General features: G+C 41.6%; 2 protein-coding genes across 5 annotated transcripts; one reads left to right on the top strand and one right to left on the bottom strand.

Annotated features, from left to right (window-relative positions):
* Positions 1 to 28,725: 28,725 nt before the first annotated feature.
* On the top strand, positions 28,726 to 99,679 carry garnl3 (GTPase activating Rap/RanGAP domain like 3). 4 transcript variants are annotated; one of them, XM_041960324.1, is made up of 31 exons: positions 28,726 to 28,966; positions 49,889 to 49,958; positions 65,219 to 65,293; positions 66,617 to 66,716; positions 68,271 to 68,389; positions 69,388 to 69,452; positions 70,874 to 70,937; positions 71,109 to 71,135; positions 71,616 to 71,691; positions 72,272 to 72,370; positions 72,488 to 72,591; positions 75,114 to 75,222; positions 75,377 to 75,422; positions 75,637 to 75,743; positions 75,839 to 75,954; positions 76,404 to 76,508; positions 80,840 to 80,914; positions 81,490 to 81,604; positions 81,747 to 81,773; positions 81,897 to 82,001; positions 82,753 to 82,869; positions 84,536 to 84,702; positions 85,691 to 85,849; positions 86,172 to 86,238; positions 86,589 to 86,696; positions 88,062 to 88,180; positions 88,734 to 88,869; positions 91,421 to 91,480; positions 94,458 to 94,676; positions 95,390 to 95,510; positions 95,604 to 99,679. In XM_041960324.1, the coding sequence occupies exons 1-31, from the start codon at positions 28,869 to 28,871 to the stop codon at positions 95,767 to 95,769; spliced, it is 3,141 nt and encodes a 1,046-aa protein (XP_041816258.1). In that variant the 5' UTR covers positions 28,726 to 28,868; the 3' UTR covers positions 95,770 to 99,679. The 4 variants fall into 4 exon arrangements, with proteins under 4 accessions (XP_041816258.1, XP_041816257.1, XP_041816261.1 ...); XM_041960323.1 differs by having other exon boundaries at positions 95,601 to 99,679; XM_041960326.1 differs by lacking the exon at positions 28,726 to 28,966 and adding an exon at positions 44,157 to 44,453 and having other exon boundaries at positions 95,601 to 99,679.
* A 5,384-nt stretch (positions 99,680 to 105,063) lies between these two features.
* Positions 105,064 to 109,200, bottom strand: ptges (prostaglandin E synthase). The gene is made up of 3 exons (XM_041960599.1): positions 108,978 to 109,200; positions 108,791 to 108,873; positions 105,064 to 106,149 (listed from the first exon to the last, which is right to left on the bottom strand). Exons 1-3 carry the CDS (start codon positions 109,092 to 109,094, stop codon positions 105,900 to 105,902), a joined length of 450 nt encoding a protein of 149 aa, XP_041816533.1. The 5' UTR covers positions 109,095 to 109,200; the 3' UTR covers positions 105,064 to 105,899.
* Positions 109,201 to 109,693: the final 493 nt, after the last annotated feature.

Raw genomic sequence — 109,693 nt, 5'->3', positions numbered from 1 at the left:
CCCTGAGACTTTCTGTCACTTTCTCCGAGTCGTTCTGCCCCCGAGGTGCCTTTTCGAAAGCGAGCTGCTGCTTCTTCTCCCTCAGCAAAGCTCGCCTCTGCAGTGTGCACCATCACTGTCAGGCAGGGAACAGGTGACTGACAGGCTTAATGTGTTCAGGGCGTCAGTGGGATGCAGCAATGGGAATGGAAGCAAATAGGAAATCCTTGAGCTTTAAGGTGTTTGAGCTGTTATTCCCCCTGCGCCTCTCTGATCTCAGGAGTGCAAACACCGCCTCCGGTACGGGCTAAACAAGAGAAGTGATGAAGTGCGTGGCAAGTTCTATTTGTGGCGCAGGATTTCGTCCTGTGTGCCTTCACGCCCCCTTTCAACGTGGAATTCCCCAACTGGTCGATCAATAATGCAGGATGTCTGTGCAGCTCAGGATAGCAGCAGCCTTCTCTTGTTTCTTCTCTCCAGAGAGGTGGCCTCCATCTGAGCCTGTTCAATACCAGACTGCATCTGATTTGCGATCAATCCGACGTACCTCCAAAGAGCCAGATCGCGGCCTGATGCTGACTGTTAACCTTGCCTCCGTGGCCTCACACAGGTGCTTAAAGATGATGGCCGTTTAACGATTTAACATTTCTATGTGCCTGGTAACGCTGCTGAAAAGTCATTAGTCTGTATAGACATGTGCGCCTCAGTGTCAGCGATCAAAGCTTTGTGTGTGAGGCTGGCGATCACAGACGTGAGGATGTACCCACATCATATGTCTGCCTGTTTTAACAGCTGCCAGTGGAAATGAAGATAAGACAGCAGATTAGGCTCTCTTGTTATTTTAATGGCTTTAAGAGATTTTCTAGATCATTCAAAAATGCCTTAACATTACGGTCTGATTCTGATGCCAACATTACAGTAGAAATGTGCAATTTTCAAACATGCAATATTGGATCACTGAAGAATGTTAGGGTCAGTGATCCAATATCGCATGTTTGTCTTAACATATTTTTACGATGAGGTCCTGCATTCATCCTGGAAAACCTGACCAATTTTCCACGGAAAACACCATCAAACACATCCTAGAAAACTGGACTAACTTTGAATCATACATTTAGTCTGTATGGTTCAGTCTACATTCGTCCATAGGCAAAATTGTAGGCTTCTGTTTGTGTTGTTCAGACAGCAATGGTTCATTTCATTCATAAGACAAGGGTTCGGGTTATGAATTGATAGCTAATGGTACATTTTATTTACATAGCACTTGCCAAGCATAGAGCACAAAGGTCTTACCAAATAAAATACAATGATGGTGTACTATAACAAATAAAAATTGAATTATAATATTACAACAAGGCAAGAAATTAAAAAAAAAAAATCATGCCAGCCAGTTGGAAATGTCCTGGGAAATGATCTCTGGAAAAGAATGAGACTCTGATTAAGGAAAAACACGCAACACAAGTAACACACAATAACACATATTTTGGGGATGGATGGGGCGAAAACGGCAGCACCACATAATTAAGCCTAATGTTTGAATGATTATCTGTTTATTAAAGGGCAACCTCGCAGGTGCAGACTCACAGAAAGTTAAAAGAAGAGGAGACACCACTGGCGCCGAGGGCGTCACCTTTGCCATCTTTCATTTAAATGCAAATTTGTAATATCAAAAGGCAATTCCTCATTTGATCCCAAATCATTGCAGGGCCATAATTAATATCACTTAAAATGCTGTGCTGTACCTGCTGGTCTTTCCGTACAGAGATTTAGAAAATCATGTGACCAGCCCTGATTAGGGCAGAGAGCAGCACGGACGGCTGTAGCTTGAAGCCTTTATATTCTACACCTTAAGATGATTATTTTAGCTGTCTTATTTAATTGTGTAGAACAAATTGATGCTTTTCAGTTACGACATTTAGCTTTAGCAAAGACTAGCTGCAGCAACCACATCAGCTAGCTTACCCTAGCTTTAGCTAAAGCACACACATTAGCTACCTGTTTGGTTTTTAGCTGCAGTAGTCATAGTTACTGCAAATTTCATAGGCTGGTTACAAGGAAATGCTACATTTCTATTGTGTAATATTTTTAGATGATGAAGAAGATGGTAAAGAGCCAGATTCTTAACACTTTTGACCACATTTGAAGTTACTGCGTGTTGTACTTTTTAAGGGCAGAGTTACATTGAAAAACAACGTGATCTTGTTTTCTTGTTGTGCAACCCAAGGCCTCAGCAAGCAAACTACAGGATATAGCAAGAGAGCGTTAAATTAATCACTTTCCAGAAGGACTTCTGCATAGGAAACCAATAACCAAGCCAGCAGAGGTCAAAGGATGCTGGATCAATTTTCATAACTTCGGTGGACATTCAGGCTTTTTCCAACATTATTATCACAGCCTCACACATGGAGAAAGCTAATCTCATGAATGGACTAAAATGTAATCCAGTATAGAGCAAAAATGAGCTATGAGCTATATTTTCTTGTTGCACTTGGTGTATATATAAGCAGACATGCCTCAGGCATGGTGGAGCATCCCTCTTTGGTCCTGCCCAGCTAGAGTCTTGCCTCACTATGTCATGGCTTTATTAGGAAGAGAGTCATCCCAGATATGTAAACACTGGTGTCAGGCAGACAGATGGAGCTGCGAATAGGAGGAAACGGTAGTGGGACTGCGGAGACATGCAGCAGCCAGCAAGAACACGACGCCTCTATGCCTTTTGCCTTTTAAAAGTCTCAGACAGTGTCAACTTACATCCTCCGAGTGACATTTAGATTTAGCATTAGCATATATCCTGCATCCTTTTATGACAGGACTGTATATTTGGAGTGGATTTATCCACATGTGATATAAATGTGATGAATGCACATACAAACTCCTTACCTCCTCTCTGTTTGCCATTTCTTTTTATTAGCTTGTAGTAAACTCAATGCCAGGACAGACAGGCATAAAGGCTTGTTTTGAGAGCCTGTCAGGCACCTCTGAGTGATGCCTTTAGGTGAGGGGTGTCTGGAGGATACGCCATAACCCCTGGGTTCAAATCATTTCCTTTCCACAGAAATGTTTTCCTTTGCGGTCAAGTGGAGGAGAAGTAATGCTCAGAGTATCCGCCCAGTACTTTTACAACCTGCCTGAAAAGGTCAGCTTCAATCTGAAAGCTGAGACGCTCTTGTTTGCACTCTGAGATCTAATACAAGCTGCTCTTTTTGAAAAGCTAAATATAGTTTGTGATGACAAGACTGGAAAGTGATGTTTTTCCTTTTTTCGGGGGTTGTCCAAAGAAAGAAACACTCGCTCAACATGTCCAGCTAGTTGACGAGAGCTCGACTCGGGGTTGAAGCCGAGGCCAAGAGTTTGACTGCGAACATGAGAAAAGCCTACCAGCACCTCTAAAGCTCGCTAATTAAAATGACGATTTCACAGGCATTTTGTGCCTGAATGTGCAGATAACCAGTATTAATATTTTACCACCCACTGTTCCCCACAGGATGCTAGCACTGTGTAGAACTATCACACACTGCTAGCACATATATACTCATTAATCAGACTCTTTTTGCTTAAAGCTGGACTTTTACATATAGATGAATGTCCGTTCACACGATGCTGAATGAGCCTATCCCAGATAAATCTCTCTGTATTTTGCAGTATAGAACAGTTCTTGAATCTTGTATCTGTGACAATATCCCAGCGCTCATATTGTATGTAAGCCAGCAATGATTGGTTTGCCAGAGCAGGGGGGGCGGAGCCTACGGCGTCATAAGCACGTCGACAGTAAAAGTGTTACCATCTGTTGTCAAGTGAATTTTAAGCAAAGTTTTCAAATGTTGCAAAAAACAAGAAAAAACAAAGAAAATTCAAATTAGGTGCATTTCCATGAGCTGGTTTGGAGCGCATAAGCTTAGCTGCACAAAATGTTTGGCAGGATAGGCTATCTCACGCATAGCTATAATAAACAGAAGAAGAAGAAGGTTGAAAACCAGAAACAACACAAGATGCCTTAACCACCTGACAGAAAAACGGAGAGAGGTTTGCAGGAATTTGTTTGATTTGGGTGAGTTGTAATTGCTCAGCTGGTGTCGGCCATGTTTCATGATGTTTGGCGACAAAGATTATGATGATGTAGAGCCTTATGGGAATATCCATGAAGACGACGACAGCGGAAGCAGCTTCTTTATCGTCTTTGGGGTTTGTAGCGAAAACAGCTGATCAGTCATGTGAGTTATGTTCACATCAGAATGTATTCGGCACAGCTGCTTCCATCTCCATTTAGCATATTAACACTTTTCCAAAAAAGGCAAAAACCACCTCAAGCCAGTGTAAAAACTTTTTCGCAAAATCGTGGAAGTTTTTCAGAATCAAGCTTCTCAAATGTGATATTTCAAATTATGCATAAAAACACCTTAATGCAAACACGGCTCGTGTTCATGTAATTACTCAAACTGCCAGAAGGGGGTGACAAAGCTGACATTTTGAAAAATAGACTTCTTCGCATTCTTGCTTGCTAAGTGAGAAGATTGAAACCACTCTCACGCCTGTCTGTTAAACATGAAGCTACATCCAGAAGACGATTGGCTTAGGTGAGCACAAAAACTCCAGGAGTAACTGCACCCGGCCAACAAACAGTCCAGCAGGCAACCCCCTGTTAAACCACGACGTGCCATTTTTATACGTTGTTTTTTTGCGCAGATTAAATAAACAAAATATAATAAAGATTTAATATCTTCAGCAGCAGCAGTGAACACCCACACAGAGACTATATGCAGCAACATATTGCAGGAAAGAGTAATAAACTGTAGTAATTCAGAGGAGGGTGAAGTCTTGATGGTATATGAGGACAAATAAAATGTGTGGATGAAAACTGCAAAGAATTATTGGACTTATATTGTGTGAATAACAATGTAAACATCATTTTGTCGAAAGCAAAATATCCAGCGGGAGTCTCAGGGATGTGATAATTGATGGTTGTGCACAAAAAGTAAGGAATATGGAATTACAGCATAATATTATCTCTGGCAGCTCTGGCTGAAAAGCGCTGTGGGTTTCTTCCAGCTGCTGTAGGCGACGGGCAGCAGCCTCACTTCTCCTCACTGAAGATCAGAGGACGGAGGGAGGAGCAGGGACAATTGCTGCATGTTATGGAGGAGTTAACATGGGGTCGGAGGTTTGGCAGCCCTTTGGTCTTTGCGAACATGGATGTGGTGTGGTGCAGAATAGTAAAGCAGCGTTAGCCTTGAGCTGCCTGGGGAGCCTTAACGTCACCGTGCTGCAAGTCCAGTGGAGTTTGTTCAGCTCTGATTATTTTTCGTCTGTGTTTTCACAACCTTTTCAACCTTCACCAGGGTGCAAGATGATTAGAAGAGATGGAAACTTCAGGACTTGAGGAATAAAACACACACTCGGTAGCTCGCTCTCAGCCGATGATAAAAATAACAGCCAATAAATTATTCCAGAGACACCAAACATTCAGAATTCTCATTAAACAGTCCTCATTTGATAACTACACCAGCTTACAGAGTTTATCGCTTTCTGTAGTCACTTGGCCTCGCCTGGATCCTTGACTTTGTCCCTTGATAATGCTATGTTTGGCATGCCAGGTAAATATTTTCCCTGCCTGTTACATTTGCTAAAAACACGTAACGTAGGCCAATACCAAGTACCAGTATGTTTTAAATTGGTGGGATTAAGTACAGCATCGTGTCTTTTCTCTTAGGTGTTGTCGTTTAAGTTTCACTGTTAAGAAAAGCACTTTATATGTTAGCTGGCTCCTCCTTCTTCTGTGTGTCTGTGTTTGTGTTTGGGGAAATGTGCTTTTGGAAATATAATATTCTGATTTACGGTGCTGATGTTCCTGTTATAAAGAAGTATAAAAAAAACCTTTTACTTCCTAAAAATGTTTCCAACGTTTAGAACAGTAATTCACCAGCGAGAGTAAGAGTCTGCACACATGCTAACGGCTCTGTGGGGCTGTATTCAGGCATGCAGTGCTTTGAGCTAAATGCTAACATCAGCATGCTAACACGCTCAAAGTGACAATCAGAAGGTGCTGTAATTCAGCGGCTATAACGTTTGTTTATGAGGCTGTCCATCTTAGCTTCACATGTTAGCATGTCAACATGCTAATAAGCACTAAACATGAAGTAAAGTCATAAATCAAAGCAGTGGCCAAAGGAAAATTTGTAAACCTTGTGCTGGTGTTGTGGGAACATTTAAGTCATTAGGATTCAATGTCTGGACAACAAAATTTCATAGTCCAATATGTGCTGAGATATTTCCATCCTTCAGCGTGACCAAGGACAGAATCGCTAAACCAGCAGCACATTTAGCTGCACATGTTCATCTGCTCTTGTTAGCATGTTAGCTTGTTACCGACCTGCACAGATCACAGATCTCATGGCCTCACTCAGCCCTGCTTCGGCCACAGCTAACGTTCTGTTCGCTCTTATTACCCACAGGCCTTATTATCATGCAGCTCCATGCAAGTGCTCAAATCATTACAGAAGCCAAAAAGGACGACCGTCCCGACCATTTCTGAAGCCCTCGTGTCATAAGGCCAATTAGGGGGAGCTGGTCTCCTCATCATCTCTCCCTCAGCATTGTACATCTGAGTGTGGGGGAAGGCAGGAGAAGAATTTTACCTCTTAGCCTTGATTCCTTTGCTTTCTTCGCTGTGTGGTGCATGCTGAAGTGTTGTAGTCAGACCGTCCAAGCATAGCAAAGCCTTTATTAGAAAATTCTCTCAATTATTTTTAAACCTCTGACAGCCTCTCACAGGCTGCCCTCTTATTTTATTTATAACTCTGACTTATTTAACTTGGAACAGGTTGAGACCAGCACACAGTAGACCTACGTTCATCCATGGGCTTTCCCTGAGATTCGACACAAGAGATATCCTTGTGTCGGATCACAAATTAGTTTTATTCAATGCTGCTTTTGCACCTAACCGACTCCCATCACATCAGCACCACCCATATAATTAAATCCTCTCTCCTCAACAATGAAGAAATACAAGAGCCGTTTAATAATTCCTCTTTATATATTTCATTTTCCACTGTAATAGACAGTGCAATATCAACACCAATCTGTGATGAAATGACTCACCCCATGCTATAAGAGGGGATGGGTTGGAAAGCAGGTTGCTGTTTTTACAGCTTGTTTACTCAAATATCATTCCAGTGTTAAAGATACAAGAGATAAATACTTTAACATCATTAGTCACAGCACTAGCCATGCATTAGAATTAACAACCACTACAATTAAAAATGATTCAGAAGTATTTTCTCTTGTGAAACATGTGTTGGTTCCATCTCAGTATATCTCTGCAGTCTATGTTGGGTTAATTAAGTGAGGCGTCCCCCTGGGTTCAGTCCTGGGTCCTTTGCCGTTCTCTACATGTTTTGACAAGTACAAAATCAGTTTGCAAAACGTGTGCTCACCTTTGTTTTTCTTTGCTGTTTTATTCAGTTGATTTGTCAGTCAGATTATACAGATTTAGTACCAAGTACCAAAGTTTAATACCAAGTCTGCACGTGCACAGGTATTTTTTAAAACAATTAGTTTTGGCCTTTGGTTCACACACAAACACAGTTCTAAATCACTGAAACTGAGCTTTCGGAAAACTCCTTCCAGCTTGAAGATATTCAGAAAGTTTTCAGTGTTGATGTGTGTAGACGAAAGAGTTTGCATAGTTATCTACGTTGTTTACATTGTGTGCAATGGCAGACATGGACAGGTAGCCTACCAGTAATAGCTTACTTCAGGCTTCTGACTGGCCAGTATGCATGGTTATAAACCTGTTGGTTTAACATTCATTAATTGTGTTGCATTTTCATATGTACAGAATTTGTTTTTAAACGAGTGTTTGTGTGGACAGGATTTTGTGGAGAGCAAAGAAGGAAAAACCCCATTTTTAAAAATATGCATGCATGTGTGGATGAGGCATAAGCTGTGTAGTTTTATTTGGATTTAGCAGTGTTAGAATCCATTTTAAGGCCACAACCACTGTTTTGATGAGTGATGATTGGAAACAGGTGATCGTTGTTCTGTCCTTAGTCACACAGGGGTGGAATGAAGGGTGTCAATGTCCTGCATTAGATGAAATTCTTCCAAAGTTTACATACTTGTGTGAGCTTGAGCTTGTGTGTGTTTATTGGTAATTTAGAGGTATTACTCTGTATCCTAAACCATAGTTGTTGTTTTTTGTATTTTTTTTTTTTAATGCTTGCACCTGTTAGCTCACCTGAGCAGGTGGTAGGTTCCAGATTGGATGAGGTTGACAGAATAAATCCAGTCTCTGCTCTGAAAAGGTGGAGCTTTGCTGGGAGGCTGTGCGTTGAGTGTGTCACTCTGTCTGTTAACTTGTTTTTGTTCAACTTTGTCGGCTAAATTTTTGGCCTCTGTTTCCTGGTCATTTCTTTCTTTGCTCTTCGTCTCTTCTCGTCCAAATCCTAACAAGGCCGTTACTCCTATTTAGCTTCTGAGATCCGTCAAGCTCAGAGTGATATGGCCATTAGCCCACTCAATACTTCCCAATGCCAGATGGCATATGTGGCTTTTCATACAGGGATTGTAACTGCACAGTTAACACTCAAATAAGTCTCCATCCCACCAAGCTTTGCTGTCTCCATTACATAGAATGCTGGCTAGCACACAAATTTTCTGCAAATTATTAAAACCTGTCTGTGTGCATTTGTATTCCTCTAATGTAAAGCCCATTTTTAAAGCACTGTATGAATTAACTGTTAGTGTTAGTATTTTTGCATGCTTTACATCTACATTAATGTATGTACACTTTCAGATACTTAAATGGAATAGATAAATTGTCATAAATGAAAAAATGGAGGTACAATGAATTTCTCTGATCTTGGAAATTGAAAAGCTAATTGGCAGCTGTTCTGCACTGTGTGTTTACCTGCTCAGCACCGAACAACAGATGCCAGCTGGTGAACATTTGATAACCGGGATTCCAAAAAACATTGGTAATTTGTGTAAAACATAAATAAAAGCAGAATGCAGTCATTTGCAAACAAACTGTTTACCGACAACAGTTTCACAAAGTGTTCCTGAGTCCATGTAGTAACATCCTTTATACATCATGTGTTCACAAAGTGGTGAACCTCGCTCCATCCTTGCTTGTGAATGATTGAGCCTTTCCAGGTTGCTCCTTTCATACCCAATCATGATACTATCACCTGTTACCAATCAACCTGTTTACCTGTGGAATGTTCCAAACAGGTGTTGTTGGAGCGTTCCACAACCTTTCCAATCTTTTGTTGCTCCTGTCTTAATGTGTTTGAAACATGTTGCTGCATCAATTTCAGAATAAACAGAACTCAATGATATAACAAAAAGGATCAGCAAATTATCAGATTTAATTTTATTTATGTTTTGAACAACATCTCAACCTTTTTGGAATATGGGCTGTGTAATGGGAAAGATATCAGTTGGCGGAGACCAAAAACAGCTCAAACATAGATGACAATTGGGCTTACAGGTTGGGTGGCAAAAAACAAAATGACTCAAATTAATGATAATGTTGCTCCATATCTGAGGGAAGTGGCCACAAAGTCTATATATATTAGACATTTAAGGTGCACTGAACACTATCAGGCATTGCCAGCTCACACAACACACTAAATGCCTAAAATGACATTATGAACTGACAAATCAGACTGTGCAAAACTATAAATGGTGGTTAACATTTTCTCATCCAAGTCCATTTTTCATACCTGACCTTAAAGCCCAGAGGAGTCAGAAGCACAATTTCAGCTTACCTCGCTCCATTTCCATCAGCGCCCCTTCAGTTGCCCTCTCTCGAGCCTCCCTGCCTCAGCACAAGTCTAACCACCGTTTCTCTTTTTTCAGTGTTTGTCGCTGTGTTTTTCATGTGTTTCAATGAATTCAGACTCCTTCTCAAGGCTCCCAACACAGTAATACTTGAATACATATCAGAGGAGCATCCCCTCATTGATTTTGCAGCAGTGAACAATAATGTCATAAAGAACCTGTGTTTATCTGTGTGTGTGTGGGAGAAAATGCAGAGCCCAGCCTTCATACAAATGGACTGTGGGAGAGAATTACGCTCTGTGCTTTGCAATGAGGAAAAGTAAATGCTTTACTTGAACTCACCAGCTTCTCCATCCTTAAGCAGCTGAGTTTGATTTCTACACCACGCTTTCCCTGAAAAATAACATTTTCTATAATACATAATTTTTTGGGACTCAACCTTGTGAAAGTGAAAGAAATTTATGTAGAAAAATAATGTTGTATTGCTGTAATTTGTACAGCAGGCTGCCCCGGCACCTCAGAGAGATCTTAAGAAAGCATAACTGTTGACCCAGATCAGGAGACATGGTTGCTAGTGATGGTAGAAGATGGTTCATGCAGTCAAAAAGCCCAACCAAGAGTGCTGCATTTACAAGACCCCCGTGAGTTTCCACTAATGCATTTGCCGGTCCTCCTGGAGTCCAGAAATACACAGAAATAACAAAAAAAGTAGCAAGTATGTCAAAACAACTTTGAAGGAACAAAAATCATTTCAAATATGAATTTCAGTGACTGGCTGTTGTGCAAAGAAGTTAAAGGATCCAGTTTTTCACGTAAATGCAAAGATGTAAGAACAGTCAAGAAGTAAATACAAATTTGTGTGGCAGAGCTTTCTCATTAATCGTCTCAAGACCACCCAGATGTAGCTTGTGACCCTATGAAGGGGGTCCAACCCCTACTTCGTCAACCATTTGGCTCAACAGACAGAGGTTATTTACAACTGCTGAATTCTGCTGATGCATCAGAAACAATCTAATAGTATTCATATCAGTCACTGAGCCCATTTTCCTGCAGAGTACTTTTGATATTTTGAGTAAATTTTGAAGATAACATTTATGTACTTGCAGAGCAGATCATAGACAATTTTTAGGCACTGCATAGCTCTCAAGTAAAGGATCTGAAAACTATGCTGAATGCTGAACGAGGCCTGCAAGTTTATGCCATCTTCATTATCCTAAAGCGTGAGTCAGCATTTTGAGGCCTTTCCGTGGCCCCTCTGCCTCCCTGTTCATTAAACCAGATACCTGTCACCTCTGATCAGACCCCGCGTGCCTGCTTTTTATTTATTTGCGCGTTTGTGTGACAGTAATAATATCAGCGACGCAGAGCGGTGAGTCAGTCGGTACGAGCTCACTCAGCTGTGCAGCTTCGGCTCTCTCCAAATCTGATGCGTTTTCACACTCGATTTACTTCATCACATCCCGCCGAGAGATCGGGTTTGACTGTGGCACGAGCGGCACCTTCGGATGAGAATTACGGCAAGACAAAAAGCTCCTGCGTTCACTGAAATTTACTCCAACTTAAAGGTTTCCGCCGTTTGTTCGCTCCTGTCTTCTGATTGTGTTTCTTTTAATCAGCTGAAGGCCACCTCAGTGTGGAGGTGTATTAATGAATATAATGAACAACAATTCATGGCCATGATTATTCATTTCTGTTCTAATTATCCTGTGAAATAACTGAGGAAAAACCTCATCACCACTAAAGTAATCATAGAGTTTAAACTGGCCCATACTCATGGGTAGAAACCAATTAAACCCCAAAACAAGGGGCTGACCCAGTACATTCTGTATTTTTTTTTTTTCTTTTCAGTTTTGAATGTCATGTGCATAATTTTCTGCAACTAACGATGATTTGAGACAGTTCTGGGAAAAAAACCTGATCTTTAACAGTGGGTGAATACAACATAATAATAATGATGATACTTACTTGATGCACTGGTACTGATGAAGTTAGCCAGTAGTGTGTCAGAAACCAAACCTTGTTGATTTTTATGTGGATTTTAGTGTGTAAATTATACTTGTTATCATTATCATTACTCATTATTATCCACAACCCCCATTTTCCATCAGTCCCACCAAAAAGCTTCAGTTTTTTTTTGAGATTTTGGAGAATCTATGTTGTGTTTCAAAGGTGCACTCCCTCCATTCACACTTCTTAAAATAAGAATGATCTGATTCATCATCAGATTATCAGATAATTCCGGATAAGGTGATAAATTGATTGGAGTGATGCTGAAGCAGCGTGGGCTGCCACCCCTCTCTGGAGGGAAAACATCTCGTCTCATTTGCAGCACTCAATCTCGTCCTTGTCACAAACATACACACATATCATGTCATGAACACACACCCGAGGAGCATTGATTTATCTGGTTCTCTAAGACTGATTTATGTCTTTTAATTTGTCCCCTCTTTTTTTTTTTTTTATAGGAGGGGGTGAGCATATTATTGAAGCGTCTTTGTCACGTTGCCAGGCAGCAGCCACATGAAGCCGCATTCATCCACCATCGCCACATCAAACTCCAGATCAGCAGATAATGTTCCCATGTTGTCTTAAAGTGTCGATGAGCCTCGAAGCTGTTGGTGCAGCTGTGTTTTTCCGGCCCTGCAGTATCACCGGCCCATCAGGCTCGTACAGATAGATGACTGTGGCCCGGCCATGACCTTGGAGAGTCATCTGACCGGTCTCCCCTCTCATTTATAAAAAGTCTCTTTCTGTCAGTTTATGCTCTTGCTCCCATTACTTTCCGTCCTGTCTCCTTCCTCCTACGTCTTCAGATTTCTCTAAACCTCTTCTCTTTTAAAGCATCTCCCCTTTACCACCATCTCCTGCATTTTTGTCAATTTTTTCTCCATAATCGCCCCCTTTCTCTCTCGCATGGCCTCACCTGTGATTTCTTCTATAGACTACTCTTGAATTGATGGAGGCTGATGTAACCTGAAAGGCAGAACATGAAGGCTTAATTTGTTTACTCTAATCAGCTCACAGAGCCGTTTCACTCTGGGGTGCAGCTGCCAGGCGTGCACACATTCATGACATCTTATCATGTCACATCCAGCTTGTTCAGTGCTGATTTAGATAATATACTCAGATTAACTAAACATGGGAAGGAATCAGATCTTTATTATTATCATTATTCTTTACAGTTTTTGACAGCCTAATCGTCACATGCAGGTCTGAGAGTCTCATGTAGTTTACATATGTCTTTGTATCTTGGACGGCGTCACAGTTTCTTTTCTTTTTTGACTTAAAAAGTGCTTTGCCTTTGTTGAAACTGTCTCATGCTCAAAGTGAAAGGCACCCAGGGGAAACATTACCCAAATTACAGTCTGAGTCTGATCTCCTCTGGGTACAGCTCGTACTTTTGTGGCAATGCTTTGATTCTGAAAAAACATGCATAAAAGTTCTGCACGGCTGACATTTTCAACTTTTCACTTTATGTCCATCAGGTGCACTCTTGGTTCCTCCATTCATTTAGTGTTGTACAACTGTGTTTGTGACTTTGACAAGACGTCAACCTTCAAACAACATTTCGCCAGACTCTCAGGTAATTTCTGCCTGTAGAACCGCTGCAGGTTAACAGTAGCTTCAATTCTTTCATTTTCTACTGTTTTGCACCCATTTTAGTAGGATGATAGTGGATTGTAACCATAGTGTGCTTATATGTATTATGATTTTGGTGTACAAGAGGTTGTGATCTGCAACTACTTTGGCCTTGAGATGTTCATCTCAATGTATTCTGAATCTTAAACAAGACTAAGAATCCATGCTAACAGCTCTGTGAGGCTGTACTGAGGCACAGTGGCTCTTTGAGGTAAATGCTAGTGTCACATGCTAACCTGCTGATATCAAGCAGGTGTTATGACTGGTGGGAATGCTGCTGGTTCTGCAACTATTTAAATAGGCAACAACGCATTGGTTCGTTAAATTAAAATAAATTAATGATGACATGACCTTGGAAAGTCAAGGTCACCAAAGTCACGGTTCATCCTGAGGGGAGCATGAATCCAAATTTCATGGCAACTTATTCAATATTTGTTGAAACATTTCATTCAAAGACACAAATATGAACCTCATGGGGGTGCGAGAGGGAAGGTCAGGGGATCACAAAAGCCATCAGGATTCATCCTCTGGGGAACATGAATGTAGGCAGAAATTTACATGGCAGGCCATCCAGTAGTAGCTGAGATATTTCAATCTGAAAGACAAAGACAGACACACAGAAATCACAAATGAAACAGTCAGTCTCCACACATCACAGACCACCTGAAGCATCTTACCTCAATGTCAAGCAAATACAGCATGGTGTGATCCTGTTGGACCTAGTTGCAGGCAAATCAGAGAAAAAATTGGTATAATTTAATAATTTAATTGCTAATAGGCTACTTAGATGCACATAATCTTTAGTTCATTGAAGCATACCACCTAAATACTGGTCATTGTGTGAATAACAGATGCTCAACACCTCCGCTTCACATGTTTCTAGGAATGTTTCTAAAATAGAACAGACATTCCTTGAATTTTACAAAGGCTGTAATATAAAAGGACGCTGTTATCTTGAAAGATATGTGCCAATAAATAAAAAAAAGATATAGCAATGATACATTGGATACTCTACACAGGCACACAGAAGAGAGACGTAAGAGTGCAATCTATTTGACAGCAGGAGGAGCAGCCTGTGATGAAAGGATATTTGATGAAAACCCGGCTGTTGCTCTCTCTACATCTCTCTGCATACTGTACCTCCACAAAAACGTGCCACAAGAGACTGTTCCCCAGTCCTCCTCCTCATCTTGTATTATTATCTGAACTCGAAAGGGAAGGGACAGCAGTGTGTATGTGTGTGTGTGTGTTTGGCATGGGTTTGATGTGGTCTGTGAGAGAGACAAAGCAAGTATGTGAAAGATGAATGAGTAACCACAGAAAAGAATGTAATGAACAAATTATTGTGTCTCTCATTTACTTCCACTGAAACAATTCAAAGCTTGATCATCGTTTCGCAGCGTTTTAACCTTCTTTTAGAGATTACTCTTATTATTCTGCTCTACAGAGACCACATAATGGAAAAAGAGCGACTGTGGTTTTGTGGTGAATGAGTGTGGGCATTTTTCTTAGTGGTTGTTTTGTATCTGTGTGCCTGAAAGCGAACACACGTCCCTGTTCTCAAGGGCAAAGTCTTCAGTTTGGTAATAAAGTGCAGAATAATAAAGAGAAGCCATCACACGGGGACGTTGATGTGGAGGATGGATTTGATTGTTGCATGAGAGGAGGAGCCTGCAGCCTTGACTGGTGCAGCGTGAGTGACAGTTTCCACCCGTGTCTCTTCCTGTGTGAAGACAAGCCGTCAGATGTCTCGTCTTGACCCTTCATCAACACTTACACAAACCCAGAATTCAAGACATGCTAATTTCGAACATTTATAAAGGTACAAACTGTCATGTTAGCGCACAACAACACCATAATCAAACAACTGACAAACAAGAAATTAGGGAATATGAATGCTAATTAATGCTAACTAATGCTAACAAGGTAGCTGCCCATTGATGCAGCTTCTGGCTGTCTATGGATGATAGCTGCAACAGGCTCAGTGTTTCAGTTCAACACACTAACGATGGTGATGGTCAACCTTTATGTTTCTCTTTGCCTCTATAAGTGATTACTGTTTGAATGTTAGATCAATAAGACGTTACGTGATAGATGACTGATGGAGGAAACAGGAGGAGAACTTCAATCTATTACACATTTCAAGTGGAATAAATTGAGTTTGAGTGTCCTTGTTGAGGCAGTAAACGTCCTCATTAACATGCATTTAGCTTAAGTTTTTTTTTATGAAGTGCAGCCTCTTTAAAATCTGAGACTATAGATGCAAAACGGGGGGCGAGTGGGAGGGAGAAGAGGCTGAGAATAGAGGCAACAAGGGACAGAGAACTGCGAGAACAATCAGTATTTTCCTTTGCAGAGGAGAGGAGACAGGAGAGCTATACATCTATGAAGTTCTTAAGTCTCTTTTTAATACTGCATCTGTGCACTAGCTGGAGAGGGGGGAAGCCCTCCAGCTACAGCGTCACTCAGGTGATTGACAGCTGTGGCGACTGGGCATCCCTGCCTGAAGCGAGTGCACCTGCTCACCTCAGGTTCCAACAAAAAACAGCCCTACTGTACTTCCTGTTGTGCACATGCCTGCGTGCATGTGAGGGCACAAAATAGACGTGTGTTCCCATCTGCTAAATCTGATACACCTAAAAAGTGATGTTTTTCATTTCAGGGCATCCAAACGGTCAGAGTGACATTTAGGAGGAAGGATGGGGTTATTACATGGATGCATCAGATAATCTTAATCCCATCTCTCTGAGAGCCACTGTGACACACAGACCTCATGAATAACTGACATCTGTTCCTCTGATTCCTCTCACAGCCCCAGGAAGCCATCAACTGCCAGAAGAAACTGATTTGCATAGCTGCTGCTTATATGATTTGTTCTACAGATGAGTGTAATTATATTGAATCATCCCATATAACCGTGCATTGTGTGCGTGGGGTCACGAGTTTATGTAGGAAATCACCGGAGAGACAGATCGTGAGCCAAGAAGATATTGACAAGTTAATGTAAGCAAAGGGAAAGCTGGAAGACACATGATACCTGGGTGCATTTAATCACTCAGTTAGTCATCCATGTCTCCATCTGAGGGATTTCCTGTGCAGAAACAGCAGCACCTGATTTAACATGTGTGTATGTTAAAGCACAGGAAGATGACTCCATCCTTGCATTTCACTTTCACTATGTGTGTGACGTTGAGGCCTTCTCACTTCAAGTGTTTCATCTAAGTCTGGTGATATTCTTTATGTTTTTTACTCATAACAGATACCAGACCTGTGTACTACGTGCTATAAGCTGTATTTTTGTCCAAAAACTATGAAAACACATGAACCACGTCCTTGCACTGGTTGACATGTTCCTCTACTACCATGAAGATGGACACCCTATTTGGTTTAATTCTCACACTTAACTCTCCTACTGCTGTAAATACTCCAAATGTGAATTAATCCACAGCTGAAAATAGTCCCTGTCAAATGCACTATTTACGCCTATTTGAGTAACATTTGATTTTATAGTACTTTTAAACAAGACTAGTCCCGTCTAAAGCCACACTAGCACCTCTGTGAGGCTATACTTAGACACAGCTTGTGTGCTAACATCCGTATGCTAACACTCACAATGACAATGTTATCATGCTGATGTTCTGCAGATATAAAGTTCACCATGTTCAAACTCATAGTTTAGCATGCTAGCCTGCTAACATTTGCAACCAAAATGTCACAGCAGTAGTAGTTTTGCAAGTGTTTGGTTTAGATAGATAGATAGATAGATAGATAGATAGATAGATAGATAGATAGATAGACAACTTTCAATTTATGAACAAAATTACTGGAATTAAGAAATAATAAATAATGAAGAAAAGTTGAGGGATTGTGGTTGGGGGACCATGAATGTCCATTAAATTTTATTCCAATCCATCTTACTGTTGCTGACACATTTTACTTTAAACTGCAAATGTCAGCCTCATGGTAGCAGCAAAGGAAAAGCCAGGCAACCACCAAAGTCATGAAGATTCATCCTCTGAGGACCATGAGCGTCTGTTAAACATGTCTTGGTAATCTATGAAGTAGTTTTTGAGATATTTCTCTCCGTACTAATGCTTGCATGGCAAAAACCAAAAATATATACTGATGACGTGTTTTTGAAGACGTCTTTTATTCTGTAGGAATGGACAGGCTTCGGGTTGAGACCCACAGCTGGAAATGGACACAAATCCAGTTTAACAGGATTTGTTCAAAATAAGAAAACGTAGGATGTCACCAGCCGTATATTCTAATTTGTATCATGGATCTGTTGTTTTTCTGTCTCTGCCACTGTGAAAAATTTCCAGTCTGCATATTTCTACCTTCACCTTCCTCATCCTACAGCAACGCCGGCGTTTCAGACGTGGCTGCTGAGAGTTGGCGGGCACAAAACCAAGCGATCATCTCGATCTCGGCTCTCTCCAATCAGCGCTCCTGGAGGGGAAGCGATTGAGTGGCACCATCTGCCCGTTAAGCTCTGCCACTCTTGGTGACCCTTACTCTGATAAGCCAAGAGTGGGAAAGAGTGTTACTGGCATCCTGACGACGCCGGCTGGCTGTGTGCATTTCAGCGTGTCTGCTTTAGAGGCTTCATACAGTGGTGATAGGCTACGAGTCACTCTGGAATAGGTAGAGGGAGCCGAGGCACATAGAGACCTGCAGACAGAGTTTACTCAAGATCTGCAGGGAGTCAACAGTGCTCCTCGTTTTTTAGGGCTAAACACCATCATAGTTACAAAGACGTCTGCTTCTTCTTAATTCCAAAAGTACAAACATGTGCAGTTCTGCCTAAGCTCCCTACTTTCATTTTATTGTGGACTAGCCCTTCTAACCAGAGCACACATAGACCCTAAAACCACAAAAGCCACAGTGAAACTATCGTGTGCTCTCTTAATACTTCATGCTTCGCTTTCTCAGTTCAGCAAATCTAAATGGACAACCTACACAGATGCAAAGCAGATCCATGGTGGTGTCACACACACAATCATTAAGCCGACATCTGTGATCACAGCCCACCAGACCTTAATTGCTGTGTCCCTTTTTCCATCCTGCTGCTGATGAGGGTTCAGGCTTTAACTGGCGCTTAAATGGATTCAAGGGGTGGACCGAACGTCATGAACACCTGCGCAGCCCAGTCCAGCACAATAGGCTTAAGGTTGTGAAGCTTTGATGTAACTTTTGTTGAGTCACAGAGTTGTTGATTTAACTCTATGCACCAGCAGAAAAGCTTGTTTCCTGTTTCTTGCCACCGGGGTGGATTGCTATGAAATTTTGTACCGACATTTGCGGTCTCCAGATGATGAATCCTACTGAAACTGGTGAACCCCCGACTTTTCCTCTAGTGCCTCTGTGAGGTTGGCATTTGTGGTTCAGAGCTAAATATAATAATGAAATAAATTTCCATCAGGTAAACGTTTTCAGGTATCCTGTCAAAATTTGGCGCAGACACCTCATGGTCCCCAGAGGTTGAAATGTAATAACCTTGTTCGCCTGACTTTTCCTCAAGCGCCATCATCTGGTCAAAGTCTAGACTACTGACATTCCCATCAGCTTCAGTTAAATAATATAGAATGAGAGAAAAAACGGAGCAGTGAAGAGGTTAGCGTCAGAGCAAAGCAGCATGAGATGGCTTCAATCAGGCTGACGCAGGTGCAAGAGAGGCAGAATAAAGATGCTGAGGAGCTGATTGGCAACTGGTGATTCCTCATAATTCCACTTCTGAATGGGAACAGAGACGGTCATGTGATCCCGTGGGACGAGTGAGATTAAACAGATGGACAAGGACATTACAATTCACAAGCAGACACTGCCCTTAGATCCATCTGCACAATATGAAGTGATCCATAAACATGACAGGATTATTTTAAATGGCATTGTGGGATGTCTAATCACCATTTTTTTACATTGGTAGCTGTTCGGTGATTGCTTTTGTGTTACAGCTGTTAAACACACCCTTGAGACAGCTGGGGAATCAATTGAGAGTAAACATCTAGTCTATGTTTTGTACATGTCACAAGAGGAATATTTTCTCTCCTCAGTAGATGGTTTAAATGGGATTTTGACATTTTGATTTGGAGACTTTACCCACACAGGCCTGTCAGCAGCTCTACGGAGGTATGGCGAGATTGTTTTCAGCAGCAATTTGACGGCAAATCACTGCAGGGCATCAGCATTCAGATGTTTTATCACGCCTGCCGGGATGATTGCTCTGATTTTGCATCTATATTGTTTCCTTAGTGCTGCGTTCACTTGTTGCCAATAGAGCAAAAATGCTTTGGAGGTTTTTGTGAGCAAATGTATTCGACTCCATGCAGCCGATGCTCATTACAAGAGGACAGAGAGGCTTTCTTTGAACAGAGGCGTATATATGGATGGGTAACTCCAGCACTTAATGGCCGCTCCTCTGCAGATTTCCTCCTGATCCTGATTTCAGTCCGTGAAGTGACCTCTCTGATTGCCTGTGTGATCTTTTAATTACGCAGGAGAAGTGTGTGATCTTTAACTGGGAGATTGTGTAGGTGTGTGTTTGTGCACATACCTAAGCGGGCAGCGGGGTGAAAAGGAAGCAAACAAAAGGTAGCCCTTCATTGCCCTTGAAGTCTTTTTCCGCGGCCTGAATGAACGCTGTCAACCCCAATGAAACCCCTGCACCTGTTCATACACAGCTACATACAGAGCGGGACACACACACACACACTTAGCCGAGAGCCTCATACGAATGGATTTGAATAACGATTAGGCCCAGAAGTGGAAAATTATCATATTATAGGAGACTGCAACGTGTAAGTAAGGTTTCTTTTAATTTTTAACAATTTTAGCTGAAAACATTCCAGATATCCATCATCTTTGAACTAAGAGCAGCAATTATTAACATTATCTGACACATTTAACCCCACATGGGCCTGGTTTCTGCTCAGGTGAAGAAGTGAAGGCAGGAGCTGCTGCAGGAGAAATAACATGCTCCCTGAAAAAACATCATTCAGCCTCTGACATCAAAGTCCATGTATGTTCTATTTCTCAAAATGGACGTGTTGATGCTATGATACAGAGACATGATTGTTGTCCCCATACGTAAAATGCACCTTTAAGGCCGGTGACATACTGAGAATCCAAAACAGCAAACTGACATTTTGACACTTCGGTTCTTGTCCAGATTGACTCAGTGGCTGTAGACTCATTTCAGAAGTGAAAGTGCCAAAGGTCTTTGTATGTGTGTGTGTGTGTGTGTGTGTGTGTGTGTGTGTGTCCTCTTTGATTGGTTTAAAATGTCAATAGTCTTCCTGTTTTATGTTTGCCTGCTTTATTTTAGCTAATGTCTTAGAGTGGACGGAATGACGGAAACGTCTTGTGATATAGGGACATTTGTGGGATACAGTGATTCGTATCTCCTCGGACCCCCTACCTCCGGTGCCTTTGAGACAGATAAGAGACAAAGCAGACGAGATTCTGTTTCCAGTCTTTGTGCTAAGCTCTATTAGCTGGCTGCTGGCTGATACTGTACATAGATACTGTACAGACATGATTTTCTCAATAGGAAACAATAAGAAAGAAAGCAGATAAGAAGAATGTCCTAAAATGTTGTATTTTCCCTTGACAATGAAATAAGGAAAGAAGGAGAGAGAATGGAGGCAGGATGGGGGGTTAGTAAAACAGACTAAATGTAAATGTAATTGAAAGCTGGAGGTCCTTCTGACCTGAGAGATAAATCTGAAGGGTCTCAGAAGAATTAAAGGGATAAAAAGGGGAAAAACACATTTCTGTTGCACGAAATCATCCTTATCTTTTGTGATTTCTTTTGCTTTTTTTCCCTAAGAGCTGTAAAGTGAAAAATCATGCTCTGGTTGACCTGCTTATAAAATACTATGTGTCCACACAAAGGCTATAATCTTTGTGGGGTCACAAGTGCTTCATTGCTTCCATTTAAGGAGTCGCAAGTCAGAACGGTTGTGAACCACTGCTTTAATTCACAATCACGTCCCTGGCTTCAGGGTTCAGAAAGCATTTAAGTATGAGTCAGCTAAACACAAGCTTTTATCTGTGTATTACTATTGAAAACATGGTTTCTGCAGTGGCATTTGGCACTTGCTTCTCATCTCTGTACCCTGCTGCCCACTGAGAATCCTCAGGGGACGACAGGCTGCTGACACTTTGCACATTGCCAGCCGCCGAAAAACCCCACGACCCGGACAAAATGCCAATGTTGGCATCGTTTTGCTTAATGTCACCACACTGCATTTGAGATTTGGGTTGCTGTGGTCTGCTGGCGTCGGACCCAGTGTCATTGATAGACTCACCTCAGCTGTGGTTTGGCAACTTCTTGTGGCCCCTCCTCTCTTTATTGCTCAGGTCAGCAAGACACCGATGAATCAGTTTATTTACAGGCAACTCAGGCAAGAGGTGAGGAGATACGGAGGGGGCTCCATATTCATGTTGCCAGGTTGTACTTTTCCTATCACGAGCACTATCTCCATCAGGGTGGAGGGGATTGGTTATATGCAATAACTTCTTTTGACTTCACAAACTCACTTCATGGCATGCTGACAGTGCAATCGAACCCCTTTGTTCAGCCAAATTGCTCAGACGAGAAGAGACAATCATTCAGCGCTGCATCCTGCAGATTTTGCAAGAGCGGGCTGGGGTGTTGTTGAGAACTGTTATTTAATAAGAGCTGAAGAGGTTTCTCTCTTTTTCTTTATGGTGTGTGCCCTCTGGAGTACAAGCCAGCAAAAAAATAAGTATTTTCTATCACCAGCTCTAAAAGGGAATAGTTTGGGGAATTTGTTTATTCGCTTTCTCGCTCAAGTTAGATGAGAAGATTGATACTACTCTCATGCCTGTACACTAAACATGAGCCAGGAGACTGTTAGCTTAGCTTAACATAAGGGCTGAAACAGGGAGAAACAGATAGCCTGACTTTATCTGAAGGTTAAAAAAAATCCAGCCTCAAACCGCTAACGAAAGAACACAAAAAATATGCGCATTGAGAGGCTAGCTGTTTCCGCATTTCTCGTTTTTGTGCTAAGCTAAGCTAACAGTTGCCTGACCCCAGTTCCATATTGAACAGACAGACGTCAGAGCGGTGTCAATTTTCTCTTGCCGGGAGCACAAGCAAGCGTATTAACCGAGATGTCCAACTTTTACAAGCTGTTTTATTTTAAGTATTGAGGTGGTGTTGACAGCAAAAGTATGTGTTCTTGTCTTTCATGAACAGCTCATAAATTTTAACTCCTTCAGGGTGCTAAAATAAAAACAAATCAGGAGTGAGATAAAGAGGGCACAAACACAGCTCTTCATTTTACAGTTGGAGTATCCAACCACCACCTAATCCCAGATTTATTTGACCTTGCGTGCCCCATCTCCATCACTCAGATCACGTGGGTTTCATCTTCCGTAAGTATATGTTGCCCTTCGTCCTGTCCTCTTCACTGGCTCAAACTGCCACTTCCTGTCTAATGGTGGCTGCACGCAGAATTACACTCTGCTTCTGTCTGGATGAATTGACCTTAAAATGCACATCTAGAGGTCACCGGACAGTCTGGTTCAGGAGGCTGAGCCACAGTCGGAGCAGGAAGCTGGCAACGGCTCATACGCCACACTCCCCATGACACAGCTGGTCATTACGGCGTTGATCAAGCTGATGATGTGTTGCACAACATTAGCTGAAGTTTCACTCATAATTCACTCAGTACACTGAACATCAGACCAGGGATGTGGAACCCGTGATAGCAATGATTTTTAAAGCATAAACTGTCCTACTTCATGAAGTCTTCTCTGATCAAATCTCTTGAACTTTCCCAAAATTCACTCATGCTGTGTTTACTGATATCTTAAAACTCAAATGAACAAGAAAAAATGATGCTCATGCTGTTGTAGTCTCTCAACGTTGATGCCGCACACATGGCGACAGTTGAGGCTTCAGTAATATCATTTTCAATGCAAAATAAACTACTTAAAGCTGCTGTAATCAATATTTTTATGTTAACAATGGATCAAATTACCACGTGGAAAGAGAAAGGGGATTTCTCACAGTGACCAGCATACAGAGAATTATCACTCTGCAGCTTTATGGAGCATTTTAGCGTCTTTTCACAATGTTGATTTTTGTTTTGATTTTCCTGTTTGGTTTACTCTCACTGCTCTCATCAACATTATTTTCAGATGTAACAGGAAGCTGTTTTTAGCAGAAGAAAGCATCAGCATTAAACGACAGACAAAATTAAGATGGTGGATATAGTGTAGCATTTAGCAGGAGGCAGAAAAGCCAAAGCTAAAACAAGAGTGAATATCTGAATTACATTCAACAGGTTTCCAGAAACGTGACTCCAAATCAATGCTGATGTTGCTCTATGTCTGCTGGATGTGTAAATAATCTACTTTTTGCTAGCAAGTTTGCCCTATCAGCTTTCTAATGTCATAATAAGTCAGTATTGTTTTTACAGCTTGTTTCTGCTGCCCCCAGGTGGCCAAGAAATGTAATTTTTTTAGATACGGAACCAGAGAACGACCGTGCTTGCAATGATTTTTAAATCTTGAGATCACAAGTTAATTATTTCATTATCTTGAGAAAATCAACCTATTAAAATTAGGGAAAAAAAATTATGCTTATTTCTCATAATGTTTATCATAGATCAGGAGCGCCATGCCAGCATGCATAGGTGGCATCTTAACAACTGTAGCAGCTGATCTGATGTCAGATTAAACGCTGTGGTCACTATGTGCAGTGGATCAGGCTTACAAGTCTCACAGCAACCCGGATGGCCTTGATAATGTCTTGACCTGTGTCCTCGTAACACGCCTTATTTGAGCAGCTGCTGGCTGAGACGGAGAAAAGTCGTGTTGACAAGATAAATTAACCCTTTATCACAAGAAAAGGGTTGTAGGATTGTTATCTCGAGATAACGGCGTGAAAAATAAACCAGCTATAATTTAGACATCTTTTTTTTATTATTCCTGTTCACCACAGTCCACAGCGGCACAGGATTTTCAAAAGGCCCGAATATGAAAACTCATTTTGATTGATTCCTGCTGGAGGTCACAGGCTTTCAGTGTCCTCCAGTGGTGTTCAGTAAAAACAGGAAAGAGCTGCACACACGTTGCATAACCTCAATGTCTCACTTGCCACACAGGAAGATCTGACACACATGGGATCCTTTTGGAAAACTTTATTTTTCATGTTAGTGATAAACAAAATAACTGTATTTGTTAATGACGCGCAGGTTGCCTCTGAACGCCTCAATTACACTAAACGCTGTGTCTCGAAGTCTCTCTACAATCTGAACTCCACGAGTAAAACCTCTAGAGTCTTATGCCACTTAATTCTGCCGCTAACCTGCTACACGATGAGATTGATAGGTAGCGTTAGTGAGAGGACAGCTATTTAAAGGCGTTTCTAACCATAGGGGATGTGGTAAGAGGCAGTTCTGTTGAGTCGCAGTGAGTCAGAAGGTTTGAGCAACAAAGCTGAAGTCTTTCCAATCACACAAACATGGCCGGCTCTGTCTTTGAATGCAGCTGTGAGTCATGTTGAGAGAATTCTTCATCTAAACAGTGGGCTGACATACTAGACAGAGTGTGTGTGTGTGTGTGTGTGTTTGTACATACGGTACGTGGGAGCCATCAGCTTACTTTTCCTTTTATTGGATGGAAAAGGTGAAACATGCAACCAACAACCTACAGACAACAACCACATGGGTATTTACTGATCAAAGCAGAAGCTCCAGTGATGATCTGCTGTTACGTATTCTCTGTCTTCATGAGTTATTATTGAATCCAAGTGCAGATCTCCATATTCTGTTCTGTCCAGGATCCACGAGTGATGATTTAAACCCTGTTGTTATTTCAGGAGCTGTGCACCGAGGGTTAAAGTGGAAGACAGACTGCACACTGTACTTCCACATGGTTTTCAAATTAATTCTGCCCTCTCACAGCTTATTTTTAATTAAATTGAGGCTGTCATTTTTTTAAAAAGTAACACAATCTTCCTCTTACAGATGAAAAGTTGAATTCATAAGAAATAAAAAAACTCAGTGGTTTAATCCAATACACTCAGTGGCTTTTAGCTGCAACAGCCTAACTTGGTCTTGTATCACAACTTGGACAACTTTGCCTCTAGGGGGCAGCAGAAACAAGTTCTGAAAACAGTTGGTATGTCGAACTTGGTCGCAAACAGTTGCTTATTTATGTGTTTAAAAGTTATGGAGCGACATTAGCGTTCATTTGGAGTCATTTTTGTGGGTACATGCTGAATGTAAGTCTGTTTTAGCTCTGTTTTTGGTCTCTACCAAGTCCTGAGGGACATATCTGGTGATCTTTAGCTGCTAAATGCTCCTCCATGTTCACGGGCTAGCTGCTAACTCTGTCTGTGTGCTGTTTGGTGCTGAGCAGGTACAGTTGGTTGAGCATTTTTTGCTAAAAACCGCTGCCTGCTACAGCCAAAGATGATGCTATGGCAGCAGTGACACGTTGCAGGAGTCAAGCTGAGGTGGGACAGCTAAAACGTCAGATAAAACTTGCTATAACGCCCCATAAAGCTGAGAGGAGCTTCAGATTTAAGTTATAATTCTCTGCACACTCACTAGCATGAGTGCCACTTCTAACATGTGGCACTGTTTTCACATCAATTAACATTTCATACATTGCTGTTATAAAAATATTGGCTATAGCTTCTTTAAGTTCAGTCCTGGTTGATTAGATGACAGTCGTGGTTACTGTGGTGTGGTTTTACAACAACGGCAAACACTCATGAAGCAGCTACTTGCTTAGAAATACAGCGGAAGAGGAACTGGTGTATCTATTTACAGTGCAACCAAACAATCTCAGAGGTTTAATAAAGAGATCAGTCAGTAATAATTGCAACCGCAGCCTGATTTTTGCAGACGGTGCATGAAGTTTGCACATAACAGCAGGTGACAGTGGGGCTGGTTACCTTGCGGAGGAGTTGGAGGTGTGCAGCCTGCCACCTGTGACTGCTGGAATATTTCAAACCGATCTGTCACAAAACTGCAGGAATCAAATGTTGTGTCTTTTTCTAGATTAATTTTGCGTTGTGTTTCCTGCGGCTGCTTTACGATGAAAGCCATTTGGATGCCTCTAATGTGAAGCAGCGGCAGCAGGAAAACACACTGCTTGCATTAGCAACAACTTCATGTCACAAACAGGGTTTGATTTCATTAAATTCTTAAGGATTATCACTGTAAAGCTACTGATTTAGACACTCTTAGGAAATTCAGCGTGCCTTTGCTGCCATGTGTATCCACAGTGGCCGCAGATCGGCTGAGGTAAAGCAAGACTACAGAGCTTTTGCAGCCAGTGTAGCTTTAGCCAGACTACATAATGATGGCTGAACAGCAGCCAGCGAGGGCACAAGTGACAGATATCAGATAGCAAAATCAAAAACAGCCAAACTCAAATACACAAGAGTCATTAAACAGTCTGTTTTACAGCAATATTTATACAGTTAGCAACATTAGCCAATGTATGCTAGTGGTCATAGCAGAGAAAAGTTGTGGCAGTGTGGGCTGAATTGATCAAGAATTCCCTCTTTCATTTGTAAGATGAAGTCTGTAGTTTTTAATTGAAAAGCTTAATAGTCTCACTTCGACACTTTGTTAGTAATGATGAAGATTGTTTAATTTTTTCTCAAAATGATTCAAATCATCACCAAAGTGTCCAGGAGGACACATCAGTGGCCTTCTCTGCAGGGCCACAGACAAGCAGACCCAACCGCTGTGTTATATGAGACAGACTGAGACAAGCAGGGATGAAACCTGGTCTCTCTCTCTCTGTGCAGACTGATCAGACCTTATGTGAACTGGCCCAGACTTCCCAGTTCCTCTCTCTCTCTCTGTGTACCCTGTGAATCACCCCTCGACGTCCCACCCTAATGAAGCGCAGGATGCAACCAACCCACATAGTTATATTTTTGGAGCTAATCAACTAATCCATGGCACCCACAGCAGGGTGCACTTGCAGCTGAGTGTTGTTTCAGAAGAGCAAACATTGCTTTGGCAGGCCGCACTTTGAGCTGTGATATCTTGTTGAAATAATAGTTGTACTTGAGCTGATTGAGCTGTCTGGAGCACTCTGTGTGGATCTGGGTATGTCAAAGAGAGAGAACATCCACGTATTTTGAGTATTTAAGTACCTACTTTAAAAACATCACGCCCAGGGAGCGCTAGAAAGAGGTGAGTAAAACCAAAATCATATAAGCTCCTTTCTTATGATACCAAAATGATCTTTTTCAGCAGATTAAAATTGTACCACAGAAATCTCTGAATGTGTTTTTCTCTCTTGTCTGTGTTGCTTTCAAATCAAATTACTTGGGAGTTTGGGGTTGAAGGTTCTGTTTGCTGTAATCATCCCTCCTGGCCATAATGCACTTCCAACAGAAGCACAAAATCCACATCCATCGCCCAGAACCCTGAAGCATCAGATCAGACCACAGTGAGCAGGTCGCACTGCATACTAAATGGCTTCATACTTGCTTTTTACGACATAATCTGCTAAAAATGCTTCATGTTTTAATGCAAGATCTTGAACTTTTTCAGGATGACACCATCCAAAAAATAAAAATTGAATAAAAACATGTGTCAGTGTACTTTCATTCAACTGGTGTTTACATTTGACGGAGGCTCATGCTTTCAAAGCTGTGACGTTGGTGCCCACAGAAACGAAGAATAATTTTAACTGCTTTTTTCCCTCCTTTAAACGATTAAAGGTCAAGTTCACCCAAAGCCTCCAAATTAAAGCAGGCTAATGTATTCTCCTTCTTTTACTCAGCTACCTGTGGTGCATCAAAGTGCCACTAAAATCCATATTCTATATGTTAAGTGATGGATATTGTCCTCTTTAATTCTGGCTTTATTAATATAAATAGCAGCACTGTGTTGTACTGCAGGCTGGAACACAGACATTCATGTATACTCTCACTCTGTCACTCTCTCTCTCACACACACACACCTCTCTCTCTCTCTCTCTCTCTCTCTCTCTCTCTCTCTCTCTCTCCATCAGTTTCATGAAGTCATTGCCGTGCAGCCACTCTGTGCCGGGCTGAAGCCGAAGGAGCGCTGTGGGCTCCACAGTTCAGGACAGCAGGATCTCTGGAGCCGCGGAGCCTCCTCAGCACAGTCCGCTCGGGTTCAGAACTGCAGCAGCCCCGCTCAGCCCGCATGGAGATCCCGCCGACCCCCGACAGCATGCCCGTCTGAGAGCGTCAGCACACCGTCTTTTGTGTAGCCCGCTGGGGGAAAAGTCTGCAAGATCACTTTGCTCGCTCCGCTGAGGTGGACCGCGCGTCAAAGGATTTTTTTCCTCCTCTTCTTTTTTTTTGCGGAAAGCCTGTTTCTATTTCTCCTTCCGCCTCTCGCATTTAACTGCTCGATTTTCTTACTTTTTTTTCCCTTTGGAAAGAAAGCGCTGCCGTTTCCACGAGTCTACCTGCTCGCCCAGCACCCATGAATTCAGATAAAAATGTGTACCTCGGCAGAGACAAAGGCATCATGCGGAAGAGAGCCTTGCTCCTTCGGAAAGGTTGCAGCTTCGAGATTACAAGGTAGGTCCTCTCCTTTTTTTTGTCTGAGACCAAACGGCTAGACTATCCCACAGAAACTGCAATCTCCTCCCCAGAAGTGGCACTTTACATACATACGGCCACACAATGAGTTTCTGATGCGTGCCTTTCACCTTGGTGATGTAGCCGGGATCTACTGTGTGTGCGCGCGCATTGACAAGGAGCGAAGAGATGCCCCAAAACATATTATGTATCCAAGGAAGAGTGTGGTCATATCTTTGATTTTCACCTCTCTGGCTAAAACCACATCCTGGTGTCTTTTGTTCATCTCGTGTTTGACCCAAAAACCGTGCGTTCACATGTCCAGTCGGACTGTGGGGGGAGCGTTACGCACGGATACGTTTATCCTGCACCTGACTCTGCAGCGTTGACAAAGCTGGTCAGTGGCAGGACGCCGTCAGTCGTCATTTTACAGCCAAAATCAGGTGTTGATTGGGCAGTCCAGCAACCACAGTGCCCCAGTGGTGTCCAATCATTCGCCATTCAGGGCTGGAAATGTGCAGGTTTTAATCCCACCTTTAAAAAAAAAAATCAACAAAAAGATAACAGAGATGATTTGAGGGATCAAATCACCTGCTGTACTCTCATGCCACCGAGGCACAGCTGGACACCTGTGAGTTCAAACACATCCCGAGGCGACAGACACATGAAGGCAGGGGGTGGTGACAGGCCACATAATGAGCAGCTGATACGACTTCTCAGTGTGGCACAACTGGTCTTTGGCGAACCTCCTGGCGCTTTCTTAGATGTGTGGCCTCCGTGGGCAGCTCCAACACGATGGCACCGACTGTGTGCCACCGAGCTGTTCGGGTGTGCTAACCTGCCCTGCTGGCTGTGCGGTCCATAAATCATCCAGCAGAAGCGTGCGAACAGTGGTTTGCACCAGTAAATAACCTGTATCGTTTAAAGGCTCTCACTCTTACTGGTGTCACACCAGTTCCTTCCTTTTTGCATCACCACTCACTGTACGCAAGACTTCCTAAGGGGGGGTGGCAAGAAGTGTGTTCATTCATTATCGATTAAACTGCTACTTATTTTCTTGATTTGGTCTAAAAATCATGTGACAGCTTAGCTCGTGGGTCAAAATAACCCAGTTACTGGGTTACCAGTTACCCAGCGTAACTGTCCAATCCAATAATTTAGAGCACAAGGTGACATCAATGAATGTCTTGTTTTGTCTGACCTGCAGTCCAAAGACCAAAATATTCAATTTACTCTACTGAAGGACTGGGAATAGAAGAAAAATCTCACACCTTATATGTAGAACCCATCAAAGTGTTTGGCATTTCTTTCCATCGACTAATCAATTAATTGACTGAGTGTTGCGACTCGCTCTCATTTGTCTTGATTAAACCATCTGTAGATTATTGTTCTGGTCACATCACCTCCCCTTCTCCCTCCTCCACTATAATTTCCTGCTATTTCAGACGATCTGCGGAGGTGTGCAGAAGTGCAAATTTACTCATGATTCTCGCTTCGCTGCTCTTACGGTTGATAACTTTGGTCTCTCGGTGTGTGTGTGCGTGATGGTGAGACGTGTGTTTGGAGACGTCTCCATCTCAGGCTGCCAGGTCCCGCTTTTCCAAATAGAGGCATGTGCTGTATTCAGAGTGCATGTGGGGGTGAGATTTGGCCAGCTCTGTGCCAAGCACTTACTTTCAAATTACACATCCCTTCTAATTAGCTTGATTTATCCCGTGCAGTGAAGGAGCTCGTTCCCTCTCTGTATGCCGCGGACCCGGAGTCTCACTGTAAGGCTTCCTGGCAGACTGGCTCCCAGACACTAGCAGTTTAACAGACAATCAATCAAAGCTGGGTCTGAAGTGCTACTGCATGGGGAAATAGATTCTTCGCTATACTGAGGGGATTTGAAAGACACTCAAAAAGAGGGCTGCTGCTGAGAAGCCCGTGTCTAATTCATTGCACTGCAGAGATGCATGACCAAATAGACCCGAACACATGTGAACGGCTTCATAAGGACACACACAGTTTGTTAAAAGGCTGCTTTCATATGCATAACATGCTCACACACACACACGCACACAATGGCCGAAGTGTTTCCATATGTTTGCCGGTGGAAGTATGTCATGTGGTAGCTTTATCTAGACGTTGATCGGCCCTCTTTTTCTCCTCCAGGCTGCACACACAGTCTCAGCGTGAGACAGTGGTGGAGCACGAGCACAGATCGTTTACTTAAGAGAAGAGCACCAATGCAGTGATGTAAAAATAGTCCATTACAAGTGGAAGTCCTGCATTCAAAATCCAATTTAAGCGCCGAGATATTATCAAGAAACGGCGACGCGTGGATTCATAGGCTGCATTTTACTGCCGCAGCTGGTTGAGGTGGAGCTAGTTTTAGCTGCTTTGTTTACAGTGAGGTTGTTTAGTAAAGTAGCTCCCAACTAGCGGTTGGCCCCCTCCAAAGGGTCACAAGATACATCTGGTGGTTGGCTGGGGGGACGTCATGAGATGATTAATGTAGTATTTTTCAGTTTTCTCTAATTTAGCAATTTGTTTTGTGAAAGTTTACTCTTTACTCTTTGGTGGAACAGCTGATGGTACTTGAGTAAATGTGTTTTCCGCTACTGGTGTAGGAGACATCTCAGACTGATAATGATAATGATAATAATAATAAGAAACTACAACTTGATTCCAGACACGGGATTATTTAAAACCTTAGCGAGAAGTTAATAGTGTAAAGTTGTCGTGATCTGTGCTAAGCTCCTGACGGTAATCCTCGGGATAAACATATCACACCACATTATTATTTCTGACTGTGCTTTGGACACTGCTTCACGGTGACTAAGCCTTATCTAACAAAGTCAGCGGCCTGCCAGTTGGCAGATATTCTCACCGACAGCAGGTAGCTGCAGAGTTGCAGGTGAAAGCGGAGAAGTTGAATGGACTGCTGGAACCAGCAGTTTGCTCATTTGCCTCTGCCGTGCTGCTTTAATGTGTTCGTGATTTGCGGCTGAAACACAGTGTGTGTGTATCTGCAGTGTGTCCACATTTCTAAGATTTTACACATCGAAGTGTGTTTGCAGGTCAACTGCTGCACAAGTGAGAAAAGCTGCATAAAGACTCCAGAGAGCTGTGTGATAAATTGCCTCCGGTGATGTCACTTGAGTCAGCGGCAGTTAGGGCGGAGAGTTTGTGAGTGAAAAGAATCTGGAGTCAGAGAGAGGTGAGTTTACCAGACATCTGTAGCTGCTCCTCAGCTCTGCTTGAGGCTAGCGACACGTGGCTAACGTAGCAGCTACTAGCATAACACACCTGAATCTGTAGCTTTGATGGTCATGTTGCATTGTGGGAAATGTAGGCGCTAGGTTTTTGACATGGAAAATGAATATGTGGGATAAAAAAGATGACATCCCTGCTTCTGCTGCCTTGATCTTGATGATTAAAAAGAAAAAATAATGTCCACAGTCGCACAGTGTTACAGGAGTGCAAAACCAGCGGAGATCTCTTTAAGAAATTTGAGCTTATCATGATGATGCAAAAGTACAACTTTGGGCAAGTTCTTTGCCCTCGAGTCTTGAGCTAGACAGGAGAAGAGTCTGGACATCCTCCAGGAACAACAAATCCGAACTTACTTAGTGTGCTTTTCCATTCATTTCCATAACAATTGTGTCTCTTTGGTACAATCAACTCCGCCTGTCACTGAACCACTTCCAGTCAACCGAGGCTAGTCGTGTTTGAATGTTATTAGGCTACATGGTGACATTTGGAGGAGCCAAGAAATCACTGGCTCAGCTCTGACCACGAACTGGCAGAACAAACACAACTCTAAGTGACGCTGCCAGAGAGACAAAGGGAAATTATGTGAACGGGCATCGCTACTAGGCCGCTAAAAAAAAACAACAAAAAAAAAAACACCAGACATACAAACACTGACCACTGGAGGAGGATTTTCTCTGATGAAGCCAGTAGCGAGAATCAGAAAAGGTCAGCAGCGTGCTTTCTATGAATTCAATGGCAACCTCAGCAAATTCTGCTGCGGTGGAAACTAACCTCATTGGTTGTCAATCCATAACAGAACATTTGTAGTTCATTTAAGGAAAGGCATGCACTTGCAGGGAGTAGTTTGAGTACATTACTGGATCATGAGGGAAGAGAAGGCCATTTATCATCGGGCTAACACAGGGCAACGTGCGATTAGAACATGTAACTACAGTTTCATTTGGTAACGCAGACCTAACAAATACATTGTGATAAGGAGTCTGTTCACGGTGTAGGAAGGGAAGATTAGGGTTGACAGCCTTGATTAGTTGGCTTTGAAATGTGTGCTGCTCATTAATCAGTCCAGCCCTGCCTTGCTTGCCCCGTGCATGCACGCCTCCGTTCACCCTCTGAACAAAAAGCGTCTCACGGAGCCGCGATAACTTCGCCCTGTAGCTGCGGCCGAATTAAAAATAGATCCTCGCTGGGGCTGCAACCACTGAAACTCTGACAGAGCCTTTCACTCACTCGCCCCTCTCGCACTCCCTCCTCCCCATGCTTCAGAGCTTGTTTTGTTGCATTCGCTTTGAAATGCTATCAGTGTCTTCATTAACCTCTCCCGCTGCCAGACGCGCAATGTTTTGCGACCGCTGTTGCCAGGGGTTTTGCCATAGCTTGCCGCTTATCAGACTGGAGCCAGATGTAGCAGAGGTGTATCGTGCTGCGTTCGCATGCGTTGTAAAGGGGGGGGTTTGTGCACATTTAAAGAAATAAAGGGAAGGAAATATGTATTAGGGTTTGTCCTCTTGTGGTTTCCTGGTGGAGGTTTTACAGTAGGCTTCAAAGCGGTATGAGAATGAAGAACATGTGTTGTGCATGTCAGACATGTTTTCTATGTTTTTTGATGTAAGGATGCGTGGACGGGATCATATTGATGTGATCTCTGACGGGCACAGTGAAAGTGGTTGTGATGGGCTGGGCTGCTGGGGTCTCTCTCTGCGTTACAGTCTGTCATAAAGCACCCAGCAGGGAGCTGAATTGATGGACTAACTGACATTTTTGCTGACTTAAGGCACTCCTCTGCTTTGCATACGTTATGAAACTCTCTCTCTCACACCGACACACACACACACACACACACACACTAGATGAGGTGTTTAAACGTGGGAATGAGAAAGCAGTTTAGACTATTTCAAAGATGGAGGGCTGCAAGATTCTTGTCATGATATTAATCGAATATTTTCACGATTGGTCGTCTGATCAACATGTCCTCCATGTTAAATGCAGTTACTGCCAAAGTTAAGGAAACACTGTGGTCTATAGATTAAAAATGACTATTTCATGAAGATTAGGGGTTCGTCATCAAGGTTACAAGAAGCTGGTGTTTACTGTGAGGTAAAAACAGGAAACAAACAGCGTTCTCCTGTGTTTAAGTCTGGTGTTTTTTCATACCATCACCTCACATGTTCCTTTGCTCTCGACAGACTGGAGATATAATTACTTTGGTTACTTGAATATCACTTATTTCTTGTTTTGTGGGCATTTCCTTAAAGGACTGATGAAAACATGTCTATTACAGAGTCCATGGTGGCATGGTCTAATTCCCTGTTTTGTTAAACTAACAGTCCAGAACCCAACAACATTTAGTTTACAATCATAGAAGAGTAAGAGAACAAGGAAATGTTAACATTTGAGAAGGTTGAACTCGTAAATTTTTGTCATTTTTGCCTAAAAAATTACTTGAATGAGCAGTCATGTAACAGCATTATGGCGGCACACAAGGTGAGCAGTAAGCAGAATTACCTTTTCATCATTTTTTACTCAATGTAGTTTTTGTGTTGGGTGTTGACTTGTGCTTGATAGAAGTCTTTGCAAGCACGCGGTGCTAGGCGACTCCTCCCATCTCCATTAAAGTGTGCAATAAGCTAGGGAAGTTCACAGACTTGCCATATAAACATCAGTTTGCGGCATGTTTTTCCTAAGCAGATGCTCCAGAATGCATTTGGAAACTGAAGATACTGACTCTGAACTATCGACTAGTTTGTGTTGTGCTAGTAGTGGCTAATGTAGCTTATGCTGCTAGCCTTAAACAGAGATAAGAGGTGGGGTACAGAGGTCTGAGAAGCTTTCTAATGCCACATCCCCTGATTTATTCTCATTTTCAAACATGTAGTTTTCAGCCCCAACTGTTGCTGACTTAAGTGACATCATTTGAGGCAATTTATCAGTTTTTGTGCAGCTTCCACTGCAGCCACAAAAGGCTTTATACAATGGTTTTCACATAGGCAGTAGTACTCCCCAAGACCTGGAAACGGACTTTGAGGTCCAAAGTGGGTGCACAATTAATCGATTATTAAACTAGGTTGCAGGTTATTCGACTAACTGTTCTAAAAAGATGTTGCTCCCAGGAATTCTGATTGCATGCAGTGTCGGTGCAGTGTTGTATTGTCTGATTTACGTAGGTTGTAGCTGGGAAATTGAAATCGTGTGCAAGGTTGGTTCTGCTCTGCTCAGCCATACAGTCAGTCCCTCAGTGAGGTCTGATAAACACTGGACTATAATCACTCCCATATGTGGCTGCATAGCTCAGCGCAACTCGGCACAGTTCAGCCATGCGCACAATGCAGCGGACCAGGCTCATTTAGACAGAAAAATAGATTCAAATTACTAGAAGAAAAAAGCACTAAAAAAAAAACAAAAAACGGAAAATCCCTCGCTTGATTACAGCTTAATGTAAACTTTAACTCTTCGACTGGAACATCTGCTTCCATTTAGGGATTTAAGACACATACCTACACATTAAAATGCACTGCGCACTGCTCCGGGAAAGCTTTGAGGCTGGAAAAACATTTCCCATTATAGTTGGCTGGAATAAGCCCAGCAAAGAGCGAGTTGTGCTTAAAGCGGGGTATCGGTTTAGATGCGGCCAACTCCAGCACAAACCACAAGCCACTTGCATACAAGAGTCATATTCTGGGGAGCGTTTTCGTTTCTCACAAAGTTGTATAAACTTCCTTTTTTACCGCGGTCCCTGTCAGGGATGACGAAAAGTGAAAGTGCCAGAGAATGGAGGAGAGTCTGAAAGTATGAGAGATCAAAGGAGGTCTGCACAGTATGGGCACAGTGTGTCTGTGCACTGTGAGTCGCTTCACGCCAGCCCACTGCCCCCGTCATAACCCTTAAAGAGCGATCCAGGAGAGACAGAGGAGGAAATGGAGCCTGTGAAGGGTTACTGTTGTACATTTTTACCCTGCGGTTTCAAGGGAGGCCAGCCAAAGCCTCTTCTCGGTTAGAGAGCGAGCAACAGAAAGAACGGGTAAAAGAATGAACGGGCTGGAAGTGCAGTTTGAAAGTATGTGCAGGAACACCTAGGAAGGGTATATTTTCAGCCGAGGTTGTAAAGATTTGGCTTAAATGAAGTTGTTGAAGTGTGGACATTCTTTAAAAAAACGACTTAAAGGGAGTTTCCCCAACTGTAGGCCTCCTACAGCAGGAATGGTATATGGATTATATTGCCTGTTGCCATTTGCTTTGAGCCATTCTGAAATAAGAACATCTGCTTTTCCTTTACTAGTATAAATGGGATGTAGGAGACACAGGTGCATAAAAGTGTGTGCATCCACAAATAATGGCAGGAGTAACAGGCCTCACTTTATCCTCCTCCGCACTTTGTTTTCCCGAGGCGACATAAAGTCTTTAGGACCCTCACAGCCTCCCATTTATAGAAAATTTAATTTTCAGAAATTGTAATATCTCATGACAGGTTTTAGATTAATCAAATAAGGAACTGAAGTGGGTGTAATGTAGTTTTTGGGGTGGGAACACATACTGGCAGACAAGATCAGATTTGACTATTTCACACCTCTAAAGCAAGACTGAAGAAACTTTGAGAGATAAGCATGCACATAATGACAATGCTAATGTTAAACAGCTCGTATGTTCACCATTAGAACTTGTGTGATTAGCTTTGCAGGTATTCGATCATAAACCAAAGTTATGGAATAATTACATTTTGACCTGATGATTGCGGATGAGCATCGTACATTTCAGAGGAAATCTGAGAAAGTCTGGGGATTGCAGGAAGAAAGTAGGCTTCATCCTCTTGGGACCATGAATGTCTGTATATCATGTCAACCCATCTAATAGTTGTTGGGATATTTCAGTGGAGCCACATATCCCATCCCATCAGGGTTTAGTGGCAGTTCTGTATGTGTAGGGTGGAACAGGGTGGAGGAGGGTAGATGTAAGGAACAGGAGAGAACAACATGCAGCCAAAAGCATACAGTGGATTTATTTTGCAATGGGAGTAAATGTGGTTCTTACCTCTGTTTTATACAAAGGTGTCTTCCTATAAATAAAGGCAAATATATTTGAAAAATGATGTGATTACTCCATAGAGAAGCAAGTGTTCATTTGTATGCCTCCAGTACACTATTTCTAATATGCATGCTACTACCTTTCTATATAAATCTGATTTTTCTTGGTGTTTTTATAGCCTTGAAGAACATTTGCCTTGAGACATTAAATAATACATACAGGCGGGGTGGAAGGGTGAGTTTTTTTTAATTGATAGTTCATCAGCAGACAAATCTACTATTTTTATCCTGAAGAAAACTCGTGCACGAGAGAATTAAAACTTACCAATATATGATGAAATAATATTATTTATTATATTATTTCTTGTTTATGTAAATAAAACATATTTTGAGTTCTTTCTCATTTAATTGTGATAAAAGTTCTAACCACAAGAGGGCACACTCTCTCTGTAATAACAGTCATTGAGGGCCAGTGGCTGCAAACATGTAACTTAAGAAAAAGCATCCACACTCTGGATCTTTATCATTACCCACAGTGCATCAATAAGAAGCTCCTGATGTCACAACAAGTCACGACTTCAAGGTGTGAGGTGTTAGTAAGCAGTTGAAGACGGTGTAGAAAAGACATTCCTGCCACAGTACCTTGGTCGCTCATACTTATCCACTAGGAGGAGTAAGTGCATTAAGAAGCAGGGACATTTATGTGGAGAGCAGGTGGACTCAAGAAGCTTCAACAGAGGAACAAGCTCACTGTGTTTCTTTCTGTTCTGTAGCAACGTAAATTGCTGCTGTTGTCCACAAGCGCTAAAGCATCTCTTTATCTTTACTTGTCTATAGTATTGAAGTGCATTGTCAGTCAAAATGAATGCAGAAAAGCACACACACACACAGAGACAGACAGACACACACACGTAGCCACAGGGCCCAGGGCAGACTGGTTGTCCAGAGCCGATCTGACCGTCACAGACAAAAGGTTAATTCAGCTGATCACGTTTAATGAGAGTGCCATCATCAATCGCTGCAGCCCGACACGGTGACATTTCGCGCAGGTCACATGGTGACCTGCTGGCATTTGGGACGCACTAGAAACAAAGAGGCCAAGATCTGAATCCAAATCATCTGCATGTGTGTGTGTACGTCTGTGTGTTTGCATGTGCTTATGTGAGTAAATTAGAGAATATGTAATTTGCAGACTGCTTACTTGAATTTAGATCCAGAGGTTTGAAATCATAATATCTGAACGAGCTGCTAATTTCCTCCAAAAACCAGCAATGGAAGAAGTATTCATATCCTTTACCTAAGTAAAAGTACAGCTATGTAAAACGTCATTAAATGGCTGCAACTAACAGTTAGTATCATTATCGATTCATCTGTGTTCTTGATTTATTATTTTTTTTATAAAATGTAAAAAAAATGGGAAAAACAGAACAACAAGGTGTATTCAGGTGGCTATTTCGTGACCAACTGTGCAAAACACAAATATATTTATTGACTTTTATATATTACAAAGAAAATAATCAAATCCTCATATTTGAGAAGCTGTAACCAGTGAATATTTGTCATTTATACATGAAATTAACAGTTAGCAATTAATTTTATGCTGATTGACTGATCTACTGATCATTGCAGATCTACTCCACTGCAAGTAAAAGTTCTGTGTGTGCATAAATGCCAACAGCAAAATGTAATGCAGAAAAATGGGTGATGTGTCGATACTTTAAACTACTTTATATGCAGTTACGTAGTTTAGTCCAGTGTCTTCCAACCTCGGGGTCAGGAAGGTCACATGACACATCTGAAGAGTCATGAGATCAATAATGAGGGTTGAAAGGGAAAAAAACAAGTTCTACTACAAAAATGTTGTAGTCTTCTGTAACTTCTTTCCTTTTCTCTGCCTTCTTTTGTGAATACATTAGCTGGTTTTACCTCTTTGGGCCTCAAACTGTTGGAGAAATCACTCATTAGTGGAAATGCCAAAGACTCACATATACTCCCACTGTATTTTATAAGGTTGTTATTTGTAAAGTATGCAGATAAAAATGTCAAATGTAACTATAACAGTGATAAAAAAAAATGCAGAGGAGTTGAGTAAATGTACTAAGGTGCTAAAAACTCCACAGTCCAACCTTCAATGTTTGGCTGTGTTTATTGTTCCACCATGTAGTGCAGCTGCAATGCAACTGTTGAATCGCGCCATAATCAAATGAAGCCATCTATCATTACTGCTTCCTCCTCTGAGTTACATATTACCCAGGGACAAAGAGTGACATAATGGCAGGTCAGGTGATTTGCATGTTGTGGATGTGTGTGAAAGCACCGTGTTGATGCTTGTATACTTTTCATCATATTGTATTATATGCGTTTTTAAATAATCTTCATCCATCTCTATTTATAGAAATGACTCCCATTGGTTCCAGTGATTCAGTGTCAGTAACTGCACTTATAGTCTGCACACACACACACACACACACACACACACAGACAGTAACAGAGGCCTTGTTTATCCTACGCGTGGGAAAGGTGCCGTGGTCAGACATAGCTTACTTGGTGAGACTAAAGGGCAGGAGTGGCAGCTGTCCAGAGAGAAGGAGGCGTAGCTCCGAGGGATTAGCACACTATTGAGTCAAGAGCTCCTGATCCGCATCGCAGCTTCAGCTGCTGAGTGCGAGCGCCTGTGCATACACACTCGCGTTTTGTGTACCTGTGCACCACAGCCCTCGCTGGCATGGGCGCATGGATTGAACCCACGCACCATAATGCTTACACCTACATTTATATCCCGAACTTTGAAGTTGCGTTCGTCTGGGGAATGCAAAGCCTGGGATAGTCCATCACTGCTGGGTCCCACACACACACACACACACACACACACACACACACACGTAGAAAATGGGAAGATTGAGGGTTATAGTTTATATTTCACTGCCTAGCTATAATGCTGCAGCTCTTAATAGATCCAAATGACAGGCTGTGTGGCTATTCAGCATAATGGAAAGTTGCTTTTGAGGGTGTGTGAAGCCTTTAGGTTGTTTTAACAGCACTCAGCAGCTTAATGACATAATGCAAAATATAGTGACACAAACGGCGCTGTAATTTGGGTTGAGTTAATACATTAGCAAATACCGTGCTCATGAAAATAAAAGGCAGCATCCAGCCTGCAGAAAAAACTAGATTGCAGCAGACTAGATGGTTTACAGCATTGCTGCATTTCAGGGTTAAATTACAATTTAATGCGTAACCTGCAACAGCATTAAAGGTGCCCTGTGGGGTTTAAAAAAAAAAAAAAAAGTCGTGTTAACGTTCACTGCTTCTCACCACATCCTTGTTTGCATTGCTGGCACGTTGCTGTGTTTCTTGGCACGTTACTGCCACCAGGTGGCAATCAGTGGAATAGTTGCATGTGATGCAAACAAAACCCTTAAAAACGTTGCTCTATGGCGCTACTAGTGGTCCAAAAGTCCACAGTTCATCTTTAAATCTTAATTAGATTAGTCCATTAACAGAACATTAATAGTTGGAAAATAAAATGCCAGCTGCAACCTCTTCCTCAGATTTGATTATTTTGAGGGGGGGGGGTCTTTTTTTGACAGCTAATATCTCATATCTTATTTTGGAGTGTAGGTTGAATTAAAAAAAAGGCTATTTTAAGATGTCACCTTGCGATCTGGGGAACTGTGGTGGCAATTTTTCACTATTTGCTGACAGTTTTAAGACCAAACAATTAATCAGTAATGATACAATCTGTCAGTCGCAGCCATATTCATGAGATCGTCAAACAGTGCGTGTTAGAACAGTGGAGATGAATGGAGACATCTGGGGCTGTATTCACAGTCATTCTGAGAACACTCCAGAGTTCTGAGCACAGCCTAAACATTTCTAGCAAGGAGTCAGTCTGTAGCTCTTTGGCTTTCACCTGAGTGCTGAGGTGTGGTTGGTTCTGTTTCCAGGTGTGATGCACCTTTTAAAAAGTGAAAAAAGCACTCTCAGTGATAATGAACATATTACTAAAAGCGAAATTGATGGAGCAAATCACAGAATTTAGTCTGTATTACCTCTGTTGATTAAATTGTAAGCCATACTTTAAAAGTAGCCTACAAAATGATTGGAAACACAGGCCTACTTGCACAGTAACCTGTTCACATGCTGATAGTTGTTCTGATTGTTGATCTCTAATTAGATCGACCACAAACAGTAATCTGTAGCGTGTCATTAACTCAGCGGCATTCTGCATTGGGACAATATTTCTTCCATCGCTTTGTCTTTCCTCCTTTCTCCTCTGCTTAGCAAACTCTTGTGCCTCTTTAAAGTCCTTCAGGGCTAAAAAGCTCTGTGAATAACTTTTATCTTTACTGCAATCTAGTCTTAAATGTAAGAATAAAGTCTTTGAAAACGTCAGAATTTTCTTGAATTTTGTCACTTTGCCCTGGAAGGCGCAGATCTGAACACAAACGCCTCCTGTATTTTCTTGGATTCATGTCTTCTTATTCATTGTGAGGAAACTGTGAATTATATTCATCACCTGGAGCATAAAACAGTCACATAATACTACTTATTTCTCTCATTGCTATGCACTCAGGACTCCAAAGCCACATGAACAGACTGATATTTGAACAGGAAGTCTTTCCTCTTTTGACTTCCCTTGTTACAGACTGGCCTCACTAGCGTCCGTTAAAAACCAGAAGCCCTGGAGCAAAGGCCATGTGAGCAGTGCGTGTCAATGTATGACAACGGGAGGGTGTGTGATGGTGTTTATGCAACATGTATGACTGTCTTTGCGTGTGTGTGTGTGTGTGTAAGTGATTGGCCTCGGGGCTCTAATTAGAGGCGTGTTCAGGTATCTTATGTTGGCTGTGTGTAACTGGATCCTGACGTGAGAAAACAAAGCCGTTATTTTCATTGTTCCCTTTTGAAAAAGGCTTTCTTTTTCTTCAGGCTGTTGCGGATTTCAGCTGCATTTCAACATGAGCTATTTTTAAAGGTAGTCACATTCAGAGACACAAAGACAGAGAGAGAGCGGGAGAGAGAGAGCAAATGCCATGTATTGGTAGCTTTAGGTGTTTTCCTGTGGTGTGGTGTGTGCCACAGAGGGGGGTTTCTACTGATTAAAAATTGATGAGCAGCTGAGTGCCGTGTAGCCTGAGCCGAGCATTCCTACACTCTTTCATGTTGTGTGTGTGTGTGTGTGTGTGTGTGTGTGGACTGAGCTGGAGACAGGCTGTGTCTGAACTATTGTAGAGGTATCAGATTTACCTAAGCTCACATTTCACCTGCTGTTATGTGTGCGTGCGTGTGTGTGTGTGTGTGTGTTTGAGATCAAAAATTAAGTCTGTTTTCTCTTAATTCGGTTAAACTTTGCATATTAACTGATGAGCCTACAGAAGATTATCGCCATAAACTGCAGCCCTGCTTACATTTATGGAGCTTTATAGTGATTTTCCCCTCATTGTTTAGCTGTCCAGCTGCATTTTCACTGTTCTGGCACACGCTCTGTGCTCTTGTAGTTGTTTTCATGCAGCAGCAGGCAACCAAAAAGCAGACAGACACAGTTCGAGACTCGCTGGGGAACATAGTGGAGCATTTAGCAGCTAAAGAGACAGATATTTCCCTCGGGCATTGGCAGAGATCAAAAACAGGGCTAAAAGAGGGTGAATATTGGACTTGCATTCATCAGGTGGATGGAAACATGACTCCAAATGAATGTAATGCTCCGTAACTGCTGGTTGATTTAAATAAGGGACTGTTTGCTAACAGGTTTGTCAAAAAGGTGATGGTATGTTGGTCATTTCTTCCGTTTGGTAGAGACCAACTGTAAATCATGGTTGAAATACAGTAGACAGCTATAGGCTCTGCACTGACTACATAAAGTGTCAAATAAGATGAGATTCAGTCAGGCAGAGAGTTGCACCTTTAAGAGGTAAAAAGAAGAGAGATGAGGGGAGATGCAAAGGAGGAGAGCGGGGATGACCTCATCACTGCCTGGACCGGGTGTTGAGTGGGATTATGGGTAGACCCTGGAGAGCACATAAGAGCGATTGATTGGAGAGAATCTGAGAGGCCACAGAAACATTAAGACCTATTTCTCCTTTGAGAGAAATGTGAGAAAATTCAGTACCACCTTCTTATAAGTCATCCTTAATGCAGAGTAACTGTAATAATTAGCACATCATTTAATAATGCTTTATGGAATTGTTTGAAGCGGTTTTGGGTTGCCAGGTTGGACTGTTGATGGAACCAAAATCAATCTGTTAACAGTAAAGATTTACAACTACAATTAATAGGCTAAAATCTGTAATTAATGACTTATCATGTAGAGCTTCAGACTTGATATCTCACTAGTAAGCAAGAGACCAGTGAGTATTTAGTACATTTATAAGGGCTGATAAGAAAGGTTAAACACCTGCCAACCTGGCAATCCAAAAGTTGCTCCTCTTATTAATGGCTTATAACTACTGATTAAAGCATTAGGAACTAGTTAGTAACTTATGCTTCATGAAGAGAAATTTGATTGACTTCACAATAAAAACTGCTTTACTGTAAATAAATAAGCATTAGCCTGCAGGATGCAAAGCGTGGCACCGACTATTTCCTGACCAGGAATCGCATCTGAGAGCAGACAGACGTAAATGCATGTTTAGATTATCCTCACATTTTCTCTCTGTGCTCGCACCGGGTGGCGAACCCGCACCCTGACATCACTGCGCGCCCCAGGATACTGAAACTGTAGGAGCAGCTACGCGTAATTGACGGTGATGTAACAGCAACTCAAAGACGAAAAAAAAAAAAAAAAAAAAACACCGGTCAGAATAATCGGCTCTGAATGGTGCCTTTTTGCTCTGTGGAGCCTCCAGCTAAGAAAAAAAAATGCACCATAGATGTGAGTGAGGGCGAGGGAGGGAGGGAGAGAGAGAGAGAGATCACACAGTAAACACAGCTCCAATGGCAGAGCCGTTCCGCTTCATCATCACGCTGTGACCAGTTGCGCGCAGAGAGAGGAGCCAAAGAAAGAGTCCGACCACCAGCCGCGTTTGGATCAGCTGTTGTCGGAGTTCGCGCCGGGGTGATGTTCCTGCGCTCTTAGCGGGAGGAGAGACAGACGGAGAGAGGGGGAGAAGACGCCGGATTGCTGTTGTCGCCTTGTCCGCCGGACTGACATCGCATGGGGACATGAACAGTGTGGATCCAGCGTCCAACAAACTGTTGACCTTCAATCAGCGGTAAAAAAAAAAAAAAAAAAAAAAAAACAACCAAAACAAACCCAAAATCCCACTCCTGCCTGTTTGTTTGCATGCCACCTCTCATCTGTTGAATGCGCTGTCTTCGCTCTGTCATATCCCTGCAGCACTGGCAGTATTTTACGCAGCAGATTAGACAGCTGGGGACACCTGCTCCGGTGTACAAACCGCTTGTTGGTGCGTAAAGTGCCTGCTAACCCGCTTGGATCGGCTCGGAATGCTCGCGTTAATCGACTGTTTGGGTGGAGTTTTTGATACTTGTCTAGTTATGTATCAAGTGCATGATTTATTGATCTTTTTTTCCATTTACTCTGGGGTGGGTGGCAAAAAGAGCGCCACTGAATCCACAAGTCTCCAGTCTGGAAGTATTGACGCTCCTCAGCAGACTCTTTCAGCCACAACAGCTTTTAATTAACCCACAGCGCTGGTTTGTGTGCAGCTTTGTCGCCAGTTTTAGAAAGTGTCAACTGAATATTCTGTTGCTTATTAATGGAGCTGAGTTTTTTTTTCCAGAGAGGAGACATTTCAGTATGTACATGGAAAATGCTGAATTATTCATGTCGTGCTTTTTCAGTTCCAGGTAGAGTGGAGGTGCATGCAGGCTGTATGACAGTGTCAGAATAATACGTGTGTCCGCGCTGAAGGCAGGCATCTGGCTTAGAGTGTGCAGCTGAGTTCAGATGAAGTGCAAGGTTAGTCTTTTCCAGCTTCGCAGATGGATCTGAAAATGCCGCCACTGCAGCGCTTTACAGTGGCAACAAGAGACGGAGGCTGCAGTGACACTTGAACAGAGAGAGGGAGGCAGAGTGAGCCATTGTATGGTGTCCATACAGCTCTAATGGCACAGTGCTACCAATAGCAGGCAGGCTTCTTTCCATGCTGCACCAATTGTGCGGGGAGGGAGGAGAGAAGAGCCAAAGATGTCCTGAAATTGTCATGAAATGCTCTAATGACTTATCATATTGCTGTTATGGCTTGTTATGGGATGAATTAGCCTTTTTTCCTGTCTGGTTGGTGTGTGAGGATGAGCGTGTTCATCCTGCTCACCCTCAGAATGATCACAGCTTACCGTGGCGTTGCATTTCTAGTTTCTAAACATCGCTGCAGCAAAGTGACTTATGTTATCAAGAATAATCGAGAGGCTCTGAGCACCAAGCAGCATCTGTAACCGTAGCTTTTAACAATCAGACCTTGGTGCATGCATCAAATGAATTCAAATTGGATCAAAAAAATTGTTTAAAAATCCCCAAAATGATTTTACAGAATTCACAACTTGAGTAGGAGGATGTGGAGGAAAAGGCTATAAAACAGCTCTAACCTGTATCATTTAACATTTTAACCTCACATCTCTGCAGCAATTCCTGAGAAATGCTGCATAGTCTACCGGCATTTAAATTATTGAGATTGTCAGATGTATTTGCCAGATATGGATGTATGTATGTTTGATACATTCTGAATTATGTAGCAGCTGATTGGCCTTTTTATGCATTTCACTGCTGCTCTCTACAGTCTTGGTATTGCTTCAGCTCCTCAACACCAAGGTCTCTTGGTGTATTTGGCTTTTCTTTCGAACACAGTCTCAAAGAGTCACTTTATGGAGTGATTTAAGTTAGTTTAATGAATCATACAGTATTTAACAGAGCTGATAAAAGGATTGGCTTTTTCTTGAGCAGCACAAGGAGGTTTAGTATGATGGGTGGCAGTGTGATTTATACCTCACATTTCATTGTACTGTATGGACCCTTTCAGTGGCCACTGTCCATTGTCTTGTGACAGAAACCACAATTTGTAACCTTTCCCGTACTCCATTACTGAGGCCAGCAGTTGAGTAATGAATATCCATTTTACCTCTCTCTGCTTCAGAGCTATTTCTCTTTGGTCCAAGCTTTCAAAGTCATTTTTCTTTGGCTAACAGCCACTACGCTGCTGGAAAGTGACTACCTGAACTGCTGTGGTGCAGAGGTTGAAGTCCAAACATATGGGCAGCTTTGAATGTAGGATAATGGCTTCAGCTGTGTTATATCTCTAGAACATGTTAAGCAGTATGTGCTTGTAAGGTTACAAGACAGAGCTACAATCAATCACTCTAATTATCAGAAGAGTAAGGGTCTGCAGCCCTGCCAGCAGCTCTGTGAGGCTGTGCACGGCTTTGAGCTAAATGCTAATGCCTGCATGCTAACATGTTGATGTTTAGCAGGTACATATAATAATTATTTTGTGTGCTAGCATTTGCTAATTAGCACAAAACACAAGGCACAGCTGAAGATGGTAGGAATGACACCCACTTTGCAGGTATTTAGTCATAAACTAGCCCAGGTTTTAAAGGTGGGGTGAGTCATTTTGGAGGAAGAATTAATATTCCTATCTCCTTCATAATGATTGCATATTAGCATGGCGTCTCGCTCCCCTCCAGCTTCCCTCCCCTTCCCCTCGTTCTGCACACAAGCATGAACACCACCTGTTGCTGATTGGCTGGAATAGCGTTGTGCGTCTTGGTCGGAGACACTTTGTCTCCCATCTACAGCGCCAGGGCTGTGTGTTTCATGGTAATCCACCCAATCATTGAGTGTGGACCAAAGTGGTGGACTGACTGACATCTGCATCCCACAGAGCCACGCATGGCGATAAAAAGGAAAGCTTGTAAAACGGTCATCACACCTCATTATATCAGTGCTCTGTAAGGTGTATTATATTAACTAAAAAAAAAAAAAAATCCTTAAACTAAATCCTTGCTCACTCAGCACTGCAGAACTTGGTTACAGAGACTAGAACAAGAAACCCTGCCAGACTGTAGAGGATCTCTGTTTGTCGCTTTGATGCCTCATACTTACTGTACTGTACTAAATCTGAATATGTTCTCTCCACTGTGTTGGATTTCCACAGCTCTGTTGACAGCTACATGTTCCTCATCAGACTCCAGGCATTTTACCCTCTCGGCTCGTTCCACCTCTTTTAATAGGTGTCGGCACAGGCTACACCTCCTACACTTGTTAAAACATTGCTCATTTAAAAAATAAAAAAATCTAAAATTGGATTAACATTTTCCCAAGTACAGATGAAAGCATCTCAATTCGGCAACACCACTTTCCCTCTGGGTACCATTTAGCCAAGTGTTGCATTTAAAAAAAAAAATACCTGTGTTTGTACAAGAAGCCTCGACTCACGGACCTTTCCAGAAGGAGATGAGCTTAGCTAGGAGATGGAGTGATTTTCATTAGGAAGGTGGGTGTGGTGGCATCAATTAATCATCCCCCTCCGATGCACAATCTTCATGACCTCCTCTTAGAGGAAAGGTTAAGGGTAGGAAACACAGCAACCTAGGCGCTAAGAAGAAAAGTGGAAGCACATAAAGGTAAAAGCAGTGATGGAGTACATGTTGCAGACCCCACCCCAATTGCTAGTATGTAGAGGAAGTGAGCTTGCAGGGCTAGAGCGGGTAGGGAAACGGCGATGGATACATCCTGTAGTACAGACGCACTTTAAAATGCGTCCTTTAAGCTTGACTGTACATTAAGCATTAACAGCCCCACTCCTTCATCTCCTCTGCAGAGAGAGAGAGAAACCTGACCAGAGAGGGAAGAGGCAGGGGGAGATGTGAGAGGAGTGGGGGATGTGGTCAAGAGAGAGACAGGCAAAGCAAAAAGCATGCAGGTCATATCACCACTCAGGCAATCATACAGATACATGCAAATGCAAGGTCTACAAAATACCCCCCACCATGCGCACACACACACACACACACACACACACACACACACACACACGTGCACAGTTTAACACTCGCCGCCATAATTTGTCAATTCATGGAGGGTGAAAATCAAATTTTGGACAATGTGGGTAGAGCTGATATAATGAATACAAAAATGCAAAACAATCCTTTTGGATGGGGATGAATGTATTTTAGAGGGAGCAGCAAATATAATATCACTGACTGTCCCCTTCCACACGTTACATTGTGTGTCATGATGGTTCACACAATATTATTTCACGTTTGCACATTTTTGGGACAAACAGTATGTAGATGTTTGTTTGTTGGTCATCTTTGTGATCAATAGTGATTATTGCAGTAATGGCTAAAACAATTACAAGCTTAAACGTAAGCAGCGAGAGTGGGGTTTCTGCAGCCTTGCTATGAGCTAACTGCTAACGTCAGTGTGTTAACATGTTGATGTTATAATGTTTACTGTATTCACCATCTTAACCTAATGTTCGGGAATGCTAATGTTTGCGAAATTGCACTAAACACAAAGTAGTGTTTATGATGGTTCTAGCTGAAAAGACATCATCTAAGTCATTCGGATTTGTCCTCTGGGGACCATGAATGTCTGCATAAAATTTCATGACAATCCATTAAATCCTTTCAAAATTGCCACCAAGGTGCGCATTAGCAGCAACAAAATTTTGACATCATGTTATTTAGCTTTGCCCGTCCTTCCAATACAAAAAGGATTTATTTAGAGACAACATCTATATCATAAACCCTCTGAGGCATCTGAACAGAATATTACACTGGCTTTAAGATTTAGTTGAGGTGTTTGCAGGTGTTTTGTTGAGATGGACACAGATGAGAGCCGGAATATCATTGAGGCTTAAGCTACATATCTTAAAGGAACACGGTTATTCACTTTCTTACTGCAAGTTATATAAGCGTAACTACCACCGTGCCTGTAAAATATGAAGCAGCCAGTTAGCATTGCTTAGCATCAGACTGGACAGGAGGAAAAGGGCGAGGCTAGCTCTGGCTAAATGTGGAAATATCTGAATCTAATCTAAACTCATGACTTAACAGAATACCGTCTTTTTTGTTTAATCTGTAAAATCCGGCCAAATGCAGCGATCAAGTCATAAATTGCCATTTTCATTTAAAGACAGGAAAACAACTCATAAGAAAGTGTCAGAGTGGCTTCTAAATAATCCAAAAACCTCAAAATCCTGCAGTCTTCATGTTGAGTGTTAAAGATATAGTAACTATTAGCATTACTTTTTTGTACTTGAGTGTTTATTTCTATGTGTTTGTGATTGTCTCTACTCTGTGTGCACATTTGACTGTTTGACCGGCAGTCAGCTCTCCCAACCAATCTCCATCTATCACTGTGGCTTAATTCAATGAGGACCCGTGTCTCAATCAGAACTGGGTTGGCCGCCGCTCCCGGCCAGTCACCATGCCACTGGCAGCCCCGCCACACTGATAAAGGCTCCAGACAGGAGGAAGGGAAAGAGAGGAAAGGGGACAGGGAAAGACGGAACATAGGGTAAACAAAATGGCCATGAACAAGAAGATAAAGTGAGAAAAGACTGGAGAAAAGCAGATGCTGCAACTGGCGCTTGTCCATGAGCGATGTCACAGTGTATGTATGTCTGTGCCGAGTGATGGAGGACAGACTGGCCGTGTGTCTGATCATGCGTTTGTGTTGCAGCTCTGCCTCGGAGGACTTGGGCTGCAGGCGTGGAGACTTCAGCAGGAAACACTATGGTTCGGTCGAGCTGGTGAGTCTCATCCACAGTGCGCTCCTCTGCTTGTTGCTCTCTTTGTGTCTGTACCCTCACCCTCCTTCTCTTCATCCTCCTTGTTGATTCTTCTCCTCATGTTCTCACCTCCCTCCCCCTCTCTCTCCCGCTCTGTTTTTTCCTTCCTCTTTTTTTCTGTTGGCATGGACGGACAACAGAGGGGGACTGATGAGTCATGACGTACTGGGTGTGGTCCAGCGATGTGCTTTGCCAGTGTGGATCACAATGGGTGATCCACTCACAGTGATGCAGGACTCAGCCTCCAAAGTTCATTTGTTTTGTTTTGACACTGCCGGTGTAAAGCTGCAGCGCAGTGTGTGTCTTTGTGGTTGATTACTAAGCTGTTGAGTCATTGTTGCTTTGGGAGAGAGTGTGTGTGTGTGTGTTAGTGTACATCCCTCCACTGTGAGCTGAGCCTGTACATCCCGATAGCCCAGAGGGACAGGAAGTCCTAGGGTTTCGCACTGCGAACGTACTTCCTACTAGAGACATGTTGTGGGTTTGTCTATGAGTGCTGCGAATGATTAGTGTTGAGGAGAAACCACATGCTGCCTATCAGCACTGCCAGACTGACACTACGCACAATGCTGCTGTGTGTGGGGGGGTGTTTGTGAGAGAAAGAGAGAGCGAGCAGTATCCAAACTCTGTGGTGAGCGTGAGCCAGGATGAGGTCACTGATAGCCTCAATATTCAAAGTGTGTCCGTCATACAGCCGTGTGTGAGGACGATCTGGTCAGGCGTGTCTCTTCATCACCTGTTACACCTACACTTTAATATTTTAGGTGTACGAACTGCAGAAAGCTTTCTGTGATCCACCACGATGGATTCATATTAGAAATAAAGACAATATGCACTGGGAGATTAGCATCATGGATGAAACAGCTGGTCATGTTGAAACTACTTCCCTTGATGTTCACTGCAGGATGCAACCAATAATCATTCATTATCTATTAATCGATAAATCTATCAAATGCTGCATAATAGGGTAAAATTCCTGGAACAATATATCAAAGCAGAGTCCAAAACCTAAAGATATTCAATTTACAGTGACATAAAACAGATAAAAGCTGCAAATTTGCACATCTAAGATGCTGAAATCTACAAATGTCTCCGAATTCTGCTTCTGGTTTGTCATAAACAATTACTAATTGTAGTAGTGTCCTCACCGATTGAGAGTGTCATGGTCCTGACATGAAAAATGGCTACATTTATTGTCTCTTCAAATGTCTAATAGTACCTGTATGTTTGCATACATGATAAGAACTCTAGCAGCCATTAGAGTTTTGTTTCAATCGGAAAGATCAGGGGATGTAGCGTGTTAGCACTGCAAAACCTTGTTTGGAGGCGTTTGGGGTTCATGGGTAGGCCAGGAAAGTGTGTGACTCGGACTTGCTGCTGCTCACTGTGTTTCCAACGAATCTTTTCAAAGCCTTAATCAAAATATTTTGTGCCTAAATCCAACCTTCTGGTACCTTTACCAATATATTTTGCATCTACACCCCACTAAACCTCATGAATTATTTTTACAATGGCAATTTCTTTGTAGCGAATCAGAGAGCTCTCATAAGTGTTGTTTTGGAAGGCTATGAAAAATTTTAGTGGCTATTTAGTGGATCTCGAGTTAAAGAAACAGTTCAGCATTTTTGGGGAGATAGCTTATTCGCTTTCTTGCTGAGAGTTAGATGAGAAGATCAATGCCACGTTCATGTCTGTATGGTCAATATGAAGCTAGAGTTAGCAAGCAGTTAGCTTAGCTTGGCACAAAGACTGGAAAAAAGAGACAACAGCTAGCCTGGCTCCCTCTTACATTCGCTTTCCAGCAGCTCAACAGTTCACAAAGTAACATGTCACCTTTGTTTAATTCATACAAAAACGGAAATGTGAAAAGAAGTTGTGATTTGGCACAACCTCACGCTACATGTTTCCAGCAAGCCCCCTGCTTCCAGTGTTTATGCTAAGCCAAGCCAATCACATGCTTGCTCTAGCTTCATATTTAGCGTACTGAGAGTAGTATCGATCTTTTCATCTAACGCTATTCCTTTAATAATATTTGTCAAACTAATTGTTCAACGGTCAAAGACTTTTCATGCTAAACACATTTTATTATTGAGTTATGAGGACATGTTGCACCAATTCTAAAGTGCTGTGAGTAAAATATAATCATCACATCAGTCAAGTGATCACGAATGGGATGGCAAACTAGCATGAACTAGCATTATTTAGCCTTGATAAGTTTATGTTAACCGGCACCATTGCAGCCTCCTTGGTTTTAGTCTACAGGCCAGTTAGAAGCACTAAGAAATGACTGCTACATCTCAGCCTCATTGTAATTAGCAGAAATTAGCGTAATCAAGTAAATGTAAGTGTATAACCAAAACAAAACTCACATAGCCTAAAGCTTAAAAAATAATCCTTTCCAGTATGAGTCTGTTTTTAAGTCAAGACAATTCCTGAAGGGATAAGAGGCTGTGTGGTATGTTTGATAGAAGAGTGAGTGGATAATGGAAAATTAATGGCAGGGCTTGATAAACCCAGGTTGATCTTCAGAAATAACCTCAGGGATGATAAGCGCATGATGCCAAGCTTACATTTGAGCAATTATCTTTGGTCCTTGACTCTGCAGCGAAATAAAGCCTTTTGGTTTTCTGTCGGAAAAGAAATTGAATTGGTTGTGTGAGCATACAAGGGAAAGTGTTTATGTCAACCCCGGCGCTCGCGCTGTTTAAGGCTGCATGTCTCCAGGGGAGGCTTGTGCAAAGGTCGGGAAAGAGTCTGTGGAAATTCAGGTCCTGATGCTTTTTAGTCAACAAAGAGCTACTTGTGTTGACGGGATAGAATCTCTGTGCTCCTGGTCTGTGCGTCTGGCCAGTGTTAAGTCGGCAAGACGTTACCTCCTGACGTGTCCCTGAAAATCACAGATCGCTTTACTTTCTCTTGAATATCCACTATTCTGATGTCAGATAAATGTGTGTCTCGTTTTGAAGGGCTACACAGAAGTACAAAGATAATAGCCTCTTGTTGATATACTGGTAAATGAAATACCTAGAATAGTTTTTGAGGTAAGAACAAGTCATTTATCCACCAGCGCATGGACAGGTTCAGTTCACATCTTTGTTAGAACTCTTTCAGAAAAGCATTTATTCTTGTGAAAAATGTCTGTTTGTGTTACGTGTTCTTGTTTATTTTGTTATGTTATTAAAAATTTGCTATTGGCTGACACTTGAGTTTTGGTCAAGCTACAATATATGTGCAATGTGTTTGCAACTTCTTAAAATGGCCTAAATTTAATTATACCACAGCTCTTTGTCTTTGTATTCTTAAATCTGAATTTCATCTGATTTCATTTGGTTTTATTTATCTTCAGAATAACTTCAGATTCCAATTTTTTGACAGAGGACCCAATCCTGACCTCTCTGCTGGACCTAATACACTTTCCTTTACAGTGAAATGTTTCACTAACTTGTTGGAAAATTTGTTTTTAAGATTAAATCAACTCCCTTTAGCAGTCCAAATGAATCAGTGCCATAGCCAGGATTGTATAAATACTCATTAGCCCTAGTTCCCCAACCCAACCCTTAAAAAAATGTTTGACTAGACACTGCAAAAAAACTAATTATTCATTCATTTTTTCTTACTTTTTAAAATTATTTCAACTGTTCAGTCACGTTTTTTGTCAATCTTATTAGTCTGATGTTGCAGCACCTTCTCCACACTGCCAAGATTTAAGTCTGGTGGAGAATGATGAAACACCTTTTGTAATACTTTAGTTTACTTTAATGATGTTTCCCTAGAATTCAACAAATTTAAATATATTAAGTATATAAAAAAAAGAGAATCTGCCAACAAAATGTGTCAAGAAAAGACACAAGACATGCACTGAACATAACATTGGCTCAAAGTGTTTATTACACTAATCATGTGATGCCACACATTTACAAAACTGCATGTACTCACATAAATGTGTACTTCATATATTTCCAGAGTTTCTCTACCAACACCTTCCTGCATTATTTGTCATGTTTTTACAATTCTTTACATTTTTGTCTTAAAAAGCTCTTAAAAGCATTAGATTTATCTTTTCATGTGTCTCTACATGCTAAACAGAGAATACAAGATATATTTTCACACTGTAAGCAGTATTTTCTAACACTTTATATTCAAAAAATAACTATTTTGGAAAAGTCAGCAGAGTCAAGGATAAAATCTGACCCATTTTCTTGAAGTGCCTGTAAAGTACAGTTACAGTGACCACCACACACGCCTCATTATTACAACTACAAATCACCCTTTGTGTTGTATCATTTCTTGACACGAGCTTGACTCCAGCGTATTCCAGCACTTTGAAGAACATGTTTTCAAATGTCTCAACACAAGTGGGAGATACTGATTCAAAGCAGGGTCTCCCTAATAAGACAGGCCAGCATAAGCACAGCCGTGACTCATCCTCTGTGTTTGTTTTATTTTTGGCTTCACTGAAGCAGCAGTAGCGGTTGCCAATAAAGAGCAGGTACCTCCACAGCCACCGTCGTAGCGCTATGATTCACTCTACTTCACGCACACAGACACTGACACTACTTTTGACATTATAGGACAGTATAGAATCCAGGTACATTTCAGCCTGCTAATGAAGAGTCTGAGACTGTTTTCGGTGCATTTGATAAGGAAACCTGAAATTGTAGGAATCAGGGACACACATATCTTCAGAGTAATGATTAAATTAGCAAAGCAGAACAACTCAATCCCACAAAACTAAGAGTTTATAGCCATGCTAGCATGCTAATAGAAGTATTGCATGTTGATGTAGCAGGTACAAAGCGTAGTGGGAAAACATATATTTTGGCTTGATGACGCCGCTTCATATTCAATCATAGGATTTTGTTGGCTAAGTTCTCCTGATAAAGGCGGGAGTGTGTGTGCTTGTGTTTGCCTTTTAAAGCGGACGCGGGGCCTCCTTTTGCATGGGAAAAAGTAAGAAACAAAATAGGAAGTTTAATACATTAAATACACCAAGGAATGAAGAAAATCAATACCCTGCTGCTGCTGCGACACACACACACACACACACACACACACACAGCCATCACCCTATATTTTCAAGTCCCTCTTATCAACATGTGAAGTTCCTATTAACCTCTGTGCCAGAACACACGCTTATCCACACAAATGAGAAAACAAATAGAGTCAACAACACAAACACAGTCTGTTTGTCTTGTCACTTCATTCAGTGACAGCTTCACGGTCCACTTTCAAAAGCTTAATTGTGCACTGCGCACTAAAGCTGCAGCCGGAAACAGTTAAACTCGTTTCATCCTGACACGACCGCGTGGAGAGCATAGCGGCGTTTTCCCGGCAAATTGAATCGTCTTTATTCGAGGCTCAGAGACGAAGGCGGTGACAGATACGCGAGAGGTGGGCGCTGGCTGTCTCCTAAACTGTGTGGTATACCAAACAGGAAGACAAAAAAAAAAAAAAAAAAAACGTGGGAGGTTCTGAGGATAAAACTCTTCAGACACAGTCTCATGTTTGTGGGCATCTGCATTTGTCCTGGCTCTGTGCTGTTTGGTGCTGCAGTTCACGTCGATGAATGTGACTGAGGCTACTGTCAGACTTGGTGTGTGCGCGTGTGTGTTGAGAGGTGAGCTGTCAGTCTTGCACAGTGTCTGGTGAGCAGACGGCTCCACTCTCACCTGCCTACCAGTGTTACTGTCACTGCCTCAGAGGCTTTTGACTGCAGTGTCACATTGAATTTATTCTCACTCTCAGCATGTGTGCATCTCGCTGTGTGAGACTACGTCTGTTTGTGTGTTTACTGAAATTAATTTGAGGCTATACAACTATTGCTAAACAGCGCCCACTGTGGCCACAAGTGACAATTACAACATAATACTACATTTTTGTGATGATTTGTGCATTGTCTCAGTAAGTCAAGTTACGTGCAGTATCTTAAATTTGCCAACTAAGCTAACATTAGTCACCTCAAGCTACTGGTCATACCAGACCAAGTGAGGCTGCAGCAGCAAAAGCCCTGAGTGTATAGAATTGACCAAAGGTGAGTTTTATTGCTCATAAATTTAGCATTTTCATTTGTAAGATTCATTTTAATTACACAATTAATTGAATTGTTTTGATAATTAATTAAAATGCTAAATATTTCCAGGTTGTGGCTTCTCAGATGTGAATAGTTCCTGATTGTTAGACATTTATGACAATTTGAATTGATTTGAAGATTTTGGGGTTTTGGACTGTTGATCAGACAAAAAAGCAATTTGAACTTTGGGAAATTGTGACTTTTTTTTTTTTACTATTTGCTGTGATCCATGGACAAACTAACTGAAATTATTAGTTAGTAGTCATTATTTGCAGCCTCACAAGTGAACCCACACTAAAATGTTGGCAACAGTGATCTCCAGGGATTAAGACTTGTGGGCCTCACAACACTCACATAGTTAGCTTCTTTCGGCTCACCTTGATCGGTGGTATTTGTCACCCAGATGCACACAGGAACACACACTAGAACTGAAAAACTCTTCCACAAACTGCTGAGGAAATTAGCTCACAGGAGCTGCTCCTTTAAAGTCTGACATGCAGATGTCTTTCTCTGTTTATTGTCTGTGAAGCTAATTAGCACAGTGTTTTCCAAGAGGCCACCTATGCTGAAACCCTCGCCTTTTATTGGTGTCCATATTTAGAGCCAGTAAGGTTTTTCTGTTGGAGCTCAATTGCCTGTTTGACACTTTAATGAAGCTGCAGGGGCCAGTTGCAACTTAAATCTGGGCTGATGGAGACCAGAGGCTGTTGTAGCTCCTCTAAACCAGGACTGAGAAACCTTTTTTTCCGTCAAGGACCATTTCAGTTTTTACATTACATCCTTCAAGGGCCATACTAAATTATTGAACACATATATTCCACTAACATCTTACACTAACGTCAACAATGGCTGGACCTGCTTGTCTTTGGCAAGGCGTCTGATGTCAGGTGGTCGTGATGATGCTCCTCTATCAGCCCTGAAAGGAGCTGCTCACAGTCATAGGCCGTAGTTTTGTCGCTCAATGATTTTGTGGTGTGGGTTGTCAGGCACATCAGCTGGTTCCACATCAACAAGCACAGCAAGTATTTTCAGTTCCCTTTTTGCATGGAGCAACAAGGCACTCCTTCACAAATTCTCCTTCTGAATAAGGTTTCAGCTTCTTGGTTATCAGCTCGCTCACCGCAGAACTCGCCTGCATAACACTGTCTCTGTCAGGATGTGGGCTTGTGAAAACTGCTTGTTGGGCATCCAAAGTCAGCATGATGCACTGATGTGACATTATCAACGCTACATGCGTGTAGCGTTCAGGGAATATTTGGAAGTGTTATTTTCTTTTATTGCTGAAAAAAATTTGTTGATTTTTTAGATTTGACAGGCATGAAACTTCATCAGTATGCATTATCTCTCTGTTCTAACGTAAGGTCTAACAACCACTGTCACACCTAACCTGAAAATGCCAGTTTAGACCATCAAACCCCTCTTTAAAAGTAATTTGAAATACCTTGGCACCGCTGTGTCATAGTGGATGCTTAATCAAACATTCCAAGATTAAACCCTCACCCACTATCTCTCCATCTGTCCCTCCTCCTCCAATTTTCTCTGATACATAGCTAATCGTCTATTAAAGTAGCTGATGCATGGCGCTCTGCTGCTGCATTCGGTGAGGCTTCACTGCAGCATCTGCCCACTCTTGAGGGCCCTTAAAGCTGCTACACCATACCAGCGCGACTCCTGGGTGGGTGGGCGGCCCGATGCCTTCTGTCCTAGTCATTGCATTAGTCATCCGCAGTGCTGCTGTAGTGTAAATGGGCAGATATTGATGTGTTGCTGTTGTTAGCGTGGCTGGATTTGTCCACAGGCCACAGGCAGCGTTAATGCTAATCAGGTGCAGTCAATGGCTACATGGCAAACAACCACATTAGAGACGTTGTTTGTCTTTGATTTACATTTTCACCTTTTATTTTCCCTTTCACAGGCAGTCAGTTATTTATAGCAACATCATAATCGGGTCATGATCTTATGGAATTCTTTTTCTTATTGTCAGCAAATTCAATAAAAAAACAATGAATAAATGACCCCACTAACAAGAATAGTCTGATATATCTTTTTCCTCTGTGCCAAAGAGCTCTATTGTCAAAAAATGAAAAAAATTTAAAAGCACAATGTCTGTGGCACAGATGAATCCGGCTTTGACTAGGCAGTCAATATTTGTTAATAGGATCAGTTCATTGTTGCTTTTGGTCTTTTCATAAAACATCAACAGAACAAATCAGAAAACTTGAGGTCACTTGATCAACAAAGATGTTTGGGGGGGATTAATGTGGATGGGGGATCATGTCATAATCCATCTATGACTACAACATGATCAGGGAGTCATTTTGGGAAGACAGACAGAACATGGTGAAAAGGCAGATAGCATTTTGTGTTTGTTTACCGCAGTCAGTGATGCCACATTTCACTTCCTTCTCTAAATGCAGCAGCTGTAGTATTTTTACTCTGGACGGGTCATGAGTCATTGGATGACCTTTGTGACACATGGAGATGTTAATGTCCATAAAACCCTCAGATTCTCCTTTTTCTATCGGTGTGACCTTTAATAATAACTTTGCTGAACTCGCGTCACAACCTTTTTATCTTATAATCTTAAACATCTAGACACACACCAACACACATTTGAACTGTGTCTGAACAGTCACTCTCTCTTCCTTAGTTAGGCCATGCTAGTTAGTTGCCATGCCTGGAGCTTACTTATAACTGAAAATTCACCGTAATCTTTAAAACATTAGGTCTTCAATTTCAAACAAAAGTCAACAAAAGCAGGTCTCTCATTTCTACTGATGACTGTGGATTTTGTCAGCTGAAATGACATCTATCAGCTTTAGCTAGCTAGCACTAGCTAATGCTAAAACTTCATGATTTGGTTGAAAAGTCCATCTCCAGCTGACATCTTCATGTTTCCAGCTGATCTGTTTTAACATGGCAACTCTGTATAAAGCTCTTAAATATTCATACAATGCCGAATTGCGTAATATAATGCTAAAAGAAAGATGCTAAAGCTACATCACCCAGGCCTTGTGAGTGAAGTAGCTTTTTAAGTATGGCCCTTGTGTTGCAGTGTAAAGCTAGTTAGCAACAAAATTACAACATAGTGTTGCGAATAAAAACGTAATCAAAAAGTTATTTGTTCTGAAATAATCCAAACAGTATGCGTCAGTTAGCCACCACTGCCTCAGAGTTAGCCACCCATGTGGTAAGCTAGTTATAGGGGCAATGTTTGCATTAGCTTATGCTGTCAGACAAGCACATGATGTTTAATCCATCCATTGCTTACACTTTTTATTTCTGATTTCTGGTTGAAGATAGGTTCAAGACATTTTCTGATAAGGAATCCAGAGTTTGACTAAAGCTAAGCTACAGTAGGATTGGACAGTTGCCATTCTGGGGCCGGGTTATCAAACGGTGAACTGCGATTTTAAAGTCAGACAACTCACATAATTGTGTTGCATCTGAATACATTTATTACTCCTCTCTGCATAAATTTGCTGCTTCTTCCTTTCTTTATTTTCTTTATCCTTCTTATTTTCTGCCTCCTTTCTTTATCTTCTTCTCTGCTTTTATTTCTCTCCTCCCTAATTTTTTCCATCTCTTTTTTTTCTCATTAGTCACTCATATCTTCTCTGACTGTGCACCTGCCTCTCCTCACGCCTGCTTCTTACTGCTTCCCCCCTGCCACTTCCTCTGCCGCCTACGCCCCTGTGTTCTCTGCCTTCCTGGAGGAGTGTGAGTGTGCATGAACAGGCCCACTGATGAGATCAATTATCTATCAACAGTCACAAAAGTATTGATTTAATACCCCATCACACACACACATACACACCTCTCTCTGCAGTGCAGCACTCCTTTGTCCCGTGGGCCTTGGGGAAATCAGAGGCTCTCTGAGTACGTCGTGAGCTCGATTGTGTTTGTGAAATGTTCAAGTCATGCCCTAAAATGGGAGCTATTTAAGTGTGTGCATAAGAGTGTGTGTGTGTGTGCGCATTCTTGCTCTATAAAGCTCGAAAGCCTTGGCCCTTTCCCGTGGGGTTACGCATCACGGAGACCGCTATTATTCTTTTATTATTCTGCTTTTTGTTGTCATTACACATCGCTCTTTGCCTCCATTCCCCAGTGGCCTCATCCTTCATTCTGTCCCCGTCTCTCTCTATATACATTTGATGCCCCTTCCCTTTTTTTTTTCTCTCTGGCCTATGCCTCCACTATTCCTCTCCGGCAGTGGTGAGGTGTTTTATGGGTTGTTTGTTAAGGCGCAGAAGCATTACGGGCTCCCCTTTCGTCCCCTGGTTCCTCTTCCCTGCTTCCCCCAGCCCACGGGGAATCTTTCGAGTGCAGCTTTTTCCTTCTTTGCCACTCTTCTGTTGCATGATTTAGAAGCAGTGGCTGCGTGATGCATGCAGACTCCCCTGAGCGCTTAATCACTCGTTTCTTCGGCTATTTTCACCCAAAAACAGCATAGAGCCCGTTCACGCATAGCAGCGCAAACACTTACCTTAATACACATTTAATACAGAATGTCACACATGGCTTTTCGCACATGCAGGCACACACACATGCACTGGGAAGGCAGTGCATTGCGCTGTCTGAACACTGCATTGGTTTCCCCTCCATTATCCTGCGATTGGACAGTTAATGTTGCAGGAAAGAAATGGAGGGAGATAGAGGCCTATAGCTTCGACATTTACTTTCCATTTTCTGCTCACACGCACAGAACGCAGCACACCAACACATGAAAACACATGCAGGCACATACCACCACACCAGGAAAGATGCAGAAAATATATCTGTTTCCAGCCCTATTAATATGCATATGAAAGGAGAGGAGGCAGTATTTTCTGCAGCCTCTCCTAAGACACAGCCAATTATTGCACAGCGACCTCTCTGTCGTTTATCAGAGCTTCACACCTGCAGTAAACATGCTTGGCTCTCAAACGCTGAATTGCGTTATCTCATTATATACAGTGCACTATAGGGAGAAAATGCAGCCAGTGCTTTACTTGTGTGCTTGGTGAAATCAGTGTCATATATTAAAAGGAATATGTTTGAGATATCAATTTGTTTTTTTATCACAGTGTTGTCCGATTGCATGACCTGTGTTAAGGTAATGTACTGAAAAACAGACCATTTGCTTGGATAGCTGATTTGGACAACGGAGTATTGTGAAATGATGGCAAAATGTGAACATAGCAAACACAAAGATAAAAGTCAATTACTAATCACATTGAATGAAAACAATTAGTCAATGAATCCATTATTCAATGAACAGAGAAATAATTGGCAGCATGATTTAATGAATTTTCAAAAAAGACCAAAAAAAAATCAAAAAAAGGCAAATATTTCTTATACTTGTGACATTACAGCTGCATCTAACAATAATTTTCATGATCGATTAATCTGCCAATTTTTCTCTCTATTAGTTGATTAGTTGTAAAGTGTCAAAATGTCAGAAAATAGTATGTCTGTTTAAATCCTCACACTGGAGGAGCTGGAAGCAGAGAATAATATAATTTTTCTGCATAAAAAGTGCCTTGTACAATTAACCAATCATCAAAATACGTTGCCGATTAATTTAACTTCTTGATTAGTCATTTCAGCTGTATAGTTCACTGGTAGCAGGTGAAAGTGCCATGACTGGGTAGGAAAAGGCCATCCTCGAAGCTCAATCATTCACAAGCAAGGATGGAGCGAGGCTCACCACTTTGTGAACACATGATTGTATAAAAGATATTACTACATGTACTCATTCAAGTTTATCAATTAGTCTTAGGAAGCCTGGGAGACAAGGAAAAACGCCCTTTATCAATTATTGAAAATTTTGCTCATGAATACAAGATAATTCAAAGTATAGAAAAGTACAGAATGTTCTAACTGATATATAGTGGTGTCAATGTTTGGCATGACATACAAACACACTCATTCGTTATGTGTTACAGTATGTCTGCCTCTTTTAGACCCCACTCCAGGAAAGTTGCAGAATTTCATTTTAGAGCTTCCTAATCCCTCGGCTACAGTGCTGCATATCAGATTTAATTTAGCATGAACAATAAAGTCAGTGTCACAGTTATTAATGATTTTATTCAGAATGCAAAGCTCTCGCCTTTCATCCTCACTTGCCCACAGGAATGTTCTGAATGGACTTTAACCCCCTCTCTCTCTCTCTTCCCATGATAAGTGCTCTCTCAGCACTCTCCCTCGTCATTGTGCTGTCTGACACGATCTAATGAGCTGCTGAAGTGTAGGGCACACCACCCACTCTCCAACCTGACAAACACTGCTTAGTGTTGTCATCCATTCACAATTTGGTTTTAGATATCTGTTTGTCATGTGTGCATGAGCCTTAAAGCAGGAAAACCACTTTTATCCGAGGCAGTGAGTACATTCACGTGCACATTAGTGTCCTGGTTTTGAGTCTCATCCTGGTTTTGCTCATAGTGGCGTTTACATGGAAGATGTATAACCTAATTATTCATGTCCCTGTACAAGTGATGATAAGGAAATCCAGTTTTCTGATCGTCTGCCTGCAGGTGTGCCTTTGATTCCCGAGCTGCTCATTTCTGTACCAACTGAGTCACCTCAATAGTTGATAATGAATATAGTTTGGTTTCTGGCTGTCTGAACTACTGCATTCAACACTGTGCTGGATTTAGCTTCTCCATCTCAATGCCAGTAAAAGGGAAATGAGAGAGAGAGAACACAATTTACCGTATGATCAGCACTGCTGAAGTCAGAATTTCCCATCATTATCGTTATTTCCCATCACATTTTCTGTTTCACTGACAAAGGTGGAGAATGATCAGAAAACTTGAGAACGTGTTTACATGCCACAGTGTCCCAGTTTTCGTCAAAACGCTCCGGTTAGCCAGGAAAACCAGGATACTTCAAAAGCCAGATCATAAGCAGGATACCCGTACACATGTAAGAACTCATTGGTGAAGGCTTAGATTTTTGTTATGCAACTGTGACATTTATACAGAAAGAATGAAAAGTGGTTTGTTCCCTTTCTGTCCTGTTTTACTTAGAGCTGCAACAACTAGCCAATCAACATTTGATAAACGACGAATCATTAAAGTGAGCACAAAATGTGCTGGGGTTTTTTAGACGCTAAAATGTAAAGATTTCCTGCTTGCTCCGTTTTATATCAATGTAAATTGAATGTCGTTAGGTTTTTGAACAGCTGGTTGGACAAAATGAGACATCTGAGTTTGACACCTAGCGAGGAGCTACAAAACAACCTGCAGATGAATCTATATTGAAAATAATTGACAGCTGCAGCCCTAGTCTCACTGTGTCTGTGGGTACTTCCAGGAGGTTAGTTACATTAAGAGGCACATTTAGCAGCTTTCCATGTTCAGACCTTCTCTCCCAGGAACTTCCTATTCATCCTCTTCTTGCTTGGCTCCTCCACACCCTTTCACGCCATCTGGACATATCAGTGTGTGCAGGGATACACAACAATGCCAGAAGTCCTTTTAAAATTTACACGTTTGCAGAGCAGAGACCTCTATCGGCGAGAAGAGTGAAACAGAGCATGACTGTCAAGGCGGTCAAAGAGCAGAGGGCAAAGATGCAGAGAAGAGAGGCAGGAGGAAAAGGAGTAACAAGGGAGGAGAGACTCTACGGTCGGTTGCCTGGCAACAAAACATCATTCGGTGCAACGGTGTTGGGGGATAAAAAGGAAGAGGGAACATGAAGAGGAATAGATTGAATGGGGGTTTTGTAGATGTTCACAAGGCTGAGAAGAAGGTGGCAAATCACTCAGTCAGTTGATAGCAGCAGCACTGACTGACAAAACACTTGGCTCGTAGCGCTGAGATACCAGCATCACATGTGATTAACTGTATTTATACACACATTCATATGTAGCTTGTGAAATATATATATAAAAAGTACATCTTACTTTCAAGTATGTTCTTTTTTAAAATGCAGTATGTCTGTTTTCTACAACGAAGCAGTCATACATCAGGTCTAACAAAAAGGACTGCAGCCTAAACACCTAAAAGAATGGCAAACAAAAAAATGTATGTACCAGCCAAATATGCAAACTTCTCTTTTTTCCAAGCGCTTGTAATTGCATTTGCACTGCACATGCACATTTTCCCAAAAGACCTTAAAGAGAAGTTAGAGGAACAGTGCAGCATATTGAGAAATACATACTTTTCTGCTTCCTTTCCAAGAGTTGAATGAAAAGATTGATATCACTTTTATGTCTGTTAAATATGAAGCTACTGACAGGAAATGCCTATCTTAGCTTAGCATAAAGACTGCAAACGAGAGGAAACAGCTAGCCCGGCACTGTCTATATAACATCTAGCATATGTTAGCATGCTAACATGCTAAAATAAGTGTGAGGAATCACCAGAGTTAGCTTGACATCATCCTGAGGCGTCTGAACCACATTTGCAATAGCTTTTGGGATGTTTTAGTCTAAGTGTTGGAGCGACTGCTACCGCTAACACGGCTAAATGTTTTTACTCTGCTCTTTACATATGCAATGCTGTGTGATTGCATCATAGAGTAACATATGGAGTGCTAAGGTTACAACTGGTTCTTCACCTGAATTCACCTGAACTTCATTTAACTCTCTGCACGAAAGCCAGTAAGCATGTGGTATTTCCCAAAATGACGATCCATTTCTTTAAGTTGTATGTAATTACACAGGACACATTGTGCTCTCCTCCCTTCCCCTTTCTTGTTTCTCTCACTCTTCCACTATCATTAACTGTCCCATCTCGCTCTCATAATGTCTCCTCTCCAATGCTATAGTAGAGAGAGGTGAGTCAGCAAGAGACAGATAATTGAGCTGGTAAGTAGAGGGTGGCAGACGTCAGAATGACTGAAAAAGTACAGCATAAAAACAGGTTTTTACAAAGGGAGTTTGAGGAATCGTTGCAATGACCTGAGTAATTACTGAAGTGAAGTGTGGAGACATTGGTAGTCCACACAGGGGACACTGCTGAGGACAGATATGTTTGTACAGTAGCAGGACTCGCGCTGCTGTTATCACATGGAGGTGATGTGTCTGCCATGGTTCCTCTTTTGTCTGTGATGATTGCCAACTCTAATGTATTTATGACCCGCTTATTACTGTCTGCAACAAGTCATGGTCTGTCAGGTGTCTAATTTTAACCACGTCTCTGTCTCTCTGTCTCCCTCTCAGCTAATTTCCAGTGATGCAGATGGGGCCATACAGAGGGCAGGTCGCTTCAGGGTGGAGAACGGCTCGTCAGATGAGGTACATGCAATATGATCTGTACATCTACGAGTTGCCTTGTGTAGGCCTGAAAGCCTAAGAATGTGATGGTGATGATGACACATTACTATTGTTATCATGGTATGTATTTATTGTAACTTAAAGGAACAGTTTAATATTTAAGATTAACATGCAAGATTGACATTCTCATGGGTGTACGCTAAATATGAAGCTATGGCCAGACAATTAGCTTAGGTTAGCATTACGACTGGCTAGCCTGGCTGTGCACAAACATCCATGTACTAGCACCTCTAAAGCTCACATATTAGCATATTAATCTGTACCATCAGCTTTGTTTTGCTAGTTGCTAGCTAACGCCTGTTTCCTCATATTTAGCACACAGACCTGAGAGAGGTATCAATTTCCTGATGTAACTCTCTGCAAGAAATCAAATTTATATAGCATATTTCCCAAAATGTAAAACTATTCCATGACTGACTCTTCACAATAGTTTGCTCATTAAAGTGGTTCCAAACATGGGGGTCAAAACCCATCCAAGACAGGTCACAAGATGATTAATGGGACAGGAAAGAAGAAAAAACATTGAACTGCTACATACATAAGAATTTGTTTTTGTATTTGACTTTTCTCCCATCGTTGCTTCATACTTGTTAAATACAGGATAGTGGTCACAAAAAAATATTCGAATTAAACAATCTGAGCCACTTGTTGGGGCTCAAACATGCGTAATTTTTTTCCCCCAAGAGTGTTCCGCATAGTCCCGCCCTACTGTGCTGTGATTGGCCAGTACTCGTTGCCTCGACGAGTCCTTGTGATTGGATGATAGCTGTGAGTGCGAGTGTGGATATCCTCAGGAGAAATTTAGGGGGGAGGTTGTGGTTGATGAATGGGTTGAAAACAGGACTTTTTCAGTTTCGTTCGGTTTAGCAACAAAATGATCTGGTTAGATTTAGGAAAAGATTATTATTTGTGTTAAAATAAACCCTCTGACAATGGTAACCAGAAAAGACTTTCTGGCAATCACAAGAACATATCAGGCAACGATTACTAGCCAATTACAGCACAATAGGGCAGGACTCACTGGAACATTCTTGGGGGGAAAAAAATAAAGGCATAATCATGATCACTGATCGATTATTTACATCATGATGTAACAATAACATAATAAAGACTGACTGTAGCTCCCCGGGCCCAGGCTTTGGCTGCATATGATTTCCTGCCCCGTATTGTAATCAGTACTGCTGCATAGTGTAACAGTTTTCTACAGAGAGGACTGCCGTGATTCAAGCTGTGACCATCATGATAACAATGTGGTGTGTGTGCATTTGTGTGTGTGGCAAACAGACTTCGGACTACACTCCGGGAACCTGGAGGAGAACCGATGTCCATCTGGAGAATCCAGAGTACCACACCAGATGGTTCTTTAAATACTTTCTGGGAAAAGGTCAGTGCTGCTCTGCTTGCTGTCTTTACAAAAAACACAAAAACACCCACAGAGCTAGATTGAGATGGAGAAAGAAATGCAGGGGATGAGGCCGAGGGAGAGCCCTTGTACTCATGCTGCACCACTCTTCATTCAAGGCCAAAACTTGTTAGCATCCAGCCATATTCCCACTGAGACTCTCAGCTACAGTCTAATCCTTTACACCACCCAGGGAGGATGCCCATAGAGGATATATAGCCTCACCACCACAGAGCAAAGACTTTCCTTCAACAGATAACACAATTAGGATCGGACTGTTGGCTTCTGAAATGAGCCCTGCACTCTGCGGCGAGCCTAGCAGGAGCCATTCACAGGAGCAGCCTTGAGATTGTTAAGAAATACATTAGAATTGGTCATCTGTTCCTTCACCTTTCTGACCCTCATCATCTTGCCATCCTCATTAACAACCTCCCTGTTCTCAAACCTGCAGCGTGGGTGGCACATCAGGTTGTGCAACAAAGGATCATTGTCCAGGTTTCTTTAACGTGACTTGAATCAGAACGAAGGGCTTCAGCTGAGGGGTTGAGATACAGGCAGGAGCCTGAGATGGATGGAGATAATTGTGAAGGAAAGTAAGACAGCAGAAAGTCAGTGAATGGAAGAAAAGAAATGCATTTTCTCTTGTAGCCAGGGTCTAATCACGCTATGGCATGGGCAGTCTAAAAAGAGCCATGTCTCCAGAAAGTTGGCTCGACCTATTTGGACCGCAGCTGAGCCATCTGTGTCTCACAGCCTGAACAGAGCTGACTGCATGGTACAACACAACACATGATGAACTCCAGGCCAATTATTCTAACATAAGCACTTCCTGTCTGAAGAAGCAGACAGTAAAATGACTTGAATTCTTAATTTCATCATTATCCATTATTTGAAGAATAGTAGAACAGTTTGTTGCCTTGCATCAGGTGTGGAGAAATTTCCTGATTGGTTACAATGTGCTTTCTTCTCACACAGAGAAAAGCTGTTTCAATTTATAAATATATAGTTGCAACCCGACCTTGCAATGTCATTGCTTACCTGAAGCATAAAAACATTGCTAATTGAGAATAAAGAGAGCTAAAAACTAAATAGAGAAAAACACAATGTAATTGTGGAATAAAGAAAATGTTCAAGGAAGAGAAAAGCATCAGAGGAGGACACAGAAAGGGACAGTAATGTGGGCAGAGATCCTGCTTCTAATTGGGTTTGGAGGTCTGTTAAGCATTGTTTTCGAAGATGTTACCCTGTCAACCGAAGAGGCAGAGGCATGAATGTGTGACTCTGCTGTGGTGTCGTCAGGAGATCTTTGTCTGTATAAATGAATGGGAGCCAGAAAATAATGAAAGAAAGAATAGAAAAGAGGACTAAAAAAAAGCAGAGAAAGACAGGCCAAGACATGGAAGGGTATAAAAGGGACAGCTGAATAGCAACAATTTTGGGTGCAGAAGATATAGGAAAAAATATTCTAAAACTAAAACGTCAGTCCATTGTGACATCCACTCAGTTTTACGTATACATTATCTCTCTCTCCCTCAGTCCACCAGAACTATGTGGGTACAGATGCAGAGAAGAATCCTTTCTACCTGTCGGTCGTCCTCTCAGACCAGAACAACCAGCGGGTTCCCCAGTACAGAGCCATCCTCTGGAGAAAGACGGTGAGTTCACCATCTGCATCCTCACTACAGTGGTGGAAGACGAACCTTTAAGTACCATTACAATAATGGAAAAATACTCCATTACAAGTGAATGTCCTGCACTCAAAATTCTACTTTAAGGGTCCCTGTGGGGTGTCTAACCCCTTGTAGCACTTGAGAGCAGATTTACAGCAAGAAACACATGAAATGCCCAACAAAAGGCAGAGGAGAAAGACTACCTGCTACTAAACGTGCATGTTAAAAATGCAGGTTAGACCTCAATGATGCACACAATGTATTTTATGAATGTAAACGTGTTTTGCAAGAAAACAGAAGTATTATCACCAGTAAAATGTATTACTGGTTCTGCAGAAAAATGGCTGCTGTGATATTATTAAACATTACATTTTAAGATTAATTCTGATGCATCAGTGAGCGCGCTTAAACGTGAACATTTTCTACCTGAGTACAGAGTCGTTGGTGCCACTTTTATAGGATCTAAATATGAGAAGGTACAAGATGGCAACTTGCTACTCTGCTTTTGAGCCACTATGTGTAGGTGTGTGTCTGCGTGTGTGTCCGTGTGTGTGAGAGAGGGATGCATGTTTGTCGTGTGGTGACTCAGCTGCATGACCAAGACAGCTTGGATCTAATTTTGTCCTCCAGCCTCATCTGGAACCTGATTAGGGCGGTGCACCTCCGCTGCCTGATCACATTGATTTGTCTCGTTTCTGTGAGACTCTAACTGGTACAGGATGTTGTTGTTGTTGAACAGAACAACTTCGTTTGGCTTGAACTGCTCTGGTTTAATTCGGTCCTCTGTAATTATTCTATGACTGATTGAAAAATATGTTGTGTGCTGTGAATGTATTGGGGTAATACTGAGTTTGCAGGCTATTCATTTATAACTGAACTGCAGTGCATCAAGTTTGAAGAAGTGATTCTCAGAGAAAAGGTGAATGAGGCCCATTGCACTAAGTGTTTGTAATCCCTGATGTGTGTCATTCTTGTTCGCTCAGGGCACTCTGAAGATAAGCCTCCCCTACAGCCCAACCAAAACACTATCAGTCAAGTCCATCCTAAGGTGAGAAGAGCTGACACAGTTCATTCACTCTTTATAATGCATGTATGAGGATCAATATTGTTGCTTATCACATTGTGCTGCTGAGACATGTACAGTGTTGCCAGATGTGACTCTATGCAAGGGGACTATGCAAGTATCTTTGCAGCCAAAGCTGTGCCTGTGTGTAAGAAAGTATCATTGCACCTATATGGAGATCTAGAAGAAGTTAAACTCATTTAAAGTCTCCAGTACAGAGTTTTATGGTTGCATCTTTCCAACAGTAAACACACAGTGGAACATCAGTAATGGCCATTATTGTGTTTGCCCCCTTGATATTTTGTTGTGCAGAAGTGCACCATGTCTTTTGCCCAAAATCATGGTTAAACTAATGCAAACTCATCGCCACTGCAGTAAATCTTAGGGATAATGTTGCTTCATCATCAAAAGTCTTCACTTTCTAAACAGACGTAACAGCCTCTACAACGTCTTCATCAAATGTAGTAGGTGTAACGAATTTGAAAAGGAACAACATTTTGTCATTAGATTATTTTAGTAAAAATAAAATTAATTTCATTATTGATAAATCTGCAGATTATTTTCTAAATTACAGAATAGATTAATATTTTGTCTATAAAATGGTACAAAATCATGGAAAATGACCACTATAATTGTATTTACAACATTTATTTTTTTATTTATACAAATATTTTTATGGCTTGTTTTGTCTGACAAACAGTCACAAAAAGCAGCAAATCCTCACATTTGAGAAGCTGAAACCAGAGTGTGCAGGTTTACTTAAAAAATGACTTAAAGAATTAATCAGTTTGCAAAATAGCTGCTTATTAATTGTCTGTTGATCAAATAATTGATTAATTGACAAATTGTTTCGACGTCTGTAAACAGTCATTGCTTGTCTCGCCTGCTATTGCACAGTGCCAATTGTTCTAACTGGAGCAGAGGAGAGACAGATGCGATAGAATGTATTCAAACAGCACAAATAGTACAAAGCGTTGCCCAAATTGTCATAACATGCCTAATTTTTAGTACTTTGCCAGCATAATCATATAAAAGTACCCCAATTGCTCAGAAAATTGCCAAATCTGGCAATTCTCACATACATTGGAAAGAGGTCTATTTTATAGGCATTCATCCTCAACATTGTGTTTCCAGTAGCAGATTTTGTGAGCAACCAGTAACAGGATGTAACGAGATGCATGCAACAGGAGATGAGAAATTCCTCAGGCTGAGCTGAATGAGTATAAACGGTACACGCAGGATGAGAAATCCCCGGTGTCAAGTCTCCTGCTCATTTTCCTGTGTAACCCTTTGGGATATTTGTCTTCCATCAATCCTAAACACCTATTTCTCTGTTCTTGTTGTTTTCATTACTACTTCCTCCACTCCTCCTTTCCCTCCTCCTTCTACTCATCCCGTTCTCCCAGTGCAATGAACATGGACAGGTTTGAGAAAGGCCCCAGGGAGATCCTCAACCCGGAGATTCAGAAGGTGAGAGTCACACCAGAGCATGAGCCGGCTCTTAATGAAATTTAGCACCGGCCCATTTCATGCCCGGCCTGATCAGCAGCATCTGATTTGTATTATGTCCTCAGGCTGTGCCATCTCTACCTGGGGTGTTGGTCAGTGTGAATGATGAATTTTTATGTCCTCTCTCCTCAGGATCTGCTGGTGTTGGAGGAACAGGAGGTATGTGATGACAATGCATTCACTCTGCAGCTTATCTTACTTGTGGATCATTCGTGCATTTGTCTTCAGGGTTACAGACTACTTCCTGCCACCTTCACGTACCTACATAACATAACAGATATCCATTTGCCATTTGTTTGATTCCTCCTGTCTTTATCTGGTCGAAGTTGCAGTTGAAAAATAATCTTTAATATTGTCTTACATCTTGGGAAAATGTTATATAAATGTTATATAATATAATCTAAAATGTTATCCCTTCTCATGTGATTGCACAGTAAATGCATGCAATTAATCCTGTCTTCATGTTGGATAATTACTCTCTGTGTCTCTTTGTTCTTATTTTTACTGATTCGGTTCTGAGTACCTTTTTGTATCGTCTGTCATATTTTACTTTTTCTTTGTGCATTTCTTACAATGGCAGCACTGAGTGTTAATAGAGAATAACATGAAAGGCATTTCAACCCTGCTATAATTTTGCAGGGCTCTGTCAACTTTAAATTTGGCGTCCTGTTTGCCAAAGATGGGCAGCTCACAGATGACGAGATGTTTAGCAATGGTAAGTCCCTCTATACTCAACTTTTTCAGTGTCAGAAACTATTAAAGATAAGGTTTGACATTTTGGGAAATGGGCTTATTCACTTTCTTGCTAAGAGCTAGATGAGAAGATGGATTTCATTTCATATCTATCGCTTCAATATGAAGCTGAAGGCAGCAGCCAGTTAATTGAGCTTAACATAAAGACTGGAAATGGGGAAATAACAGGCCTTATTCTGTATGAAGGTAACAAATCTACCAGAACCTCTAAAGCTCACTTATTAACATTTCACAGTATATCTTATTTGTTTACTGTGCTTGGCACACATTTCTTCATACAGATTGAACAAACATGTTAATAAGTGAGCTTTAGAGGTTTTGTCAGGTGGATTCTATTACTTTCAGTCAGGGCCAGGCTAGCTGTTACCTCTCGTTTCCAGTCGCGCTGAGCTAAAACAAACCGCTGCTGGTGTTAGCTTCGTTTTTAGTGTACATATGGCAAGAACGCGAGTACAGTTGTTCCCAAAATGTCAAACTTTATCAAACAGTACGTACCGCAATGAAAGATATCTAAGAAGTTAAAAGTCCTGTGTTTGTTTCAGAGACGGGGAGCGAGAGCTTTGATAAGTTTCTCAATCTGCTGGGTGATTCCATTACGCTGCAGGGGTGGGCAGGTTACCGCGGAGGGCTAGACACCAAGAGTAAGGGAGCCCACATCTGCTGAATCATACACATTTATACAACTTTAAAGTAAAGGCTTGTGAATTTACCAATGTTTATCTTTTTCTTCTTCTGTTCTTGTCTCTTTTTACCTATAGATGACACTACAGGAATTAAGTCCATCTACACAGTGTATCAGGGCCATGAGCTCATGTTCCATGTGTCTACCATGCTACCCTACTCTAAAGAGAACAAACAGCAGGTGGGTGTATGTCTAGTTGTGAATTGTCCTGTTGTATAGATTTTTTTCATTTTCAGCCCCACTAAAAAAAATGGCAGTGTAAGCTATGGTAACCATAATATCTCAACTGACATAATATTTGGTTTAGACATTTATAATCCCCAGAGGATGAATCCCACTGACTACTGAGTCCTACAGACTTTGTTGATTCTTCTAGCATCACCATGAGGTTGACATCTAAGATTCTGAGTGAAAGTCTCAACAACTATCAAATGGATTGCTAATAAGCTTGGTTCAGACATTCATGTTCCCCAGAGGATCAATTGCAATAACTTTGGTCAAAATGTTAATATATTCAGTAATTTGGTTGATGCAAAACTAATGGCATTCACATCAACCTCAGTTGTAGAAAGTTTAATTGCACATCGGTAACAGGTCTTCATCTCTCTGTCATTTTGCAGAGAAAAGACCCCACTTTAACAGTGCACTGATAGAAAGCCAGTACAATGGCAGCCAAGAGAAGGAGGGCCATTATTGCTTTACTGTACAGCTCCATTTTCTAGGCCAATATTAGTGAGTATGATTTGAAAGGGCTTGTGCTTAGCAGATCTGACACATAATTGAATTTCTTCTTAAGATAAAAAAAGACAATGGTGGCGATCAATAAACAGTCTGTGCCCCCTACTTCACGTGAGTCGCTCTGCAATGTAGAGTCAGTTCAGCTTCACTGGTGAGGTTGTAGTGTTAATTACATCCCACAATACAAAGGTGTTTGATGTAAAGAAAAGCATCCTGACACATTTGCTATTTTGCTATATAGCCTCGCTGGTAGTGGGGCTTATAAAGTTCATTATGAGTGCAAAGCTAAAAAGCTTTTTACTGATTGAAATCAAATGTATTTGACCCTCTTTGGAGCATGATTGTGCAGAGGTAATTCCATCCCAGTCTGTCTCTAAGACAATTAAATAACGTGTGTGCTAACCTGACATTTCACCTGCTTGTAGCCCTAGAGGAACCCAGTGACCATCACCCACATTAGAAATGGTTCATCATCTTGGAGCATGAATGCACAAATTTCATGGCAAAATGTGTTTTGATTTTGACATTTTTTGTGTACAAGTGAAAATTATGATTGGATGGTGGCACTAGAGGATAAATCAAGTCTGATTCATCCTCTGAGGAGATGACAAAAAAATGCCTAAATGCTATCTCATTGCCATTTTCTCTTTCATTCTACCCTTACAAAGGTGCGAGCAGTGTGTTGGTCTTTTTGTGCAGATTATTTTCATTCAGTACCAATAAAAATGTGTGCACATGTCTATCAATGATTGCTTCATCCTCTGAGGACCATGATTTTCCACAGCAAATTTCACGGGAATGCAGGTTTTATTCATTGTCTAAATGAACCAAAGAGTTTGAGAAGGGTCAGTTTTGAAAAAAAACAGATAAAAAATGTAGGCGAGACAGGAGGTAGTGCAGCAGACATACTGAATGTTGCTGCCTCTGAAGTTCTGAGATCAAAGAGTTTAAATTATCACCACTTCTCAAAGTGTTATGGTGTCGAGAGCTTGGAAAATGTTTGCTGTTGGAATCACACCCTCTTCCGCACATACACACACTATCACTGCAGCCTTACACAGTGCCTCATCAACAGGGCGATACAGGCTAATTAACTTTAAAGCAGCTCTAATTAATATTTCCATGCTAACAGTGGATGAAATGGCTTCTTGTAATATGAAAGGTATTGCTTATAATGATGAACCCACAGAGAATTGTCACCCAACTCTGTAGTTCCCCTGAGCTCTACGGAGCATTTTAGCATCTTTCAGCTCATTGTTTTGGTACTACAGCACGTTTACTGCTTTGAATCACTCTCACTGCTCTCATCAGTGTTGTTAAACACTACAGGGTAAGTGTAGGTTTTAGTGAAAAAGCTAAAAAAAAAACCAAAATGCTCAATGCTCCCGACACCTTGTTGCCGCACTTTGCGTCAAACATACTGCTTCTTGGAGTTGAACCTCAATCAAATCTGAACACAACCTGACATGACACCCATATTTGACTGGGTATGAAAGGAGCATCCTGGAAAGGCTCAGTCATTCACAAGCGAGGATGGAGCGAGGTTTGTGAACACATGATTGTATAAAAGATGTTACTACATGGGCTCGGGAACACTTGCAAATGACTGCATTCTGCTTTTATTTATGTTTACTACACAGCAACACCAACATTTTTTGAATTGGAGTTGCAAATCCAGAGAATGCCTGAAAATCATCACTTTTTTAAGTTTTTTGGCATTGATGCAATCCTGTGATAGTTGTCTGTACATTCACAAGTACATTGCAAAGAGGAACTGCTAATAGCTAATTCGGCATGCTTTTAGTGGTGCCAATTGATGTTGCTCAAATTGTTGCCCACAACAATAACTCACTGAATCCAAGGCAGCAGGGGTGTTGGGGGTGAACATATGAATCACAGGGTACTGAGGTGAAGTTGATGTTTTTCCTTCATCTTTGGTCTCTATGGACTTTCCTCTCTGGCAGGTGGAGAGGAAGAGACACATTGGAAATGACATTGTCACCATAGTATTCCAGGAGGGGGATGACGCATCGTCGTCCTTCAAACCGTCTATGATCCGATCGCACTTCACCCGTATCCTTCATGCGAACAATGACTGTCAGAGAAGTGAAGTGGTTCAGAGGAGCTTCGGCTGTTAAACAGATCACATCAGCCCTCTAACAGTGACGTGATATGAACTGTGATTGTGTCTCCGATATAATCAGTGTTTCCTTTACTGCACTTCCAGATATTTTTGCATTAGTTAGGTATAATAGCCAGAATGACAGTTACAGGTGAGTGCTTTGATTAATGTTGTGGTTTATGGTGTTCCAGTCCGCCTTTTGACTTTAGCTACCTAAGACACTCACTTTAATTCAGGCTACTGCATCTGCATCTCTTGATGTCCTTGATTAAAGAGAAGTTGACTTTATTTTACCATACTTTGAGATGTACTCAACATCCAATAAAAGTATAAGAAATATGTTATATACGTGCTCTTTGTCACAGGTTGAAGATATTCTCAGAGGAGAGCGTTCCACTGTTTGGACCCCCTCTCCCATCTCCGCCTGTATTTACTGATCACCAAGAATTCAGGGACTTTTTACTAGTCAAATGTAAGAGAAAAACAAAGATTTATGCCTTAGATGTGGCCAGTAAAACTGCACCATCACCAGTTTTTTCTGATCTGACCTTGCTTCATCTTCTGCAGTAATCAATGGAGAGAAAGCCACACTGGAGACGCCAACGTTTGCCCAGAAGCGTCAGCGGACCCTTGACATGTTGATCCGCTCGCTCTACCAAGACCTCATGCCTGACCTGCACAAGGTAACGCTGCATTGCTGACCTCCAGTCTAGTGCAGAGACCTGCTCTTGTCCATTCTTGGATGGACGTACTTTTGGGCCATCCAGGTTCTCTCCTCTGTCTTCTCCTTGTCACTTCAGTCACTGGCAGCGACTGTAGCCACTGCTGCTCTGCTGTTTCCACTGCAGCCCTGAGTCTGCCTCTGCATACTGCACCACACCGGCTGGATACTACTGCAATGCTGACTTTCTCAGCAGGGCTCTCTCTCCTCACATCACTTTTGTTCTTATTTCTCTTGTCCTCCCCCCCCACCCCTCCTTTCACTGTTGCTCCTAACACAACTTAGTACTCACTGTGTTTCACTGCTGCCGTCCTCACCCCCTGCCAGGGTCAGTCTCTAAGACCCCTTTCTGCTTTCTTTTCCCCTCTGTGTGTGCTGGTGTTCCACGTTTAGGTTCCTTTTTCTCCCCAGAACATGTTAAACCGGCGGTCCTTCAGCGACGTGCTGCCTGAGTCTCCGAAGTCGGCACGGAAGAAGGAGGAGGCGCGCCAGGCCGAATTTGTCAGAATAGGGCAGGTAAAAGTAATAAAAGCGCAAACACACACAAATCCAGTGTTACCAACCAATCAGAGCTCTGCCGTAAGAAGGCACAAACACCCACATGTATACCACATACCCACATATCGGCACCTAACATTGAGCTAGCATAAGTTTTAGGATTAAGCATGTCACATTTATGGTGCTATGTATTTTATCAAGTCTGTCAAACAACAGCCACATGCATGTACAATGAAGCAGCTGCTTTTAGTTGCTGTAATTGTCCCTGCGATTTCAATCCAAGTGTTGGAGGACAAATTCGTCCTTGTTTAGAGTGCCAAAATGTACTCTAAAGTTCAACAGAAGCTCATACGAGCTCATACGCTGAGATAATTCCCTAGCTTTCTTACTGTCGCTCCCCAGCAGCTCAACAGGGAAACACTGTCTGTGGAAACAGAAGAGAGAGTGCTGTAACTGAGACTGTAACTTTGCCGATATTAGCTTCAACTTCACGGTGTATTTTTGCACAGGACGAGGAGTGTGGATTTTGTCCCTCATCACTTACTGTACACTGGAATCACATCAGGAAAGGATCTCTTGATGGTCATTACGAATAACAACTCTTTCAGTGTTCATTACTGCATCAGACTGTTGTTCTCAGACTTTCAGGCTCTCTGAGATCTGTAACAGATCTGTGCTCACTGTTAAAGGTGGAAATGATTCATGTGTGGTCAAGCAGACTGACAGAGTCCAAAACCATAGCAATAAAAAAGTTAGGAAAAGGAGACCAATGTTTCGCCTTGCTTGACTGCTTTGGGAGGATGGATGGGCCGCAGATATTTTGACTTAAATTTCAGATATTTGGGGTTGTTGGGAAGCTTTTTATTATGCTTACAGTAACACAATGGCATCTAAGGTTACAAAGTTAGCATAGATGCTGCTTTAGCATCAGTTATATCAGAACTGGAAAGTATTTCTTCACTGAAAGAAGAGCAGAGAACAACAATGAAGCCTTTTCTCCTGACTGGCATTGGCAAGAGTCCTACTACAACATATGCTTCATTGATCTGATTGGTTGAAGCTAGCAGGCAATAGACAGTGATAGACACATGATTCATCCAATCACCTGCCAAGAACTTTTTGAAAGTGCCTGCCCTTTTCCAAATAGTTTCCAAGGACAACTTCCCAGATGGTTCTGTGTAACTAACCATCTGGCAGGTCAGGTTAACCAAAGACGCTCTATAACAACATTACAATGATATGCAATGTGACACACTTCCTGTCTCCAAATTGGTCACAGTCACTTCTCCTCCACATCCCCATTGGACAGTTAACATTAATTCATTACTGATGGACTATTATGTCCGCATCAAAACAATACAACACCAGATGCAGTACAAATGTATTGTTTGCGCCTAATTTTGACGCTTGTTTTTATCTGCTAGTTGAATGTGCTTGCGCCAGATCTAACAAGAATCTCAAACGAAGTTAACTTCCTCCTGATTTATCAGTTTGAAAAATGCCATTTCAGTGTCAGAATGTTGATGTGAATGTGAAAAACGGTTCTAATATTTACTTTGGTGAATCTGTCATAATCTGTGCTCACATTCACTTCTCCCACTGGAGTGAATGGACTCAGGACCTGCTGCGATACCCAACCTGTTGCCCTTTGCCACATGTCGTTCCTCCTCTCTCCCCCCTTTCCACTTGTTGCTCTTTAATAAAGGCTAAAAAAGGCTAATATATATATATATATATATATATATATACATATATATATATATATATATATATATATATATATGTATATGTGTGAAGAGATGACGTCACAGACTCAAATGACAGAGAATATATTTTAAAGCTGTCAGCCTCTATTGTGGAGAACACTGAAGATTTGAGCCGTTATCAGATGGTTAATTCACAGTGAGACAGTGCATTTGTATATGTACTCATCTGCCAGAGCCAGTGCAGTTTACAATTTTGACACAATGATGAGACAAAGAGAGAAACTGGGATTATGGGAGAAGCTACAGACATATTAAAAACTAGCCTCTCAGAGATCTGTTACTTTTTGTACTACAATTAAGTCTTTTAAGAGCTGTAAGTCCTAACACGCTGCTGAGTGAATTGGACACTTGCTTTCAGGAGGGTCAGGATGGGGTAATAACTTCAGTCCACTAGTCATTACATTGCTGATGTAATCACCATTACACCTCTGTTCTGGGTGATGATGTAACCATAATTATATAGGAACAAAGCCTGAAAATACAAAGACAAGTGTGTAAAGGAGTGTCCATGTTGCACAACCTAGATGATCTCTAGCACTGTGGACGTCATTTGTTTCAGGATGCTTGTGAGATGGCCTGCTGTGATGTGATATTCCAGATGATGTCTCAGGGTCTCTTCATCTGAACGAGATACATTTCAATTGTGTCCTAAAGCAACAGGGAAAATGTGTCTGTGAATAAAGGCTTGCAATTCAGACAAAATACGCACAATGACTCAGAAATTGTTCTTAATAGTCACTTTACCCTCAGCTAAATATATATATCCAAAAATCTAAATGTCCCTTTCTATTAATAACCTTGACAGTCACCCATGCACTCATCATTACTCCTCGAGGCAGCTGAAACTTATTTGACTCATGTTGTGTCAAACAGGTTATCAAAGTCAGTCATCAGTTCTAAAGATACATGTTTATGCAACTGAAGTAATGCGTCCTCTCGTTTCCTTTGTTATCTTCATTTGCTATCCCTTGTTCTTGTTCGTGTTACTGTTTGTTTTCTGCCTCGTTTGTCTTGTTTTTGTCGCTCTGTGCTCATAAACACAAAGCCGAGGCATCGACACATTGCGCTGTAAAGCGTGAAGACAAAGGAAGGTAGAAGCGTCGAGTCATTGATTATCCAGTTTTGGACAGACAAGGCATTTGTCCTCAACTTCAGACTGTATGTTCGCTCACTGCGTGGTGCACATTATACACAATGATTTTATGCTGTCATGGATGCCTGATAGGGCGGAATATGTATTTTTATGGATATTTTCTCGCGGTTGGCGGAGTGCACTGCACTGCCAGGCCACTGTACCGTTGCTTGGTATTGATTTCATTATCTCCAGATTGCCTGTTTATGCAGATATGTAAATAGAAGCAACTGTGCAGCTTGGATTGTAAAGTGTCAATCTGATAAGATGGTTGCTGCTTGAGCATTTGTGCAAACTGTATTCTATTTGAAATCTGAAGCAATTACACCTTTTATTTAATGTATTATAAGACTTTTTTACTGTTGCCAGTCTGCTTGTCCAGATCTTTTCCACCTCTGTGAGCTGTTGCTATAGTACTCAATGCCCAAGTAAGCATGGAAACAATGGCAGGGAAGTTAAATATTAGTGATGGAATATAAGGTGCATGATAAAGTTCAGACCAACACTGTCCATTTAATGCATTTAAATGCATGATGCACATGCAGTACACACTCCTTTATACCATGCAGGGTACATGATTTGAAGTATAGTTTTGAGGTACTTGTACCGTACCAGACTATTTCCATTTTATCCCTCCTGATGCCTCGACTCCACTAAATTCCAGTAGAAAAATACAATACTTTTTACTCCACTACATTTATCTGACACCTGTAGTTACTAGTTACTTTTCAGGTACAGATGAGAAGCCTACAAACACATTGCATTGTTAAATACAAAAAACGTTGGTTCCTGATTAAAGAGAAGCTGTGTCTAAACAGTTTCACCAAAGATTGATTTTTCCCTCTAAACTCCTCAGATGTTTTCATTTAAATAACTGTTTAAAGCCCAAAGTGGCAACATTTCATTAAAAAGAGATTAGAGAAAAGTCTGAAATATGAAAACAAATTTGTGCAGCAGAATTTGTTTTTTCTTCTCTGCTGCCTTATTCATCATCTCACGACCCCTCAGATTTATCATGTGACCCTTTAGAGGGAGACCAAATCCTAACAGGATCCAAATCCAAACAGTAACTGTATATGAAGTAGTTAAAACGAGCTCTAGCTCCACCAGCAACAACAGTAAATACTACTTATACATTGTTGCATCAGTATTGAGACTCTAATAATGTCTTATGTAATATATCAGTCATATTTGGTGCCATATTTGTGCAGAATCAGTGCTTCTTTAAGTACATTTTGCTGATAATATTTATATTTTGAATGCAGGCCTTAACCAGTCCCTTTTTTATTTTTAATGGAGCTGTATATCAGTGAAAAGTCTTGAAGTATACATTCTTGTGCTGGTGCCTTTACTTTAATAAATGATCTGAGTACTTCTTCCAGCACTGGTAGACAAAGAAGTGACGCATGCCTCTGTTGTGTGACATGTCTTTGATGCCATTTCATCTTTAGGCTCTGAAGCTGAAGACCATTGTGAGAGGAGATGCCCCAACCAGCCTCGTGACCACAGGCCTGTGCAGAAAAGAGGTGGGCGCACGTCATTTAGACATTTCACAGCACAAAATCTTCATCTGAACAAGTCTGATTCCTTATATCCTAAATAGAGGTACTGGTTCTTGAAGCCGTAGCCATATTTGAGAGTTTAAAATATCTGATAACAATATATAGGAGCGATACTGTTTTCTACATAAACATATAACATAAACATTCCTGATAAATACACCTCTTTAAGGAGTTGTGACCGAGGCATGAACTGTGGTGATTTATGCATAACATATCATTGCCGTATTTCCTGTATTTGCTGACATATACACCAATTTGGAAAGATCTACTTTATGCTACAATTAGCTGATATATGGGCTCTTGTTATTTTCTTTCTTTTTGGTTATTTTCTTGAAATCAGCACAGCAGTCTGCCTCATCCTGTCTTGTTTTAGCATACTAACATTGAATAAATACCAGAACCAGTGAAAAATGTACAGGGGAAAATGTTGATTATTTATATTAATATACTAATATTGATCATCCAAATGAATAAATTACAGTAATTCCTTTATACGTGTATCTACGTGTGTCTGTATGTTCTGTGCATGTATGCTGCAGCCATGGGAGTCCCAGTCGTTCTGCAGCACATTCCCCTATGAGATCGTGTGTGCTGACTCCTGGGGTCAGTCTCTGCTGGCTGCCACCGACACAGCCGGGGTCATGCTGCTGGATGGTGAGGTCATCCCTGATCAATATCTCCCTATGTCCTCTAAAATAAAGCCAGCCATCCATATCCATTCAATAGTGTGCTCGGCAGAATGCCAAGGCCAACAACTAACATGATGATGATGATAATGATGTTTTGCATGTTTCAGGCCCCGATCCAGCATTGCCCAATGCTGGTGAGTGCCACGCAGCTCCTGTCCCTTTTTAGATTGTTTTTACAAATATTACAACCTCATTTATGATAGATTTGTTTCAGATATTACCCGCCTTTTTATTTTGATGCATGCGCTGTGTTTCAGAGACGCAGACACTGCCCCCAGTGCAGGTGTTTGACAAAACCATGGTGGTGAAGCAGATGCACGTTCTCGAGCCTCAGGACCTGCTTATCACCAGGGCTGACAAAGGTAGGATTACACCACATGAAGGAGGAGGGTGCTGCTTAACACCCCCACCCTGCACATCAGAGACGACTTCCCCTGGAACTCTCCTTTTTTGCAGCAGCAGCAGAACAGTATTTACAGCACGTCGTCTTTCTCATTATTCCCATTGCTCTCTCTTACTTCACCTCTATCATCTCTCTCCTAGTTGTTTGAGTACATACTTACCCTTTCCCCCTCCATCAGCCCAGTGAACACATTGATCTCTAGCTGTGATCTAAGGAAGCTGACCTATAGAGAACCAATCCCCGTTGTGTTTGTGCAGGTTTGTATTGTGTGTTTGTCCTGCAGGACTGTGAGCTCGCCGTGGATAACTGATGCAGAGACACACAGATAAAGTGACACCTACAAGCAGAAAAACACAAGTAGTATATACAAGAAGTGGCTGTGTAGTAACAAACAGCTGTAGGATTCATCTCATGTTTGCTTCAACCAGAAGAACATGTAATTAGCCCGCAGCTGATTAGCTAACCCTAATATTGACAAACAGGGTTGACTGGGTTTTGATAGTGATTATGCGATGGCAGCGCAAACATTTGTCACGACTGTGTGTGGGCTTTGATAAGGCTTCAGAGAGAGCACGAGCCTTAAGAAGCCTTCTGGTAATCCTCCCGCAGTACGACACCATTGTCTGGCCGTGGGAGGATGCTAAAAAAGAGAAGGCAAATTAAGAGTAACCTTCATGCAAAACAGAAGTGCCGTTTGTTTTTGTTTCCAGGGAAGGACGCTCGGCTCTATGTGTTCAGACTCAGCACGCTCAAGAGAGGCCTGGAGGAGAAGCAGCTCGCCAGAAGCAAGTGTGACAGCCGGGAGAATAAACTGGAGAAAACTAAAGGTACAACGCAAGGCATGCAGGAATATACACCGCCGCACACAACGCAAATTAATCCCTACAACAAACAAGAAAAACACATTGTAGAGAAATCTGCTTTGATTCAGCTCAATTTAGGAGTTAATTTTATGAGCCATTGTACATTCAGACATTTTTTGCTTGCTGTAACAATTCCTCCTGTTCACACTGGCCATTAAGTGAGAGATTCTTAATGCGCTTGCATTGTAAGTGGTCCTCATTCTGTCCAAAAACCCATTCAAAAGTTTATCTGAAGCTAATACAAGGCTTCAGCAGTCAAATAATCCTTCAGAGTTACAATCTATTTAAAATATTTAAATTAACGTCAGCTGTTCCCCATATTAACTTCAGAAAATCTTATATAATATGAGGAATGTATTTTTGCACAGACTGTGGATCCATTGGAAACTCGTTAGGAAACGAGGAAAAATCTCCTAATAGCCAGAAAGAACAGGGGAAATTATACATCCAGCAAGCACACAGGAAGCAAAAGCTGGTTCAACATTCATATGGCTTTGCAGCAAAAGGTTGTAGCACACACACAGGTTCACATTACCACCTTTTCCCTCAGGAAACACCCCTCACCTTCATGCCCACCTGGCCAGCATTGTCAACTTGTGTTTGCAGAGGTTCAATATGACCTTAGGTAACTGTTCTGTTGGGTTCTGTGCAGTCAGGAAGTGGAATAGGCTATCTTTGCACAATAAAGCATTAAGGTCAGATTGTGGTTTATGGGAAACTATGTCTTTACTTTGAGGACCACAATGGAAATAAGATTTTATTCATCCTTAGACACAGAATAGTAGGAGGTACTAGCGTCTAAACTTTAAACTGAATTAGACAACAAAGGACCTTTTTATCTTTGATTAAAATATACCCTTGTACACAAAGGTTTGCTCAAAGCTCTCCAAGAAATTTCCAGAATTCAATGTCATATATCATAACACTATGAAAGAGATCTCTACACTCTTGGAAGAGTTACATTTTGCCCAAAGTTAGATGAGAAGATGTATGCTAAAGCCAGGAAGCGATTTTAGCTTAGCCTGAAGATGACAGTAGTAAAACCACAACTGTACATTTTTCAGTTTTAAAAGTGCTGCTAGTGAGCTTTTTTCAGTTTGGACAGAGCTACTAGCTGTTTCCAGACATTGTGCCAAGCCAAGCTAACTACCTGCTGGCTCAGATATGAGAGTGGTATAATCTCCCAAATAATCAAACTATTCATTTCATTCAACAAAATTTTCTAAATTCTAGTCTCATTCGTTAATACTTATGCATCAAACTGCTTGCTTACATTCTGAAGGAAAACAAATTCAAGAAAATGAAAAAAACGAAGAAGAAGAAGTTAGCAAATATGTCCAGTATCTTCTTAATAGATGTTTGAGATATCATTCTGAACAAAACCATCCACATTTTAGACTTCTTAAAAATAACATTTAATCAGCCTAAAGCTTGAAACTGTGACCTTTATGAGCGCCCTTTCTGCAGACACACATGTGGCCTGCTGCTGGTGTCACGCCAGCTGTGTGTGGTGGATGCATTGATCTGTGGGATGATGCCAGGGAACAACACCTACAGCACAACACATGTCCAATGTACTCTGTCTCTCTCTCTCGCTCTCTGCCCCCCTACTCCACCTCCCTTGTCCCAGGCTGTCATTTGTACTCTATCAACACCCACCATGGTTCAGAGCTGAGGATAGTAGCAGCCATCAGGAACAAACTCCTCCTCATCACCAGGAAACATCCACGTTTTGAAGGCTTCAGCGCCATCGCGCCGGGAGCAGACTCACCGGTGGAGGAGTTTCAGTACATACGGGTACAACAAACTCTACATGAATGACTAGAAAAATGAATAAATGGATGAAAAAATTAACGAGTGAGTGAATATAAGTCAATTCACTTTTAAAGCTCCGTTCTCATCAAAAGAAGACCTTAGATTTCCTCTCTACATGTATTTATTCATCCCAGAGCCAGGGTTTTCAAATGTGCGAGACGTGAGACAAACATGCTGCATGAGGTGAAGGAGACAGGTGCATGCAGGTGTTAAAAACAACAGGAAGTTAGTTATTGTAGTTGGCCTGCTGATTTGGCTCACTTACCACACAGCCAGCAGTGGTAGCAGCAGAGGCACATGGCTCGTGCAGACAATTAAGGTTGTTTCAAAGTACCTTAATTGCCCCAATTTTACATCAAGCATTGTACTAGATATTATGTCAAATCTTAGCACACAGACGTGATGCGCATATTTTCGTATACAGTATATTTTAAATATATATTGTTTCTAATGTCCATAGCAAACAAGTATGCAATGAATCCGCTTAGAAATCAGAATAAAAGACGCTCCTCATAACTATTGAGTTGGCTGAGAATTATGGTGTTCTTAATTTTTCTTCAGGGTCAAAGTAAACCAGTGATAGCTGTCTGTACATCTGTGGGTGCACTGCAAAAATGAACTACTAATAGCTGATTCAGCCTTCTTTTAATGATACCAGTTTGCCAAAAACATGGAGATCGAGTTGTAGCCCACAGCATTGATTGTATATAAACATATACTGTAAAAACATATACTGTATGTACAGGCTGAGATCCATAGCAAAAAGAACTTTTTTCATGTTTTGCTATTATTGTTTTTTAATGACTGAGGCTGTGAATGTCCACTCGACATGGAGAGATGGGTCTCAAGGGGTCAGACTGTCCTCAAGCTATCAAAATATTATACACAGACAAACTTAATAGCCTATTAAAGTAATTAAATCAGTCCTTGTGGAGAACACTGAGGTTATCATGTACCATTCATCCATTAGGAGATCTGTCTGTGTGACCCGCCGGTGGTGATGGCGCTGGTGGACGGGCCGACGGGGGAAAATGACAATATGATCTGCGTGGCCTACAAACATCAGTTTGACCTGATCAATGAGAGCACTGGAGATGCCTACCGGCTACATCATGTCGACGCCAACAGGGTGAGGCACACAGGCACGCACATGCACACATGGTGGCTTTCTCTCTTTTTATTTAAATTTTTTTTAATGTGAGATCTTCAGTTGGCGCACTTATTCACTTTATTTCACAAGGCTGTTCTAATTTAACCATGTTATTCTGTTTTAATCATTCCTCCTTTGAAAGAGTAACCAAAGTAAACTGCAGTGCAAATCTGTTTTATTGCCTGCATGGTTACTCAGTGCCTTGTGGGTATGTGACCTGGCATTATTTGTTCGTCTCTCATATCTGACCTTTCGATCTTGTTGAAATGATTCCCCTAAACCGACTCGTCTCTGCCTGCAGGTAAATTTTGTAGCAGCCATTGATGTGTATGAAGACGGGGAGGCGGGTCTGCTGTTGTGTTACAACTGTGAGTCTCCCGTTTGCTCTGAACATTTCAGATGTTATTTGATTCATGTCCCTGTCTCTGCTGTCAAAGCCTTAATGTTTTTCCTCCTCTACCGCACCTTTCAGAATAAAAATCATAGCACAGACTGCTTCAGAATATTAAGAGTCAAGAGATGAATTATAAAGATGCAGCCACTTAGTTTATCTTTTGTCTGTTTGTCTGTTTTTTATGTCTGGATAACAGGACAAATAGCACTCGGATTTCTTTGAAATGTCGCTTTCAAAACACAGACAAAAAAAAAAAAAAACAGTAAACAGAAGAAAATAAATAATGAATTTGAAAGTTGAGCCTGTTTTCTCTGTTTTTCACAGATATTTGTTACTATAAGAAAGTTTGTCCTTTTAACGGCTCCACACCGATGATCCAGTCCAACACTTCTGACTTCCACTTCAGCTGGAACCAGATGCCCAATGCTATTGGTAGGTTACCACAGCAACAGTGCTTGGGCCCCACCCTGCCCACGGTGCTGGCCTGGCCGGAGCTTGCCGTCGCCATGGAAACACCATGTGTAGCCACAAGATCCAACTGGCCGATGTGATTATGTGTGTCTTTGTGTGTGTGTGTGTGTGTGTGTGTGTGTGTGTGTGTGTGTGTGTGCGTGTGTCTATGTATTTATTAATGCACGAGACCATGAATAGCAAACACAATTGGTACTAAACTTGGAACCCTGACCCTGTTGATAACAACATGCTACTGCTCTTGGTTGCTGTGCACGCTATAATGTGCCCTCCTTTCTTATACACACACACACACTAAACTAAGCAATCGCAAAATGTGCTGAGTAATAAAACAAATGTACTGGAACATATTGGGGAGCCACAGTTTCAAAGCAACTTTTTAGTAATCTCTAAAAATAAATATCTGCATATGAATGCAGAATCTATAGGCAAGTTTTGGTATTGGAAGTGTTCTGGTTTTGGTCTGCAGTTTGTTTGCAGTTTGGGTAGTATTGACCAATCACGTCTGAGCCGGCGTTGGTTGTATGCAGGTAAACGGTATGCGTGGAGAGCAAAGGCAGGATGCAATCACGGAAATGCAATCTTGGAACCCTTTTCATCAGCTTTTTTTAAATATTTATCTGCATCCATATGCAGATATCAGATTATAGAGATGAGCGGAAATGTCGAGTTGTTGTAGAGAAAGTCAAGTTGCTAATTAGACTGTAAACAATGACTGGCAAATGGAGGAGAAAGTCTTGGCCTGGATATCCATTATTTGTTATCTGGATACACCGGAAGCCCAAAAACATTGTCTGTTGCCCCCAGAGGTTAAATCGCTGTCAGACGATAGCCAGTGGGTTTTCAGCATAACTGTTTCGCAACTGTAATCAATATTTTTATATGAACAATGAAATTAGTAAATATTATGTAACGTGAAAGGTGTCACAAACAAAACAAGAAGAATTTCCAGAATTTTCCGTTACCTATCAACACAGGTAAAAAGTCCATGCTGCGCCACAGTTTGCTTTCGACTTCTTGTACACTTCCCATCGAACAGAGGAGGGAGGAAGCGTCTCGAGCCTCTAGCGGAGATGCTCAGCGTGATTCTCATTCTTCTGCATACATCACCGACTAATGATGACATTTCAAAATGCCATTCTGAGCGAAACTCTTAAATGTCTCGTATTGTGGGAGCTGGGCAGCAGATCATTTAAAAGTGTTTTCATTTCTTGGTTTTCCGGATAAACTTGCTGAAATCGTGGGGTGGGGGGGTTGCCGTTTCCCCGATGCCCCCTGTTGATCATCTGCAGCTGGTTTCATCATATGCTCATGTTGTCTTTGCAGTTTGCGCATTTCCTTACATCCTGGCCTTCACAACAGACTCCATAGAGATCCGACTGGTGGTCAATGGCAACCTTGTGTACACAGCTGTGGTCCCAGAGCTACAGTTGGCTGCTTCACGGGTCAGTATAATTGACAGCCAACACAATATCAGTGTCGACAATGTACACTGCAACTTTGTGAATAATTTCTTTTATTTATATTCTATGTCCAAATCTGGTCAGGAGTTGGATAATTAGGAAGTAGGAAAGCAGGCATGCAGAATGTGTGCACCTATACAACACAATTGGTTTCAGTATAACAAGGGTCCTTTTGGCTTGTGAGCTTGTGGAAGGTCCCACTCTGCGCTATAGAAGTAGCTGTCTCAGCTCTCCCATTTCAGTCAATCTTTATTACCCTGGTGGGAAATATGCCTGGCAATCTGCATGGCTACAAAGCAATAATACACTCATAATTCATACACGTAGATAAAAACAGACCAGAGTGCATCTGGCATAAAACAAATACCTTCTCCTCCTCTGTCCTCATTTGATCTTTTTTCTTTTTTTTTCACCTTCTGTCCTCATCCTCTCTGTCCTTTCTTCTACTTAATAGTTCCTGGCATCGTTACATGTTTGCCGTGTCTCTGTATTGATCTCATTTCCTCTCTATGTCCTTCTGTTTTTCCACCCGCAGTCGGACATCTATTTCGTTTCGTCGGCTCCGGTGAGCTCGGCCTCCAACTGCAGTTCGAGAGACACCAGTTCCCAGAGTTCCCCACAGACGCCCACCGGCTACGAGATGCCCGTGTTCCCTTCCCCGCTCGGTGACGGTAAGCCCTGCACAGCTAAGACACTGGAGGATGTTGATATTAGTGCTTCAGAATGAAAGGTTTTCAAATGTCGTTTTGCCTGCAGACCTGTTTGACTTCGGATGCCGACGTGTTAGCCTCGAGCTCTAGATCCATTTACACAAACTTGCCTCAGCAGAATGGTTCATTGCCTTTCTCCTCCAGAGTTCTTTCGTTCTCACTTGTGAATCATGTGTAGTTTTCTAGGGCAGCATGTTTAATTGCGTTCATTTTCCCATCATTATTACCTCATCCTTTCTGACTGTATAATTACTGATATATTTTAGTCTTAGGAAAATTATGAAAGTGACACTGGGAAAGATCCAGATCTTGAGATCGTCTCCATAGCTTCTTTTTTTTTAACTAATATAACCCCACTGATAGCTTTAAATAGTTTAACCCATTACCTACAATTTCTGTTTAATTATTTATTATATAATAGCTGACAAAGTTCCAAAGATTTCTGATTAATCTCGAGCCAGGCAGCCGTTTGCTCCCATTTATTTCAGTATAAAAATTAATAATCACCTTGCAGCTACCTTAAAGCCAGAAAAACTTGTTTTCAAATGTCTAGTATTTAGATGTATTAAATAACTAAGTATATTTACTTAAGTTTAATAAGAATATATATTTGATACTTATTTATAATTAAGCATTTCTCTGTAATATTAAACATTCATGGCTGTAAAGCAGCAATCAAAGTTTGAGTTCAGTAAAAAAAAAAAAAAATTGGCAGAAAAGCTTGTGTTGCTGCAGAACCACATAAGAAGCTGAATAAGAAAACATAAGAATGGAAATTCACTACACTGAAGAATTCACTGCCTTTGTTTTGTCACTGTTCCATCTGTCATTGCAAACCCTGGATCATTGTGAAAACTTTGCACACTGGTGTGTTCAAGGACCCTCCAACATTCAAGTGTTTACAGCTGCCAAGCATTGCTTTCACTAGTAATGTTGTAGGAATATCTAACGTAGAGCACAAACAAGCATGAACATGGCAAAAAGGATCACATGAAATTTGTTTTGCACATTGAATGAAGCTGGTGTAGTTCTTTACATCAGAAATCCCATTAAAGGCCAAAACCAAGAATGTCCATCTCTCAGTAGAAGTTACTAGTTTTTAGTAAACATTTTTCAGACAGAAGTAAATTGTATACTTGTTGGGTACTATTTTCAGAGGCGGATTAATACATATCTTGTTGCTTTAGTTGGACGATGTATGTGAGACTGATTCAGAATAAACAACAGTAGCTGTGCTCATTGTAAAAAATGAACATGTCTCCCAAAGCAGCATTGTGGCTCATTAATGTGTTTTAGCAGTTTCTGGACAATAATTAAGCTGTATGGCACAATGTATGAATCAATTCATTGTTGGTCTTTTCATGGGATTTTGTTGATCAAAAGAAAAATCTAGAATATCACCAGACTCAGACAAACGATTGCTGTTTGGCAGCCAACTCTTAGATTTCGGAGCATCCATGAACACACCAGTTTTCAAAACAGTCACCCTTCTACTTCACAACTTTATTGCAATGACAACATGACACTGACAAAACTCAATGCAACAAAATGTCTACTGTGGTATATTATGTGTCTTGCAAATTGATTTTCGTACAACAGTTAAATGAATGGAGAACAATGGTTAAAACAGGGGAATGATATGGAAAATAGTTGGCAGTTATGTAAATGTAATTTGTAGTTAAAGAACATTAAACATTCAGAAGCATCATTAAAATTCTTACATGCCATAAATTACAAAAAGAAGAACAGACTAATCACGAACATACCTCCCACCACCACCATTCAAAGGACACAGTAAGTGCCCTTAGAGGTAGAGAATGCTTCAAGGATGATTGAGGATCAATACGAGCCCCCTCCCCCCTTTCACTCCCTCCTCCATCTTTCATTGTGTATTTGACCATTTGGTCTCCCTTCCCCCTCGTGACAGACCTCTTCCAGATTGGTACAAGTGTCTGAAAATGGGGCATATTTGTGGTGCACAGCTGTTGTTAATGTCGGTAATGCTACACAGGTTTGTCATTCAGAGTGAGCCAACACACTGGTGGATCACCGCAATGTCAACTTCCGTTGTTCATCAGACTCTGTAGCTGTTGAAAGGGACACTAAGTCATCCTGGGATGCATACGTGTAATTCGGACGTCTGCAGCGAAGGACGAGGCTTGAGGAAAACAGTTATTAAAATGTCCTGATTGTGTGTACCATCAAGGCAGACTTCCCTGTTTTCCTGAGGGGAGCGGGTATTTACAGGTCCCATTAAGGCTAACAGGGAGGAAGGTTTGGCTGTCGCCGCCGCAATTAGCCGAGGACAGGCTTTATGCTTTTATCCTGGTTCGGGTAATCATTTCTCTCAAAGGGATTCTCATTTTCTTTCCTGCTTTAGCTGGTGATGCATATGACTCTACATCACTGGGAGTCATATACCTAACCGAGAACCTAAGTGTGTGTGCGTGTGCCTAAATGTATGTTACTGTGTGTTCCTTTTGTGTAACCCTCTTCTTCATCCCTGGTTCAGATTCTATACGGATCCCCTATGGTACCAAGCTTTCCCTGTACATGTCTAAGGATGCCGAAGGTACTGCAGGATTCTCCCACAACTCGTCCTCAGTTCATGAAAACGCTCATAATGCTGCCCCACTAACATGCACATGCTCCCAGAGTGTATCACCCTGTCTGCTCCAAGGCGGCATGTTGACTTGAACGTTGGTGGAATGTTAAGTGAACATTATGTCTTCCCCATCCCCCCTTCTGTCTTAACTAATTAAAGCACTACTGCGAGGAGAGGGGGGTAAAAAGGTGAAAGAGCGCAGAAAAAGTGAGGCAGAGGAGATAACGTCAGGTTTTTTTAAATTATGAGGGACAGAGTGGAGGAGACGCAGAGAAGTTATGCATGAGTGCGAGAGAAAAGGGAGGGGTTGTGTACAAGCAGGAGGTCGGGAGAGAAGGGAAAGAGGGAAGGAGAAGACACGTCTGCCGCAGCATGATTTACAGATTGCACTGTCGCCATGGAGACTTTTGTCAGCCCTCTCTTCGATCCAAAGTGGTAGTCCAAACAGCGGTGCCACAATCTGAGGGTGAGGGTGGGTGGTGTATAGCAGAGGGAGGGGAGGAGGGAGGATGAAGAAGGGGGAGAAAGGTGGAAGGGGTGCTGACAAAAATCCCATCCTCTAACTGCCTGTGCCGTATCTGCTCCTTGGGGAGGGTTTCACCTGATGTAATCGCATCGGTAATGTGAACAAGATGCTGTTACTGATGTGGCTGCTGGCCGCCACCTCCCTCCACTGGCTTAAACTCACGCCAAAGACCTGCAGCAAAGCAGCTCTAGAGAATTCAACCTCAATTAGGACTGAATACTGAAAATGTATATTTAATTCATTTGCCAGTGCAATGGAGTGTGACACTTCCCCTGGTCCAGAAACGCATGTGGAATATATTGATCTCTGTGACTCTATATTCCAAATAACTGCATGCTTTCCCGCATTTTGGTTGATTGCCATTTTTGCTATATGACAACGCAGTTACAGGAGAGTGGACCTGTAATAACACTAACACAGTGTACCTGCCAAACATCCGCAGTGACCCTCTGTTTTTCTCCGTTGCTCTTTACTCACCTCTCAACCGCTGACATTTCGGATGAGACAGTCCTCTTTGTGCAGCGTAGCCTTCGCATTAATTCAGTCTCATCCATGTTACTACCAGCCTGTCTCAATTGAGCACAGTGTGGCTGCTGTACAGCAATGCTGCGCCCTGATGGCACAAAATGGCACTGCAGGTTGGCAAGCTGCAGCTTTGCAGGCAGATTGTGCCATTTAAAAAAACTCCAAACATCCATTTAATGTGGCCCAAACGGACTTTAAGTGTATATAGTATCTGCTGAATAATAGATGATCTGCTATAAATGGCTACAAGTGGACAGTTATATTACATTAGCTGTCTGTAAGAAGGGTGATTTTAAATCTGTTTCAGTAAATAAGACTATTAACCACTTCAGATTGTCTTCATTTTATTATGGAGGTTTGGTTTTATTGTATAAGCTTGTCAAGTTAAGTGCATAAGTTGGTTTATAAGGATTTTGCATTTTTTAGTTCATAAACTGCCAATCACGCGTATTTAACATTAGAGTGACAGATTCCAAATTACCCCATATGTTTTAGACTGATTTCTTACATGCAAGGCAGATGTTACCATTAATTCTAATGTGCTTGAAACTTGCTTGAGGTTAATTAGCCATCATAACAAACCCTTTGTCACCTTGACCTCTGTTAAAGCTTTATAAGGAAATGCTGTTGGAGTAAGTGTATGTTTTCTATTGATGCATTCAAGGACTCTTTTTAAATTCACTTTAGGTTTTTATCAGCATCTACAGTATGTTTGCTTGCTGTTTGTGTTGTGAGTTTGATTTTCCGACAATACAAAACATAAGAGCAATGCTTCAGTTGCCAAATGTTTGAGGGTCCCTGAATGCACCAGCAAGAGGGTTTCAAAGGCATAGTTTGACCTTTTTGGAAATATGCTTTTTGCTTATTGAGATTACATGAGATGACTGATACAACTCTCAAACCTGTCTGATAAATATGAAGATATTTAAGAGGCAGTTAGCTTAGCATAGCACAAAGTAGTAGGGGGAAACGGGTAGCCCCAGTGTGCGTCTTTTATGTATTATTATTAGCTACATTAGAGTCTCAGGGAGATGAACTGTTTCTGTGAAAGACAAACACTAAGTGATGTTTGAAAAACCCAGCTGGTATTTTAACAATACAATCCCCAAAGGCTCCTCAAACCATCTGGATGTAAAAATATTCCATCTGCTGCATATTAATAAACATTTTAACCCATTTCTCAAGTTGCAACGCTTTCTATCCAGTTAGCTAGTCAGATACCATCTTTGTTTGGAATTAGAAATAAACTCAGTACTTTTTTTTGTTTGTTTTGAGCAGATGATGGAATATTTTTTTCATCCAGATGATTAGAAGAGTCTTCCTGGCATCTAGAAATAACTTTGACTCAAATGCAGCAAAAACATGAGCGGCAAAAACAGAAACTAGGAAACAGCAACAACTTGACATTTTCAGACTGTTTTTTGTACAGATTAAACAACTGAGGTGTAATGTCTTAATAAGTGGGCTTACAGGCCCTGGCTGGCAGACATGAGAGTGGTATCGAATTTTCCAACAGTCACTACTTCCAACAGCATTACCATGCAACGGAAATCTAATTCTTGCAAAAATAAAAGACACTGACGATGACAAAATGTTTAGTGGCTGCCGTGTTAAATCTAAAAAGATGTGGCATGCTTGAAATAGATATGCAGATTTAAAGCTATTGAGCTAAAACATGCAAAAACACTGTCACACGTCAGGCCAGGAGTTCCATACATTTCTCATTGACTGCCACACATTTCCTCTCCCTTTATATGTGTCTCTTTTCTGACATTCTCATTGTTGCTCTTTTTATCTGTTTCATATCTTGTCTTGTCTCTTCCTTTTTTCCGACTTCACCCGCTGCTCTCTCCTTTTCCGGTCCTTCTCCCCATCTGGGTTTCTTCCTCCCAGGTGAATCAGCATGCAAGCACATGTTCAAGATCCCTCTGTGCAACTTGGTGGGCCGCAGCATCGAAAGACCCCTCAAGTCCCCTCTGGTCAACAAGGTGCTGACGACGCCGGCCCCCGTCATGGTGCCCCCAACTCCCCTCATCTCCGCTACCCACTCGCTTTCCCTGTCCCGCATGGAGATCAAAGAGATAGCGAGCCGCACACGGAAGGAGCTGCTCGGTAAAATAACAAATTTACTTTATGTGGATGTATTAATTTCAGGAAATATGCTAATTAGTTTTCTTGTTGAGAGTTGGTGATTTGTATTTCTGTATGCTAAATATGAAGCTAGCAGCCGGTCGGCTTAGCATGAAGACGTGGACGCAGGGGAAAACAGCTAGCCTGGCTCTCGCTAGAGGTAACAAAATCCAACTACCAGCACCTCTAAAGCTCACAAATTAGCATGATATATGCTTCAACATTTCTTGGAAGGGAGGTAGCGGAGCCAAGACTACTTGAAAGTAGTTCTTGTTCTTATTTTGCATGCCCTTGTGTGTCCACCTTTTGAGCTGCTGGAACTGCAAATTTCTCTTTGGAGATGAATAAAGTATCTATCTATCTATCTAAGAAATGGCTGTTTTTCTGCTTTCTTTTTTTGCAGATTAAACAAACAAGATACAATCTGTTAATTACTGAGTTTTAGAGGTGCTAGTGGGGGGGGGGGGGGGGGGGGGGGGGGGGGTGTTATCTTTGGAAAGAGCCAGGCTAGCTGTTTCCATTTGCTTCCAGTCATTATGACACGCTAAGCTAACTGGCTGCTAGCTGTAGCCTTGTACTGACAAGAGACCTTTTCATTCAACTCTCGTCAAGAAAACAAATATGCATTTTTCCCAAAAACTATTCCTTTCACTCATATATTTTCCATTTTTCATTTTTACCTCAACTTATCGAAGGCTTGACGGAGGAACCAAGTGGGAAGTCAGACAGCGGAACAGTCAAACAGAGGAAGATGAGCAAGAAGAACCCTGAGGAAGAGCCCAAAGCACGAGTACTGACGTCAACGAACAGCGACAGGTGACAGCGACAGATTCAACAGCAGCAGCATTGGACACTGAACGGCTGCATAATGTTGTCTGAGCTCGAGTCGTATCTTTCTGTGCACAGCAGGTTAGCCTCGGAGTCTGCGGAAACAGACCTGGACGTTCAGCTGCACTGTTCGTCCAGTTCGGAGGCCGAGCCAGAGAAGGTGGTGCTGCGAGCGGAGAGCCCAAATCTCGCCAGCGCGTTCGCCCTCTCCACATCCTTCGAAGAAGATGTCCTGGACCTAAAGTGAAGACAATCCCATCGTGCACTTCTCTGCCCACCCACTCCTGTACTGTCACCATCATTTTACCGTTTTTGGTTGGTTTGATTTTAATTTACTGTTTGTCAAATTCTTTTTTTTTCTTCTTCTTCTTCTTTTTTTACATCCCTGTATCTTGGGTCTCCTCATTCATCGGACAAGATGGGTGCAGTGGGAGTTAGAAGATGTGTCTGTGTGCGTGTTTGTTTTCACGAGCAGTCCCTCAGCTACTGTGCATTGGGTGTTTGTGTTGCCCCGCGGCAAATAACCCAAAGAGGCGACCAGGTCGTGTAAGATGCCGTGGTTTATTCAGAGTTCTGCAGCAGCCTTGAGACAATGTTAACGGTTTGATCCCAAACCACAAACTGAATGTAAATCTGCGCACCGAGGCACGACAAAAATCTCGTTCACAATGCCCTCTGAAGTTGCTAGAGCTCAATATGTGTTGTATATTATGTGATTATTTCCAATCCGCTTTCAAATGTTGTATGATATGCATATGTATGTGTACATCTGTTTATACATGGAAATGCATTCACAGTGACAGACATGTATGCCTGTCATGCCTGTGATGCATATTTATAGATATATGATAAAAATCCATTTTATTCCCATATTTAGTAAAAGTATGATGTTTTATGCTCTCTGCACATATTAGTCCTTATTGCTCTCCTCATTCACAGTATACAGGTAGACAGGGCTGGAGGCAAAGTCTCCCACAAGTGCCATTTCCCAGCATCCTCCACTGAACTACACCTCTAACAGCCACCGTATTCTGGTGGCTGACAGTAGCAGCCATGATTGTAGTCCACATTAGATTACTATGGTGACCCACAACTCCATTCAGCTTGGATAAATTCACTTACTGGAGGGGCTCTCTCAAAGCCACACGCGCTCAACATTTTACCCCACGAGAAAGAGACGACCTTAAATCTGCATGACCTGCCTTTGCTACGAGTATTGTGTCTTCTGCGGCAAAAAAAAAAAAATAGCATCTTTGGAAAGCATGAGGTCTGCAACATCATACCAAACACAGCAGCATAAAGCAAACCACAACCTAAGAGGACAGAGAGTGTGGATGTTAAAAGCCTTTTTCACCAGACTGTGATGTGTGATGGCTCGAGGTACAATGGTACAGGAAGGGATTTACGGACAAAACCACAAATTTTAGATAAAAAGTTAAAATACGCACATGGTCCCAGTTACTCAAACATTAATTAGTAGCTCATATCAGATAAATACTGAATTTAGAAAGGAACTGTTGCCTTTGCCCACCTAAAATGAACACCAAGAGCAAACAAACTAAAGAGTTGTAAATAGTGTAAGTAAAATTAAAATGGGAAACATTATAAAGAAACCACCACATTACTCACTAGGATTAGCTACTTAAAAACTAAATGTTTTCTATGATTTTAAATCTTAGCCACAAAAGTTTTCATTACTGGTCTTCAGAGCCCATACGTCCCGCTGATTTACAGCTGGGACACCTTGTGCAAGGATGCAGCTTTAAATTATGGCCCAATTCACCAGTGACACTCCAATTTTCTTTTATTCCCATACTGCCATGAGTCCACTGACAAACAGCTTCAGCAACACACCTGCATATGGTGCAATTTACTGATCAAGTATCAGATACGTTTTTAACTGAACTTTAACTCGTCATCCTTCACTTCATCTAGGAAAGACAACTACTAGTCTGAACGAGGAACATTTTATTCCTGCTTGTTCCTAAATGGAGTACTACACCAGAAATGATGGATCCTACATTTCCCATAATGCAGCTCGATAACGTCTTTCATTCCACCCCCCTCTTCCTTTAAAATGTCAACTTCTTTCAACCCCTCACACCTCACCACCAAACTACTTCAACACCATTCAACACAGGAACTTCATTCATACTTCATGTGTGAATGAAAGTTCAGCTCATTGAGGACATCATCAAAATTACATTATCAAAATTCTTTGTGTGTTTAATACTTTCTGAAATGTTTAATGTTTTATGGGAATATTTCCCCCATTCAAATGAATGGGTGAGTGGTCAGGATTAAGATGTTATACTCCTCCTAATAACTTCTCTTCAACTTCCTCTCACTCCCACAATTTTCACTCTTCAAACACAATTTTTTCATCAATACTTGGAAAAATCTGTCTTCGTTCAAACAATGTAACTATCGAAGCAAATGGACTTACACATTTTACGGGACGAGCCTCAAAGTGCCATAAAACTGCCCCACTGACTCCTATGTTAACTGAGACCAGAAATTTCAGGAGCTCGCTGTCTGTCACACATTTTTGACACGACAAACACAATCTCAAAATGTAAACATCTAGGATAGGAACTACGCTCTTTGAGTAATAAGATATAGTTTGAGTGGTGCCTCTGAGCTTAAACTGTGACCCAGGTGTCAACCATTAAACACCAATGCTTTTTACAAGCATTTTTAACAGCTCCATTCATTGCTTCCTGCCTCTCATGTCAATCCCTAGTAAGTAACGCACACACACACATACAGTATATCCATACATACACAATAGGAGAAACACATGCATGCATGTTTAAATATCTTAAAAAAAAATTACATTACTGAGAGACTGCCGCTGCATACTGCATCTCACAGCAGGCAGTGCAACACAGGTTCAATTCAACAACTACACACACAGTCATTGACCCACATAGACCAACACACACACACCGCCAACTCTACACAGCATCTCATTGCAGCGCATGCAGGGCTCAGACACCAGCTGTGTTACCCTTACTCCAAACAAGCCATTTGAATTATCTGCACGCTTAAGCTCATTTAAGTCCTTACACTAAAACTCTAATTTCAACACCTTTCAATGCTTACATGATATTTTGCAGACTTTATCACTTTCCTGTTATTCCAAAGCTTCATACTCCTTCATATCCAATGCAGTTAAGCTCCGAGCCACCCATCAAGCAGCGCTGTTCAGCTCCCAGCTCCACATGAAGCAGCACAGCTCAGCGACAGCTTCTCGACAGCCAGGAATCCTTGTGTTCTCTAATATAAGCTTGCTTCTTCACTGTAGGCCCACTGAGCACTGAGGAAGTTACAACAGTCCTGTGAGTCAGTGTGAACACTCAATCTAACATCAAACATGTTCTGGGTAATGAACACTAGACAGTCAGTAAAACCAAATGAGGAAGCTTTAAGGATCCAGTGGTATGCAGGGCAACGAACTGGGAGCTGTGGTTCTGACTATGCTGATGTAGGTATGAGAGCGCCTCTATGTGGTGGCTTCACAACACAGCAGCCTTCAGATCTTGCATGAGCCGCCTCCTCCTCCTCCTCCTCCTTTCCCCTCACGCTTGTCCTCTGTTCTCCTCCCACCTGTCGCAGTGTGAACCCCTTCAACTCTATAACACAACTCAGAACAACTAAAAAGGGAAGAAGACGACTGGGATGGGGGGGATTTTTACAAAAAGTACCCTAGTGTTTATTACTCTGAATGAGTGACTGGGGGATGCGTGGCATTACAGTTTGTAACACTGATTCTCCCACTTCTGATATTTCTCCTGTATTTCTGTCGAGTACTCTTTGTTCCTACCTCCCCTTGGCATTTTCACTGTTTTTTTTGTTTTGTTTTGTTTTGTTTTTTTGTATTTGAATCTATATTTACTGTTTAGACTGTTGCTGAACCTCTCTGTGATATCAAAATGAAAGAAAATTAACAAAAAAAACACCAAGTGTCTTAAAATATTGTATCGCCATCGTTTTTAATGCCAAGTACCACTTGTAAATGTTTGTGTATCAAATGTGGCCTCAAATGAAACTGAACTATATTATTATTATTATTATTATTATTATTTGAGCAATTATTTTAAACAAGTGCTGTAGACCACTGCTGTGAAAGTAGTCGATTCTGTTCATTGATATGTAATAAATATTTATGAAATTTGAACTGTTTGGCTATTTTTTTCATCGTTTGAATATTGTTTTATTAATTACGCAGAAAATATTAAACTGTAGGACCACAAACAGAGTCGTTAATTAATTTTGGAATAATCAGGCTCCTACAGTGCATCATGAGTCACAAGGCGCAGAGTTGTTGTTCATATGTGAGCAGCTCAATCAGGTCAAACAAATGTCCAAAACTGCCTAATAAGCCAAAGACTGAGTCCAAGGTGTTCGAGAAGGTGCAACCAGGCACCAAATACAGTATTTGAAGGGGAGCCTGCGGTGTAAGAATAACAGCCAAAAAGCACCAACTGTCCCTTTGTAACACCTAAATGCAGCGGGTGCTATATTGTAATCAGACACCTATGGGAAACGGAGGGCGTCTAAAATCTATAGAACAATATATGACATTAGACCTGCCCCTCACAGGATATGCCTGTCATCTGGGCCGTTTCTGCATAAGACGGTCTATCCAGTTCAAGGCTGTACAATTACTTGTAACATACACCAGAGAAAATGCCAGAAATATATACCGGGCCAACCCTGAGCACCACGATGTCGCCACAGTCCAGCTGTGCTAGGCCATATGTTTAGGTTGTACAATTCATAACAGGTAACTTCTGAATAAAGCACTCTCTTATATTTGTGGTGGGACAGTAAATCCTAGGGGCATCTCCATCAGATGACCATTGGCCTGCACTGGAGAGCCCCTGGACATACCAAATTACTGACCGCATGTGCCGCATCAACCTCTGTGATGGCTGGAACTGCTTCTCTTTGGTGAGGCGTCTGATGTCAGATGGTAGTGGCAGTGATGATGATGATGATGATGATGATGATGATGATACTATTCGCAGCAGGTTTTCCAGGTTTGGGTCAGTCAGTCTTGAGCAGAACCGGGACAGTTTTGAAAGCTGCTCTCAGTAGAAGGTCGCTGGTTTGCAGCTCAGTGATTTCAGGTTGTAAGTTGTCAGGTACATCGGCTGGTTCCACATTAAACAGTGCAGCAAATATTTTCAGCTCCTTTTGAATACATTTCATGTCCTGAAATCTCTTAATGGGTCCACGATTGAAAGCAGGGAGCTGAGACGCTGGTTCAGCTCTGAGAGGTTCTCGGTAATGTCCACCATGAAGACCAAACAAACACACATTATGCCAAACAACAGTTTGTTAGCAACAGCTTTACTTTGTTTGGTGCTAGTAGCTACAAAGTGCCAACAAGGCAGTCCTTCACAAATTCTCCTTCTGAATGAAGTTTTAGCTTCTTCATCGTTAGCTAGCCCACCACAAAACTTGCCTGTATAACACAGTCGCTGTCTGAATGTGATCTTGTGAAAGCTGCTTGTCCGGCACCCAAACTCCGGGGATGGCTGCTAACTTTATCCAAGCACCATTCGTCCTTGCAGCTAATCCAGTTTTGCATTTTCAAGCTGTAATGACGCTCGAGATTCGCTTTGTCAAAACTGCGAGCTCGTCCTCACAAACTAACTTACACTGGCTTGCCATTTACTTCAACAAAAAGTATCTATTCGTCCATTTCTGTTGAAAAGCACGACACCCCTCGTCGACTTTTGTGTTATTGACAGGCGCCATGATGGATGGACGTGATATCAACTGCTACTCGTGTGTTGCGTTCAGGGACCGCTGGGAAGAACGTGCCACTCCAGTATTTCATGTTATTTTCTTTACCACCGGAAAAAAAAAGTTATTGCTTCTCTGTGTTCATGAAGTGCCATGCGTGCCGGATCAAATAGATAATTTTATTTTAGATTTTATGTAATTACTACTAACATGTAGTTATGATTATTTTGTATTATAAGTCAAATGTAATTTTCGAATGATGCCATAAATAATGAATCAAAAAGTCACACACCCCCTTGCCCTGTTGTGTTGGTTTCCTCCAAAAGTGGCAGGATCTCTCTCTCTCTCTACCTGTATTATGTGTGTGTAGGTGTGGTCACAGTTTATATGTACTTACTGATAATGGATCATCATGTATCATGGAAATTACTCACTGTATGGGCACCAAAATTTGCTTGTTTCAAGCAAAAGATAGGTCATATCTACAATTTTTCCAGGGCATTTTTGCGGTGCCATGTCAGTTTCCACAGATCTTTGAAATTTCTCAAACCTTTCATTACTTTGAGCTCTTAATGATACAACGGCAGTGCTGTGTATACAACGCCACTTAAAATTTAATTTCTACCAGATCAAAGTACGTCTGCCTCTGTGCTATTTTCTGTAATTATACAAAAACTGGAAAGTCAAATGTCTCACCATGTACCACCTGTGCTGCCATATACGCTAATGAGGAGTTCAGGTGTCATCATACAGGAGGCCAATTTGTTCTCGCAAATGGTGAAAATTGGAACCATGTAATTGTTAATTATCAACAGTGGAAAGAGCAAACACATTTACTAAAGTACAATACAATGTTGAAGTACTTGTATTACTTCAAACTTGTTTTTTTACTCCACTACATTGATTTTACAGCGATGCTTACTAGTTACTTTTCAGATTAAGCGTTTACAGATATAAAAACATATGATAATCTTATAAAAACAACTTCTGAGGGAACAATCTGGCTCTTTAGCTGCTAAATGCGCCACTATATCCACCAGCGAGTCTCTAACTGTGTCTGTGCTGTTTGGTGCTGAGCAGGTTAACCCTCGTATTGTCTTCCCATCCCATTATTAAAATTGACCCGAAGACAATAGGAGGGTTAAGTAGTCTGGGTTTTTAGAGAAACAGGTGAAAACAGCTGCATAATAACATAATGAGAGCCGTGACAGTGAACCAAAACAGTAAAGTTGTGGGTTGGACAGCTAAACAACGAGCTAAAACTTGTTTTAAGGCTCCATAAAGCCAAGCAGAGCTGCAGATTCAGGTGGTAATTATCTCACATTGTTATTATAAAAGTATTGATTACAGCCCCTTTAAAGGTATACTATGCAGGAATTACTGGTTACTGCTTGTAGACACATGGCTCAACGCCACCGAAGTGCACGACTGCTGCCTCTGACCACAGTTGTTAGAACATATAGTGCAGTGTACCACCAGACCTACATAAGACATGTTCAGCCTGCCACCAGCACTGAGTCTATGACGATCATCTTACCACAATGGTTTGGGCCTGCAGCTGTAACTGGTGTGTCTTGTGAGAAATTCAAAGACCAAGCTCAGCACTGCAGACCTCAAAAGTTATTCTTTCAGAATGTGGAGTTATTTGCATTGGTTGATTGTAGTCCTGTGTATACACTGCTTGTACATATACATATACAATAGCAGCTTGGAGGCAGACTCCAAGCTGCTATTGTAGGATAATTATATTTGTCAGTATTTTAGCAAGCTAGCTAAGCTAAGCTAACTAAACAGTCCAACTGCACGTCGCTCTTCATCCCCCTCCTCTCCTTCAGTGCTGGCCAGAGGGTGAAATCTAAACCCCAGTTTCAGCTTTGCCTGCTTGGCACTTATACTATATTTGCATTTTGTCAGTGCTGTGTCCCTCATTTTTTGTTGCTTCCTCTTGGATGCATGCTGCTTACAGTCAGGCACCTGGTTGCTACCTATTCACGGAGTCCTGACCTCACCTGTGTGCTGTTGGAAAAATAAGAAAAATAAGAAAATACCTGCAGAGGGCAGCGTCTCTGGAGAATCTGAAAATCTGGAATGCACCGCCACACACTTCTAGTAGATCATAAGTGATGATTTAGAGGGACTGCTTTTGCACGAGTCTATACTTTGAATACTTTTACGTTTATGGATTTGAATACCACCATTGTTGATTAGTGCTGATTGTGAAGTACCTCTCACTCTCTGCTCTTTCTTTGTTGAAGGATGAGAGCCTGCACCCGCTGTACAACACGCCGTCCTATCCAAAAAAACGATCTACTGAAGAAGCCTGGCCCGGGACAGCGAAAGCAGTCGTAGGAGTTCTCATGTGATCTGTCATTAAAAAACAAAGAAAAGGAAAAACTATTCTGCAGCCATGAATTACTCAGTGCATTTAACTACACTGTGGTCTGTGAGTTTTGTGTGTGAGTCAGACCTTGCGGCTCGTTCACCCGATGAGTTCATTGGCTGAAAATGAGAGTTAATGGCAAAGAGAGGAAAACGTGAGGAGTGCAGGAAAGAGGACACGTGCCTCGTTTCCTGCTACCCTGAAGGTAAAGGCATGTTGAGACGACCACACCGCTGACACATACACAGGATATAGACATGCCCCTGTGTCCCCGGCGTTGTTAGCTTTATGTTTCACAAACACAATATGTATTGTTAATCACTCAAAGCAAGGGGTTAGGCTTTTCCAACCCTCCCACCTTCTCAGGATTTGATATATTTCCTTTGTTTGAAATAAAAACTCCATAATCACAAAACACTGTGATTTCAGGTTTAGTCATCGCTGCAAGGAAAATCACTGAAAACTGGATTACTGGGCATATATCGTGTTAGTGCTGGGAAATGCTCACGCAGGAGTGAGGCATAACCAAGCCAAAGGTGAACTCATAATGCAGCAGGTGGTTTGAACAGGCTGGTACGTGGACCACACATATTGTAACCATGCTCAGTATGTATATATAGCTGTCAGTAAATGTCTGTATGGTTTCCCAGCACCTTGCAGGCCCCTCCGGATACGCCAGTGAACACAACACAAGCCCAAGGTCTTACATAATAGGTGGAGGAATGCTGGAGCTTTGCCGCGGACTTCTGGATCATCTCACTCTCACACAGAAAAGCATACACAAAGTGGGGCCCTGTCCACACAACACCAGAGCAAAACGTCTCTGCACGACCAGGCACGGCGAATGAGCTCTCTGCCAAATGAATGAGTGAATGAATGAACCACTGAATTAACGCACGTTCAAGCAAACTCGGTTGCATGAGTGAATTGTTTTATTGTCCACAAAAATGGGTCAAGGGATTCAAAAACACCACCGTTTACATTAATTTGAATAATAAATTATTTTTACAATATAAAAATGGCCTTGAAATATGCCTTCACAGATACAATTAAAATATCACATATCATATCACACTATTCTTTTGTTCTTTCTTTCTCTGCAGGTTGTTGCAAGATTTATTCTCAGTTCACACTCAGTTTAAAGACTCCTCTCTTCTATGACCCCGATTCTAAAAAAAAGTTGGGACGCTGTGTAAAAGAAAAAATTGCTAATCCTTTTCACTTAATTGAACACAGACACACAAAGACAATACATGTCTGCTGAATTTGATGCAGCAACACATTTAAAAGAAGTTGGGACAGGAGCGACAAAAGACTGGGAAAGTTGTGGAAAGCTCCAAAAACACCTGTTTGGAACATTCCACAGGTAAACAGGGTGATTGGTAACAGGTGATAGTATCATGATTGGGTATGAAAGGAGCATCCTGGAAAGGCTCAGTCGTTCACAAGCGAGGATGGAGCGAGGTTCACCACTTTGTGAACACATGATTGGATAAAGGAGATTAATACATGGGCTCAGGAACACTTGTTGATAAACACAGCTGATTCGTAAATGATTGAATTCTGATTTTCTTTACGCTTCGCACAACGTCCCAGCTTTTCTGGAATTGGGGTTGTACCTTAGACTCAAGAGACAGTTTCACTCACACAGTAAAAGCATCAGGTTGCATTTCACTGAGTGGTTTTAAATCTTTCAACACGTCATCAGGCATCCCACCAGGGCTCATTGTGGTTTTGTTGAACGTAGTTGACAAACAAATGTGAACATGACATGGAATATCCACCGCAGGTGACAGATGAAACCACGGAGGATGATGGTCTGTGTTGTGCGTAAACACAAAAGGGGGCAGGACTGAACATACAACACAAAGCTGGAATATGTTCCAGAGTGGCTTAAACTACTCAACAACTGCCCGTCAGTGGGTTTTAAATTCCATCAGGTCATTTCAACGAAACCTGGTTAAAAAGACAAAAACGAGCAACAACCTTCATTTTCATTTTAAATACAGTAAAAGATGTCAACTTCAAATAACTTTTAAGTCATTCTCACAGCTCCACGTTGTAAATAAAACTATAAAAATACTGACAAAAACCCAGCTGTGGTGTACCCACACACCTTATATTGCACTGTCACTGACATCCTCATCTTTTATGTGCTCCCTCCCAGGAGGCTTCTCAGGTTTCCTCCTCCTGCGGCTTTTTCTCACCCAGGTCACAGACTGTCTCTCATTTGTGGATGTTTAAGCGTACCCCGCGACCGCCATCAGGATCTGCACGGCCATGGAGACACAAGGGACCTGCGCGACGACATAGGCCAGAGAGCGGGTCGGTGCACGCAGGGCCAACAGGTAGGCGACGCTGTGCAGCACACGAGCCATGAAGAAGACCAGGAAGTGCAGGCGGGCCACGGCCAGCGACGGTCCAGTCATGGAGTAGACAGCACCCAGGAAGAGGAAGGGGAGGATGTTCTCCAGGTCGTTCATGTGAGCTCTACAGGAGAGGAAAGGTGATGTAGTCACACATCTGTTTTTCAGGACTCTGTAATGTTGTGACACAGCTGCCTACGATGCAGTGAAGTGATGACGTAGCATAAAACACTCTTACTCATTCTGCCAACTCATTCAAAATCATTGTCACCATTTCTTCTGCAATTTTCCTGGACAGTGAGTGTCTGGATGGTGAGAAATCCCTGCTTATGTAACACTGTGGATTTTGTAGTTCATCAGTAAGCTGACACATCAGTTTAGATCAGCCTGGCTAAGAAACGCTGATGCACCACCGGTGGTGGAGGAAGTATTCAGTTCCTTCTGTTCCTTTATTGCCAGTCCTTCAGTTACTCACTCATTGTAAAAACTACACTGCTACAAGTGAAAGTCCTGTATTGAAAATGTTACGAAAGCATAAATGAGTCAGGAAAATGTCCCCTGTGACTGTCATACTCTTACATATTACATCTTTAGATTATTAGGATTGATGCCTTCACAATGCCTGTCTTGTCCAACCGACAGCACAAATATAAAAATATTATAAATACATTAAAATTATAAAAAAGAAAGGCAGCAAATCTTGAAAAACTGGAACCACGAAATGTTTTTACACTAAAAATCACTTCAACGATTATCAGAATAGTTCACAATGAATTTTCTGTCAGTTGTACAAAAACACTGCATTTATAATCTTTATCTTACTCGTGTGCATTTCAAAGTCTTCCACTGTGAAACTGAGCCATCCTTCTCAAAGAAATACTACTTTTATACTCCTTTTGTATATAAAATACAGCTGACTTTATCTTGTATCCCTTTTTATTGTCTATTTCTTATTTTTCTACATCTCCTTTTATTCTTGCTGCCTGTAACAACTAACAGTCCCCGGCGTGGGATCAATAAAGTTTGATCTTATCTTATCTTATCTTATCTCGACTAATTGATGAATAGACAAGTCATTTCAGCTGTAAAAAAACACATTTTATCAGCTCTTCACATACTTCATATGTAAAAAATATGAATTCGGAAAGTATAAAGTTGTAAAATAATTGTACTGAGGTAAAAAGTAGAATATTTCCCTCTCACTGTAGTGCAGAAGAAGTAGAACACGGCATGAAAAGAAAAGACAAAAGTACAGGTACCTCAAATTTGTACTTAAATATAGTCCTTGAGTAAATGTATTTAGTTACATTCCACCACTGTGCACCACAGGACAGCAGCATCTGTGACTTTCTCCTTTTGGCAGCCAGCCCAGTCAGAAAACTTATCAGCCCCTCTGTTTCCCTGCTTCCTCTCCACCCACCGGGTTCAGCCTTTTAATAATATTATTCTAATAACATGCCCAGTTCACAGGCCTTGCAGAAACAGCATATCAAAAAGACGGTCAGGCTCGCAGACAATGGGAACATAACACATAAAATGAAATATATCAGGATTTGTATAAGTCTGCCGATGCACAGTTGTTTTCCCGTCACAAGTTCATGGACGGTCCAAGACAGACAGACGGGGGGAACAGAAGGAAAAGTTTTTACTCGTAGGAAAACATCTGCGTTCCTCGTTGTTGTCACGGATCATTTTCTGACAAGTGAAAACAAAGCAGCTCCTACAGGCTGCCAACTGTTGTTGAAATCAGTGGAGGAAATCGCATGATCTCACTGAAGCCTCGCGTGTAAAAGCAAATTTTCACCGGAAGAATAAAAGATCTTCTGAAATCATTATTGCTAAATCAACATTTGCAGGAAATATGTATGACAGTGAGATCAGCCAGTTGCATAGTTTTCTCCAACTCCAGAAGCTTCTAAAACCTGTGAGCACTCACTGTTTAACCATTTAACATGAGCTGTTACTCATCACACTGACTGATCGATAATTAAAAACAGCAGCATCCTAATGTGGCAGCGGTGGCTCGGGATGTGTACAGGACACATGATGCTATCAGTGGTGGAAAGTATATTGACTCAAGTACTGCACTGGAGTACAAATTTGAGATACTTGTATGTTACTTGAGTATTTCAGAGGCAGATATACTGCAGTACTTTTTACTCCACTATTACTTGAAAACTATAATGACTACACAAATGAAGATTTTACTGTATGACCTTATAAAGTATGATGCATTTTTACAGATTAACCAACCGAACAGCACATAAAAAACTTGTAACTAGTACTACTGACATGCTACATAAGTATTAGTCTAACACAGCAACAGGTCATTTCCCTGCATTGACTTTATAGCTATTTATAAGAAAATAAGTATTACTTGAGTGATATTTTCAATGCAGGACAACTACAACAGTGAAATCCTGCTTTGGCATGAATAAATTAGCACCAATAATGTAATGATATCATATATAATAGTAGAACATTCACAGTGGACATTTTCATAACACTTAAGGCAGATTTTCCCGATGTACTCTCAAGTAACATTTTCAGTGCAGGCTTTTACTTGGAACAGAGTACTTTTACAGTACAGTGCGGTATTAGCACTTAAGGATCTGAATACTTTCTCCATCACTCTTTGCTTTAGGATAAAATAGTCAAAAAGTAGCTGTTGGTGTTTGTAGTCTCTATTTAAACAAAGTTAAAGAAGTAAAGAAGAGTGTTTTTCCAACTTAAAGCGTGTGGTGACAAACGCTCAGCTCTCTCACCTCCGGCACCTCTCCACATATGGATCCTCTCTGTGAAACTGCAGCCCTCCATGTCTCAGCGCGTCCTCGGGGTTGGCAAACGCCTTTCAGGGAACAAGAGAAAACTTGGCATCAGTCAAAGTTTGCTGGTGCCGAGGCTGATTTGCAGAATGAGATTTCTCCGCTCCCCGCTCTCTGATTCACTCACCTTTTTACGCAGCCTCACTTGTCCCGTTATTATCGCGATTACGTACATTTTTAGCACCAGAAGCACTCCGTAGAAAACGAAGCAGGAGAAAACTTCATTTCTGATCATGGCCGTCATGGTTTGTTTGAAATATCCGGACTGAGGTGGAGTGAAGTGGAAGGAGAGCTCGGAGGCTGGTGCGTGCGTAAAGCTGCGTAAAAAACAGAAGTGAGAGTGTGCCCGAAGGGAAAGGCTTTTTGTAGGGTCGACCATGCCTCCACCCACTCGCCCAGAGGATGATGACAGGTTGGGCAGAGGAGACGGAATATTTCATTCACAACTCTGTGAATCCCAGACTGAAGAGTGGAGCACCTTGGCACGCCAAAATTGCCCCCCTGAGGCGATACTTTAACAGCCGCTTGGATAGGAGAAGTATTCACACTTCACAAGTAACAGCAGCAATACCCCCACTGTAGAAGTACTGTGTTACAAGTAGTAGAAGTATTTATAGTAAGTGAAAGTTTCAAAGTATTAATCCTGATGTGTTATTACTGCCTGGAGCAGCATTGTACTGTGGAGATGGAGCAAAGTTTAATAGAAATGTAGTTATAATTTCTGAAAAGATCTGAAAAGCAACAGGTTACTAGAACTTTCAGTTAAATGGAGTAATAAATACACCATTTCCCACTGGAATGTAGTGTTTAAGTGTAAAATCCCGTGAACTAGAAATGCTCATG

The sequence above is a fragment of the Chelmon rostratus genome, chromosome 19, assembly GCF_017976325.1.
Source record: "Chelmon rostratus isolate fCheRos1 chromosome 19, fCheRos1.pri, whole genome shotgun sequence".
Lineage (NCBI taxonomy): Eukaryota > Metazoa > Chordata > Actinopteri > Chaetodontiformes > Chaetodontidae > Chelmon > Chelmon rostratus.
This window is presented reverse-complemented; position numbering and strand designations above follow the sequence as displayed.

Coding starts and splice junctions, on each gene's coding strand:
- ptges (XM_041960599.1), bottom strand. CDS start 109,094: ATGACGGCCATGATCAGAAATGAAGTTTTCTCCTGCTTCGTTTTCTAC. Junction 108,874..108,977: donor AAGTGAGGCTGCGTAAAAAG/GTGAGTGAATCA, acceptor GTTCCCTGAAAG/GCGTTTGCCAACCCCGAGGA. Junction 106,150..108,790: donor TATGTGGAGAGGTGCCGGAG/GTGAGAGAGCTG, acceptor CCTCTCCTGTAG/AGCTCACATGAACGACCTGG.
- garnl3 (XM_041960323.1), top strand. CDS start 28,869: ATGAATTCAGATAAAAATGTGTACCTCGGCAGAGACAAAGGCATCATG. Junction 49,959..65,218: donor ACTATGGTTCGGTCGAGCTG/GTGAGTCTCATC, acceptor TCTCCCTCTCAG/CTAATTTCCAGTGATGCAGA. Junction 72,592..75,113: donor CTAAAGAGAACAAACAGCAG/GTGGGTGTATGT, acceptor CCTCTCTGGCAG/GTGGAGAGGAAGAGACACAT.